Here is a 144,179-nt window from a genome sequence, read left to right as displayed (position 1 = left end):
TGCATGTGTGTGTGATGCGTGTGTGATGCGTGTGTGATGCGTGTGTGATGCGTGGTGTGTGTTTGATGTGTGGTGGAGATGTGTGTGTGATGCGTGTGTCGGTGCGTGTGTGATGCGTGTGTGAGGTGTGTGTGATGTCGTGTGTGTTGCGTGTGTGGTGTGTGTGATATATGTAGGTGTGTGATTGTCGTGCTGTGATGCGTGTGTGATGCGTGTGTGTGTGTGATGTGTGTGTGTGTGATGTGTGTGTGTGATGCGTGTGTGATGTGTGTGTGATGTGTGTGTGTGATGTGTGTGTGTGATGCGTGTGTGGTGTGTGTGTGGTGTGTGTGTGTGATGCGTGTGTGATGCGTGTGTGATGCGTGTGTGATGCGTGTGTGTGTGTGATGTGTGTGTGTGATGTGTGTGTGATGCGTGTGTGGTGTGTGTGTGATGTGTGTGTGATGCGTGTGTGATGTGTGTGTGATGTGTGTGTGATGCGTGTGTGATGTGTGTGTGTGATATGTGTGTGTGTGATGTGTGTCTGTGTGTGTCTATGTGTGTCTGTGTGTGTGATGCGTGTGCGATGTGTGTGTGATGTACGCACACGCGCGCGCGTGTGTGTGGTGTGTGATGTGTGTGTCTGTGTGTGTGATGTACGCACTTGTGTGTGATGTATGTGTGTGTGATGTACACACGTGTGTCTGTGTGTGTGATGTACGCACGTGTGTGTGATGTATGTGTGTGTGATGTACGCACTTGTGTGTGATATATGTGTGCGTGATGTACACACGTGTGTCCGTGTGTGTGATGTACGCACGTGTGTGTGATGTAGGCACCCAGCGCCCAGGGATTGACTGCCGGCCACAGCTCACATCAGTGTCGACTGATATCTGGTCACTCAGCCTTGAATGAGTGTTTGGGGCGGTGTGTAAACATCGCCACTGGGGAGATAAAGGCGGCCGGGCGTGGTGCTAGCCACCCACTGCGCCTTGTTCTTGAGATTCGGTCTCAATAGGTGCCCTCTGATCCTGTGCGGGGCCATGGTGGGGTGTGGGGGTGGAGATGGTGGCGGTAATGATGATGATGATTGTGGCGATGGTGAAGGTAGCGGTGGTGAAGGTAGCGGTGGTGATGGTGGTGGCGGTGGTGACTCTGTCAATGCGCGCGGTGCTATTGGTGACAGCGGCACGAGTGGTAGGTGGTGGTGGTGTTGTTGTGGTGGTGGTGGTGTTGTAGTGGTGGTGGTGTTGTTGTGGCGTGGTGAGAACGAGGAGGATGGGTGGGGAGACAGACTGACTGGTGGCTGGGTGGTGGGTGGGGCTGGATGGTGGGTGGGGGCACCGGCTTACCTGTGGCTTTGAAGATAAGGAAGACATCCATTTGGGGGGAAGGAGGGGGGGTGAGGTGGGGCGGGGGGTGTCTGTGGGGGGCACGTCACGTGACGACTCGGCGGGGCTCGATTGAAGTGGTGTAGCGCGGCCCGCCTCATTTCATTCTCCCCCAAAACCCTCCCGCGAGATTACCGCCTAAGTCCCCTTCCCCATAAGAAATGGATTCCAGAATGTCACTCACGCTCCCCTGATGTTTAAAAGAGGATTTTCTGCAGAAATCACGAACGTCTCAGCCGAGGTCGCGTGACTCTTTGCCTTTTATTAACTGCCCCCCCCCCACCTTGCCCCCCCCCCACATCCCCCCCCACATCCCCCCCCCCCCACATCCCCCCACCCCCCCCCCCTACAACAACTTAACTCCTTACCCACTCCCTCTGCCCACCCACCCTCCCCCCACCCTCCCTCCACCCTCCCCCCACCCTCCCCCACCTCACACCTCACACCTCACACCTCACCCCCCACCCTCCCCCCACACCCCCACCCTCCCCCCACCTCACCACCCAGCCTCCTCCACCTCACCCCCCCACCTCACGCCCACCTCACCCCCACCCTCCCCCCACCTCACCCCCACCCTCCCCACACTCTCCGCCCCGTCACTCACGCATCCCCCACACTCAGCCAGCCCCCACCACCCTCGTCAAAGACCACTGTGATAGGTACATGCGAACTACACACACACACAGCCTCTATGTGCACTGTGTGTGTGTGATACACAATGTGTGTGTGAGATGTACACTGTGTGTGTGTGATACACACTGTGTGTGTGTTATACACACTGTGTGTGTGTGTGTGATACACACTGTGTGTGTGTGTGATACACACTGTGTGTGTGTGTGTGTTATACACACTGTGTGTGTGTGTGATACACACTGTGTGTGTGTGACACTGTGTGTGTGTGTGATACACACTGTGTGTGTGATACACACTGTGTGTGTGTGTGATACACACTGGTGTGTGTGATACACACTGTGTGTGTGTGATACACACTGTGTGTGTGTGACCTGCTACACACTGTGTGTGTGTGATACACACTGTGTGGTGTGTGTGATACACACTGTGTGTGTGTGTGATACACAATGTGTGTGTGTGTGATACACACTGTGTGTGTGTGTTGATACACACTGTGTGTGTGATATACACACTGTGTGTGTGTATTACACACACACAGTGTGTATATCACACACTGTGTGTGTGTGATATACACACTGTGTGTGTGTGTTATACACACTGTGTGTGTGTTATACACACTGTGTGTGTGTGTTATACACACTGTGTGTGTGTGATACACACTGTGTGTGTGTTATACACACTGTGTGTGTGTTATACACACTGTGTGTGTGTGTGATACACACTGTGTGTGATACACACTGTGTGTGTGTGTGATACACACTGTTGTGTGATACACACTGTGTGTGTGTGTTGATACACACTGTGTGTGTGTGTGATACACACTGTGTGTGTGTGTGATACACACTATGTGTGTGTGTGATACACACTGTGTGTGTGTGTGTGATACACACTGTGTGTGTGTGTGATACACACTATGTGTGTGTGTGATACACACTGTGTGTGTGTGATACACACTGTGTGTGTGTGTGATACACACTGTGTGTGTGTGTGATACACACTGTGTGTGTGTGATACACACTGTGTGTGTGTGTGATACACACTGTGTGTGATACACACTGTGTGTGTGATACACACTGTGTGTGTGTGATACACACTGTGTGTGTGTGATACACACTGTGTGTGTGATACACACTGTGTGTGTGTGATACACACTGTGTGTGTGTGATACACACTGTGTGTGTGTGATACACACTGTGTGTGTGATACACAATGTGTGTGTGATACACACTGTGTGTGTGTGTGATACACACTGTGTGTGTGTGTGATACACACTGTGTGTGTGTGATACACGCTGTGTGTGTGTGTGATGTAGTGTAGCGGTTAGCGCGCTGCGCTACGAATTCGGCGACACGGGTTCGATTCCCGCTCACGGCCAATACCAGTGACGATTATCTGAACCGGTCCCGGGCCTCCCCTAGGTCGACTAAGTCTCAAATGAGTAACTGGTGCGGTGTGTAAACATCGCCACTGGGGAGACAAAGGCGGCCGGGCATGGTGCTGGCCACCCTCCCCATCATGTGCCGTGCCGGCCTTCGTAGGTGCTCGCTAACAGCACTTGCCCCTACAGCTTATTAGCGCTATACGGGGGATATATATCTTTGTGTGCCGTGCGTGTGCTCGGCACGTGTGACGTGGCATCCAGGTAGGTGGATCACTCGGAGACTACGTCCGCCAGACGCACGCACACCCACACGAGTATCTCATTACTGGAGGCAGTCGAGAAAGTAGACTGCTACATCACCATACAGTTTGAGTTGTGTTACGTAACGTGCTTTAATACGCTCGCCGTTACACGCTTGCCATGCACGTGTCAGCGTGAATATCCGGGTGAAATATCTCAGACGATATCGATAACAATGATCATGGTGATGATGACGTCTGTCTCTAATGCGCGCGTGCTCTCTGCGCCAGCGGAGTCGAGGCTGCTCGTCTAAAACGTCGGATGTCCCCTCGACTGTTATGGGTTTTGTTTTCCTCTCTCGCCGGTCGTCATCGGCAGGGCTCAGAGGGAACCCGGGGAAAGTGCTAACGCAGTTGCTTTGCTCGTTGTACCAGGGATGCATCTTTACATGTTTACCTTCACTGCTATCGCCCACACACTCACACATCTATTTATAATCATGATCGTTTACACTCGTGACACTGCGCCACCAACGCTGCACGGTATCCGCTCATCGCTCTCGTTGAGAGAGAAAGAGAGGACGACTCGGAGAGAGAGAAAGGACGACTCAGAAAGAGAGGATGACTCAGAGAGAGGACAACTCGGAGAGAGAGAAAGGACGACTCAGAGAGAGAGGACGACTCAGAAAGAGAGGATGACTCAGAGAGAGAGAGGACGACTCAGAGAGAGAGGACGACTCAGAGAAAGTGAGGGCGAATCATAGATAGAGAGGGGGCGACTCAGAGAGAAAGGACGACTCAGAGAAATTGAGGACGAATCAGAGATAGAGAAGGGGCGACTCAGAGAGAGAGGACGACTCGGAGGCGCCAGGAGGAGGAGGAGCAACCACAGACGAGGAGCAGGATGGCAGCTGCAGCAGCCACGCGGTGATGAGCTGGCGCTACCAACAATTGCCCAAGCTCTGCGGCCCTCTATATATGATGAAGGTGTTTTCGACCAATCAACGAGTGTTTACATGTGGGAGGAAACCTTAAAGCCTTTGAGAAAACCCACGCGTGTTTGGGGGAAACACTGTGTCCCATGCAGGCGGAACACGTGGGATTCCACATTTGTGTCTGCACCGCCTGCTCCTGGCCAGCCGTGATGCGCGATGATCCACCACCCTCCCCCCCACCACCTGCTGCTGTTGCCTCCACAGTGCTGGAGAATTGCAAGCGGCCACGTGGAGCCAAATATCAATCGCACTGGCGATCGTGTATAACGCAGAACCTCAACACCAAAACACTTTAGCTGCTCCACAACAACCAAAGTACACATTAATCAATGACACTGTGCGGTCTTAAAACTAAGGGAGACAGAGAGATATAGAAAGTCGGCGACGTTTCTGGCAATGGGACCTTCTTTATGGCACATACATCAGAAACACGCAAAGGGAATTTTTTTTCTACCAACAAAAACCCCCGAAAGTCTTAGTGAACACCGGAGATCCGTGATGCATTCACGGTGAACATGCGGACAGATGCCTGCAGTGAAAAAAAAAACAAATCTAATCGACTGTGTTTTTGCGTGTGTACTTTTGTGAGCAAGTCGAGTTTCAGGAACTCGCTAAGCTTGAGCCGCGACTTCACTCACGGGTCACTCGGAGCCAGCAACTCGGTGGTGACCGCCGGGTCGTCAAGGCGTCGTCCCTTCTTCACTCGCAATGCGAGGGCAGAAACAATCACATTGCGTGGACCGAACTTTAAATATATTTTATCTTTTAAAGTGGCCAATGGCGCTTCTTCATGGACCATTAGTGGAGAGGCCAGAAAGATAAGTACATGATAATAAAGGTTTGAGAATGCACTTTACACCATGGGGCCTGAATTTTATTTTTAAAACGTTTTCTGATGACCAGTTTTTATTTTAAATTGGTATATGAATAGTTACTCGCGCGCTACTGTTCGGCAACTATTGATGCGCTAATATTCACACAAAACCAACTGGTCATTCGAATACATTAGAAAATAAAATGAACATGCAGTCTAAAAAAAACAGAGACAAACGTGTCTCGTATTGGGGGTGCGGGGATGGGTGGTGGGTGGGTGGGGGTTGCAGGCAACCTGCTCAGCGAAAGTCGGGCGACTCGGGGAGGAGACGAGCCTGTGCTCCGTGGGGCGATGGGGCTGTGAGCCCGCATCGCAGCCCCTCGTTTATGAGTGCCGATGGCAGGGGCCTTCACGTCTCTTCCTTACAACTCCCCGAACACTGACGCCACATTTAAAAGTTTGTGCCCCCTCTCTCTCCGTTCTCTCTCTCTCTCTCTGCTTTCTCTCATCATCATGTCCCCGCCGCATTGAGTGTGAGTGGCGTGGCGAGCTGCGGGCCTGATTTAACGCTCGGCGCGGCGGAGTGGCGGTGCGAGGCGGGCTACCTGAGCGTCGGCAGAACTCATCTCGCAGACGAGGAGGAGGGAAAAAAACCCTCAACGCGCTCTCCCAGATAGCCGGCGCGGGTCGCTCGAGTGCGACAATTACCAAACAATGCGAGGAGGGTTGTTGTTCTTATATCTAAATACATTTCATCCTAATGGAGTAAATTCCGTAAATGTCAATTAAATTGCAGGTGGCATTACTAGAATTGTCGCGTCCTCGTTGGGTGCTGTTTCAACATCTTTAACGTGTGGGGAGGGGGGTGGGGGGGTTACCAGCCCGTCGAATGGAAGTGGCGAAGATTCACTTAAATCCGGGATCTTGAACTATTACGTTGTAGCGAGCTACATAGTTCAACACGCGTGTGCTGGTGGGTACACGGCATGTCACGACATCTGTACACGACCCCCTAATCGGTATCTCTCTCCTGTCTATCTCGCATTCATCTCTCCGTCATCTTTATCTCTCGTCTCCAGCTCTCTCATCTCTCCATCTCTCGGGGTTTTTCCCCTTTATCTCTCTTACATTTTAATCATTACTTGACTGAAAATCAGTCGGCTCGAAGCAGTTTTCGAAAGCAGATTGTCAGCGACGTTGGCTCGGTGTCTTTAACTGCAGAGCCAAAATAAACATTTTTAATATCTATTATTTAATTACGTATAAAATCATACACTTAATTTGTTAAATTACACACTTTCTCACGATGTCAACAACATTCAAGGCCTCTGTCACGCTACAAACTTCCCATTCGGTGACGAACCCCGTCCCACGTCGGCCGCATTCGACCCCCGCGAATGAGAGTGCACACTTACGGGATAATATCGGGGGAACTTAGACTTTGATTGCCTGATTTCATTATCTATTTGGCATAATAATTTGATAATTTTAAAAGTGGAATCCCCTACATATTAGATCTGCGCTCACACGTAACGACACTTGCAGTTGCATATCCGAGTCATCACTGCGTTGAGTCAACGGCAGCAAAACTTGCCGAGGTTTTGAGGTTCGTGATCTCGCGGTGCTGGTGGAGTGTTTTGAGGTTCGTGATCTCGCGGTGCTGGTGGAGTGTTTTGAGGTTCGTGATCTCGCGGTGCTGGTGGAGTGTTTTGAGGTTCGTGATCTCGCGGTGCTGGTGGAGTGTTTTGAGGTTCGTGATCTCGCGGTGCTGGTGGAGTGTTTTGAGGTTCGTGATCTCGCGGTGCTGGAGGAGTGTTTTGAGGTTCGTGATCTCACGGTGCTGGAGGAGTGTTTTGAGGTTCGTGATCTCGCGGTGCTGGAGGAGTGTTTTGAGGTTCGTGACCTCACGGTGCTGGTGGAGTGTTTTGAGGTTCGTGACCTCACGGTGCTGGTGGAGTGTTTTGAGGTTCGTGATCTCGCGGTGCTGGAGGAGTGTTTTGAGGTTCGTGATCTCGCGGTGCTGGAGGAGTGTTTTGAGGTTCGTGACCTCACGGTGCTGGTGGAGTGTTTTGAGGTTCGTGACCTCACGGTGCTGGTGGAGTGTTTTGAGGTTCGTGATCTCGCGGTGCTGGAGGAGTGTTTTGAGGTTCGTGACCTCACGGTGCTGGTGGAGTGTTTTGAGGTTCGTGACCTCACGGTGCTGGTGGAGTGTTTTGAGGTTCGTGATCTCACGGTGCTGGTGGAGTGTTTTGAAGGTCGTGATCTCGCGGTGCTGGTGGAGTGTTTTGAGGTTCGTGATCTCACGGTGCTGGAGGAGTGTTTTGAAGGTCGTGATCTCACGGTGCTGGTGGAGTGTTTTGAGGTTCGTGATCTCGCGGTGCTGGTGGAGTGTTTTGAAGGTCGTGATCTCGCGGTGCTGGTGGAGTGTTTTGAGGTTCGTGATCTCACGGTGCTGGAGGAGTGTTTTGAAGGTCGTGATCTCACGGTGCTGGTGGAGTGTTTTGAGGTTCGTGATCTCACGGTGCTGGTGGAGTGTTTTGAGGTTCGTGATCTCGCGGTGCTGGTGGAGTGTTTTGAAGTTCGTGATCTCGCGGTGCTGGTGGAGTGTTTTGAGGTTCGTGATCTCGTGGTGCTGGTGGAGTGTTTTGAGGTTCGTGATCTCGCGGTGTTGGTGGAGTGTTTTGAGGTTCGTGATCTCGTGGTGCTGGTGGAGTGTTTTGAGGTTCGTGATCTCACGGTGTTGGAGGAGTGTTTTGAGGTTCGTGATCTCGCGGTGCTGGTGGAGTGTTTTGAGGTTCGTGATCTCGTGGTGCTGGTGGAGTGTTTTGAGGTTCGTGATCTCGTGGTGCTGGTGGAGTGTTTTGAAGTTCGTGATCTCGCGGTGCTGGTGGAGTGTTTTGAGGTTCGTGATCTCGTGGTGCTGGTGGAGTGTTTTGAGGTTCGTGATCTCGCGGTGCTGGTGGAGTGTTTTGAGGTTCGTGATCTCGCGGTGTTGGTGGAGTGTTTTGAGGTTCGTGATCTCGTGGTGCTGGTGGAGTGTTTTGAGGTTCGTGATCTCACGGTGCTGGTGGAGTGTTTTGAGGTTCGTGATCTCGCGGTGTTGGAGGAGTGTTTTGAGGTTCGTGACCTCACGGTGCTGGTGGAGTGTTTTGAGGTTCGTGATCTCACGGTGCTGGTGGAGTGTTTTGAAGTTCGTGATCTCGCGGTGCTGGTGGAGTGTTTTGAAGTTCGTGATCTCACGGTGCTGGTGGAGTGTTTTGAAGTTCGTGATCTCGCGGTGCTGGTGGAGTGTTTTGAGGTTCATGATCTCACGGTGCTGGTGGAGTGTTTTGAAGTTCGTGATCTCGCGGTGCTGGTGGAGTGTTTTGAGGTTCGTGACCTCACGGTGCTGGTGGAGTGTTTTGAGGTTCGTGATCTCACGGTGCTGGTGGAGTGTTTTGAGGTTCGTGCTCTCGCGGTGCTGGTGGAGTGTTTTGAAGTTCGTGATCTCACGGTGCTGGTGGAGTGTTTTGAAGTTCGTGATCTCGCGGTGCTGGTGGAGTGTTTTGAGGTTCGTGATCTCGCGGTGTTGGTGGAGTGTTTTGAGGTTCGTGATCTCACGGTGCTGGTGGAGTGTTTTGAGGTTCGTGATCTCACGGTGCTGGTGGAGTGTTTTGAAGTTCGTGATCTCACGGTGCTGGTGGAGTGTTTTGAGGTTCGTGCTCTCACGGTGCTGGTGGAGTGTTTTGAGGTTCGTGATCTCACGGTGCTGGTGGAGTGTTTTGAAGTTCGTGATCTCACGGTGCTGGTGGAGTGTTTTGAGGTTCGTGATCTCACGGTGCTGGTGGAGTGTTTTGAAGTTCGTGATCTCACGGTGCTGGTGGAGTGTTTTGAGGTTCGTGCTCTCGCGGTGCTGGTGGAGTGTTTTGAGGTTCGTGATCTCACGGTGCTGGTGGAGTGTTTTGAGGTTCGTGATCTCACGGTGCTGGTGGAGTGTTTTGAAGTTCGTGATCTCACGGTGCTGGTGGAGTGTTTTGAGGTTCGTGCTCTCACGGTGCTGGTGGAGTGTTTTGAAGTTCGTGATCTCACGGTGCTGGTGGAGTGTTTTGAGGTTCGTGATCTCGCGGTGCTGGTGGAGTGTTTTGAAGTTCGTGATCTCACGGTGCTGGTGGAGTGTTTTGAAGTTCGTGATCTCACGGTGCTGGTGGAGTGTTTTGAGGTTCGTGATCTCGTGGTGCTGGTGGAGTGTTTTGAAGTTCGTGATCTCACGGTGCTGGTGGAGTGTTTTGAGGTTCGTGCTCTCGCGGTGCTGGTGGAGTGTTTTGAAGTTCGTGATCTCACGGTGCTGGTGGAGTGTTTTGAGGTTCGTGATCTCACGGTGTTGGTGGAGTGTTTTGAGGTTCGTGATCTCGCGGTGCTGGTGGAGTGTTTTGAGGTTCGTGATCTCACGGTGCTGGTGGAGTGTTTTGAGGTTCGTGATCTCGCGGTGCTGGAGGAGTGTTTTGAGGTTCGTGATCTCGCGGTGCTGGTGGAGTGTTTTGAAGTTCGTGATCTCACGGTGTTGGTGGAGTGTTTTGAGGTTCGTGATCTCGCGGTGCTGGTGGAGTGTTTTGAGGTTCGTGATCTCACGGTGCTGGTGGAGTGTTTTGAGGTTCGTGATCTCGTGGTGCTGGTGGAGTGTTTTGAGGTTCGTGATCTCGCGGTGCTGGTGGAGTGTTTTGAGGTTCGTGATCTCGCAGTGTTGGTGGAGTGTTTTGAGGTTCGTGATCTCGTGGTGCTGGTGGAGTGTTTTGAGGTTCGTGATCTCACGGTGCTGGTGGAGTGTTTTGAGGTTCGTGATCTCGCGGTGCTGGTGGAGTGTTTTGAGGTTCGTGATCTCGCGGTGCTGGTGGAGTGTTTTGAGGTTCGTGATCTCACGGTGTTGGAGGAGTGTTTTGAGGTTCGTGACCTCGCGGTGCTGGTGGAGTGTTTTGAAGTTCGTGATCTCGCGGTGCTGGTGGAGTGTTTTGAGGTTCGTGATCTCACGGTGTTGGAGGAGTGTTTTGAGGTTCGTGATCTCGCGGTGCTGGTGGAGTGTTTTGAGGTTCGTGCTCTCGCAGTGCTGGTGGAGTGTTTTGAAGTTCCTGATCTCGCGGTGCTGGTGGAGTGTTTTGAGGTTCGTGATCTCGTGGTGCTGGTGGAGTGTTTTGAAGTTCGTGATCTCGCGGTGCTGGTTGAGTGTTTTGAAGTTCGTGATCTCGTGGTGCTGGTGGAGTGTTTTGAGGTTCGTGATCTCACGGTGCTGGTGGAGTGTTTTGAAGTTCGTGATCTCGCGGTGCTGGTGGAGTGTTTTGAGGTTCGTGATCTCACGGTGTTGGTGGAGTGTTTTGAGGTTCGTGCTCTCGCGGTGCTGGTGGAGTGTTTTGAAGTTCGTGATCTCGCGGTGCTGGTGGAGTGTTTTGAGGTTCGTGATCTCACGGTGCTGGTGGAGTGTTTTGAAGTTCGTGATCTCGCGGTGCTGGTGGAGTGTTTTGAGGTTCGTGATCTCGCGGTGCTGGTGGAGTGTTTTGAGATTCGTGATCTCACGGTGCTGGTGGAGTGTTTTGAGGTTCGTGATCTCGCGGTGCTGGTGGAGTGTTTTGAAGTTCGTGATCTCACGGTGTTGGTGGAGTGTTTTGAGGTTCGTGATCTCGCGGTGCTGGTGGAGTGTTTTGAGGTTCGTGATCTCGCGGTGCTGGTGGAGTGTTTTGAGGTTCGTGATCTCACGGTGTTGGTGGAGTGTTTTGAAGTTCGTGATCTCACGGTGCTGGAGGAGTGTTTTGAGGTTCGTGATCTCGCGGTGCTGGTGGAGTGTTTTGAGGTTCGTGATCTCACGGTGCTGGTGGAGTGTTTTGAAGTTCGTGATCTCACGGTGCTGGTGGAGTGTTTGAGGTTCGTGCTCTCGCGGTGCTGGTGGAGTGTTTTGAGGTTCGTGATCTCACGGTGCTGGTGGAGTGTTTTGAGGTTCGTGATCTCACGGTGCTGGTGGAGTGTTTTGAAGTTCGTGATCTCACGGTGCTGGTGGAGTGTTTTGAGGTTCGTGCTCTCACGGTGCTGGTGGAGTGTTTTGAAGTTTGTGATCTCACGGTGCTGGTGGAGTGTTTTGAGGTTCGTGCTCTCGCGGTGCTGGTGGAGTGTTTTGAGGTTCGTGATCTCACGGTGCTGGTGGAGTGTTTTGAGGTTCGTGATCTCACGGTGCTGGTGGAGTGTTTTGAAGTTCGTGATCTCACGGTGCTGGTGGAGTGTTTTTAGGTTCGTGATCTCACGGTGCTGGTGGAGTGTTTTGAAGTTCGTGATCTCACGGTGCTGGTGGAGTGTTTTGAGGTTCGTGCTCTCGCGGTGCTGGTGGAGTGTTTTGAAGTTCGTGATCTCACGGTGCTGGTGGAGTGTTTTGAAGTTCGTGATCTCACGGTGCTGGTGGAGTGTTTTGAGGTTCGTGATCTCACGGTGTTGGTGGAGTGTTTTGAGGTTCGTGATCTCGCGGTGCTGGTGGAGTGTTTTGAGGTTCGTGATCTCACGGTGCTGGTGGAGTGTTTTTAGGTTCGTGATCTCACGGTGTTGGAGGAGTGTTTTGAAGTTCGTGATCTCACGGTGTTGGTGGAGTGTTTTGAGGTTCGTGATCTCACGGTGCTGGTGGAGTGTTTTGAAGTTCGTGCTCTCGCGGTGCTGGTGGAGTGTTTTGAGGTTCGTGATCTCGCGGTGCTGGTGGAGTGTTTTGAGGTTCGTGATCTCGCGGTGCTGGTGGAGTGTTTTGAAGTTCGTGCTCTCGCGGTGTTGGTGGAGTGTTTTGAAGTTCGTGCTCTCGCGGTGCTGGTGGAGTGTTTTGAGGTTCGTGATCTCACGGTGTTGGTGGAGTGTTTTGAAGTTCGTGCTCTCGCGGTGCTGGTGGAGTGTTTTGAGGTTCGTGATCTCGCGGTGCTGGTGGAGTGTTTTGAAGTTCGTGATCTCACGGTGTTGGTGGAGTGTTTTGAAGTTCGTGATCTCACGGTGCTGGTGGAGTGTTTTGAGGTTCGTGATCTCGCGGTGTTGGTGGAGTGTTTTGAGGTTCGTGATCTCGCGGTGTTGGTGGAGTGTTTTGAGGTTCGTGATCTCGCGGTGTTGGTGGAGTGTTTTGAAGTTCGTGCTCTCGCGGTGCTGGTGGAGTGTTTTGAGGTTCGTGATCTCGCGGTGCTGGTGGAGTGTTTTGAGGTTCGTGATCTCGCGGTGCTGGTGGAGTGTTTTGAGGTTCGTGATCTCGCGGTGCTGGTGGAGTGTTTTGAGGTTCGTGATCTCGCGGTGCTGGTGGAGTGTTTTGAGGTTCGTGATCTCGCGGTGCTGGTGGAGTGTTTTGAGGTTCGTGATCTCGCGGTGCTGGTGGAGTGTTTTGAGGTTCGTGATCTCGCGGTGCTGGTGGAGTGTTTTGAGGTTCGTGATCTCGCGGTGTTGGTGGAGTGTTTTGAGGTTCGTGATCTCACGGTGCTGGTGGAGTGTTTTGAGGTTCGTGATCTCGCGGTGCTGGTGGAGTGTTTTGAGGTTCGTGATCTCGCGGTGCTGGTGGAGTGTTTTGAAGTTCGTGATCTCGCGGTGCTGGTGGAGTGTTTTGAAGTTCGTGATCTCACGGTGCTGGTGGAGTGTTTTGAGGTTCGTGATCTCGCGGTGCTGGTGGAGTGTTTTGAGGTTCGTGATCTCGCGGTGCTGGTGGAGTGTTTTGAGTTTCGTGATCTCGCGGTGCTGGTGGAGTGTTTTGAGGTTCGTGATCTCACGGTGTTGGAGGAGTGTTTTGAGGTTCGTGACCTCACGGTGCTGGTGGAGTGTTTTGAAGTTCGTGATCTCATGGTGCTGGTGGAGTGTTTTGAAGGTCGTGTTCTCATGGTGCTGGTGGAGTGTTTTGAAGGTCGTGTTTTCACGGTGCTGGTGGAGTGTTTTGAAGTTCGTGATCTCACGGTGCTGGTGGAGTGTTTTGAAGTTCGTACACTCGCGATGTTGGTGGAGCTCTCGCTGTGTTGGGAGCACAATCGGAAGGGCTGACCCCGTGTAAAATCCTCATCGCCATGTCCACCCACAGCCCTTGTCACCCCACACCCCGCAGTGTGAACACGGTGCCGACCACTTTGCCGGCAAGGTAACAGCGGGTGGGAGTAATTCATTACGCGGCTGATATTGAGTTACGAAACGGGAAAGTTTCTGATGTCGAATTTGAACGTCGTTTAAGGCCTTATGACCCGCATTTTATGAGTTCACCAAGTTACAATTCATGTTTGCCAATATTCAATATTGCTCCCAGACTTGCGGGAGGAGGAGGAGGTGGAGATGGATACAATCATGTCACAGGCACTGAGCTGGTACCGCTGAGAATCTGGGTTTAAATCCAGATTTTAATCAATCATGATTAAACTGGGTTCTCGAGTATAGTCACGTGACCATAGCAGCCAAGTCACCAATTACCGCACAAACAAAAAATTATTAAATTCATTATTATAATTAATGCTATGATGATTTCTTGTTTCACTTATTTGTCCAGGAGAGCCCCGCTGAGTCGTAGGCTGGCTGTGTTTCAGGAGGGTCCTGCTGCCGCTGCTGCATTGGGGTGTTTGTTTTTAATGTTTTTTCAACCCCAAATAACATTGAGTCGGGTTTATCATCATCGTCATTATCATTATTATTCACGTGCGGAGGAGGAAACCCGAGCACCCAGAGAAAACTCGCACCTTGCGTCACGAGGCGGGAAACACTCTATCCCCGTACAGACGGAAACAGATGGATCTGTATTCACTTGCTGTACTGCCATAGAAAATAATAAAGAAAAATTATTTAATAATTACATTTACAAAAAACTAAAACTCACGACGTTTCCATCGCAACACAAACGGTCGAAAAAAAGAAAGAAAACGACCGCTTGTATTGCGATCGAAACATCGTGAGTTTTAGTTTTTTATTAAAAAATAGATTTTTATTATTTTTTATTAAATTTTTTCTATCTACGCGACTTTACCGAAAGAACCAAAGAATATGTTATAGATCATATTTTCTCTACTGTTTACTACAGAAAACATGGAATGGGGAATTGTTTTACACCCGAGGAATTAAATTGAAATACGCGCAGATATTTATTTTCAAAATACACAGAAACCCGACTAACGTTTTTATTTCACTTCGATCTAACCCAAGTCGCTGCGCGTGTTCCCTTGAAACCGTTGGGGATCGTGCGGCTATCGGAACGTGGCGCCAGCTGCCATCCCATTGCACTGCCATCACCACCACCACCGCCACCGCTACCGCCACCACCACCACTGCCACCACCACCACCGCCACTGCCACCACCACTACCGCCACTGCCACCACCACTACCACTGCCACCACCACCACCACTGCCACCACCACCACCACTGCCACCACCACCACCACTACCGCCGCCACCGCCACTGCCACCGCCACCACCACCGCCGCCACCGCCACCACCACTGCCGATCCCAGGCCAGGTGCACATTGAGGCCGTCACGTGAAGAGTGGAAGGCTCGCTGCTGGCAGGAGGTCGCGGACACAGACCCAGGTGCCGTGGGTTGACTGACCGAGATGACCAGGCAGATGCAGCACCTGCGCCTCCCACTGCAACAACCTGCTTGCATGTTTTTTTGTTTATCCACCCGGCACTTCGCTCGTTGTTGTGAGCTCGGTCCTCTAACACCTTCAAAAACACAACCGCATACACTCGCGTACACAGGCTGTCGTAATTAACTCAACTCGCATTGCATTAATAAGCTCGGGCTATTAACACAGTGAAATTAACACTTCGTTATGTCACACCACCCTCTCCCTCCCTCCCTCCACCCACGATGCCCCCCCCCCATCTACCCCCCACCACCTACCCCCCAATAAATTCAAATGACCGCAGAACAGCTTGCAGAGCACGTTCCCAGTGTAATGTAGCGTCCGAGTTTAATAGCTGACCACTCAGTCAATTAGTGCGCCCGTTTTCATGCCATTACGGTTAAGTGTTCCCAGGGATATTAACATGTTTGTGGCAAAAGAATGGGGCCAGAATTGACCTGCATCTCTCAACAAAAGCAATAATTACTTGACAATAATAACGAAACGCGCATATATATAGTTGTACGGCTGTATTAATCTTGCGCGGAAATAACAGCACGTGAGATGGTTTAATTGCGGCAACCAGAGCGGCCTCTGATCTGACGCCGTTCCGATGCGTCTCACTTCGTCACTTCAGACTCGCGTCGTCTTTTGTTTTATTTTTTTGACTCGCGCGTACGAATCCCATGCGGTGTGGAGGGGGCAGGGGGGAGAGAGAGAGGAGCGGGGGTCTCGTCTAGCGGTCAGGGCGTTGAGATGTGAGCTCGGCGACCCGAGTTCGAGTCTCGGCACGTGTCCGGCGAGACATTTTTCGCACTGGCCGATGTTGATGCAGAGCCAACGGCCGTGGTTTTAAATCGCGGTGGTCGTGCCAGATGATTGCGTCAGGAGCAGCGGAGTGGCGCATCGCTGTGATAATGCCTCCTCCTTCGTATGGGTCTCTCTCTATGGGAGTCTATGGTGCTGTATGTGAATCTCGAGGTCTCTGTGTGAGCCTCTTGGTCTGTGTGTGAGTGGAAGGTTCTGTATGTGAATCTATAGATCTCTGTGTGAACCTCTGGGTCTGTGTGTGAGTGGAAGGTTCTGTATGTGAATCTATAGATCTCTGTGTGAGCATCTGAGTCTGTGTGTGAGTGTAAGGTTCTGTATGTGAATCTATGGATACCTATGTGAGTCTAGGAGTCTGAGTGTTCATCTATAGACCTCTGTCTTCTTCGTGCGGCTGATGTGGATGTAGAACAACAGCTGTTATTACACGCTTTTATTTAACTCACTCTGTCTGTTGTTGTTGTCGTATTATCAAATCTTGTAACTCAACTATAACCCACTTCCCAATGTGGTATCAACTGCAAACTTGGTATACTTATGTCATACTGATGACAATACTATATACTATAAAAAATATTTTTAACATTGATTTTTATATGTTATGTTTCGGATTGGGTCTAATTGTCCACGCTCAACTGACGTTGGCTGTAAATCACCACGGCCCCTTACGTTATGGCAAGCTTTGCGGCCACTTCCTGTAGTCGCGGAGTTCTGCCATAACTAGTAGGGTACATTTCATTAAAGCGTGTTTAAAAAAAAGTATTTTTAAATATTATTTTTTACATTGAGGTGGACGAGCCAGATGATTGCGTCAGGAGTAGCCGAGCGGTGCACCGCTGTGATGATGCCTCCTCCTTCGCATTGTTTGAGTCGTCATAGGTTCCGTGGTCTGTTCTGGGTTCGCAATGCCGTGAGGTATATGGTAAGAAAACATGCGTATGGCTAGAATGCTCTACAGAGCTCCCTCCGTTAGAGGCCTTTCAATCCAGCAGTGGTGTGAGCATGCACTTGCAGGGCTGCGCTTTTGAAAGTCTCCTTCAAGGCTGTGGCTACTTTTGCGTCACGTTTTACCGACCAGCAGTCTACTTTAGCTACCTGGTATATATTGAGAAAAATTGGTGTTTCACATTGGCTCTGCACCCGGTGCACCACATCCAGTATACATCTCGATATGGCCGTGGCTGTTGTGGCCACGTGCTCCAATTTGCCAGCAAAACACAGACACATTTTAACATCCGGTACATGCCACAAACGTCTTCCTACGGGGCGACCAGTGGTATTTTCTATTTGTATTTTACAAGGTAAGGCCCACGAAGCTATATAGCTCTTATTCAGAAGCTACCTGGCCACAGATCATCGCTCAACGAAGTGGCTTATCGTGTGGACATTTATAGCAGCCAAATACTCTAAACGCGTGATGTTGATTCTAAATGTGGAGGGGAAAATCGGAGGACCCGGAGACAAAACCATACGACCACGGGGAGAACATGCAAGCTCCAAATATCCAGGTGTCAGGGTTGGGGTCGAAACCTCGACCTCCTGTATACCAGGCGAGGTAGTTCACATCAGGTGCGACCTACTCCAGTCTAACAGCAACTCTTGCGGATATTCAGCGAGACATTAAGGCCCCCCGCGCTCTGAATTTGCCATCACCTCTTCCTAGACATCTCTGGCCAGCGTGCAAGAGGAGGCCAACGTACCACCTAGAGAGGCTCTCCCGATCTAGTAGTACTAATCCCATATCTGCATTTCCCATAAATATGCTAAATTCCTCTTGATATGCAAATTCTTTTGTCAAGGCGCAATTCCCCCCTTCCAACCCAGCTTAAATATACGCTCCAAGCGTGGTGGTGTTTCATTCAGACGTTGTCTCCCCGACAGACCTGGTCTTCACCTGAGGACGGCTGCTTGCGTTGTGGCCGAAACGTCGTGAGAATTATTTTATTTTATTTTTATTACTTCCCTTCTACGTGACTTTACCGAAAGAACCAAGAAGAAGAATCCCTGCAGTCACGAAAGCTTTAAATCGAAATTTAGGCTCTCCCGAGTTTCCTCGATAGCGAAGTTCATTCTGCCAACAGTGGCGGGAGTGAGCGATTGCAGGACTGCGCTTTTCGCTGTCAAGATACTCGCGGGGGGGGGGGGGGGGATCTCATCAGGAACGGCCCGGCACGTTTGCACCTCTACATCAGCGGCAACGCAAGAAGAAGAAGAATAGAGAGGAACGCGCGAAGCCTAAGAAGCGTTAATTATAAATCGCTAATTCTTGCGCTCGGCAGCTGATGACCAACGTAGCCACGCGGGGAGCACGTTGTCGAACCCATCAAATTAGATTTCGGCGACGGCTCGGCATGGCTCTGCTGGGCTGCGCGAGAGCGTGTACAAATTAAAATTCAAATTGATCTGTTACACTGAGATATATGAAGTACAGCACGAGTCGCAATAGCAAAGTAATACAATTACACCCTTGTAATTTGATGGCGTCCGAGTCACATAATCTGTTTTAAGTCTTTCGGCTGTGAATTACATGGTCGGCTCGAATTCTAAGTGAAGATTTATTTTGTAATGATGTAATGGATTTTTTTTGTTTCTTTCACCGGCAATTATTTCCACACGTGCGCATTCACGGACTGGCCGTTCGGTGGAAGCGGTGGTGGTTTTCGACCGATTCCCACGACTAAATCCCACGGTAGAATCCGGTACTCACTTGAGGCTGAGTCTACCTAGGGGAGGCCCAAGACCGGATCAGACAATCGTCACTGGTGTTGGTCGTGAGAGGGAATCGAACTCGGGAAGCCGGGTTCCTAACGCTACACTACCGCTCCTCACACACACACTTATCAAGATTCCCCCGTGTAGACTTAATAGAATGTTGGGGCCAGTGCTGTTAGCGAGCACCTATTAAAGCCGCCACGGCACACGAGGAGGTGGGTGACCAATGCCACGCCCGGCCGCCTTTGTTTCCCTAGTGGCGATATTTACACACCGCAACAGATACTTATTTGAGGCTGAGTCTACCTAGGGGAGGTCCACGACCGGTTCAGATAATCATCACTGGTGTTGTTCGTGATCGGAAATGGAACCCGGGTCGCCAGGTTCGTAGTGCAGCGCGCTAACCGCTACACGCACACGCGTACACACACGCGCACACGCACACACACGCGTACACACACGCGCACACGCACACACACGCGTACACACACTCACACGCGTACACACACGCGTACACGCGTACACACGCGCACACACACGCGCACACGCGCGCACACACACGTGTACACACACGCGTACACACACGCGCACACACACGCGTACACGCGTACACACACGCGCACACACACGCACACGCGCACACACACGCGTACACACACGCGTACATGCACACACACGCGCACACACACGCACACGCGTAAACACACGCGCACACACACGCACACGCGTACACACACGCGCACACGCGTACACACACGCGCACGCACACGCACACGCACACACACACGCACACACACGCGTACACGCGTACACACACGCGCATGTTGCGTTCACGCAGCTTCAGGGAAGACAAAGGCTTCCCCAGCCAATGCACGGACGTGACAGGGTAATACATCACGGCGGGTAGACGGGGAGTGAGCAGCTATTAGCACGCGCGAGGATATACATGAGAGCATATACACAGTATGTATACACTCTATACAGTATATATATACTCTCTATATATACTGTATACACAACATACTCGTGCCGGGCCCATCCTGATGAGACTCCTCCGCGAGTATCTGTAAAGCTGAAGGCGTAGACCTGCAATTGCCTGCACGCGCCACTCACTGCATGCATTGGGTATATTTTGGGAGTGCGGAAATGAAATGAGTCAAAAGTGGTTTCCTGCTGAGACGGCGCAGCTCCGCAATTGCTCGCCTCCCGCCACCGTGGACACGAGAACCTCCACTCTAGAGGAAGCTCCGGAGAGCCTCTCTAGGCGGTACATTGGCCTCCTCTTCCACCCTGGGCAGAGGTGTCTATGGAGAGATGGAAGTGCCCACACTTTACCGCGCCACAACGCGAACTCCTCTCGAGGCACCAGCTGTGTTGTGCTCAGCGCTTGTCTGCAGACGGACGGGTCCCGAAATACGTTTGCCATCCAGGGGGAACGGAGGCGAGGGAGGTGTGGGTTAGGGAGAGAGGGATTTGATTAACTTGAACCCATTGTTTCAACTGCCTCGAATTTAAACTTTTAAAAAATGCCAACCTCCGGATTGCAACAATAATGCAGCAATGAAAGCGGCGGGGAGTTGTGCGTGGGGGAGATGGGTGGGAGAGCGGTAAGGTGAGGGGGACTATTCGAGAACGCAAGACCAGAGACATCGTCCATCCATGACACCTCTGTGGGCACAGCCTTCGCTCCCAACTTCACTCCGTAGTCTGTGCGTGGCGTTGGGCGGCCGTCTACTTAAGTAAACCACGCGCACAGCGAGTAGAGGGCCCACGGGGGCAGTCATCTAATCCGGTTATTAGATGAATCTGTTGGATGCAGACTCAATTAAACCTCGTGCGCCGAACGCGCACACGCACGCGCGGACGTGCGCGCGTGCGTGCGTGGTGCGGCTGTGTGCTCCCATCGCGGGGTGAGGGTGGAGGAGGTGGCGGGCGTGGGAGCGGTAGTGTGGCAGTGAGCGCGCTGCGCTACGAACTCCCGGCAACCCGAGTTCGATTGCCGCTCACGGCAATGACAACTATCAGACTGAGGGCCTCCCCACGCCGCGTTAATCACCGTGGTTGTTTGACCATACTTCACCACGCTGGTCGAGTCACGGAGAAATTGGCAGAGATATGCGGGGAAAGATTCGGCACCGGACACAAAACACAACACCTTTTCACTGGCAGCAGGAACAACGATATGTTTAACATGATCTATAATAAATACTGTAATTTATGCGAACATATTTACCTCTAGGTATTACTTCCTGATCACCTGTGGAGCCACATTGATGACATCTCACCAACTATTCAAGGATCGACACTGGAGGACATTGACATTTCCACTTCATAAGCCACTTCGTTGAGCTATCATTTGTGGCCAGGCCGGGTCTAAAAAAAGATCTATACAGCTCAGTGAACCTTACCTGATCAAATGAAAAAATAAACAATGTTTAGTATCTTGAATTTCTATCGCACCGTACGTAGCCAACCGTGCTAATCGGAGGTGCGAAAGATCGTTCGAGAAGCGAAGAGGAATGTGCGAGGAGTTGAAAGGTAGCGTCGTCGCCAGAAGGAGAAGTGGAGTGAGACGAGACGGAGACGGCTCGGACGCGTTGCCCAGAAGATGCGGGACAGAGACAGAGGGCGGTGGGAGACGGAACGAGACACGGTGAGGAGTTGTCAAGGAGGAGCTGAGAGCGCGTGGCAGAGTTCCCGTGGAGCTGGCGACGGAACGATGACCGTGACAGGGAGGCTCCTCGGATTTCGCTACCCAACTTAGTGGAACAAATACTCGGTAGAAGAGGAGGAGGAAGAGGAGGACGCAGAAGATGTGTCCGTGTACTTAATGTTAGGCGAGGTTCATACGAGACGTCTGTTGTGTTTGAAAGGCGACCTTGGCATACACGAACGCAAGGTCACGAGCGGTCAACAAAGCAAAGGAGGCCGCGTGTCTGTCCACGTCAAGGCCTCGAGCGCCACTTCAGCTGCCGGGTGCGTGGAGACGCGGCGCCCCGGAGTCTTGCACACGCCACGGGCACCCACAGCCGGGGGGGCTTCAACCCACGCGGCCACTTGCCAGTCGCCACCTCTGAGGGCGTGAAAGCGCGACCCAGAGTCATTGGCAGCGCCCCGCGGCCCATTTAGCCCGCAGCGAGCTGATGGTGCGCCTAATTATCTGTACGGACGACGCCGCCGTGTTCCACACTTCACCCCCCTCCACCCCCACTTGAAACCCGACACTTTTTTTTTCAAAAAGTTCTGCACATGCCAGAATTTCCAACGAGCGTTGTCAGTATTTCGGCTCCCTGCTCTGCCCGCCTGCTCCCCCTCCACCCCCCCTCCCCCCACGGCACCACCGCCGCTGCGCCTGCCCGCGTTGGCCTCAAGCAGAAGCAGCAGCAGCAGCGCCGCGTGATGTCCGTCTTGTCTCTGGGTCTGTGGCCTCCTCGGGGGTCGCCAACCCAGGGGCCATCTCCCGCCGTGGAGGAGGAGGAGGAGGGGGGCAGCCAACGAGGGCAGGGGGAGGGTACAACCCAGCGGGGGTGACGGGCGGCTGGCTGAAGTTGGGATCCCTCATCTCTTCGGCTGATGCGGCCACCGAGGCCAATTAATGAAACAGTTTCGGCGCCACAGTCACCCCAGTGGGATTCTTTGCAACTCGTGTGCCAGTGGAAGCTGCTTGTCTTGGCGCATCGCGTTTGCTGTTCTGTGCGCGCAGGAACATTGGGGCTGTGCGAGCGTTGTTATATTTGTATTTTTGTTACATAATGTCAACTTATTAAAACTGCGCCGCCACTGTGCGGTATACGCTCGCTCTTGTAGAGAGAGAGAAGACGACTCAAAGAGAAACAGAACGACTCAGAGAGACAGAGAGGACGACTCAGAGGGAGAGGACGACGCAGAGAGAGAGGACGACTCAGAGAGAGAGGACAACTCAGAGAGAGAGGACGACTCAGAGAGGGAGGACAACTCAGAGAGAGAGAGAGAGAGGGAGGACGACGCAGAGGCGCCAGGATGATCAACCACAGACGAGCGGGAAGGCAGCAGCAGCAGCATCCACACGGAAAGGCGACAGTAGCAACGATTGCCCAAGCTCTGCTGTCCTCTGGATGTTGTGAAGGTTTTGTTATCGGCCAATTAATGAGATAGCCCACATGTGCGAGGGGGAGCACTCTATCCCATACAGACGTTTGCCGTAACGCCTTCTCCTGGCAGGCAGAGGCAGGGCACCCACGGCAAAGGAAGTGTCACAACGATGAGTGCGGTGGTCCACCAACCCTCGCCGCCGCCTGCACGCACAGCGGCGGTTTACAGAGAGCCACGTGCAGCGCTGACACCACCGCCTCCGCTTAGCGCGGTTGGCTACGTACGGTGGCAAAGAAGTTTAACACGCGTACTTACCATCACCACCACCACCACCTCCACTCGCCGGCTGCCTGCGTTTGTATGCATCCGGTCATCGGTCAAGCGGTGGCTACTGGAGAAAGCAGGGAGGCGATCTGGCATCTCGGGGCCAAATCAAACGGAATCCAACCGAGACATGAAATCCGCAGGCGGCGATGCGGAGGCGCCCTGCGTAGCGAGGAGGGATCGTCGACTCGTGCTCCTAGCGTGGCCAAGGCGCGCACGCAGATCACAGCGCTCTGCCTCCTGCGAAGTGGATTACTCTGGCGGAGAGCAGCCGCGTGGAGAGAGAGCCATTGGTGAACAATACACGTATTATATACAGGGTGCTTCGAGATGTGTTGAACACTTCTGAGAATGTGCAACAATGCCACGAGAAATGTGCCGCCTTCAGGCATTTGTTGACAACGATGGCGAACAAGTGGAGACTCTTTGACTTTTTGAAGCTATACACGTACATTCGTTATCATGTTACAGTGTATTATCCCTTCTTTTTCCATTAAAAACGATAGTCCCATATAAGTGTTACAGCGCTGCGCCCCGTGTGCATTGCGTGTGCGTGTGGACCCGAGTTCCATTCCAGCTCACGGCCACCGACACCAGTGACGATTATCTGAACCGGTCCTGGGCCTCCCCTTGGTCGACTCAGCCTCAAGTGACGACCTCGTGCGGTGCGTAGTAAACATCGCCACTGGGTGAGACAAAGTACGGCCGGGCGCGTGGTGCTGACCACCCACCACCTCGTGCACCGACCCGGCCTTCTTACGTGCTCGCTAACAGCACTTGCCCCAACAGTCTGTGCAGGCTATACGGGGGGGGGATCTTTGTCTTTGTGCATGTTGCGATGCACGTGGCGTCTGCGGGTTTTATAGCGCGCTGCGTTGAGGCCGTTCACGCGTTGCGCTTGCCAGTTCACGATGCGATTTGAGCGTCCGTCCGTCTTCGAGGTGCACGGGTTAGGATAATCTCCTTTTTTTTACGATCAGTGGAAACAAGAAGCACTTTGCTTCGCTCATCATTTCGTAATTTTTTTTTTTACTTTGCTTTATGTAAACCCCCACCTCTCGCTCACTCGCTCGCTCGCTCTCGCGTTCTCTCTCTCGTTCTGCACGCAGCCCTTCTCGCAGTCCGACGGCCTCCGACGGGTAGCTCATATCAGCATGCAGAGCTCCCCGTCATCTGCCACCGAGCACACGGCCTCCTCCATCGCCCACTGCTCCTTTGAAGGCCGGCACGGCGTGGGCCTCACGTTAAACTGCCGCAGGGCATCACTTGCAACACCCCGACATGAGACATCGCAAAATGTGACCACGTGTTTTGTTTAGGGCGGCCCGTGCTCAGAAATCGCGATTCATGAACCAAGGGATGGAACTGCTTCCGTGGGAGGCCCGTCAGGTGAGGAGATGGATCGATACATTCAGTTTGATTGCGGGCACAAGCAGCATTGTTATTATTATTATCGGCCGGCAGTGTAGGTGGCAGCGCACCGCGCTTCCGCATTAGAATATCAATAATAACGCAGCTGGGTTTGATTCCCGACCCGGGCGCGTGTCTGTGTGGGGTTTGTAAGTTCTCTCGCGATTCTGCAAGGGTATCCTCCGGGTTATCCGCTTTCCTCCCAAAGCTACAACAATATAAAACCCCACATACAGTGTATCTCCCATCATGCTTTTATATTGTTTGTTGTTGTAACGGTATCACACATCCCTACTGGATATCTGTGAGCTTAATAGCTCATCGGATTCCTCCAGTATAAATAAATATTGAGATTCTGATGTTGACCAAAACAATCCGCTGCTGGAACATCCCTCGCGAAATCTACTCAATTGGGATCACACTCAGCAGTAGCAGAGGCAGCTGCAGCAGCAGCAGTAGCAGAGGCAGCTGCAGCAGCACCAGTAGCAGAGGCAGCTGCAGCAGCAGCAGTAGCAGAGGCAGCTGCAGCAGCACCAGTAGCAGAGGCAGCTGCAGCAGCAGCAGTAGCAGAGGTAGCCGTAGCAGCAGCAGCATCGCTCGCCTACTGCGAAAACTTGGCAAGACCCTCGTGAATAAGAGTCTTGAGACTCAGTGAGGCCTTGCAGTATAAAGCAGCGGGACACGAATTACACCGCATGGTCGCGAGGAGGTGGCGGTGACTTTGGGGAGGCCTACATCGAGCGGTAGATTGAGCATGGCTGCTGCTGACGAAGATGATGATGAGTAAGATGAAAGTCATCGTTGGCTCTTTGGAATGTTGTTTCTCTTGGCCTATGTTCAGCAATTTTTGTACGTCAATGTATACGCTCGTAACACCTTGCGAGTGTGACAGCTGTAGGAGAGAGGGGGGTGGTGTTTTTTTACGTTATATCGGACGAGCTGTTTCTTTATCAAACGAATGGCAGGAATGAAAAGGAAATCGTGGCTCGTCATTCACGCCGACTATTTGTCTGATGAAACAAATTAGTTGCAGCATTATCTCGCCATTAACCCCGAGCATCTGCAGGAGACGCTCGTCCATATGCTCGTTCGATTCCGGTGCGTCTGGGACATCGAGGGAGGACGGGGTGGGGGCGGGGGGGGGGCTGTCGCGAGCACGCCACCGAGGAGAGCGAGCGAGCGAGCGCTCTCTAAACGTTGAGCGATGTAATCAAAGAGCACGAGGGAGCGAGACGGATGACAGATGCACTGGACCGTGCGCAGGATGATGATGATGGTGGTGGTGGAGGTGGCGAGACAGCCAGCAGCAGACGGAGAATGGCTTGCCTTGGCTTGCACGGATGGTTGGGTTGGTTGGTCTTGTCGAGTTTGGGCTTCGTAACTATAAACACCGATATAATGTCACTTTTTATTTTAGCAGGTAAGGCCCACTGGGCTATATAGCTCTTTTTCAGAAGCGATCTGGCTATCACAAATGATGGCTCAACGAATCGGCTCATCATCACGTGGAAATGTATAGGAGACAAATACTCTAAACGCGTTCTTATTCTAAATGTGGGGTGGGGGGGGGGGGGGGCGGAGGACCCAGATAAATATCCACGCGACCACGGGAAGAGAGAGAGACACGCAAACTCCAAATATACAGCAGGCGTCAGGGCCGGGATTGAAGCCATGACCTCGTGTATACCAGGCGAGGGAGTTAACATCCCGCCACCTTGGTGGCGTGTGGATTCATGCACTCATCTGTGCAGACGTTCGTACTGCATGCGTTGTATCTGGTTGCCTGCCAAGACAAACGTATTCCCAATGGAATTGACCAAACGTCTGAATGCAAGGGCCCTGCTGAAACATAATGTTGAGACTCATCGAAGGAGACTCCGGACGATGAGGAGGGCTGCCCTGCCCACTGCTCGCTCACGTTCCTGCGGGCGAAAGGGGAATCCATTGAGCGCGGTTGGCTACGTACGGCGCGAAAGAAGTTCAACATGAATGCAATAGAGGGAGCTTTGAGAGCCCTGCTGTAATTGGACTCATTCTTCCACACTCTACCTCACCGCACGCGAACTGCCGATCTGTGGATGTCGTTCGGTTGCATTGCTCGCTCACAGCACTCGCCCCAACAGTCTGTTCAAGGCTATACGGGTAAACTTTGTATTTGTTTTATATATACACACACACGTTTATAAAGTACTTTGGTTAAATCTGCGCAAATTAGACATTTACAACCGCAGCAATTGGACGGAATTGTAATTATCGAACAGTCGCACCTGGGGATGCACAGGTGCTACTGTTGTCTTAAATTACATCACTTTTGTCCGGAGAGTATAAATCGTTACAAAGTCTCGGCGCTCTCGCGCAAAAATTATATCACGTGTTTATTTTCACTTGTTGATTTTGAGTGGCTTATATCACGTGTTTATTTTCACTTGTTGATTTTTAGTGGCTTATATCACGTGTTTATTTTCACTTGTTGATTTTAGTGGCTTATATCACGTGTTTATTTTTACTTGTTGATTTTGAGTGGCTTATATCACGTGTTTATTTTCACTTATTGATTTTTAGAGTGACTTGCTTACATTTCTTGTACATTGCCCTCCTATTGGGGTTGTTTTTGTGCATTGTTAGTTGTTGTGGCTTCAGGACCCGCCCCTACTGGACATCTGCGAAAAGAAGCTTTATAGCTCATCGCATTCCTCGAGGATCAATCAAGATTCGGATATTCTCTACTCATGTGCCACGAAGAAGGGCCATCGCACGAAACGTCGCCTGTTTTATATGGCATTGTTTCTTTTAAGGGGACATACACTCAAAGCTCCACACAGATATTTCAATAACCCACTAATATGCTGCCATCTACTGGCCCGCTCACCAGCTCGAGCCCACGCCAAAGCAGCAGCCTGCCAGCTGTAGGTGGCCGTGATTGCTGCCGTGGGTCGCTCTGTGTCGTGCTATCGGGCCGTGAAGCCGACACAAACAATGGCCTACCCGTTCCGATCTGTGGGTAAATTCACTCCGCGAGCCTCTGACTGCCAAGCGGTGAACGCGCTTGGAGCCGTCCATAAATGACGTCACGTGATTTTGGACGATTTTTTCCCACCCCCCCCCCCCCTCGTCACACGGCGTCACAAAAAGGCAGACCCCCCCTCAAATATGACATCACAAAGCTCTGCCCCCCCCCAACTATATTTCAATTTTAAAAAGAAAACATGCTTCAAATCGCTTTAAACTATTGTCATTGTAGTGCGTATTTAATGTGTAGCTGCACTCTAATGTTGTAAGAGTATTGTTATAACAATTATTGTTGTTATAACAATTCTATTTTTTTTAAGTTGCGCATTTTGATGTGACGTCACATTTCTCAAACCTCCCCCCTCGTCACACATCGTCACAAATGTCTGACCCCCCTCCCCCCTAGGTGCGTGACGTCATTTATGGACGACCCCCTGCCCTCTGTTCGGCGTTGTTGCCCCATTTCGCGTCACGCGGGAGGAACCCCACAGACGTACCCCAGTAGAGTGCAGCCCAGCTGCATATATAGAGGACCGCAGAGCTTCGGGGATTGACGCGAGCGCCGACGACTCACCGCTCGAGTAGTTGGCTGCGAGACATTTCCACACGACGATGATGATGAGCCACCTTCGTTAAGCTGTCATTTGTGACCACGTCGCTTCTGGCCTTACTTGCTCAAATAAAATCAGTTTTTAGTTTAGCTTGGCTGACGCTGATGCGTTCCAGCACGTGTTTGTTCGCTCCTAGTCGATTGTGAGAGATGCCGTTTGCATAAACCGTAGCGCTCGTTATATATATAAAAAACTAAATATTATTATCGTTACAGTATACAAAGCCAACCGGTGACCTGTGCATTGTGACACCGCGGCAGCACGCACTCCCCACTTCGGCGCCAACCGGCCGCTTCAACGGCGAGTTCATTAGACGCGACGAAATTCAACGGGAACTGGCGTCGACTGGACCCTGTACCGGTGCCCAGCAACAACAATAAACAATCGGACAAAGCCCCCCCCCTCCCAGCCCCCCACTCCCAGCCCCCCACTTCCAGCCCCCACGGCAGAAGAGAGAACGCTCACCACGTAACCAGGTCACAGAAGACTGCACACAATCAATCTGCTTATGTGTTCGGCCGACCCAATTTCGGGCGAGTCTATAAAAATGGACTTCGGAGCGCTTACTTAATTAGCGGGTAACGCATTGCATCGTCCGCAGGGAGGGCGTTCTCAACGAATTGACTGAACGGATTCTCATTTGTTTCTTGTTTATAGCCATGGATTTTGTGTGTCTGTGTGTCCGCGCTACGACATGGGGTGAGTGGTAGTGTAGCGGTTAGCGCGCTGCGCTATGAACCTAGCGACCCGGGTTCGATTCCCGCTCACGGCCAACACCAGTGACGATTATCTAAACCGGTCTTGGGCCTCCCCTAGGTCGACTCAGCCTCAAATGAGCACCTGTGCGGTGTGTAAACATCGTAATTAGGGAGACAAAGGCGGTCGGGCGGTGTGTTGTTGGCCCACTACTCTCTCGTGCATCGTGGTGACCTTGATAGGTGCTCACTAACGGCACTTGTTAAAATAAGTTTATCAACGCTCTGCCGGGTATCCTTGTATTTTTGAAGTCCAGTCCACATGTTGCCCGTGATCCAATCCGGACTGTCGTGATTGCCACCACCAGGTGCACGCACACAATGGGGAACAGTTGAGTGTTGACTCATCAGCGGCGCTTCAATTTTAATTAACTCCACCAAATGCACCTGGCTGGGAGATCAGTAAAACCCGTAATGGATTCGGTTGAAATTGTCTGACTGGAACAGAGACTCTCCGTGCCACACGAATGTTTTTGTTACGTGAAAATAACTAAACATTGATCTGAAAGTAAATGAACTGGTCAGGTTATGCTTTACAAAATAATTAAGTAGACAATCTGTGTGCTTCACAAATCTGTCATTCCATGTGAAACATCTAAGTATTTTTTGTTAACGCGTTACATTAGCAACACGGCCTTCTGGGAGTGATACATTTCAGCAGCATTGATTTAACACAATCAAATTCGGGACTGGTTTCGACACTCGGTGGCTCATCAGCAGTCAGGCTTGAAGGCTGTGTGGCTGATGGAATGTGCATTTTTATGCGTCGGGACGGATGTGGAAAGGAAGCGTATTGACAGGTTGTATGTATTTGTTGATTATTTAGCTTCAAGCAGGACTTGGTTTCTCGCGGAATATTTTCTGCAATGCTGATCGACTTAACGGGGACAGGCGGCTAGTAAGTTGACACGGCCATAGCAAGAGTTATACTTGATGTGGGGTGCCGGGTACATACATATTTCCGCGCACCCAGAGACCAAGCTGAAATTAATCCCCGGTTACAAAGGCAGCGTTCATGATTTTAAGCCCTGTGTCAATCCACTGCTGGATGAAGGCCTCCCTATGCCGTATCGGTCATGGGTGGGGAAGGGGATTGTTTGACCATACTTCACCACGCTGGTCAGTGCTTGTTTATGAAGGGAGCTGCTCAGGACCCGTGCAGATGTCACTCACCACTGTTTTTTTCTTTTTTATATGTGAACGAGAAATAAAATCTCAGGTCGCCGGGTGCGTGGGGTGTTGCGCTAACCACGCTGCTCCAGTGTCGGAGATGTCACCACGGGGTCAAGATGTCAGGCTGTCAATCACCGCCAAATGCCTCCGATGCCACGTCCACTCTTGCCATCCTTGGATTGATGATCGCTTGGGATACCAAGCGCCGTGGGCTGCGGAGTGGCCAGGAGATATGAGATTCTGCAGCAATTGATTCTTGCGTGAATCTCTCTGAGCGTTACCCCCCCCCCCCCCTCCGCTCCTCGTATGCAACTGTGGGGTTTTCTCCCGGGCTCTCCGGTTACCTGCGACACACGGGAGGCCAGACAAGCTCTCGTTGGCACAGACTATCCCGACCATCACAGCGCAGGGCAGCAGGGCGCTCCTGAAAACGAATCCTGAGACTCGGCGAGGGCTTTTCTTGATAGGCAAATGCCATCAGTTGACCATCGCGATGATTTTACATTTGAAGCTTTCGTGACTGCAAGGATTCACACTCTTAGGTTTTTCGGTAAAGTCACGTGGGTAAAAAATAAATAATAAATAATATAATTTCCTGGCTACCACATTCAGATAAGCCCCTCCCCCCCTTAACTTGTATTTAAGAGCTTGACTCTTGGAATTTTGCCTCACTTGAGACGGTAAATTTAGCTGTGACGGTCCCACCTGATGACGGAGACTTGTGTTGCCTCCGAAACGTCGTGATTTATGATTTTATTTCTATTATTATTTCTATTATTTTTATTTTTTATTTACTTTGACCTCCGAAACGTCGTGATTTATTATTTTATTTCTATTATTTTTTCAATTATATTATTTATTATAATAATTTTAACTACGTGGCTTTACCGAAAAACCTAAGAGTATACATCGCGATGATGCCGCCACGGCGGTCTGTCTGGCGGTCAGCACGCTGGACTTGAAATCCGCCGCTTCAAACTCTCGGCGCCGCAGTCAAAACAGTTTTTACCCCCCCCCCCCCAGCACCTCTTCCCACACAGAAATATAAAAGTGTGCACCCCAATTAGTTTCGCGCGCGTGCGGTGCGGTAAAGTGTTGGGTATTTACACCTCTTCCAAGAGAGGGTGGGGGGCTCTCGATAGAGCTCCGTTTAGTTGGAGGCCTTTACTGCCAGAAGTGGCTTGAGCGAGACATTTACAAAGGTGCAGCCATGCATGTGCTGCTATTATCATCAACATCGCCACCATCATCATCATCACTGCTATAAATATAATCACCTTCAACTGGATACCACGGTATGCGCCTAGGGATGTTGTGAAGGTTGGTCCCTCACAACCCCCCCTCGCCCCCTCCCCCCGCCCCTCCTCCGTGTGAAGCTTCACTTTCAGCTGATCCCTTCAACAGTTGCTATGGTGGCGGGTTGCCGTGACCCGCAGAGTTAACGATGCTAAGTTTGCGCTGCTGTCAGATCGGCGGTGGCTTTCAGAACCCCCATCCACCCCCCCCCCCCCCAATGGCAGGACTTGTCGAAGTGTGTGGTGAGAGCATCCGTCTTGGTTTTCGGAGGTCGCTGCGCCGGGCAGCTGAGCCGTCTTCGCAGAGGTCCAGCAGATCGTGGACATTCGCCCGCGTTTTTCACGCAGGTGAGACATTGTCCGACGTTGCGGCAGACGGCCACCTGCGCCCGTTCGTCAGGTGCGGTGTAAACAATGCGGACAGGAGGCGCGCGTGCGCGCATGTGCGCGGATTCTAATACGTTTACGAGTTACTTGTTTATTCATTTTACTTTTTTTTTAGAAGCGACCTGGTCACCAATGTTAGCTCAACGAAGTGGCTTATCAACGTGTGGAAATGTATTGGAGCAAAATACTGTAAACGCAAGTTTGTAAATGTGGAAGTAAAAACCGGAGGTCCCGGAGAAAAAATCCACGCGACCATGGGGAGGGAGACACGGAAACTCCAAATATACAGCAGCAGCAGGCGTCAGGTTTGGGATCGAAACCACGACCTCCTGTATACCAAGCGAGGTAGTTAACATCTCGTAGCCGCAGTAATGAAACACGAGGGAGGGCCTGCCGGGTTGGCTGGCTGAGAGGTCAGAGCGCTGTGGCTGGCACTGATGAGAAGCCTAGGTTCGAAGCCAGGCAGTAGGCCCTGGATAATCACGAGTAGTGAGTGGATTAAGTCTCCGCCCGGTCACCAAGGCCAACACAAAAAAACACACAAAAACATCTCGTACAATTATGCTTCGCGCTTCATTTGGCCACACTTTGTCTGACGACAACAATTGCCCAAGCTCTGCCGTTCTCTATTTCCTGGGATGTTTTCAGCCAATTACTGCGTGCTGATATATGTGGGAGGAAACCAGAGCACCCCGAGAAGACCCACGCGTGCGACGGGGCAACACTCTATCCCATACAGATGGAACAGGGGTAGTCCATATTTTGTATGCACGTATTTTTCACTTTTTTCTCACCGTACGTATACATCCGTGCTATTTTTGTTGTACCGTCTTCTCCTGGCAAGTCAGGGGGCACGGCACCTCCTCGAAACCCACGGGAAGGGAGTTTCACAACATGTGTGTGTGTGTGTGCGGTGAGCCTTCAATCCACAGTGGTGGATTGAAGGCCACCACGTGCAGCGTTGCCACAACCACCACCACCCATGGACGAGCATGAGTCAGTATGCACAGGCGGAATGGCAAATCGCTACCTCCTAACCGTGTGGAACAGAGGTCACATGATGGGATGTCAAAGGTAGCTCTGTGAGATCCTCTTCTGCGGGCCGTTCTCTAACGCGAAGGGCTGCTGCCCTGCTCGGCGAGAAGATCCAAACGGAGTCCTCGTCTCGTTACGTGACGCCTACGGAGGGGCTGTCAATTACTTTTCTCATTATTATCGAGGTTTTAAGGATTATATATTGGAGATTCGCAGCATCGCCAAGTAATGTGTTTAATATCGAAGATTACGATGGCTTGACGAGCCCTAAGTCATGGCTCACGATGATCATGTTCGTGATTATAGACGTACAGAGGTCATTATAATAAGTTATAATAAGTCATCACAATTTATATTCTTGCATATGCTCAGGAGATGAATGCCGTTGTCGAGATGGCTTCAGAGTTGGTGTCGCGTCGCTGTTCCTCGACCTCCGTTGAAGGCGCGCAGGCCACAGTGGGTTCACTGTGCGGGCCCAAGTGTGGGCCGCATGGCCACAGGCGCACTGCCACGACTCGTCATTGATGCATCTCTGTGGATCTCTGTGGATCTCTATGTATCTATATGAGTCTGTGGATCTCTGTGGATCTCTATGTAGCTCTATGAGTCTGTGGATCTCTGTGGATCTCTATGAGTCTGTGGATCTCTATGAGTCTGTGGATCTCTATGTATCTCTATGAGTCTGTGGATCTCTATGTATCTCTAGGAGTCTGTGGATCTCTATATATCTCTAGGAGTCTGTAGATCTCTATGTATCTCTAGGAGTCTGCGGATCTCTATGTATCTCTATGAGTCTGTAGATCTCTATGTATCTCGATGAGTCTGTGGATCTCTATGTATCTCTAGGAGTCTGTGGATCTCTATGTATCTCTAGGAGTCTGTGGATCTTTATGTATCTCTATGAGTCTGTGGATCTCTATGTATCTCTATGAGTCTGTGGATCTCTATGTATCTCGATGAGTCTGTGGATCTCTATGTATCTCTAGGAGTCTGCGGATCTCTATGTATCTCTATGAGTATGTGGATCTCTATGTATCTCGATGAGTCTGTGGATCTCTATGTATCTCTAGGAGTCTGTGGATCTCTATGTATCTCTAGGAGTCTGTGGATCTCTATGTATCTCTAGGAGTCTGTGGATCTCTATGTATCTCTAGGAGTCTGTGGATCTCTATGTATCTTTATGAGTCTGTGGATCTCTATGTATCTCTATGAGTCTGTAGATCTCTATGTGTTTCTATGAGTCTGTGGATCTCTATGTATCTCTATGAGTCTGTGGATCTCTATGTATCTCTAGGAGTCTGTGGATCTCTATGTATCTCTAGGAGTCTGTAGATCTCTATGTATCTCTATGAGTCTGTTGATCTCTATGTGTTTCTATGAGTCTGTGGATCTCTATGTATCTCTATGAGTCTGTGGATCTCTATGTATCTCTAGGAGTCTGTGGATCTCTATGTATCTCTAGGAGTCTGTAGATCTCTATGTATCTCTATGAGTCTGTTGATCTCTATGTGTTTCTATGAGTCTGTGGATCTCTATGTATCTCTATGAGTCTGTGGATCTCTATGTATCTCTAGGAGTCTGTGGATCTCTATGTATCTCTAGGAGTCTGTGGATCTCTATGTATCTGTAGGAGTCTGTGGGTCTCTATGTATATCGCTGTGTCTGTATGGGGGTCTCTATGAGTCTATGAGTTTATGGATCTCTGTGGGTTTACTATTTGGTGCATAGTTTGGTTTGCATGGCCACAATCGCACCGCTGTGGTTGCGTCTTTATTCTATTAATGATGGAGCTGTGCGCAGCTGCCTGCTGTTGACGATGTTTCTGATGCGGATGATGATGGTTCCAGCGGTGTCTTCGAGGAGGAGAAGCGATGATGTTTGGGTCTCGAACGAGGAGGTGTTTATTACTTTGGGCGCCCCCGTTGTGCCACTGTGGTTCGCACAGCAGCAGCAGCAGCGTTCTTGCTGAGCTGGGAGATATTCTCGGACGGTGACAGCAGCAGAAGCAGCAGCAGCAGAAGCAGCAGCAGCAGAAGCAGCAGCAGCAGAAGCAGCAGCAGCAGCAGAAGCAGCAGCAGAAGCAGCAGCAGCAGAAGCAGCAGCAGCAGAAGCAGCAGCAGAAGCAGCAGCAGCAGCAGAAGCAGCAGCAGCAGAAGCAGCAGCAGCAGAAGCAGCAGCAGCAGCAGAAGCAGCAGCAGAAGCAGCAGCAGCAGCAGCAGAAGCAGCAGCAGCAGAAGCAGCAGCAGCAGAAGCAGCAGCAGCAGAAGCAGCAGCAGCAGAAGCAGCAGCAGCAGAAGCAGCAGCAGCGCGATCCCAGAAGGGAGATGGGGAATTGAATAGTCAGTGGCGAGTTTTGAGGTCTTGGTTGATAGCCAAGTTGTCGACGGGAAGACGTAATGACAATGATGATGATGTTTTATGTTCTATTTATTTCGCGGATTGCGTTGTCATTCGTGCAGAGCACTTCTCAAAACGCACTCGAATTTGCAACGCACGCAATTTTCACACGGGAGGCGCGGGGATACACCACAGACAGCCAGAACCGGCTCCTGCTAACATTAACCCCGAGCTCTCTGGCCCTACAATAACGCTCCGTTGTTTGGCCACCTCTCGATGATATTTGGTGTCTGAACGTCTTGACACCTGCAATCTTTGCTGGAAAGGGTGAAGCCTATTCTGTTTTATTTCTCATCATCTTGATACTGGCACAAAAGGGGTCCCAAATGTACAGCTGTAGGCGATTGCAATTACTGCCACGTAGGTGAGTTGGGGGGCCGGGGGGGGGGGTCGTGGCCTAGACCAGGGCATCCGAACCTGTGGCTTAGTGGACCGCTGCTGTACCACAATGCCGTGGTGGGAAGGTCGTCTGCTCGAAATGTGTTGCAGATGGGATTTGTTTTCACGAAACACCACGGTAATTTTCTGCCGATTTCACAACCATTTCTATCTATTCGTGACTCACCAAGCACAGCAGGCTACTGACCGAATCGGAGTATTTCTGCCATTGCTTACTGCTGATGAGCTTTAGTTTATCTTCGTTATTATTATTGTGCTTTGTTTACCTTTGAAAGGCTCACTGAGTCTCAGTGGGTGTTTTATTTTTAAAGAGTGTCCTAACAAATGTTTGCAGTAAGGGGGGCCATGCTGTTTGTGCTGTGCGTCATCCCAATTGAGAAGTTTTCAAGTGCTGCTATCATTTAGAACTGCGATGCATGGCCAATAACAGTGACGTCGCATCCGTGACACACGCGACGGGAAGTGGAGTAGAGTCGCGGATGTCAATGCACGGGGGAAATAGAGAGCAAGGGGGAGATGAGAGGAGGCCATTGATGGAATAGGAACCGAGAAACGGGAGCGAGAGACGATGAGGAAGAGGAAGTGGCTGCCTCGGCGTCTGTTTCCACAGAGGGCGGGGAGAGGGGAGGGGCTCACGGTGGGCGTGGCCACACAGGGGTCACGTGCATCACGGGGAGGCTGGGGCTGATCTACGTAGATGTCTAGATATATTGTTATTAATGCATAGTGGTCCGTGATGGGGTTTTTATATAGGGGTTTTACATTGGTTGTAAATGCTTGGGTCGACACCGGTGTAGAGATGGCGAGGGAGGGAGAGAGAGAGAGAGATCGGTAATCTCCGCGCGTGCTGACGTCGCTACTAACGCCGCAGCGATCTCCATCACCCGCGGCACCTGCCCCATCCGATAAATCACAGAGATAATAAAAGCAAACCGCACACGGCGCCGTCATAACTCTCCGGTGGAAAATCAACTTTTCTCGCATGTACTCCGCATTTATAAAGCTCTAAGTTGCGTGTAATTTAACCTAACGTTGTTATGGCAGGGATGTGGATGAAGGCGGTGTGGGAGCGGGGTTGGGGGGTGGGGTGGGGGTGTAGATGCTGAATCAATTTGCCCGTGGCGTAACGGAGCCATTAGGGCTAAGTGAGAAATATTTCCCGGCCGCAGTTTTTTTTCTTCTCTCTCTTCCTCGACCGGAGGTTCTAAATTACCCGAGACCGACGTGAGGCGGCCACGTCAGCGCTCGCCACCGATGCAAATGTTTTCACTTATCATGATCACACGTGGCACCGTCGTACAAACAACAAAGACAAATATCCCCCGTTTAGCCTTCGCTGACTTCTTGGTGCAAGTGCTGCTCGCGAATAGCACCTATGAAGGCCGGCACGCGACACACGAGGGGGTAGGTGGCCCAGCAGCACGCTCGGCCGCCTTTGTCTCCCCGTTGGCGATGTTTACTACACAACGCACCAGGTACTCATTTGACACTGAGTCGACCTAGGGGGAGGCCCAGGAGCTGTTCATATGTTCGTCACCGATGTTGGCCGTGAGCTGGAATCGAACTCGTTTAATCCGGGGTTTGTAGCGCAGCGTGCTAACCACTATAATACCGCTCCCAAATGTAGCAACAAGTCATCTTGCCTTTGGCTTTTGATTTAAATATTATCCACGTCTGGTCCGTATTAAAGATAGCAACCGTGTTCACTATTCAAAGATAATGACTCATTATCGGAGTCAAGGTTCACTGATTTAGTGACACGTGGTGGTGATGGTGGTGATTGTGGTGGTGGTGCAGCGGTTCGCGTGCTGTGCTATGAAACCGGCTGCCCGAATTCGATTCCCGCTCATGGCCAACACTAGTGTTGACGATCATCCGAACCGGTCCTGGGCCTCCCCTACAACGATTCAGCCTTTAATGAGTACCTGGTGCTGTGTGTAAACATCGCCACTGTGGACACAAATGCGGCCGCGCGTGGTGCTAGCCACCCACCCTATCCGTTTCCGGCCTTCATAGGTGCTCGCTAACAGCACTTGCCCCAACAGTCTGTTCACCCTTTACGGGGAACCTTTGTCTTTGGCGGTCGTGTGCTTTAAGGCGCGATTACGTCACGACCACCTATTGTTCGGCTCGGCGCTGGTGTCACTGGCAACATTTGGGCCCTGCCTCTCAATGCCCCCCCTCTCTCTCTCGCTATTGTTTGCTCGTCTGGTTGGTAAAGGGAGTTGCGGGGGGGGGGGGGTGTGAGGTGTTAGTCCACAGGGGGCTCTCGGTGAGAGCCAATGATGCGTCCCTTGGCAATGGCCCATTGTGTAGGTCTGAAGCACCATTTGTCACGGCTAAAGAGTCCTCCAAACGTGCGAATTCAACGACGACGACAACAACAACAACAAAACCCCTTCGCTCTCTCCCGCGCGCGCGGAGCGTGAGCCGCCGAGGGTCTTTAATTCAAGTGGATAGAATCATCATCATCATCACCATCATCGTCGTCGTCGTCGCAATGAAAAATAAACCCGGGAGAGCCACGGCTCGGTGACTCTTACGGTTATTACCGTGAGGGTCACGCAGCCACGGCAGTGCAGTGGTGGAAGGAGTGTGACCAATCGTTTTGAGAATCGCGAGTTCGATTCCGGACCGAGGGTTATCTCAGTTTCTTTTTTTTAAGTTTTCCTTCGACAAAATCATCCGAAATTCAGACTCGAATGTGATTGTTTCTGCTGTTCTATTCTCGCGCGTGACGGCACCCATGTGGTTCAGGAGCTTAACGCCAATGTCGAGATCTGATGCTGACCACAGCAAGAGGGCTTCAAGAGAGAGAGCGAGAGAGTTCGTGTTGGTTTATGGAAGCTAAAGCGGCTCTGTTGCAAGGACTGCCACAGTCCAAGATGTATCGGCATCGGCAGGAGTCACCACAGGACATCGCGATTCCACAGAGTGACATAGGGATCCTTAGAGTTGCATAGAGTTAGATAATGATGCACAAGTACATCGAGATGCACAGAGTTACATAGAGAACGTAAAGATCCATATAGTTGCATGGAGATACGTGGGGTTACATAGAGATGCAGAGGGTTATGTAGATATCCAGAGTTACAAACAGAGCCACAGAGTCACGTTGAGTCCCATCGATCACAGCCCAAGCAAGTGGGCAGTGGCGGCTGCTTCCCGACATTGGAGGGTAGTGGAAATCAATAAACTAAGCAGAACAACAACAACAACAATTAACGTGATTCTTTTCTAACTAAATAATTGTTATTATGTATTTTTGGCATACATTAATTCGGGGGACCATACAATAAGGAGACTATTGTAGATCGAGAACATTTGTTATCCTATGGAATTCATCTTCTTGGTTCTTTCGGTAAAGTCACGTAGAAGGGAAGTCTGTCTTATCGACAGACATGTTCTTCACCTGAGGACGGCTGCTTGCGTTGTGGCCGAAACGTCGTGAGAATTATTTTATTATGTTTTGTTTTTATTATTTTATTACTTCCCTTCTACGTGACTTTACCGAAAGAACCAAGAAGATGAATCCCTGCAGTCACGAAAGCTTTAAATCGAAATCCTATGGAATTGCCGAACCCTGGCATACGAATGTGGAATTTCCACCGATGAGTACGGTTAGCTGCGTACGGTGCGAACGAAGTTCAACATACATACACACATCAATGAGATGAACTCGTCCGCACGCTTGCTTGAGCATAAAGTCACTTTGACTGTTCTTTGGCTTGACATTAGACCGCGTTCTCTCTCTCTCCCACCCTCCCTCTACGCAAGCTGCGACTGAAGAATGCAGTGGGAGGCACGGGGAGACAGGTTGGCGAGTCGGGCTGCCCTGGGACAAGAGCCATTTCTCACGCAGGCACGGCTCCCCCCTCCTCCTCGCTCCGTCTGTCACCCAAAGAACACAGAGGAGGAGGAGGTTCGTGCGCGCTGGCATTTGCCAGCTCGTGCCTCGCTCATCCCCCCCCCGTCAGTGCTCCTCCGACTACCTTCCTCTGTGCCAGTCGTGGATTGAGTATCCGTCCACACGATAGCCATCAATTTACCTCCCGTGTGTAGTCCCCTAAACACACTCCCCTCACCTCTGTCACATGAAGATAAGTCGCCACTGTGGCGAGATGTTAACTTCCTCGCCTAGTGTACAGGAGGTCGTGGGTTCGATCTCGACCCTGACGCCTGCTGTATACTTGAAGTTTGCGTGTCTCTCTCTCTCCTCGTGGTCGCGTGGATTTTTTCTCCGGGTCTTCCGGCTTTCCCCTTCACATTTGGTAGCATGCGTTTACAATATTTTGCTGCTATGAATTTCCAAATAATAAACCACTTTATTGGGCTATCATTTGTGGCCAGGTCGCTTCTGAAAAAGAGCTATACAGCTCAGTGGGCCTTACCTGCTAAAATGTTTAAACATAGTTTAGTTTATAAAGATCCTCCCCGGTATAGCACATACAAACTGTTGGGGCAAGCACAGGTGGTGAACACTTATTTAAGGATGGCACGGCGCACGAGGGTCGAGATGTGGGTCAGCACCACCACGGCTGCCTTTGTCTCCCCCGTTTTAAAGCTGAGTCGATCTAGGGGAGGGCCAGAACAGATGCGGATAATCATCACTGACATTAGCCGTGGCCAGGAATCAAACTTGGCGCGTTGAGATCGGAGCGCTGTACGCTAACCACTACAATTCCGCTCGCCAAGCGTACACACAAATATACACACGTGTGTTTAAATACGTGGGGTTATATTATTCTTTTGTTGATGTATTGAGCAAGCGGAGGCCCAAGACTAGTTCGAATACTCACCCTGATGTCAGAAGTGGCCGGGAATCGAACTTGCGGCTCTGGCCACAGGGAAGCTCCTAGCGCAGTGCTCTAATCATTGCGCCACCGCTCCCGACAAATGCAAAAACAAACACATCCTAATTTTATCCTGAACAGACTTTTTGGGCAAGTTGTGTTAGCCATTGCCTATGGAGGCCACCTCAGCGCACGAGGGGATGGGTGGTCAGCACCACGCCCGACCGTCTTTGTCTCACCAGTGACGATGTTTACTACACACCGCACCAGGTACTCATTTGATGCTGAGCCGATACACACACACGTACACACACACACCTTGGTTCTTGCTCGACGCTGTGACCCGATCGCGCATGCGCACACATGCATTTTAATCGCGGGGTTCGCTGTGCCGTGAATAGCTGTTGACACAAGACACAGCGAACAGATTTGTCAAAACTGGCGGTCCGTGCTGAGCGCCACGTCTCGCGATGCAGGGGGCGTGGGGGGGCGGTGGCGTAGCGGGGGGTGGCAGGGGGCTGAGGGCGCACATTTAGGAGTTGTTAGTGCTGGTGGAGTGACATTTAAGAGCCAACTCGGATCAGCGCGGGGAACGTCACGGCAGCTTGTTGTGGTGGTTATCGAGGGTTGTTCGGCACTATGCCCGACGTTTCGCTCCATTGCCCAAAGCAGCTACCACATTCCACACAGGGACCCTTGGTGGCTCAGCAGAAGAGCGAGTGAGTGGCTCGCAATTTGTGATGTTGCAAGTTCAAGTTCTGGTGGAGGGGATTGACTCAGACCATCATCATTTCCTCAATGGTCGGTCGATAAAACGAGTACCGCTTTGTGGGAGTAAAAACAAGGGTTGTCTGACGTTACGCTTCACGTCTTTGGAGCGAGCTTCTTCAGGAACTGCAGTAAACCGTCGGACATCGTGTCGAACAACACGCAGCATAACCAGAACACACAACCGTCACGCAGTTTATCGCAAATACAAAACACAAAAATCCCCCGCATCGCGTTAACGTGCAATTGGGGAAAGTGATGTTAGCGAGTAGTCTATATGAATGGCGGCACGGCACACGGCCGCCTTTGTCTCCCCTAGTGGCCATGTTTACACATCGCACCAGATATCCCTTTGAGGCTGAGTCGACATAGGGGAAGGGGAGACCCATGACCGGTTCAGACAATCGCTACTGGTGTTTGTGGCCGTGAGCGGGAATCGAACTCGGCCGTGCCGGGTTCGTAGCGCAGCAGCGCGCTCGCCGCTCCCCATGTCTCCAGCACAACCACGTGGCAGTTGAAAATTAGTGACACGTGGAATATTTTTTGTTATATTTGTCAATGTTGTCCGTGGGAGCAGCATTGAGCCACCACCGGCCCCGCCGACTCCGCGAATGAAAACGGCGGCCGGAAGTTATTTTTTTTTCGCGGAATTGCCCCGCGCAGAAATGCGGACAGCGCATTCACAGAGCCACCTACTGGCTCGCCTCCCCTCGCCCACGGCGGCCACGACGACGGCTGTGGACGGTGCCTGGGGGTAGCTGCTGCATCATTTGTGAGCCCACGCCGACCGAGCGAGGCCTACGAAGTGGATGGAGGAGGAGGGGGGGAGGATCGGAGGGAGGAGGGTGGCGGCTCGCTTCGGCCGCTATCAGCTTCGGCTGTGTAATTTACGCGCGCGATACGATTGCTTGAGAAGTTACATTAAGATAATGACTCCCCTCCCCGTATAGCGTTATCAGACTGTTGGGGCAAGTGCTGTTAGCGAGCAGCACCGATGAAGGCCGGAACGGTACACGAAGGGATAGGTGGTCAGCACAACGTCCGACCGCCTTTGTCTCCCCAGTGGTGATGTTTACACTTCGTCTCTGAAGTTAAACAACTTAGCTACCTGCTGTGAGAAAGGTAGTTAAGTTACGAGCGAAACACTAATTGCAGAATTAGTGTTAATTAAATATTACGATTATCATGAATTGTGACCCATTTGAGTCTCACACGCGCGATTCGATGCCTGCGTCGTGAGCTGAACAATTGATGGCGTCTGTCCGAAACGAGCCGCCGATCATCGGCTGGCCGTCACCTGTTTTTCTCTTCCAAGGCTGCCGCACTTCTTGACTAAAGGATTATCGCTTCTCCATTTCACCCCATTGATTTCCTGACGCCTGCCTTCGCTCTGCTCATTAACTGATTTGACTGCCGCCTATTCCGAACCGCTGCGAATACTCTCGCCCACCACCCACCCCTGGTCGCGCGAGGAGCAATTGCCGGCTTGGCTGCAACGGCCCCGCACTCGCGTGATGGGCGCAGAGGGTCGTGAGCATCTCGGTGGCGAGTTGTTAACTACCTCGCCTGGTACACAGGAGGTCGTGGGTTTACTCTCCAACGCACCGGTGTGCTGAAGTAGTAACTCAATGGCACCTTTTGTTTACGTTGACCAACATTAGTAATTGGCCGTGTCGAGTGGTGGTGGGTTAACGACGCATTTATATTTACGTGATATTCATTTGACAAAAACATCACGGATTGTTTATAATTCCCAGCCGCATGCTTCACCTGCGCTCAAATGTCTTCCCACGTCCACCGTTCCCTTCCCACCACCGCACACGACCGCGTCGCATTGCGTTACACACTCGCTTGTTGGGATCGTTGGACGGTGGAGTCGGAGAGGGAGAAGTGGGAGGGAGAGAGACGGGGTGGGGGGTGAGGAGGAGGGGGCAGTGGAGTTGTGGGTAGGGGGTGGCCGTACACAATTTCGTTACTAACATTTAAAAAACAAAAAGCCACACAATTCCCAACTCGCCGCTGCCCAGGGGTGGCTTTAATTAGGTGCGACGCCGTCGCACGGTCGAGATTATTATTGGCGGAGCTCGGCAATCAATCAAATGCCGTGGAGAGCGAGAGAAAATAAGGGCACGAGGTGGCACGGCTGACCCCGTGGGTCACCGCGCGTGGACGGATGCCCGCCCCTCCCCTCCCCACTCGCTCCCCCCACTGCACCCCCCGCCCGCTGCCGCACGCGCCTCATCTCTATCGGCGACACCTGATCACAGGTGACCTTCACGAGGGAGGCACAGAGGTCAGCGGTCACTTGGCAGCGAGCCCCGCTTCTCTGATTGACAAGGGGGAGGGGAGGAGTGTTGTGATCTAGCCGGTAGCCACTCGGCTCCTGCAATAATAACAACAACAACAACAACATGCCATACACACCCATATGTCTACAACACGCATGCGCGTCGTGCGTGTGTGTTTGTCATGTGGGGAGCGGTGGTGTGGTGGTTAGCGCTACGCTGCGCATCGAACCCGTCCGCGCGAGTTCGATTCCCGCCCACGGCCACCAACACCAGTGACGATTATCTGAACTGGTCCTGGGCATCCTCTATGTCGACTCAGCCTCAAATGAGTACCTGGTACGATGCGTAAACGTCGCCACTTGGGAGACAAATGCGACTGGGCGTGGTGCTGGTCACCCCCTCCCCTCGTGTGCCGTTTCCGGCCTTTACAGGTTCTCGCAAACAGCACTTGCCCCGCCATCTGTTAAGGCTATATGGGGATATTTTTTGTTTGTTTGTCATGTGCGGAATTTAGAATAACAGCAGACGCAAGCCGCTGCTAGCATGAAGGCATGCCCGTATTTTTGCAGGTCGTGATGGTGATATGACCATACTTCACCACGCTCGCCTATGCTTGTTGGTGAAAGTGGGGGAGCCTGTACGTGGTAGCATAGAAATGCAGTACAACAGTGACTTTTTCTGTGCTGCCCTCAGGCTGCCCACCACAAAGTAGCCCCCGTGGCAGCCAATATGAACCTTGCTTTTCCACTACAATGGTGGTGCCATCCGAACAATATCCAGGCTCAAGCCCCGCTTAGCTTGGCTTAGGGTTGGTTGCGCTGCAGGTTATTTGGTCAAGATATTGTGTTGTTGATTATCGGATGTTAAACAAATCATGATATCTCCATAGAGCCCTGCTTTCATCAAATAATCACACACAAAGTGCATGAACAAAGTATGCCTCTGTCAGTCGTCTTATATTTGCACTCTGCCGCTAGAGTGCAAAATCAGGATTGTAGACAATGACATGAATAATTATCATAACCGGGGATTCATTTCTTACTCGATAGTTCCCGGAACGCTGCTGAGCTGACTCTGAAGTGCGATTATTGGCCTAAGGCACTACCACTGGAGCCAAATGACACTGCCCATTGCGCCCCATAGATTCATTTAATCCTCTGATACTGCAGGATCAAGAGAAGAGACAGATCGGGGCAAGACGGATTTGGCTGGCGAAACCAAACATTGTTCCCGGAACAACTGTGTTCCGGACTGTCTCTGGCTGACGTTAACACTCAACAAACAAGTACACAATCCTCCTTGCCATTTTCACATTTTTATTTTTGTACGTTCCGTCTGCCTGCTTTATCAAAATGCTGCCAGCGAACATTGGACCAAGCAGCATATGGGGGGGAGGTGGAGGGGGGCTAACCGAATATTTTATTTGTTTTTCTCTATATTTCTTGGGAAAGGTGGCAATAAATTAGTCTCCCGTATTATTTGATATTTATTGCCTCCCACTTTCAGGCCGGGACTCGCAAGACAGAGAAAGAGAGGAGTGTGTTACGTGTGTGTTGTTGTTAATTTATAACCGTGCCTTTAACCCACTTACGGCTGTCAAACTTCAGTGTCTTTGCCCGAGATGACCGTCCCGCGAGCCTTCTGAAGTGATGAATGATTGACGTCCTGCACCGGGGGGATGGGGGAGTTCTATCGAAAACTGGGATATGAAACTTGCAGCAGGATTGAGGAAAGGCGCTGCGGTGGCTAGGAGATGTTAACTCCTTCGCCTGGTATGCAGGAGGCCGTGTGTTTGATCCCGACCCTGACGCCTGCTGCTGTATATTTGGAGTTTGCGTGTTTCTCTCACTGTGGTCGCGTGGAATTTTCTCCGGGTCCTCCGGTTTGCCCCTCCACATTTGGAAACGTGCGCTTAGAGGATTTGGCCGCTATAAATGTCCACGTGATAAGCCACTTCGTTGAGCTATCACTTGTGGCCAGGTCGCTTCTGAATAAGAGCTACATAGCTCAGTGGGCCTTATCTGGTAAAATAAAATAAAAACTGTTTTAGTTTTGAGTCGGCCGATGCCCAATGGAGATTTGAAACCGCATACTCTCATCACACGCTGCCAGAGACGGATTAATTCATAATTTGATGCGGAGATTTAGTTTGCGCTACCCAGCACAGAAAAACCCCAAAATCAACACACTCGACAACAACCGTGTGTGACTTTAATATAATTATACGTGTGTGATGTGTGACGTTTCGGACCAATAGTCTTGCGTAGCACATGGAGAGAGCGTCATTGGAGAAGGGCCATTGTACACATACGAGTGATGCTATTGTCAATTGTGTTGAGGATTTGTTGTTGTTGTTGTTGGCTACGATGACTGCGCAATGTTGGCCCGTGTTTCCGTTAAATGGGCAACACTTTTACGAGTTCGTGAATACTGATTACGTTTTATATTTATTATGAGAGTATTATTGTGTTGCTCTCGTAAGATTGCAGGGAAGCAGCGGACGAGGTTATAACTGATGTATGTTGAGTTTGGAAATCCATTCTACGGCGATTACGTTACATTCAATAAATAAACACGGTGTAGCATTATGCACCATTGGGTTGCACCGCGCGTTGTTTTCTGCCTAAATGTCCGACGTTTCGCTGCACGTGCTGGGCGCTTCTGTGGAAACTGCTGGGACCTTCTGGTTGTCGCGGACTTGCAGCGAAACGTCGGACATCGTTGGCGAACAACACGTGGTGCACTTCGAAAGTACATCGGGCGGAGCTGTATAGGCCCACAGAACAACTGTGAACAACAACATGCAACGCAGTGCAAACACGCCTCCCTTCCGTATCTATGATACATCGCAATGATGCAGCTTACGAGTTATCTGAACCAATATCACAAGTATAACTGAATAATAATATACAACCCCCTTGTCGAATCTACTGCTGGATGAATGCCTCCCCACACCGTATCAGTCGTGGGGGTTGTTTGACCATACTTCGCCACGCTGGGCAGGGAGGTTTGTTGGAAGTGTGTGTGGGGGGGAGGGGTGTACCCCTCGCCACTGATGTTAGCCGTCGCCAGAGCGAAACAAACTCAGGTCGCCAGGTTCATAGCGCAGTGCGGTTCCAACCACTATCACCTCCTCTATTTCGCAGCGCTCACTATTACCCAGACAGTGTTAATTTAAACAAAACAACTCTCTACTCGTTTCGACCTTTTGGCTCTCATCAGCTCATTAAATTTGCTCGGCCTTAACAGTTGCGCATCAATATTTAGCGTAAACAATGGGTGCTCAATATATTTTGCTAATGAGATACCAAACGGCAGAGACGTTCGCATATATTGTGCGCATGTTTATGGGCTTAGAACACAGCACTCGCATCAGATTTAGGAGGTTGCTACGCTTAATAGGGGAGCGGTGGTGCAATGGCTATCGCCGTTAACCCCTGGCCATCTACGTTCGATTCCCTGCCACGGATAACATCGGTGGCCAGTGCTGCCTCCATTCGCCAACCCGCACTAAGCAGTGTGGCAATAAAGTCACGCAACTCTCATGTCGCGTGGACGGTCCTTCATCGAGCAGTGCATTGCTAAATGTTTGTTATATTTGAGTCAATATTTCGAATTCGTTTACAGAACTTTGTCGATCCATTGTTGGTCTCCCCACGGGGGTCGTTCGATCATACTTCTCCACCACGGTCAGTGCGGGTTGGTGAAGGAGTTGGGAAGGGGGGTGCACAGGACCGGTTCTGAAATCACTCGCCACTGATGTTAGCCGTGGCCGGAATCGGACTCAAGATGCCAGAATCATTTCATAGCGCACTCACCACTGCGCCACGACTCTACTCAAGTTGTTAATGCTTCTGAAAAAGATCTATATAGCTCAGTGGGTTTTACCTGGTAAAATAAAAAAATAGTTTTTAACTGTTAAAATACTACATTGAGAGAGGATTGTTTGTTGCATCGCAAGATCGCGAGAGGCCGCGACGGCTTGGGGAGCAGTGGATTGACCATGGTTGATAATGATTATGATATTACATTTATTTCGTTCTCATGACAAAAGTAACATGCGTGGCTGCGAGCCGTTATCGTTCCGTTCCATTCTAGTGCAGAACATAGCATTGCATGTGCAGTCACAGTGGAGTATGATCGTAAATATGAGTACAGCGCCACAGAACACAATTTTAATTCTTTAGTTTATGTGTTGCCTAGCCGCTCATGTAAAGTGCGTCTCGTAATCGCCGCGGAACCACGGACAGAGCCTCGCAGGCAGCGGACATGCGGCGGCGAGTAGCCGGCGCTACCAACGAATTCCAAGCTCTGCGGTTCTCAATATATTGAGTTGTTTCCAGGCAATAGGTTGTTTATACGTGTGCCAGGAAACCGGAGCGCGCGTAGAAAACCCCACGCGTGCGAGGGAGGCAATGCTCAACTCAACCCCATCATGCAGATGCGACAATTGATAACAGTCCGCACTTTGCTGTGCCGCCCTCTCCTGGCAGAGCTAGGAGGGCGCGTCTCCTCCTCGATCCCCACGAGAAGGGAGATTCACGCCGCCGGTGCGGTGAGCCACCAACCCTCGCTGCTGCTGCTGCTGCTGCCTCCACAGCGCTGGATTACAGGCAGCCACGTGCAGCGTAGCCACCACCACCACCACCTCCCGGCTAAATACGGCGTGGGGTGGAGGGGAATTCGAACTTATAGATATAAAAGTTCATATATGTAAAAGTTGAAATATAGAAGTTAATATATATACGTTTAAATATATATAAACCTCCTTGACTCGACGGCATCTCGCCCTCCCTCCATGAAAAAAAATCCACAAAAACCCCAACGCATTCGCTATGAACACTGCGTGCCCTTTAAAAAGAACCAAGTATAGAATAGGCGACGTTTCGTGCGACGGCCCTGAATCACAGCACATGGGGCCACCATTAGCGCTGCGACTTGACGGAGCGCTCATTAGCTCCTTGGCTTGACGCGTCTCGGCTCCAGGGAGCAGCCGGGCAAACTCCCCGCCGCCTCGTCCCGCATCGCCATGCGGGGCACGTCCTGTCGCCTCTCAGCCCGCCTCGTGCACCTCCTTAGCGGTGCGAAGCTCGAGGCTCTGCGAGATCTCGATGTCTGAAAAAAGTGTCCGTGGTATTTGTTTATTTTCGTGCTCTGCTCGTGGTACACCATCGGACGAGAGCGAGCGAGAGGGAGGGAGAGCGAGCGAGAGGGAGGGAGAGAAAGCGTCGGATACTTAAACATACCGCGAGCTTCGTCCGCAATGTTGCGGCTGCCTCTTGACGAAGCTCATGGTCCACCCAGAAGCGCATCCACTGCACAAAGCGTGGCAGTAGATGCGGATGATACCGGATGCACAAAACTCTCCAGTCGTGTGCGACTGTGGTCATCTACAACAGGCCATACATCGTATAACGACGCGGTGGCCCGATCCACAGACACGAGGGAGACATCACAGCGATACACTCCGCTACTGCTCCTGACGTGGTTGTCTGAGCTTGAGCACCTCAATGTGACATTGTAGCTGTGGCTCTGCATCTACATCGGCCATTCGAAAGAAGAAGGGGCCATATAGCCACATCTTAACACTGTAGTTTTCGGGCGGGTGGTGGAGTGTCCGGACCCCCCACGGCACCCACCGTGGCCGCGTCCCTGGACTCGAACCTTCACGCAGGACGCTCGCCCGCCTGCCGCACGCCGCCTGCCCCGCCGCACAAACCGGCCGTGACTTCACGCGCCTCCACGTGACTTCACGGCGGAGTCGGGTGAAGCAATTTCACGAAATGCCGTCTCGTTAATGGCTGTGCTGACCCCATGGCCCACGATTGTGGTCCACGGCACACGCGCGGAGAACGGAGCTTGGGACGCGAAATCGCGACGTTTTTTGTCGTATTTTTAATGAAATCCTCGTAACACTTCACGAAGGCGTATTCAATGTGCTTCGAGTCGGCGGATTTAATTTAGTTAAAATTTTTGTTTAACACGCATACTATATAAACACACACACGTGTCGACGTTTGGTAACGCGACTCTCATTATCCCCTGTGTCCCCTCTATCCCTGTGGCCTCTCTGTTGATGCACGATCATGAAGAAGGGCCATCGCCTGAAACGCCGCCTATCACGTGATTGTTTTCCTTGTAAGGCCACGATAACAACTGAACCTATGGCGGGACCTCGGGGCCCCATAAACACTTGGCTCTCGCATAAACATTATATTATAATGTCAACTAAAACCTGGCTCTTTTTCACCAATGGGTTTGAAGGATGGTGGCAAGTGTTGTCTTGTTAAGCTATGCCTTTTAAACTGAAAGCTACTTACCTGCAGTACCTCTATTTAAATGCACTATAGAAAACATAATTTACACCCCTCTGTTAATCATTGTGTTTCTCAGTGTGGATTTGTGAACACATTTTGTAAACAGTACATAAAATAGTACGCGTTTTCAATGCGCTGTTCATATTGTAAGAAGCGTTTATACCAATGTTACTCTACAGAGTGGTGGGTCGCCACTCCTCTTATCAGCATTGATACGAGCGGTATGAGGGGACTATGGCTTAACCGCAAAAAAACCTATCTGCACAGATGCATACGGACAAGAGAAGTATTATCAAACAGGATGAATTAACGGTGCGACGCATCTCATCTGTTAAATATCTGCAGGTAATAGGATTGTCATCGATTGATCCTCACTGCAGACATTAGTAGGTCACAAATAATAATGAAGATAAGAGAGCAGTTTCACTGTATTGTGCATACCGTTGTGACAAATAAAGGATCTAAGTCGTGTAGGCAGTTTGAGCAGCTTTGGATAAGACTCATGATCCTGCCCATACCCGAGCATGGAGTGCAGCGTTCGCTTGTTCAGCTCTTCTGCGCATTCGTCCTCGCCGCTGCTGCTGCGCTTGGACACGACACGAGAACAGAACGATCCGCGCCAGGCGGGTCGCGGCGTTTACGTGCGCGGTGGGACGGAGTCGCCAAAAATAAATAAGTCAATTACGATTTTTACTTCCGTTCATTCGGGACCCCGGAGTCTGGCCATAAGGTTCAAATATCCGCCGTTTCGCCTGCACAGACTGTAGCAGCAAGGGCTGTTAGCGAGGGGGTGGGGTGGACAGCACCACACCCGACCGCATTTGTCTCCCCAGTGGCGATGTTTACACACCGCACAGGCACTCAATTAAGGCTAAATCGACCTCGGGGAGGCCCATGACCGGTTCAGAAAATCGCCACTGGTGCTGGCCGTGAGCGGGAATCGAACTCGGGATGCCGGGTTGGCAGCCCACGCGCAGTGCGCTCACCGCTGTGCTACTGCTCGCCACTTTTGAAGGCCACCGACACTCACACACGGTGTTGCTTACGAACACGTCGAGAAGGTCTTTTGTAGGTTAACGTGGATGACCGCTGAAATGGCTCGGCTATTGCCGACGATTATCATTGGCGTCTCGACCTAAAAGCCTCTCTTTGGAATGTACACGCGTGTAAAGAATCAAATAAATCGATGCGAGATTTTTTTTATTGAGAGCTGTGCCTCTCGAATAAATAAGCAATCAATTGAACTCGCTTCAACTTTTGGAGAGAGAGAAAACACACACGCTACATTAAATCTCACTTGAAAAGATGACAAGATATTTTTTGTCAACAGTAATAATTGATGGATCTTGCGCTGAATTATTAATATCTGTTCACGAGTATTGAGTGCCCTGTTAATTAAATATTACATGCTCGGCAGGGAGAGGCATGTTTAATATTGCAAAGACTGCATGTCCTATATTAATAATCACTGTGCGAGCGTAAAATGTCTATCATTGTCTCCTGCCACGCAACGGGGCAATGATACATGGAGGAAGTCAAGCAGAATTGATATTAAATTAAGAATTAATGACATCGTCTAGGATTCATTCACTTGTATCAATTAATCTACGGCAATTCCTGCTACCATTAATTCCGTTATTGACACGGTATATTGGGGAGGTATATTTATGGTAGCTGATAATGTCATTAATTTAGCCTTGGTCATTTACTGTGACTATGAGACCATTCTCAGCAACAATGAACCCTGTAGCTCCCAAGCATGCAGATATGACGCTTGACATTACATTGAGAAACGGAAAGAGAAGCGCGCGCGGATTAGAGCACGCACACGGGTTCATAGCATATCGCATATTGGTCGCGAAAGCCTGCGTGTTAAACTCCAAACTACGTATTGAGAAAAGGTAAGTTGACTTCGGCAAGACGCGTTGATCGAAGCTATGATGAACGATGGTCATGATTGATTACGCAGCGGCAGCTGAGGAATGGAATCCGTATCGAGAGCACCTCCGCGAATATGGCGGAGCGAGTAAACATCTCTAGCGCATGTACTGGGAGGATTACTACAATTACCGTGACGCTCATAACAACGAGCAGAGCGCCGCGCGGATTTAAACGCGGCAAATTGGCAGAGTGGGGGAGCACAGTTGGTGCATCTGCCGGTCGTCTCAGTCAGTCAACCCGTGGCACCTGCTGCGTCTGTCCCGTGACCTCCTGCCCGCGGACCTTCGGAACTTCACGTGGCCTCCAAGTGCACATAACCTGGCAAAGCGCCGTAGTGACGTCACCACCATACTCTTTGGTTCTTTCGGTAAAGTCACGTAGGATTAAAATAAATTTATTTATATATATTTTAAATAAAAATTTATACCTACGCGACTTTACCGAAAGAACCAAAGAGTATGGATTCCTGTAGCCACGAAAGCTTCAAATCAAGATTGACGTCACCGCCACTTAGTGGCAGTTTCTATTATTTTAATAATGCTTCTATTATTTTAATAATGATTATTTTTTTATTACATCGCAGGATCGTGAGATATTGTGACGGCTTGTGGAGGCGTTCGTTGCAGCAGTGGATGGACCATGGTTGCTGATACTTTTGATGATGATACGAATGTTGATGATGTCCCTTGGCTGTCGAGTCGAGCCCCGCTCGTCAGATTTCTCCCTCGTGTAGGAGTCGCTGAGATTTTAAGCGGTTCCTTTGCAGCACCCCGACAACTCCCACGGAATTGTGGTGTCTGTGCTGCCTTCCAATAAATCATGCTAATAAGGGGCACGGTAATCTCAATGCTGCCACTGCTGTTCAACCAACAGCAGCGGCTCCTCCTGCCACCATCGGCACGCATTGGCACGGAAATTTCACCGCTTAGGAAGTCCCAAGTCATTGACGTTCATTTTGATGTTGTGGCTTCAAATTGGTTTGTGCCAACTGATCGATACAATAAACATTGCAGCATCACCCGCCCTCACACCCCCCCCCCCTTCATTTTTCAAATAGTTCAGCTTACATCTTGGAACAAACCTTTAAATTCGATTTGAAGCTTTCGTGACTGCAGGAATCCATACTCTTTTGTTCTTTCGGTAAAGTCACGTAAGTAGAAAATAAAATAAATCACGACGTTTCGATTTTAACACAAGCAATCATCATCAAGTGGGAAACCACAGCAAGATTATTTTTTTGCTGAAGTGGGAGAGAAATGCCGTGGTAAGAGGTTATATAAGTAAGAAAGGGGGGAGGGGCAAGGGGGAGAGAGGGGGGGGTAGGGGGAGCGCTGCGTGGACACGAGGAGAGGAACGTGAAGCGGGGGGGGGGGGGGGTTAACTTGAAAAAATAGACTAGTAGTAGTACCCGGCAGATATAATAGACAACAATTTGTATCCATGGATACCATGGAAGCTGGATACAAATTGCTGGATACAAAGTGTATCCATGGATACCACTGGAAGGATGTTATTAACCAGGTAAAGCCCTAACTGCTGTATGGTTGTTGTCTATCATATCTGCCGGGTACTACTACTCGTCTATTTTTCCAAGATAACTTCCCCCCCCCCACCCCGCATCCCCAGCTCTCTCGGCCTCCCACTTCCAGCCCCCCCCCCGCCTCACGTCACTCTCCTAGCGTCCACGCAGCGCTCCCCCTCCCCCCTTACCCCTCCCCCTTTCTTACCTATATAACCTCTTACCACGGCATTTCTCTCCCATTTCAGCAAAACAAATTATTGCTGTGGTGTTCCCATCTGATGATTGCTTGTGTTGCAATCGAAACGTCGTGATTTATTGTATTTTATACATACGTGACTTTACCGAAAGAATCAAAGAGTATCAATCTTAAATTAGCATGCAAGTTATCAGATCATCCACCCGTTTGTGGGTTTTATGTCACCTCCAGGCGAAGCGACTCCAAAAGCAGCTCGTGCCTCAAAAAGGCACGACAGCTGCTTTCCCATAACAACAGAAACACACCCCCACAGATGTGGGTTTCGCAGCCTTCATTCACATCACCGCAGCGTGTCAGCACCAGACATCGACAGCGCAGAAGCCCTGGGCACTTCTCAACGAGCTCGCTTTGTCCAATTTGTGTGATGAAAAGAGATCAATAATAGAACTAATAAACGGGGCTTTGTTTTAGGGTTTTGGTGACGTGGCTTGATTGCGCGTTCACTGCTTGGTTCTCTGTGTGTGCGCGCACATTTTGGCGCACATCGGACGTAAATGGGGCCTTGGCGGTGGCGCTTCTTGCAGACGTTCACGGGTGGAATGTACCGGCCACCCTGGTCATCACTGCGGGAGTATTTTACCGTAATGACAGTCTGCACCATCGGCCACCCTGGTCATCACTGCGGGAGTATTTTACCGTAATGACAGTCTGCACTATCGGCCACCCTGGTCAACACTGCCGGAGTATTTTACCGTAATGACAGGCTGCACCACCGGCCACCCTGGTCAACACTGCGGGAGTATTTTACCGTAATGACAGTCTGCACCATCGGCCACCCTGGTCAACACTGCGGGAGTATTTTACTATTTTACCGTAATGACACTCGGCGCCGTCCGCTTCATGATGGACGTTAAAGATCCCCATAACGCCAATTGCAATGACGAACAAATTCACATTCATATTGTCTGTTTGAGCAAGTTCGTTACAATAACAAAGAATACATGCAAACTTGTCACACAATTGCGTGTATGTTGGTAGATGTAGAACGTGATGCATGGACGCTTGCGGATTTTTCCTGTCGAAGACGACCCATCATTACACTTGTCACTTTTTCATGCCGGAATGAAGTCGGATTCAAATGTTGACTCGCACCACGGTGTTCCGGCTTGTTTCCACCTCCGTGTGCACGGCCGTAGCTGCATAGCACTTACATTTACAGTGACAAAGTAACGAATATTATTTTTCCATTAAATCAAAGTTATCATTTTCAATCCATCTAAATGTTAAAGGAATGCAATATTATTCCACATTCAAGGGCCATTGTGGTAGATGAAATAGTTTCCAACTTTTTGATTTTTCCCTCATCTTTATCGAAGGTGCCACCAAGGGAGATCAAATGACTCCCGAAAATGGTCGGGTATCTCAGATTGTCAAGAGATGCTGAGGCCGCAACCACCGAGAGCCTGGGTTCAACTCTGGGTTTCTGCCACTCGCGATGAACATAGGCTCTAACGTTTAGTGAGTTGACGGTGTCAGCCCTGTCACCACTTAAAACCCACTGCAGTGCATTATGGTCGCATTTTTACTTAGTGTCGCTTACATTCCAGCTCGAAGAATTTAAAATAAACTGTTTGACTTCCACACAATGGACATCCCTCTGTGCGCGGGGTGTGCGCGGATGTGCAGCGACCACTGGTATGTGCATTAAAAAGGGTATAGTTTGTTAGGTACGGTGCGAAAGAAGTTCAACTTTCATGTGTACGTAAAAACATCCGCAGGCCATTCTCTACCACTACGGCACTGACCTGCAGGAGTACCAGCTCAACATTTCGCCTCTTAAATTTGTACGCCGATAGCATAATTTGATAACATTTGGAGAGAAGAAAAAAAACGAGAGATAAAATGTGGCTTTCTGGTAATTGCTGCCTGGATGGAAACCATGTTTGTGTCTTTGTGTTTTGAGGGCCTTTGGCAAGGCTTTCAAGGGATGAAGTCACACGAGAGATAACTCGAACTACAAGGGCGATCAGTAACATCAACATCTAGCTCGGCATCATTAATATCCGTAGCTGGAAACTCATCGTGTGCTTTCAAGTTTCAACCCGTAACTCTGGCACAACCGAGTCTTATCATCAGTTTCCCCGAAAAAGCCATCCGCAAACTGTGACGAGAGATGGAGCTCGTTTAATCCAAGTGACGGTTGTAGAGGAGGGGAAGGAATTTGTGGCCAAATCTTGATTTTGTATACGATAAATGATGGTGCCTCTGCACTGGGCATAACTCGAGGCGGCTCTGTCCACAATGCTGATCGTGCTGATAAGAACTCGAATTAAGTTTTGAAATCCACAAGGGTACAACAGTGTTTGGTGACGTGCATTGGATGAGCGCCAGTGGAGCGATCCAACATTATTAATTCATTTTGTGCGGTGGAATTACAGAGGACAAACAAGAGGCAGCGGGGCGACCGATGAAATGTGGAGTGATGCAGTGGAAGAGGCACTAGGGTGGCGGAAACATCGGCAACAGATGTCGCATGATCCTCATCAGTGGGGGACTGTCGCCGGACGTTAGTGGTCCCAGGGGCCTCTGTAAAGGGGGCTGTGGTTCCCTGGTTTCAAGGATGTGGCGGTGAAAGACATGGACACACGTTTTGTAGCTTGACCCTCTACTTATTCATTACAGGTGGTAGATCAGTGGGATTTAATTATCTAAGTATATTCAAAAGTGGTCGGATATCTGTTGTGCCAAAGTGCATATGGATGGTGCCATCACCTTCTATGGCAATGGTTGGTGGATCACGCAGTGCATTTGTGAAACTACCCAGCCCACTGAGTTACAAAGAGTATGTGTCTAAATCACTTGAATGTGCTCAATTTCGTCAGACCTTGGAAGCTAAGCAGATTTGAGCCTGGCGTTGTGCGAGCCTGCCTATGGGTGTCTGTGACTCTGTTGGTCTCTATGTGGGGTGTTGTGGGCGACTGTGTGTCCATGGGTTTCTCTGTGAGACTATAGCTCTCTGTGTTAGACTATGGATCTATGTTTGTCTGCAGAGGTGGGACAAAGTCATTGTTATGCAAGTCCAAGTCGAGTCTGAAGTCATCAAATTCATGACTCGAGTCTGACTCGAGTCCAAGTCACATGACTCGAGTCCACACCTCTGTTTGTCTGTAAGATTTCTGTGTGTTGTAAGCCTGGGTTGCGAAGTGGCCAGGAGATGGTTTCAAGCAAATGAACGTGCAAACTAGTTCAGACATAAATAACCGTGACTCCTGCAAGAAAATCAAACTACTCTTTAATGTCATTTGCCAAACATCCTAATGCAAGAACATCCTAAGAAAGCAGTATTGAGACTCAAGTGAGTCTTTGCTGGATTAAGTACAGGGCAATGCAGTGTTATTAATTGCATATTTCCCAAGTGGTGAAAAGTGGAATGAACATTTTACAAGCAGGCAACGAGATTTAATCTCACTTAGCAATGTATTAAATATGCCATATAGTGGTGCATCATACATTAGCATTAAAGATGACAAACTGTGTACATTGGAGCATGCTCCATTAGCTACGCCACGGATTTAAAGTTAATGAAAATTGTTCACGTGACCCTCAGAAGCCCAGGGCGGCCATTAGGACTGCAAATTGCAAAATAAGCCGCCAAAGTGTCTGGGCTCTGCTAATTACTCGTAATTATAATTAAGGGGCCGAATTGTTGTAAGAGTAATTGAGTAGGCCTCGTCACCGTGGCAACGGCGGCAGCTAAGATCTTCTGGAAGAATCGCAGTTGTTTTGTAGGATGTTTTCTGTTCTTCTACGGCCGCCTGAAGATTGGAAGACGTTATTAGCATTGGGACGATCAGAATATTTATTCATACGGCAAGAGGAATCCGATGAGCTGTGAAGCTCTTTGTTACAGATGTCCAGTAGGGGGCGGCGTCTAGATTATTTTGCTGTACTCTTTGGTTCTTTCGGTAAAGTCACGTAGATGTTAAATAAAATTAATCACGACGTTTCGGGCGCAACACAAGCGTCCGTTATCAGGTGGGAAAGCATGGTCTGCTACTGAGGCAGACTGTTTTAAAAGGTTTGAAATGGGTGTAGTCCAAGGGTCATAAAGAAGTGGCCGGGGCTAGTGATGTTAATGTGAGAAGTTAGCATGTAACTGTAAGATAGGAGGAGAGCGGCCTCCTGGACGAGGGAACGGAAGTGGCTATGTTAATGTGAGAGATTAGCATGTCAGCTGTTATTTCATGCTAATCTCTCACATTAATATAGCCACTTCTGTGCCCTCGTCCAGAAGGCCGCTCTCCTCCTATCTCACAGTACACATGCTAACTTCTCACATTAACATCACTAGCCCCGGCCACTTCTTTATGACCCTTGGACTACACCCATTTCAAACCTTTTAAAACAGTCTGCCTCAGCAGCAGGCCATGCTTTCCCACCTGACTTTACCGAAAGAACCAAAGAGTATGGATTCCTGCAGTCACGAAAGCTTAAAATCATTATTTTGCTGCTTTGGATTTCCACACTATAAGCCACTTCGTTGAGCTATCATTTGTGGATAGGTCGCTTCTGAATAAGAAACTAATGGCTCAGTGGACCCTACCTGGTTAGATAAAAACATAGTTTAGTTTTATTTGTAGATATTTTTTTAGTTATTTATTTCCTATACGTTTCACTCCTATCGTGTTTTGTGATTGTTTGTTATTATAACGTTATGACCTGTCCCCTTCCAAACATCTGTGAAACAGAGCTTTACAGCTCATCGGATTCTCCTGCAGTCTAACACATTCCTGCGGAGGGAGCTGGTAGGAACGTTGGGCTGTTCGGTCAATGGTCAGGGTCAACGGCGGCGTGGTGTATTCCGCAAATATGCCCGTCTGTGAGGGCGGGCACAAGCCGGCGTGAGTAGGTTAAACGTTGAGTTTTATAAGGGCACCACGGGGTGACCAGCCCCTCCCCTCCCCACCCAGCCCCACCCCTCCCACCCCCCACCCAGCCCCTCCCCACCCCCCCACCCAGCCCCTCCCCACCCTCTCCTCCCCACCCAGCCCCTCCCCACCCTCTCCTCCCAGCCCCACCCTCTCCACCCAGTCCCTCCCCACCCTCCTCTCCCCACCCAGCCCCTCCCCACCCTCTCCTCCCCATCCAGCCCCTCCCCACCCTCCCCACCCTCTCCTCCCAGCCCCACCCTCTCCACCCAGTCCCTCCCCACCCTCCCCTCCTCACCCAGCCCCTCCCCACCTCCCCTCCCAGCCCCACCCTACCCACCCAGTCCCTCCCCACCCTCCCCACCAGCCCCTCCCCACCCAGCCCCTCCCTGCACGACGGACGGACGGACACAATAATCCCCTGTGGGCTGGTGTAACCAGGAGGTTCCTACCAGTATAAAGATTGTGAATCTGTTGTGATTCACCTGGGCAGTTCGGGGTCACTCCGGTAGAGACTGCCGCTTCTGGAAGACGCAACATTGACTACCGGTAGAGGCACAACATATAAGAAGCGTCTTCTGGCTTGGTATAATCATCCGGAAGGTAACAGCCATCATTCGGACGATAGCCAAATTGTTGGTTCTTTCGGTAAAGTCACGTAGAAGGGAAATAATAAAATAATAAAAATAAAACATAACAAAATAAAATTCTGACGACTTTTCGGCCCCGACGTTTCGACAAGCAGCTGCTTGAGAATTTTATTTTATTTTGTTTTATTTTATTTATTTTATTTATTTTATTATTTCCCTTCGAGATAGCATCCAGAAGGTAACTTCCATCTTCCGGAAGGCAACATCCATCTTCCAGAAGGCAACTTCCATCTTCCGGAAGGCAACATCCATCTTCCAGAAGGTAACTTCCATCTTCCGGAAGGCAACATCCATCTTCCGGAAGCGGAATTCATCTTCCAGAATTGCGCCATAAAAACGGAGGCGCAGCAGCAGCATCATCAGCTGTAACGAGAGTGTTGTGCTGGTGGTGCTGCTGGTGTTTGTTGTTGTAGTCGTCGCTTGAAGGCTGCCGTTGGGTTGCCGTTAGCAGCCTCTTTGGTTCCATTAACGCCGCTGTTCATTCAATTTCGGCACCCAACGGGTAACGCAGAGGGAGGGCAGGCGCCAGCCATGATTAGCAGCACGGTAAGGCGTCGATTTGAGGGCCCTTTTCGGTGGTGTCCGCATCGCCATCGCTGCGGCGTCTCGGCACCAACTTCACTTGACCTTGCCTCGCACCGTCCTCGGTTTTTTTTCCTAAGAAACCTTTCACATTCTTAGTATTTTACTTTTAACGAGACGCACGAATCGCCCGCCCCCGTGTGCATTTTAAAGCGAGTACGCACGCGGCTTGTGGCGTAAATGTGTTTTTATTTTATTGATTTTAGTTTTATCCCGGGGCGGGTTTTCGCGTGTGCTCTGTGGGGGTGGCAGGGCCGGTCAGGCCCGACCACGTAGGGCCCTCTTGAGAAGGTGTGGTTGGTGGTGGTGGTAGTGGTGGTGGTAGTAGTGGTGGTTCTTGTTGTACAGTTGCTTTTGTTTTCTGTGTTTTATTTATAGCAAACGGTCAATGCGCGTCGTCTCTCTCGTGCCTTCTGTGTTTCCACTTGGTGTTTAATGACGGCGCGCCCACGCCCAGCGCTCTGGTACACGCATTTTCCTCTCGGAATGGTTTGGGGGGCCAGGGGGGCAATGAGGCGTTGCCTGAGCCGACGGGGTGCGTGATGGTGATGGGAGATGATGGTGATGGGAGATGATGGTGAGGAGATGCTTGTATCGATGGTGGTTCTGGTGGGAAATGATAATAATAATAATGCCTTGTACGGTAACAACTTACTGCGGCGTTGAATTTAAATTGTTGGTGTCATTGAGGAGAATTAATGTCCGCATTTTTGAGCAGACTCGCCTTCAGGACATTAATATCGTCATGCTTTATAGAGGCAGAGCTTAACCATTACGAAGGCAGACGATGTACACATTCGACTACTGCATTCGGAGTGGATTCTGTAAATATGCAGATATATAAACAAATAAATACTCGGTGGGTATTGATTCCCCTCGTAAATTGAATGGCACGTTGTTTAGTAAGAGAGCAGTTGCACAACAGACGTATTCGTCGAGGACAGTGCCTTAGAAGAAATGTGTTTTTCAACTCACAAACTCCTGCATCTATCCTCAAAAGGAAGGTCTGCACGTCTTGCTACGGTATTTTTAGAGTTGCCCGCAGGCGTGAGTGCGGACAGATGATATTTAGCTTGTACAGTGTCATGGGGAGCCATCTCAGAATCAGAATATGTATTTGTCTTTGGAGGAATGCGATGAGCGATAAAGCTCCTTTTTCACAAATCCAGTCGGGGCAGGTCAGAACGTTCCAACAACAAAGGTAAACAAATCGCTTCAAATTCTACCAATTAAACTTTTTTTGTCTTACCAGGTAAAGCCAGGAGCAACCTGACCAAGAATGGTAGCTCAGCGAATGTGGCTTATCACGTGAATTTTATAGCGGCACAATTATCTAAACACTGCAAGAGGAGTAGGCTGAGCTAATTACAGATGCGTATGTTTATAACTGGAACGATGAGTCGATGGATTGGAAGCCTCCCGAAGGCAGGAAACCCCCCCCCCCCCCACAGGGCACGCCCACTATGCAGTGCGGGTTCATCAAGCCCCGCCCATCACCTCCCGTCCAGCAACACACGTGGGAACGTTGTTGTGATGACCCGCCCCCCCCCCCAGTTATTTCCATGTTATTATTCGAGTAAGCAATACAGCGGAGAATAATCTTCCACTTAAATAATCGGATCGCCCATCACTCACTTGTACGTGTGTTGAACTTCTTTCGCATGGTGCGTAGCCAACCGTTCTAATCGGAGTTGTGTTTAGCCGCTGTTCCATGAGTTTGCTAAATACATGGAGGTAGTTGTGGAGGTGGCAGCCCTTTTTTCTCTCTTGAGGTGTGACTGTCACACGATGAATGAAAGGAGCTCGCTGCAGGCGTTTTGGATATGGAACGATGTTTGTGGCTTGTTTGAGTTCCCACCCAAAGTGGCCTTTCAGGCCCCTTGGCAAATCTCGTAACAGGAAGATGCTCAATTTAAAAGGAATTCGTCCTCCCACCCCGCCCTTTGGCGTGTGCTCTCCTTGTGGTCTGGGCGTGGACTTGAATTTGATTTCGTCGATGTCTGTTGGGACCAGTGTGTTTGCAGATTTTCCGCCGACGGGCGCTTCCTGCTGTTACACTCTTACTCGGCTGACTCTGCAACAGAAACTTCTCGTATCCACTACACTCCAGCGGATATTGTTGTTAGTTCAGGATGCCAACCAGCGGGTACAGGAATACCTCGCACTTTCGTCTGGTTGGGGACCAGGGCATGGACGAATGTCAAAGCAGAGCCTTTATTTAGCTTGAAAATTTATTTTGGTGCATTTTGTGTTGTGTGTCAAACTGCTGACTTATTACATAAATAAGCCATGTTTTCTAAATCTGTAGATGATAACCATCACAATGACTCGTGTGTATTGTGAGTGATTTTAGAACTATTGACAATGACGTCTAAATTGTGGAATCGCCGACTGATAATGATCTTAGTTGCACACCTTTAAAAAATCAGCCTTGTGTGTCGTTGAGGCATCTCTTCATCTCCACACACATCCTGAAGACTTTCAACAGCCTCAGGGTTTGCTGATTGGTGGTATACACACCAGGGGTGAAGTTTATAATGACGAGCGTTCTACCATTGTGCCACAAGAGTAAAGATTTCGGTTGGTGCTTATTGCTTGGAATGACATGGATTCCTTGGATTATTTAACCTGACTGATTCTCACGACCTTTTCATCAAACCGTATGAGAGGTTATCTGTGTGGTGTTGATTTTTATATTTGGTCTGTTTGAGCTGCCTTTAGTTTGCTTTTGCTTTATAAAATGTTTGAACTCCTTCTGAACCCCAAAGCTATGAGAAAAGTTGAGTTACCCTTGCCTACCAGAGGCTGGCTTTGGGTGATTGATTTATTTTAGCTCTTCGCATTTCAAACAAATTTGGGTGATTGTAACCATAAATTCCCTGGAAGCACGTGTTGTGACGTGCACCTCAGTGCGGCTGAGCCACGTATGCGGGGTGGTGGTATGCACCTGCATTTAACGTCCCCTCCTGCTTCCCACAAACCGCCACCCACAGACGACGAGCGTGGTGGTGGCCCTCGGGGTGATCGCTCTGACGACCGCGGGCGTGGTGGCTTACACACTCTGGAACGCTCGCAAGCGCAAGTCGCCTGTACTCCTCAAAGACCCGGCCATCAAGTACCCGCTGCGTCTCGTTGACAAGGAGGTGAAGCGTGCACACGGATGTTACCGTGCTCGTGGCTGGCGGGGAGCTAACTAACGGACGTAAACTGGCTGCACGCTTGTCTTGGGCACTTGGTAGCCTCGAGGGAGGCATGGTGTGTGGCACTTTTGCTCTTAAAATTGATGGAAATTTGGTGGTCACAAAAACAGTAATTGGTACTGTGACTAAAGCATGCCAATGGTTACTTCGCTTATCTGCTTTGATTTCTAATTTGGTTGTACCTGCAGAATAGTGAAAGGTGATTTGGGCACTTCATTGGTTATTCATTCAGGGTGCGCTGGATACATTGCCAGGGCAGCTTGTTCCGAATTCCTGATATAATGAGATTAGTCTTTAAGGCGGTTTGGGTTGTAGATGTCTAGCCTGGGACAGTCCGAATACAGCGATTATGGAAACTAACCACCGCCCTCGCCCTCAAGCGAAATTAATCTGCCGAGCACTGGAGCCAGTGTCTAATAGAGGTGCAGGACGGCTGGCCTAAAAATATTCTCCCGTTCCCAAGAAGTGTCCGTCAACCAACAGCGCTGGAGTGCAGATATTCGCGTGCATTTTCTGTAAATGTCAAATGTTCCATCCCCCCCCCCATCCACCGCAGATCATCAGCCATGACACACGACGTTTCCGCTTCGCTCTGCCAACTCCACGGCACATTCTGGGCCTGCCCGTGGGTACGCACGCAGACTCGTGGTTTCACCGCCACCACCACCAAGAAGTCTCTCACTCTCTCTGTCAATCAAGATTTACAGTTTCTTTAAACTTGCTAATGCCCTCCAAACTAAGATTGAAAAAGCGTTATTGCATTAGCGCTGTCCGTCACAAATGCATTAAGCGAGGGTGCACCAACATATGTTTATCCGGTGTTGTATAAAGTGGCTTCATGATCAGGGATTTACGTTGTTGAACACTGGCCAAAGCCCTTTAAAGGGTTGCACAACATTTTGGAGACTAAAACCAGTCATTAAGCGACCCGCCTCGGTGTCGGCGCTCTTGGCTGACATGAACGGGCGTCCCCCCCCTCTCCTCGCGAGACCGCATCACGTGCAACGTCATCATGTTGTGCGGCTTGAAACGTAACGTCATCGTTGCTAATTCATTAATTTGGAAGGACACAAACGCGTGTAGGAAAGCGTTACAGTGCCCTTGCGTATGTATTCAGATTTAGAGCCTAGGACGAGGTGTTTGTGTGTGTGCGTTGCGTTTGTTCACTGCCTCCGAACGCTACAACTCGGTAAGCCCTCGCCAAGTTTCTTTACCAGTGGTTGCGGGCGTGTGGATGCTTGCAGGAGGAGGAGTAAGACCACTCTGGCTGGTGTCTCTGCTTGTCTGTTGTACACACAGGTCAGCACATCTACCTGTCGGCCACCATCGACGGGAACCTGGTGGTGCGCCCATACACGCCCGTAACGAGCGACGACAACAAGGGTTACGTTGACCTCGTCGTCAAGGTGAATGTCGCGTTAACCTGTGAGCACTTGCAAGCAATGTCATGGCTCGTGATATATATATTTTTTGGTTTTGGCCACGTAATGATCTGGCCAAACTTTGTTGTAAGACCCTCCGCCACCCGACGTAGCCAGAAAAATGTAACGTCTGTCAACGTGGAAGTTTTATTTGGTTTGAGTATGTTGGGTGGTGGGATGGTCTTGCAACACAAATTGGGCCACATCATTGAGGCTTAACCCAATAATTTATGAATCAATGTTTATTTGTGCTGTGCAGTTAATGAATATTATGATTATTTCTAGAAAGGACAACTTGCATCCTGATCAAAGTGCCTCCACATACATATATATAAAATATATCCTAAAATCCAATAAGCCACGTTTCAAGTGAGGCATGTGACCCAATTCGATTAACAAGATTACAGCCAAAGTGGGGTGTTGAGATTTAATTTATAGGTCCTAACTGTTTGAAAATGAAAAAAATATGACATGACTCGAGGGCAAACACCAATATTGGATTTACGTGAGACATGGAAAGATGCATTGATTGCATTGATTGAAGTTGATTCTTCGGCTTTACAATACATGTGTCCTATTGCGTTGTTAGATCAATAATGTACGATTAAATGTAAATGGTATGTTGAAGTTACATTTAGGCTAAAGGCGCAAAAAACATCTATATGAAGCGATGCGAAAGAAAAGAGAAGTGACACGTATGGAAGGCAAAAAATTATACAAAAAATTGTTGAATTGACGAAACGATGAAATGCTTAGAATCATCTACTGTGTAGATTTGTGTAGATTCTACACAGCCTTCTCAGGTTTTGCACACAGGCTCCAATGTTTTGAGCTTGTAGGCTCCTGCAGGTTTTATTTTTGCGTGCTCCTGTGTCAAAAGTCTGATTTCCTGCTGAAATTAGCATCGAAGCAGTGCTCGTATCCTGTTTACTGCCATGAGCCAGTGGTAGGAAATCCACATTCCTATGGGGGTCTCTTTAAGGATGGCAGTGCGGCCCTTGATATTCGAAAAGAATGGCTCTTCTTGTTATTTTGATTGCTGACCTTTGACCGTGGGAGTCCAGTTCACCGTGGGAGTCCAGTTCACCGTGGGAGTCCAGTTCACCGTGGGAGTCCAGTTCACCGTGGGAGTCCAGTTCACCGTGGGAGTCCAGTTCACCGTGGGAGTCCAGTTCACCGTGGGCAGGGGTCGGCCACCTGTAGCTCTGGAGCCGCATGCGGCTCTTTAAGGACTGCTTCGTGATGTTATTTATTGAGGACCTTCGTGTACAGAATTCGACAAAAGATGTCTGCCCTTGTTGTTTTGGTTGCCGACCCCTGGTCTGGCCATAGGAGGAAAACCACTGACTTCTCCATAAAGTGGCATTCATTTTCTGGACCCCCGAAGGGATGATGGACTATTTCGACTGCCCCCCCCCCCCCCCCAAGTCAGGATTTGAAGTCGCAACCTTCATGATTGGCGAGCCGCTCGCAACCATCCTGGGCACCGCAAAGCGTATATCTCTCAACTGCGGTCGAGCGAAATGCAAACCACTTTAAGAGTCCAGCTTTTGCTCGCTGTATATCCCAATGCATGTGCTTCATTACACAAGCTAGGCATAATTGCACCCATGTTGAAAGAAATAAATAAACGATGTATATCATTACCTTTTAACAAATAAATAAATAACACAAACAGCTAACAAGATGACGCTGTCTTCCAAAGAGAGGGCAAAAGGTTTTCCGGAACACTTTTACTTTTCTCCGTGCAACTCTTTAATTGTAGCACTTTTTTCAGATTATACAGAACATAAAGCTGGGTTTGTTAATGTTGTTTTTGAATTAACGGTAACCAGATGAAAAAAACCCTTTGGCAATTCGCCCACGTAGAAAAGTTTATGGCATTAAACATGCACGTTTTGCCTTTTTATATCTGAGAAACGAAGTGAGCCGTCACAGTGTTGTCATGGTGAGCACACCAGACTTGTAATACAGAGGTCACTGATTTGATGCCATCTCCCAGGGTGTCAGCTGAACTAAGAGGGGAAAGTGTCTTAAATTCAGTTTAACACGTAGGCTTTCGCCACCAATGTTATTCATAATCAACGTTTTTGGGTTTACATCGCGTTATTTATAAATGTGTCGTAACTCCACCACCACCAGCAGCTCTGTCCACCCCGCTGTACTGCACATCTGTGACAAAGAGCTTCATATCTCATCGGATTCTTCCTCCAGTCTAAATAAAGATTGTGATGCTGTACAAGTGGGCACATCGCAGTCGATGAGCAGGTCAAGTCTGTGGTGTGGTGAAGCGTGGCTACGCCACTTTCAAGACGTCTCCTCGGCGTGGAAGAGTAGACCAATGCACCTCTTCGTGGAAGCTCTTTTGCCAGCAGTGGCGTGACCAAGGAAAGCAATTTCAGAGTTGCACCTTTACCCTTTAACTGAAGCACGAGGCCGACATGCGCTTGGCCCACCGTGCCGTCTGTACGTTAGCACAATGTGCCAAAACGGCATGTTCACTCAATCTGTGCTGGAAACGGTAAGCGGCCCCTGACCGTAGCAACTGCAAATCGCTTCTGAAAACGGCTTGCCGGTATTACCGGGTGTCGTTAACAACCCGTCGTTAAACCTACGAAACGCGCGTGGCTTGTTGTACTGTAGGTGTACCTGAAGGGTGTTCACCCCAAGTTCCCCGAGGGAGGCAAGATGTCCCAGTACTTGGACAGCCTGCCGCTGGGTGACGCCATCGAGTTCCGCGGGCCGAGCGGTCTGCTGGTTTATAACGGCAATCGGTAAGGGCCCCGCCGCCCGTCTCGCTCACCATCTGCACGTGTCTATCGCCAGGCTCCACGTAAAGCAGCGCTCTGCTTTGCACCGTTGCCACACAAACAAATAACGAATGTACTTGCGTGTGTTGGTTATTGTTACGCGTGTCCACGTATGTACATTGCCAAAAATGGAAGCGCAGAGGTTAACGTGCTGAGGTTCTGTATTTTATTCAGATGGGTTCTCAACTGGGACTGCTTTGATGGCCTTGGCCCAGTCACCAATGATGTCGAGATCCCACCCATAGGCTTACAAAGAGACCCATAAACTCGCATGAAGAACCGTTGTCTCATGTAGATTATGTTGTAATTAAGTGTAGCAAGTTGATGGTCAGAGCCCATTCTCCAATAACTGCACACAAAAAAACATCCCGTTACATTTGCTTCTCCAATTAATATGGTCAAATCACAGCTGTGTGCATATAAAATTCTTAGACGTTGACTGTCGCAAGTTGGATGGCAAAGTGCTGCCCCCTACTGTGTACACCAGAACTTACTTAAAAGGATCTTAAAATAAGTTCTGCGATATCCGCTTCCGCGTGCCGTTCTTGAACACGAAGGGTTGCACTGCCCAGTGAGAGATCTGTTTCTTTTGATGTGTTGTATTTTAAAATGTGACTCTCCACGCTCTATGAATTGTTGTCATGATTATAGTTATTTAAAAACGAACACGATATACGCTCATGCCACTGGAGCTATGCGCTTTAAAATCTAAAATAGAAAACTCGTTTCTTTCTAACTGCTTTGTGTGTTTAGTTTGTTGTCCTTCCCCCCGCACCTCTAATTAGCAATGCTGGCTATGTACGTTGTGAAAGAAGTTATAGATACATAAACGCCAGCATGTTCCGTCTCACTCCCACACATGATAAAACATTGCGCACATTTACTTTGAGCCGTTGTGTAAATTAGTTGAGACCACGGCAATAACGAGCGTCGCACATGGCGCCAGGGTAGTTCTAACCGCACTTCACTGGCACAAGCCACAAGATAGCGGATGCTCTATCCTGCTTGATGGGCAGCATCAGATGGCTAAAAATAACTTTGCACAGACGTGTCACGTTTCACAAAGATGTCAGTAACGCGCCACTAAAGGCCCTTTGGGGTCATCCCATATCCATGTATTTATTTTTAATCGGAACATCATTATATTTTAATGCGCGTGTCTCATTACATAGTAATTTAATGTCAATAATATGTTGTCATTTATGAATTTGATTTCATGCCTTTTTATTTGAGTTTCTTTTTCAAGAAAAATCTGTTTAAGAATATATATTTTTAAAATATATCGCCTTTGAACTCCATCTCCATTGCCTTATATCGTTATATCTTTTTTTAATATTTTCGTTGGTCTCTTGGTCTCCTGTCAAGGTGAATTTGCCATCCGTCCGGACAAGAAGTCGGAGCCTAAAATTAAAAAGGTTACCAAGGTTGGGATGATTGCCGGTGGCACAGGTCAGTCGAGCTGCTGTCTGTCACATCGCGTCTAAATGCCATGTTTGCATAATGAATGTTTGCCTTCGGAAGAAGAAGAAAAAAACCTATTATAAATAATTACACAAACTTGATGCAGAACTTAATTTATTGCAGGTTATTTTAATGTTTTCCTTTTACGTGTTGCTAAGGGGATGCTGCTGCCACGGACTTGCCATGCGGCATGGCCTCTGTACATCCAGCAGCAGTATAATGGGTTACACCAGTCGATCAGCGGGTTGCATGTGGTGAGGTACAGTGTGGGTACTTCCATAGTTTTTTAAGATGGAAGAGGAGGCCAAATACCATTATAGAGGGCCGCCGCTCTAGAGTTCTCTCTACTAATTCAAAGGGTGGGGCGGGGGTCCCCTTCAGTGCATGAGAAAGAAATGGCAGGGCTGCTCCTTGGCCTTTTGCCTTGCGTATTTTCCGAGAGAGGCAGTTGCTACAACACGGGTTCATTTGAATTCGCTTGAGGCTTTGGCGATGTCGTCCGTTGTTTTTTTTTACATTGAGCAGGGATCACCCCGATGCTGCAGCTTGTTCGACAGGTGATGAAGTCTTCTGACGACCACACCACTTGCTCGCTGATCTTCGCTAACCAGGTACAGGCAGACGGGGGAATGTTTTAGCTTTTATTATAATCTAGTTTTGTATTGGTTCCCAGTTGGTATGTCAATTATTCACCCCCCTCCCATCGTAAGTCAATGTATTGTTGAAATGTGGGGTTGTGATTCGTAAAAAAAATTCCTTGTTTAGTGCCTCTTGTGGCTGTAGGGGCCCCATAAAGTAATTGCAGCATACAAATACAAATTAATTGTCCCTAGCATGCTTGATTTCATGCATGTACGTTGAGCATAATAATTTTTTTCAATTGGAAATCGATGCCTCGTTTCTGCCTTTGTTGGCAGTCATCGTGACAATGCGTTGATGAACATTGGCCAGAGATTCTGTACCATATAATCCTGACACTTTTTAAGAAATCGTTAAACCTCACGAACATTTCACATTTTAATTGTACTGTGAAAACATGATTATACATCTTAAGCTGTGAATATTTTTTCTGCGGTTTATGGCTGTTGTTTTGCCAGCTCGTACTCGGGACTGATATATATATCCGCTCATGTTTTTGCAGTTATTAAAACAAATCAGCAATCATGGTGAATGTGAAAAATAAATTGGGCAACACACAAAAAAGGCACCCATACAAACGAAACAATAAAAAATCTACGTGGAAGAGGGCGACATTTCAAGCTTGTCAGCAGCCGCGCTGCTGTTTTTTGGAAACGTCTTGCGTGTCGTGCCGCGGGAGTACATCTTCTCACGGCCGTGACCGCTGGCAACTTGTGACAAGTGTGACAAACTGGCTGGAAAGTGACATTTAGCACCAAAAAAACAAAACCAAAACCACATGTAGTGTTTGAGCTTCCTCGCCTCCTGAAGGGGGGAAAGCTGTGCTCGTGGCAGCAGTCCAACCCGCTCGCGCTGTGACCAACGAGCGTGCTCCGTCTCGCTCCTGACGACGCTCGCTCTCGCCGCGAGCAAGTGACACATAAATGATGAACATCTTGGGCTGTATTTTTAAAATGTGTTTTTTATTGTGCCATTTTTTTCTTTTATAAAACTGCACGAGCAAACAACACGCAGTTGTTTTGACCGATATGCCGGCGTTGTATATATTTTTTGGGATCGTCTTTTACCTACTTGCCCCTTAACGCCCGTCCGGCCACCCGCTTGCCATGCCTGCCCATCCACCCCACCTGACACTCTACCTCTTTTAAACTAAACTTTATTTTTCGAGGTAAGGCCCACTGAGCTATGTAGCTCTTTTTCAGAAGCAACCTGGCTACAAATGATAGCTCAACGAATTGGCTTATAGTGTGGAAATCTATAGCAGCCAAATACTCTTAAACTCATGTTTCTAAATGTGATGGGAAAAAACAGCGCCCAGAAATAATCCACGCGTCCACGGGGAGAACATGCAAACTCCAAATATACAACGGGCGTCAGGGTCAGGATCGACCCCACAACCTCTTGTATACCGGGCGAGGGAATTAACATCTCGCCATCTCTCTTCTCAGACGGAGAAGGACATCCTGCTTCGTGATGAGCTGGAGGAGATCCAGGCACGTCACCCCAACAAGTTCAATCTGTGGTTCACGCTCGACACCGCCACGGAAGGTACGTCGGGGTGTGCTGCTTGGGATGAATCCACCAATCCATCCTCGCCCCTCCCCTCTTCCCACCTGAAAGTCGATGAATTTCCACGATACAGGATCACGATTTAATTCAATGAATCTATTCTTTCTTGTCTCGTATGCACCATCCACTTTGTACTGCTTGTCTCATGTTTAGTCTCATTCTCTCACCCTGAATTTAGCATTTATATATAAGTAAATAATGTAAATGTGTACAGTTCGATGCACGTGTGTTTGGCTCCAGAATCGATTTTTATCGGCAAATCAATGGATCTTCGCTTGCCTGGGGTAATTGTGGAGGCCCAAGGCCCTCAATATAATGTTCAAAAGTAACGGATTACCACAACATTTGTGTTTTATATTATTGCTCCATTAATGTCACAGTTCTTTCTCCTCGCATGGGATGATTGAACTGTGATCGCTTGGCTGCGAGGACCTGTACGTGAGCACTTGTGTTTAGATCCCGCTGTTCATTCAGGCACCTCTGTTTGATTCTTCCCGACAGACTGGGATTTCGGCAAGGGTTTTGTGACAGCCGAGATGATCCGCGACCACCTTCCCCCTCCGGCGGATGATGTCCTCATCCTCATGTGCGGCCCTCCTCCGATGATCCAGTTTGCCTGCTACCCGAACCTCGACAAGCTCGAGTACACGCAGGCCATGCGCTTCTCCTACTGAGGGCCTGCGCCTGCGCTCAACCAGCCATGGATGGCACCGCCGTATTAACGCTGCTCGAGCAGTTTTCATAGGTAGCTGTGAAAAGTGAGTGAAACCAAAAAAAAATGGTGCTTGTTTTTACGCCGATGAAAGAAATCCACGATTTAAAGCTTTCGTGACTGCAGGGATTCATCTTCTTGGTTCTTTCGGTAAAGTCACGTAGAAGGGAAATAATAAAATTATAAAAATAAAACATAATAAAATACAATTCTCACGACGTTTCGGCCACAACGCAAGCAGCCGTCCTCAGGTGAAGACGCTGTCTTTTCGACAGCCCTGTTCTTCACCTGAGGGGACGGCTGCTTGCGTTGTGGCCGAAACGTCGTGAGTATTGTATTTTATTATGTTTTATTTTATTATTTCCCTTCTACATGACTTTACCGAAAGAACCAAGAAGATGAAAGAAATCCTCATCGTGGTTGCTCAGTGTCGCACCTAAAACAGCAGGGCCGTGTTCCAAATTTGGAGACATGAAATCGATTAATTGCCACGACCAATTGCCCCAAAACTGGTTGACAAATGCACACACTCAGGCCAGTCCTATGTTCCCCTGTTGTGCTGCACAGGGACAAGCTGCCATTGCGGGATCACTGAGGATTAAAAAAAAAACTCTTCTGATATTTGATTATGTTAAGGGTGCAATTCAAATTGAACTTAATTTTTGTTTCATTAAAGTTAACTTCATAAAGGAAAGCTCTTGCTGCCAGGAACTTTGACCAGATGGTTTTTGTATTCCTGGTGGATTGCCTCCCGGGGTTTGTTTTCTTTAGTTGTGAGATGAAGCTAAGAGCCACGTCACAGTCGGCCTTTGAAACTTGGTCACCAGCCCACCGCGCCTCCCTCGCAACGCGCCAAAAGCCGCACGCACTGCGCGAGCCTGAGGACCGACGGAACGGTCGGCGTGTTTTGCATGCTTCCTGCACTCATTATATCAGCAGCTGCCGTGCTTTTCAAAGAGCTGCCGGCAATTAACACAATCCTCGAGCCTTAAGAGATGGACGTACCGACGAACCACTTGAGCGCAGTGTATATGGCGATCCACCAATTTTTCTTGGGTGGTCCCACAGCGACGCGACGTAGCAAATTGCCGTGCAAAAAAATTGGGACGAGATGGCCTCCTTCACGCGTGCACCGTGACTGGGATTTTCGTTTTTTTTATTAGAACAGAACGCAAAATAAGATTATATAGGAACCATTACTCAAGCGGGTGGTTGAATGTGTCCCATTGCTTGCATAAGACGGTAGCCCAGAAAAGTCCATCGGCTTCCGAGCTGCAGCCTGCCAGCTTGCAGGCTCTGATAATAGCGTATTGTTTTGAATCTACTTTTAGGCCAAAGTTTTGTTTACGTAAATGCGGTTTACTCCAATGCCAAGCTGAGGGTGACCAGCGCTACCGTCGAGCTGGCGAGCGTCACCCGCTTGTCACGCCCACACGGAACGCTCGGACCTCAATCAAGACGGGGTGAAGCCGGTGCGGCTTTGTCCGATGTGCCCGATTTGCATGGTAATCGGAAACTGCCGTCGGATATTGCTTTGGCTCCCTTGTTAGTAGGCATGTAACACTCTGTCCCCATCGGCATTCAATGGATTGCCGTGATTGGAGGGGTGGGGTTCAAAATTCAATACCATGATTGATTTTTGTTGTTGCCACTGCAGTGTGTCTAGCGCCTCTAGTGCCTGTAGAGAATTACATGAACCGATCGACATCTGGTAATATTGTAATATCACGATTCTTGTACACGCAATCTATTGCACGTGTCGTTATGTGCAAAGTATTTATATTCATCCATCGATGCATTGTTACACGCCTAACTAGGTCAAGTAATAACATGCAAAGAAACCGTACAGTTTTAAGTTCATCCGTCCAGCATTCGACCAAGGTGATTGTTTCTCCGAGCTGAAGAGAGGGTGTGTAGATTGAAGTCGGACTTGATAAACAAAACGGATAAATGTATTCAACCTACAATGATTATTATTTTATTCTAGATTTGAAGTTTTCGTGACTGCAAGGATCCATACTCTTGGTTCTTTCGGTAATGTCACGTAGGTAAAGAAAATAAAAAAGATAAAAATAAATATTTTCTTTTTATATATTTTTTTACATACGTGACTTTACCGAAAGAAAAAAAGAGTGGTGATTATTATACCATATTAATAATATATCCATATTATACAACAAAAAAATTCTGCGTTATTTAAGTTTCATATTTGCTTTCAATGTGTATGGTTTACCCATGTTAAGTGCGAGATGCGCTAAATGTATTTTTTTGAAAATCCGTTTATCAATATTCTTATTCTGTGCCCCACCATCCTGGCAGGCCATTACGTGTAAAACGCGAGCGTCTTTGACGTGTTTAATTTGATCGCGCTCATTTCCGTCGTGCCTTTTAATTAAACGTGCACTAAATTGGCCGCCCGAGGTTAGCGATTTAAATGTTTTTGTTCGTCGTTCCCGATGTTGCTTTGCTCTCCGCTGAACGTTGAGCGTTGATAAAAGCCAAGGGGGGTGTGGTGCACTTTTCTGTATTTCACGCGTGCTGGCATTTGAAGTGAACCCCGTTCGCTCTAAATATACTCCCCATCAAAAAGCGTTTGTCTGATTTAATCGCCCTCCCCCCCCCCCCTTAATTAATGGAGGAGTTCTCAACCTGTTAAGTGGTGGTATTCCCCCCCCCCCCCAATCAACACCACTGCTCCCTTCTTCCCGCTCACTCATGGCTGCATTGGCGTGCCGTTAGTTACTCGGGCATATCGAACGCCCTGAGTGGATGTTCTCTTTGGCGTTTCCCTTCTTCGGCTGCTGCTCCACTGCTAGTCTCGACCACTGGCCTGCCATCCCTTGTTGGCACCGTGTGGCCTGCTCAGGCCCACATCCAATTAAAAGCAACAACCCTTGATGCTCGCTTTCCTCGCCAACGGCCAATCACTATCGTCGGTTAAAACCTAAAACCGGCTCGGAATTCTATCACAATGGCGGGACTGCCTGCACACAACTATCGCGTGTGGAATCTTCCTCTGATGAACTCCACGTGGCTGAAATCACTTGTGTGCAGGATGTAGTGACCCATCCATTGACCTTCATTCGTTCTGCACGGTATCCATGCTGCAGCCTGTGCCCCCGGGTTGAAAACCGTTGCTTTAATACATGCTACTTGTGTTGTGGGGCGCGATGCGAGTAATGTTGAATTGTGATAATAGCCAGTGGAGTAGTTGTACTGCTTTGTGTGTTTTTTGTTTCTCACAACATTAAAAGCCAAAGAAATTGTGTTTTTTTTCATTTTCAAATGTTTACACATTTTAAACATCTATTAGAAAGCTTGTTTATTTCCTATTTAGAAGATAAAACAAGACGGCAGCTGTAGCACCGTCACACGGGCTGATTTCGTCGCTCCATCATCGTCGGTCTCGACCACGTGTCCTGCCCAAGCCCGAACCCACTCGCTTTTCTCAACTCACAATGATGTCTTAAAATCGCTTTTACGTTCTCGCATCCATGTGTGATCCATATCGCAGCAGGCAAATGTGCTGGCGCATGCACAATGCAACGATTATAGATGCAAACGTGTGAGTTGTAATGTGCGTGGGTTGTGTGTGTATGGCGCCACGCTGGGCTTAATAGGTGCTCGCTAACAGCACTTGCCCCAGCAGTGTGTTTAAGGCTGTACGGAAGGCGCTTGTGAACGTGTCTGAGTGCCGTCGCTGCCTTGGCTGTAAGAGCTGCGTGTACGGAAACAACTGGGGCCATATTTTTTGGAAGTGCGCATTTGGGTGAAATTGCACAGCACATTTCAATGTGCCAAATGAGCATCAATGTTAGGGTTGTTTTTTGATTGAATATATCGCATATTTAACATGAACACATTGCATAACATCAGTTTTCAACTATCAAATGGAGAGGACACATTTTCACCGATATTTGGACCCTAAGCGTCATGGGTTCTTGATATGTCGGGGTTATTGTTGGAGGACAAAGCTCGGATAACAAAAAAATGTATTTAAAGCTTTCGTGACTGCAGGGATTCATATTCTTAGTTCTTTCGGTAAAGTCACGTAGAAGGGAAACAATAAAATAATAAAAATATAAACAATCGCATTCTCACGACGTTTCGATTGCAACGCAAGGCAAACTTGTTCTCACAGACACCACATCCCTTTTTTACCCGTCTTCCATCACATTGATTTGAATAAAATACACAAGCAGACTTTAATACTCGTCTCCTTCACATCCACGTCTCTCCGCATCAACATAAACAATAATTTATCATACAAACCTATCTGCATGCACGCGCGCCCTTCTGTGACTATAATTTCAGCAGAATTGATTGAAGACGAGCAACACCCTGGATCGATATCGACGTGTCAGGTGCCATCGGCAGTCCGGTTTTGTTTAATCGATGGCCAATGCTGGTTTAGAATTCCCGTGTTAGCCACCAGAGGGCGCAGTCCGTAACACCACGCCAGCTCGCCATGGAGATTAATGACGTCACGCGATTTTGGACGATTTTTGACCCCCCCCCCCTCATCACATGGCGTCACAGAACCCCCCCCTTAAATATGACGTCACAAAGCTCTGCCCCCCCCCCCCAAAAAAAACATGCTTCAAATCGCTTTAAACTATTGTCATTGTAGTGCGTATATATTGTGGCGCTGCACTCTGATGTTGTAGGAAAAACATTTATTAAAACGTCTATTTAATTAAGGAGAACGTGTTGTCTATATTTATTTAAAGTTGCGCATTTTGATGTGACGTCACATTTCTCAAACACCCCCCCCCCCCCGTCGTCACACATCGTCACAAGTCTGACTCCCCCCCCCCCCCCCCCCCTTGGTGCGTGACGTCAAATATGGACGGCCCCTTACAACAATATTGACAAGGTTTAAAATAGCCGGGTTGCGCATTACTGTTTTACCGGTAACCGTATGAAATTAAACCGGTTACCATATTTGCCGCACGGAGAGGACATGTCATGCGATAAACATCACATTCTGGGGGAAGGAGCAGTCACGTGACCACGTCGTAAAATGTTTCTGTGTTCATTGTTTCGAACCGAGCGGCCGCCCTGGTTATTACTGCGGGCGCGCCTCGTCCTAAAACAAACATACCACGTGCCGTCCGCTTCACTCACGGCGGACGTTAAAGATCCCGTGACGTCGTTCGGTTATGGGAGCTGTTTGGCCATACTTCACCACGCTGGTCAGTGCGAGTGGGTGAATAAGACATGTTTAATGGTAAGTTTATTAATCGACATATCGACAGTTCAGAGAAAGAAAAATAAGCATTTCGGCGCGTGCGGGACACAACATCGCCGGCTTCGGGGATGGATGTCCGATGGACGAGGCTGGTGACGGAATGGCAGACAAAGTGGTGGAAACACGCGCCGGGAGGCACGTTCACCGCGGAGACGGAGCGCTGCAACGATGGAATGTTGGCAGCAGCAGCAGCCATGGGGAGGGATTCCGACGGCGTCGGGCGGTGTGGGGAGGGGCTAGAAGGGTGGGGTTGGAGGGGGGGGCAGGGCTTCATTCAGCAGTGGATAGATGACTGGGCGATTGCTAATTGGTGACTCACCGCATCTCACGCTATTTCAGAGCCGCACACATTGTATTTCGCGTGATTAAACCGAAATGTGTCTTTGCTGCGCGGAGTTTTTTTTTTTATCTCCGAAGAGCTCAACAACAAAAATCTCGCGTGAGACTCACGCGAGAAGCATGCTCTTCCGCCGTGACTCGGAGCAAATTTAATTAAATTTTACCCCGCGTGTACATGGAACACCTCGCGTGTGAGAGCGAGGTTACAAGGGTAACAATTGGGGAGCCAGAAATAGTTCAAGTCGTAACCGCGAACCGCATAGAAGGCCAACAACAAAAACCGGTCACGTGGCTCGGCGGACCTCGGGGGTTGTATCCGTCACTCGCATTCCAATGGGATCAATGGCGGAGCCAGGATTTTCAGGTAGGGGGGGGGCAACCCCTCCAGCGATGAGAAATGATAGAGGAGTTGTTAGTGAGTAAGGACTTGCCCCTTGCTTTTTATTCGACGCGTGTGCGGCGATGGCGCCGCCATCGATCGAGGGTCGAATTCGAACCGCGTCGTGTGATCGGCATCGCGCTCGCTGAAGCTGTTGATGCCTTCAGGGAAGTCGAGTGCTGTGTACGCAACTGCGCACAATTCTGCGAGTCACTTATAACCGCTTTGCCGTTACTTATTGCCAATTATGGACTCAGACTATTGTCATATCATCTCATAGAGTTCCTGTTACATAATAATAAAATGCTACGCAGTGGCAGTGGGGGTCGCAAAATGCCGATTTATTACTAATACATCCCAATGACCCGATTGAAATCCCTAATTTCTATTGGATCATTGGGGGGGCACGTGCCACCCCCTCCCCCCCACTGGCTCCGATTGACTTTCGGCATCCCATCCCCCGGTAATCGATTATGAAAACGGTTACCGGTTTCGCGGGTTATCGTTAACGACCCTAATGTGGTGACGAGCGAATTAAACGGAGTGGCCAGGGAATAATCTAAACAGTGAACGTCGCACCGGCACCACCAATAATATTTTTATTAGTATCAGCCATGGTCAGTCCACTGCTGGATGAGAGCCTCCCCAAAGCTGTTTCTCTCATGGCCCGATGATGTATAACTCACGCTCGCAACCGGAACACGAGATGTAACTATTGCTCCGTGTCATACAGCTTCGCATCGAACTAGCGCCCATATCGAACCTTGTCGAGAACATCTGGCGGCTCTCGAGCATTTGTTTAATCAAAGTCTGATGAGACACTGCATGCAGAAACAGGTCCAGAGTTTGCTTGTGTAACGACGACAAAATCACTCCCAAGAAGTCCGTGTTCCCGATGGGATGTGTCACAAAACAACGTCTCTAAAATCTTGATCTGAAGCTTTCGTGACTGCAGGAATCCATACTCTTTGGTTCTTTCGGTAAAGTCACGTGGGTATAAAAGTAGCAGGGCTAACACCTTCCCATCTTTGTCTCTCTACATATTTTTATGAACTCAAATTTAGAGACATTCATACCTACGTGACTTTACCGAAAGAACCAACGAGTATGAATGTCTCTAAATTTGAGTTCATAAAAATGTTGGAGAGACAGATATGGGAAGGTGTTAGCCCTGCTTCTTTATTTCCTTTCCACAGCGGTCGTCCTCCACTCGGGCGCGTTCCCTCCTTTGACTGCTACTTCGTCTTTAGTCTCAACCATCGACCTGTGTCCCGCCCTACCCCAAGCCCCGCGCACTTTTCTCAACTCGACATCTCCGAAGTGCACGACGTTCTCCACAACTCATCTCTCCTTACGACTGCTTGTTCGTGCTCAGTTTGTTGTCCTCTGCCGCCCTTCCCTCCCGCACCTCCGCTCAGCACGGTTGGCTACGCACGGTGCGAGATGAGTTCCACGCACGTACAGGCGGCACAGCCCACGCGTTCCCCTTCTTACGCCTCTCGACGTCGAGTCATTCCAAGCGCACTGCACGCCAGCCGCGAGCTTCTTGTGTGCGTGCACTGCACGGCATCTGCCCGCTTCCTCTTCTTCAGCCCGCGCAGCCCAGCCCCCCCCCCCCCCTAGGCTGTCGTCTGAATGCTGCGGCTCTTGTCCGCAGCTCCTGCCAAAGGGTGCGGACGCGGCGTCGGCGGCGTTCATCTCGGCAGTCAATGCCCCTTCGCCAATAAATGGGTCGTTGTTTGGTTAAGGCATGCGGCTGTGTCGCCCACACGCTGACGGACACAAAAGAGGCACTCTTACTTTGACTCACTTTGAGTCTCTATGCTGTTGTTAAACAAAACTGAGAAGAAACAAAAATGCAACTCTCCAAAGTTGACATTATTATTTCGGTAAAGTCACGTAGAAGGGAAGTAATAAAATAATGAAAATAAAACATAATTTTATTAAATAAAACATATTTTTATTATTTTTATTATTTTATTACTTCCCTTCTACGTGACTTTACCGAAAGAACCAAGAAGATGAATCCCTGCAGTCACGAAAGCTTTAAATCGAAATTATTATTATTATTGTTACGATGGCGTGACCACCTCCTCTGCCGTCACGGACATAGCCACATAGCTGATGCGTGTGGTGCGACCCAAAACAAAAACAGAATCCTCAAAGCCCTCTGAACGTTTCTTTACAAATTTATTTAAAAATTTGCTTGAGGAAACACTTTGGTTCATTAAAATGCAGTTACCGGCGTTAACTTAAAAATGCGACGATTACTTCGTACGGACAACACACAAACTCGAATCCCTACCGTTATTGTCGACAGCCACACACTGAATTTAAAGCGCCTCGGAAAATAATACTGAACGGTTGTCTGGGGCGGGGGGGACACACACACAACAAGTGAATATATAATTTTAAGTACATATATTATAATTATCACGAGCATATATTTTGTGTTAAAGTTGAGTGCGCCGCAATACGGGGGGCAACAGAGCGGTGAGCGCCTGAGGCTCCGCACAAAGACGGACATTGTTTTGCTTGTCGACAGCTTCAACTTCGGGCAGACATTTCCAACAATCGCCAACTTTCCAAAGCAAGCGATCGTTGACGAGAACTTCTTTGGTTTCGCGTGAAATGAAAAAAATCGCAATGGCACGCGCGATGCGAGTCCGATGGCGCAATGCGTGTCACGTTACGTGTGTGTGTGCGTGTATGTGCGTGTGTGCGTGTATGTGCGCGTGTGTGTGTGTGTGCGTGTGTGTCTGCGTGTATGTGCGCATGTGCGTGTGTGTCTGCGTGTATGTGCGCGCGTGTGTGTGTGCGTGTGTGTCTGCGTGTATGTGCGCCAGTGTGTGCGTGTGCGTCTGCGTGTATGTGCGCGTGTGTGTGTGTGCGTGTGCGCGCGTGTGTGTGTGCGTGTGCGCGCGTGCGCGTGCGTGTGTGTGTGCGTGTGCATGTGCGTGTGTTTTTAACATGCGGGGTGCGGTAGTGTAGTGGTTAGCGCATTGCGCTACAAACCCGGCATCCCGAGTTCGATTCCCACTAACGGCCAATATCGGTAATGAGTATCTGAACCGGTCCTGGGCATCCCCTAGGTCGACTCGGCCTCAAATGAGTACCTGGTGTGGTGTGTAAACATCCCCACTGGGAAGACAAAGGCGGCCAGACGTGGTGCTGGCCACCCCACACCCCCTCGTGTGCCGTGCCGGCCTTAATTAGGTGCTCACTAACAGCACTTGCCCCAACAGTCTATTAAGGCTACATGGGGGATTTTTTGTTTTTTTGTTTAACATGCCGTGATATCGTTGTCATCGTGCTTGTGATCGTTGGTAGCTCAAGGTAATCCACTTTCATCTTGTAGGCTTCGCGCGATAAGCCAACCCCCCCAAGGTGCGCTGGGAATCCGTTAAACCCACCGGGGTCACTTTTGCACCGAATTCTTTGTAAGTCGAGCGGCCTACACGACGGCCGTTTACCCTGGAAGTCCACGTGCAAGTCACCTGAAGTAATCTCTCGCAAAAAATAAATAAAGCTCCAAGCGATTTCCTGCTCGTGTGAGCATCGCGGCGTTGGTGCCCATCCCCTGCTTTACAGGCCCCTGAGCCAGCGGTGGAAAGTCCACACGCCTGTGGCGGGGGGTGAGTCTTGAACGTCAGGCAAACCATCGTTGATCTTCCCCACAGAGTGGTGCTCATTTTACCGACCGCGGAGGGATGATGTGGGATGAGTCAACCCCGCAGCCAGGATTGGATCTCGCAACCCCTAACGCCGAGTCGCGCGGTTGACTGGTGGATAGTGATTTATGAAATGACAAACACAGACACAACGGACGTCTACACAACATAAATAGGTGTTACAGCGTTCTCGCAATAATTTACCTCTCACCGCGCGTGTCCCGGACAAGACTGCCGGCACAGAGCGACAGGTTCACGATTCGTACCCCACTCCCACCCACAACTTTGTGATTCCATGAATTGTCATTGCTTGAGGTTCGCCGTTTAATTCCCCATCAGCCTTCAATGGCTGGTTGGGGGGCTGTGTAGGGGAGGGGGCATAACAGGTGAGAGCGCATTGCGAACCGAGAATAAAACACGAGCGATTCGGTGGAGCGTGTGGCACGAACGTCGAGAGTTGATTTTGATTTTCGACCGACGAATCGACCGTTGCGTACACGCGAAGTTTTTTTTCCGCTACTAATCTTTTACGCTCCACGCCGGAAAACCGCGCGTACCTGGCGGCCCGGATTTGGGCCGATCTTTCTCAAGGTATTGTCATTTGGGCTTCTCGGGCTTTGAGTCGATCTTGACGTCTTAAGAAGTCTTTGCCCGCAGCAGCGATCAGCAGCAGCTGTCTCACCCAGCGAGCGGGCGGGTGATCGGGCAGGCAGGCGATCAGGCGGGCGGGCGAGCGGGCGAGCGGGCGAGTGGGTGAGCGGACGAGTGGCCGCGTGGGCGAGGTTGGTGGTGGGGGGCCCGTCCTGGACGTCACTTGTGAGGGGGGTCCCAGCTCGAGCGACCGCTCCCAGGCCTTGCCCGACCGGGCCTCGTGGAGGCCCCGTCCTCCGCCAGGAGACTCTGTGTGGAGCGGTGAGGTCACGACGTGAGCATCAGCTGCTACACAGCGACAATCATCATCCTCATCATTACAGTGTCCTATGGGAAGAAATCACAAGGAACCGTTAGAATGACTCGGTAAAGAAGACTCGGGATAAATGTGAGAAAAGCAACACATTGTGAACAACAAGTTTGTGAATCGGTCCGAGGTATCAGTCGGTGGAACACATCTGGAAAACTCGGGGAAACGTTTCATTCTTTTCATTCGTACATTCATCCACACAGGTTATGACGAGGTGAGAGGCATCTCCGACGACTGACCACGCCTTCTCCATGGGGAACTTGAGTCGTGGCGTCAATGTTAAAACTTGCTCTAAAAGATCCGTGACGGCGGCGCTCTTGTGTGTACCCTGTCAATCAGGTGCTGGATGAGGGCCTCCCCAAGGCATGTGGGCCGTGGGGGTTATTTGACCATATTTCACCGCACCGGTTATTGCGAGTTGAAGGTGAGCAGCATAGACGTGGAAGTGCAACAACAGATGTTTTTCTATTCTGCCCTCTGTTGCCTATAAGGACGCCATGCAGCCTCTAACAACCAGTTGTGCATGGTGGTCATCCGATGCAAGCACTATCCAAGCTCCACCCTGCTTAGCTTCGAAGATCTGCCATCTGGTGGCAACACGTGGAAGGAAACGTATTGCACGGGACTAACCAGATCATTGTCTCAATGCCTTGGCAATGTTTACGCGACTCTCTCCGACACGGGTCACATACAATTATTGTTAAAGGGCTGATCGTAGCACCCACATGTTTGCACAGTGCCCGCTGTCAGTTCAGGAAAGGAGACGGGACACGTTTACAGTGTTGAATAAAAAGAGCAAAGTGTGCAGAGAAGCATGAAGAGGTGGCACTTGCTTGGAATTAAATCAAGCGACAGACAACACGTGTGAGTTAGAGAACGCACGCCGGTTGAGGACATCATTGTGATGGACTGGGAAAGAAAAATGAGCCCCGGCATTTGTAAAGACACAGCGGCCCAAAATGCCATGCGATTTTATTGGCACATTTGGGGCTGGGTCCAAAAACGCAAATGGGCTGGTGAAGAAGAATCTTTGAACTTCGTGCCAACTGGGAGCCTAAATAATTAATTAAGCAATTAAGCATAGATGTTGGAGGTAATAAAATATTTTAATAGAATTTTTTTTTACTATGATCACATTTTCAATTTCCCCACACAGAACGGCCCTCCGGCCCTCGGAATGGACCGTCCCACCGGGCATTTGCCCCATGGACTGCTGCCCTATGGCCAGTCCAGGCCTGGACATCACATTGACTGGTGAGACCGGTGAAGGGGCTTGGACTGGACGCGTGAAGGTCAGATTGGACAGCGGCCGGTGGTTGAGACGAACGGCCGAAGGAGGGATCGCGCCCGAGAGGACGTCCGCTGTGGAAATAGAGCGATGAAACTCGGCCAGTGTGAGGGTGCTCAGTGGATCGATACATTGCGGGACTGTGTGAGGGATGGCGACGGCTTGGGCGGGAGGTCTTCATGGCTGATGGTGATGACGACGGTGATGATGATGATGATGACTAATAGTCGGACTCGCAGTTGGAAACATCAGGGGGGGTCACACGTGCAGTCACTCACGGTGAGGTTGATCAGCTCCTGCGAGAAGGCGCCTATCTGCCTGACAGTCCCTTCCGACACATTCACCTATCGGGGGGTAGGGCAGAGATGTGTTCAGCAAAGATGTGAGAAACGTGGTCGGAGGTGCGTCCTAAATAGGTAGAACAGCTCAGAGATGTATTCAGCAGAGACGGAGTCAGAAGAGGAGAGATATCGGAGATCTATTCCAAAGTGACACACAGGAGCTTTATTTGGCATTTAAGAGAGAGTAGCAATATGCAATGATTGTAGATGTGAGAAATAGAACATATACAGAGAGATGTAAAGAACAAGCATGTGGGTCTGAGGCTGCAGTCATTCACCCAGCTAGGCCCCACCCACCACTCACCCCCACATCACGTCACTTCAGAGCATGCATCGTGATAAATACAATTCATCAGCTTAATGATTTCGCGTGTGAAACCAAATTAAATTAAACGTGTTCAGCTTCATTTAATTTCACAACATTATGAGTTTAAGGAGTTTTGACTGCGCGGTGAGCTGTTGTGTGACGGTGTGCGAGTGACTGCTCGCAGACCGCACTCGTTGCACGCCTCTCGGCTGGGTGTAGCCCACGGGGTCGACAACCTGCAGCTCCGTCGCCACGTGCGGCTCTTTAAAAAGGGCCGCTTCCTGGCTCCCGGTACTATAATTGCAAAGTACTAAAACAAAAAACCCTGCCAATTATTTTATGTGAGCGGCGAACGTCCAAAAGCCCAACGACGACTTGTAATGCCGCATTACAAATCATTGTGCCGTGTGCTTTTCTTTAAAAAAAGTGGTAAAAAAAAGTGGTTTAACGTTACTCGTCAAGTAGCGTATTCACGTGCATTGGGGCTCTCCATTTATTTAGGGTTTTTTTTTCACTCAATTCGAAGAAAACGGCTCCACTTGTTATTTCTGTTGCCGACCCTCCGCTGGGTTTAGCCGTTTGTGGGGCGGGGATGTCGTGGCGTGCTGATGTCATAGAGCGGTGATGTCATAGAGCGGTGATGTCATGAGCGGTGATGTCATAGAGCGGTGATATCATAGAGCGGTGATGTCATAGAGCGGTGATGTCGTGGCGTGGTGATGTCATAGAGCGGTGATGTCATAGAGCGGTGATGTCATGAGCGGTGATGTCATAGAGCGGTGATGTCGTGGCGCGGTGATGTCATGAGCGGTGATGTCATAGAGCGGTGATGTCATAGAGCGGTGATGTCGTGGCGTGGTGATGTCATAGAGCGGTGATGTCATAGAGCGGTGATGTCATGAGTGGTGATGTCATAGAGCGGTGATGTCATAGAGCGGTGATGTCATGAGCGGTGATGTCATAGAGCGGTGATGTCGTAGAGCGGTGATGTCGTGGCGCAGTGATGTCATAGAGCGATGATGTCATAGAGCGGTGATGTCATGAGCGGTGATGTCATAGAGCGGTGATGTCATAGAGCAGTGATGTCGTAGAGCGGTGATGTCCTGGCGCAGTGATGTCATAGAGCGGTGATGTCATAGAGCGGTGATGTCATAGAGCGGTGATGTCGTGGCGCAGTGATGTCGTAGAGCGGTGATGTCATAAAGCGGTGATGTCATAGAGCGGTGATGTCGTGGCGCGGTGATGTCATAGAGCGGTGATGTCATAAAGCGGTGATGTCATAGAGCGGTGATGTCATAGAGCGGTGATGTCGTGGCGCGGTGATGTCATAGAGCGGTGATGTCACAGAGCGGTGATGTCATAAAGCGGTGATGTCATAGAACGGCCGCGCGTTCGCTCGTCACAGAGGGGTGCGGTGCGGAATACAGCGCCCGCCCTGGTTAACACCGCGGGTTCACTAACCACGAATGTGCGCCATCTGCTTTGTGGTGAACGCTCAGGATACCGCCAGTGATGGACTGGGGCTAAAAATCGACCCAGGCATTTGTTAGCACCCCGGCCCAATTTTCGGGCGATGGGCATTTTTGTTAAAATGAGTTGTGCGACAAATTGTATAGTAGGGGACCTTTTTTGCAAGTATCAAAATATTAAAAAAACAAGAATAATTATCTGGTCTGACACTGGTGAGACTTGGCCCTAAAGAAGGCTGTCTCTGGTGTAGACCAATCAGTTTAAAAGACATTGCGTATAATTATTAGAGCATTTTTTGTTTGAATGTTCACAAGTACGTGTGGTTCCTTGCAAAATGTTTCTATCTGGTGTTTGAACATCTTGACACCTGTTTTATTGCCAGAAAGGGTAAAAGCTATTCTTGTTTTTTTCATAAACGGTATAGTACGTGTAGCTGGATGTTGCGATGTGACGACGCATTCGCGTGATCCGTGCGATCTCATCGGCCCATTTGGAGCTGGGTCCAAAAACACAAATGGGCCGGTGAGGAAGAATCTTTGGGGCTGCCGAATACATGAGGACTTAATGCCAACTAAGGGCATAAATAAGCAATGAAGTGTACACATTAGAGCTAATAAAATATTTGAATAAATGTTTTACATTTTGCTTTCATCACATTTTCAATTTGCCTACACAGACCGGCCCACCGGCTCTCGGAATGGACCGGCCCACGGGGCACTTGCCCCGTGGGCTGCTGCTGCCCTGTTGTCAGTCCGGGGATTGGATACCGCTGTTTGAAGCAGAGTGGGCCGTGGATGCGTGCCCGTGTCGCGGTCCAGATTTGCCAATTTTGAAAAATGTCACCGCAAAATACCGAATTTGGTAAAACCACGCAGCAACGTCGGCCCCCTCCCTCCTGTGAAACCACCGGCGACGAGACCCGCCTGGCCAGCACAGCAGCGCCTGCCTTCGCGGTGACAGCCTTGCACTATAACAATGGCGGGAATATCAATCAGTCCTAAGTCACTTTTTAGTTTGGGCAGCAGCCCTGCTTGAAGGCCACACACACACACACACCGACTAATCCAACAAACAAATGACACTGGACGTACCCAACCTCGTGCCATCGTGTAAGCGAAAGCAGGGTCTGGTTAGTACTCGGTAGGGGAGACTGCATAGGGGAATACTCGGTGTTGTGGGCTCGTGTTGGTTCGGCAACGAGGACATGACAGCACCACAACGGATTGTTGAATCTGTCTGTACAGGAGCTTTGCGCGTTATCCCGATTGTATGTAAGGCTATGACTATTATTATCTAATGAGATAATGCCGAGGAGAAACGCATGCTGGGGAATCGGCACAGAATCCCGTGCGTGCTCGCGATTAATTTTCCCGTTTCTATGTATGTACTATATTAGTTACCCGGGGCAGGCAGGGCTGTGCGAGGCCGTCGCGGGAGTCCGGATCCGGGCTGCCGCTCCGCTCCGGGTCTCCGTCGGCCCGGCCCAGCTCCAGGGGACACAGCAGCTCCTCCGGGTCTTCCGGGATCCCAGTCGAGCCCCCCCCACCGCCCGAGCACCCCCCCTTGCGGCGCCGCCCGCCCCCCAGCGCCGCGAACACCAGCCGCTTGGGCTGCGTGCAGCGCAGACAGCGCGGCCACTCAATGACACTGGGAGTATTATAATAATAATAGCGCTCTTCTAACATGGGGGGGGGGGGGGGCCCGGCTCCAGGCCCCCCCACTTCAAACTGGTCCTAACCCGACTTGTGCCACAACCAGCCACGAAAGCTCAACGGTAAGAGAAAGCGGCTCGCAGATGGAAGGTTCCGAGTTTAATGCCTGGTTGGGGACAATAAATAAAAGGTTGGGTTATATCGTGAAAATACGTGTCGTTAAACTCACCACCACCCGACACAGCCAATTAGTAAGGGTTGTCACGTCAACAAAACGTGGCAATTAGTGACTGCTTGAACATGCCGGTGTGTTGGAGAGTAAACCCACAACATTTGTAATGTTGTGGGTTTACATTGGTAATGTTGTGGATTTACATTTATAATCTTTTTCCTCTCCAACAATGTTGGATAATATTGGTCATGAAAGCCTACATGTTAAACTGACTCACCTGGTTGGGAGTTGACCTGGCCGGCCCATCATTATCCCTCCGGGGTCGAAACAATATCTACAGTTTTGTGGGGAAGTCAACCGTGGTTTTGCTAAGGAACATACTCTCACTCCCGCCATATGAACATGGAATTTCCACCCGCTGGTTCAAGGCCATAAATGGGAGATGAGCACCGTCTCCATTTCTCTGCCCCCAGCGGCAGCTGTCCCTGCGTGGCACAAGGCAACTCAGGCCTGCATTGAGATTGCCCATTAGTCTGCCAGTAGAGGGCAATGATTGCTATGGGTAAACCCCAGTGAGGTACGTTGCGAGTAATTTTTAGAACGTGGTAAAAATGTGGACCATAATGTCGGCACGCAATGGCCTCCTAATTCCGAATGACGTCACGGGATCTTTGCCGTAGAGTGTTCGAAGCGGACGGCGCACAGTGTTTTACGGTTAATGTGCCGGCAGTATTGACCGGGGCGGTTTGCCGGGTTGGAACCGCGAACCTCTGCAATGAGCGGCGAATGGGCAAACGCCAGCGGTAGGGTTAGGGTTAGGTAGGGTCATGTAGAGTTATGGTTAGGTAGGGTTTGGCTTAGGTAGGGTGAGAGTTAGGTAGAGTCAGGTACGGTTAAGTAGGGTTTGGCTTAGGTAGGGTTATGGTTAGGTCGGGTTAGGGGGGAAAGGCGCAGCCCTGCAACTGCCTGCTCAAGCACCTGCTAGAAGGAGCTCCAGAGAGCCCCTCTAGAGCTCCTGTGGATCCCAACCTGGGGTCCACGGACCACGAGCGAACCAAACGATCGAACGAATGAACATCGGAACAAACGATCTCACAATTGGATGAACAATGATATGAGCAAATTAGAAAATGAACAATCGAACGAATGAACAACCGATCCAACGATCGGAGGAACGATGGAATGAACAAACGAACGAGCAAATAAACGATGGAACGAACGGACGGCCGATCAAACAAACAACGGAACGGCCGATCGAGCAACCGCCCTCACCTTGACTTTGGCGGTGGTTGAGAGCGGGGAGTAGTGGGCCGTGTCCATGACTTCGCGCTTGGCCCGCTGCGCCTCGCGGCCCACCAGCAGGCTGAAGCTGGTGCTCAGGTGGCGGCGCAGCAGCGTCTTGCTGGGCGGGATGCTCAGCAGGCTCGCCAGCGTCTCCACGCTGAAGCGCGGCTCGAAGATCTGCGGCGGGGGTGGCGGCGGTGGCAGCGGTCACGACACCGCCCCGTGGTTATCGAGAGTTGACCGACATCGCCATAATCGTAATCGTGAAAATCTACATTGTATCGCGTGACATCATTGGGGCGGCAAGGTGCTAATAACTCACTTACACTCAGTGCTCACTGTCACTAGAAACACTTGAACTCAAGAAACATTCGCACACACGAGCAGATCAAAAGATCCGACTCTCCAAGGAGCAAAGAGCCCAACTCGACAGGACTCACCAGTTCCTCGTAGCAACATTCGCCATTCCTACAGGATGGCGGCTCCGGGCTTGATACAGGATATGTGCAGATGTCGAACACTAACACGTGTCGCGAAGCGTTGTATCATCCACTCGAGTAGGTTATGGGTAGGTGGTAAGGTGGCGGTGGCGGTGTCAGCTCAGTGGTAAACGCTTGTGCGTCACAGCAAGAAGGTGGCATGGGTTCGATTCCCAAATGGGGATCCTCTCTGTGTGGAGTTTGTATCATTCTCTCTCTCCTCCTGCTCTGCAGAGCTGAGTCGGTGAGTTAGTGAGATTGAGAAATTGCGAGTGAGTGGAGTTACATTCCTCTCTCCCCCCTGTTCTGCATGGGTTTCCTCCGGTTTCTCCGGTTTCCTTCTCCCATAGCTTAAATAAAAAAAAACCCAAATGCAATGTCACCAAAACATCTCACTGCTGAATAATCATCTGCAAATCCACTCAATTGGGATCACATGCAGCAGCAGCAGCAGCAGCAACAACATCGCTCACTACTGCGAAAAACTCGGCACGACCCTCCTGCAGGAAGACTCTGGAGACTCGGCGAGACTTTCCTGGGCATGCGATGGTCAAAAATAAATGAAAATATAGTAATCCTCTTGGCGATGGCGCGACATACCAGCAGTCCGCCGTGAACGCCGCTGCCACGCAGGTTGGTCGCGTACTCGGCGAGGTCGATCTGCTTCATCCACTCCATGAGCCGCTGGTTGGACCAGCGGTAGACTCCCGTTGTGGACGACTTCCCCTGGATGAGATTAATAATCAGAATATTGACAATACCAAGGATGTCAACTCGTAACGCCGCAAAGTGTCCGCTTGTCGCTCTCCTAGAGAGAGGCGCGACGGGGAACCGCAGACGAGCGGGCAGGGCAGCGACGCGGTGGGGAGCCGGCACTACCAACAATTTCCCAAGCTCTGCGGTCCTCTGTTTATTAAGACAGCTTTCTTCATTGCCAGGCACGCGGGCCACTGGCGGCCCCTGGTGGTCTTTATTAGTGCGGCCCCTGACGTGCGGCCCCCGACAATACACAAAAAGTGAAAACACCCCCATCATCATCGTGCTGCTGTCAGATCCACAAATGGTTTCAAATGAGTGGCGGCCCTCAAACTGACGATGTCTCATCGGCACGAGTGCCACCCCCCCCACCCCTCTGCAAATTAGTGAAGAACGCTGTACTAAGGTGTGTTATCATTAAATTGACGGAGCGATGACATAATTGTGGGAGGAAACCGGGAGCGACCCGTCAAAAACCCACGCACGACATTAGCTTATTTTCCCGCTGAGTTTGTGTTGTTGTTTTTAACGGAGTTGTTGAACGGACGGACTGTTACCCGACACCAGAACAACCACAGCCCACAGTGCTGATGTTTTACATAGCACACCAGGTACTCATTTTAGGCTGAGTCGACCTGGGGGTGGGATCGGGGGCCAGGACTGTTTCAGATATTCTCTCGCTGGTGTTTGCCATGGCCGGGAATTGAACTCGGGTCGCCGGGTTCATATGGCAGTGTTGTGACCACTGGAAAATATAAAGACAAAGATCCCCCATGTAGACTGTAACAGAATGTAGGGGCAAGTCCTGTTAGCGAGCACCTAATGAAGGCCAGCACGGCACACAAGGGGGTGGGTGGCCAGCACCGTACCTGGCTGCCTTTGTCTCCCGAGTGATGATGCTTACACACCGCACCAGATACTCATTTGAGGCGAAGTCGACCTAGGGGAGGCCCTGGATCGGTTAAGATAATCCCTACTGGTGTTGGTGGCCAGCATGCTCACCGCCACACCACCGCTTCCCACGACCGCTGACCACTGCCCACACGGACAGACGCACGCAAGGCGGACACACACCCACACGGCCGCTCACGTGCATCCCACGGCCTCCCTGAGCCTCACCTCTGGGGCGGAGCGGATGAGGCAGTCTGGCTGGAAGTGGTTGAGTCGGAGCACCTGCACCGCACGCTTGATGCTCAGGTGGTGCAGCAGGTTCGTCACCTTGAGCAGCAGCAGGTCCTCCTGGTGGCGCACGGAGACACGCGGCGGTCAACGTGGAGGTGGGGGGGGGCGGTGTCATGTGATGGTGGTGTCATGTGGTGGTGGTGTCTCGTGGTGTTGGCGGTGTTGTATCATGGTAGTATATGGTGGTGTTATATCGTGGGTGATGTATCGTGGTGGTGTCTCGTGCGGGGGTGTATGGTGGTGGTGGTGGTGGGGTAGAGTGTGGTTGCTCACCGTGGTGATGTAGTGCAGCATCCGCCCGTCCACGCGTGCCTCGTGGAACTGCTCCTTGTACTGGGGCAGCCCAACGTCGTCCAGCCAGCCTGGGGCACAGCAGCAGCAGCAGCCGCCACACACGCGGGTGCAGGGGGAGCGGCGGCGCAGCGGTTAGCGCGCTGCACGAGGAACCGGGAGGCTTCGGTTCTACCTCCAGCCACGGCTAACATCAGAGGCACTCGGGTGTGGTGCAGGGCTTACGCGTCACCCAGGTGTGGTGCAGGTCATCGGTCCCCACTGCCTCTCCAGAGCCGAGCGCTTGCAGCGCCAGCGTGAGCTTCTTCCTGTGCAGAGGGTTCTTGAGCCCCAGCTCCTGCAGACGCGCACACACACACCGTGTGCTGGGCCAAGCGCACTTTGCGAATGCTGTTACGGCACCACACAAGGGGGTGGTGGTGGTGGTCAGCAACACGTCAGGCCACCCGTCTCCCCATGTCCGATGATTTGACGCCTAACAAATGATGGGTGGTACTTCGACGCCGATCACGATGACGCTGCCGGGTGTTTACATGCCATTCACACGCGCGCGCGCGCACAGACGCGCGTGCGCAGGCGCCCGTGCACGCGGCCTACCCGCTCCAGGTCCTCCGTCGTAGCCCGCAGCAGCGTGTCCCCTCGCACCACCCACTGCCGCGCCAGGCCCACGCAGGCGCCCAGGCCCAGCTCGCTGAGCCAGCCGCACACCTGCTCCACCCCCCAGCTGGCGAAGGGGGTCTCCAGCTCCCTGGAGGTCGGGGAGCAGGCACGGAGGGGCGGGGTGCGTGGTAGGAGATGCTTTGCGGACGAAGGTACGGGCCTCCCTACAGCTCGTCCATTTCCAAACGGAAATGGCCGTCTTGGGGAATGGCAGAGGCAGCGTTTGGCTCATGGCAATTGGTGGTGGTGAAGCAGTAAAGGAACTGTATAAAAAGGGGGGCCCCCTGAAACAATGAGGGCCCCCCCCACCCCCAAGCTTAGTTGGGAAGCGTTTAAGAAATGATCGGTGTAAATCAGCTCCAGTCAAACGAATCCGTCGCTTCTCTACATGCCGCCAGTCGCGCCCCCGTGGCCAAACATCTGTGAAAAAGAGCTCTTCTCGCTCATCGGATTTTTCCGCTATGATTAAATCTGATTCGGATTCTGAGCACCGCTGCTGGGGGCAGGCGTCACCTGCTGCCCGCTCTGCGCAGGTTCCGGGGCCAGCCGAGCGAGGGGCCTACGGTAGCGCGCAGCCCCCCCCTCCGGAACTCCTTCTCTGGGCCCCCCACTTCCCCCGTGAGGCCCGCAGACTGCGTGCGTCGTAGCCTGGGGGCGGCGGAGGGGGTGGTGGTAGGGAGAGGCGGAGACAGGTGGAGAGAGAGAGAGAGGCAGACGGAGAAGTCGGGGAGAGTCAAGGAGAGCGATCATGAGCGAGGCAAGCCAAGCAGGTAAACGAGCCCGTCCTGAGCCACGGTTGGCAATGAGCCCGCGGAGCTGACGGCACCTCGCTGGGCCGCGTCCTCCACCGCACGGTGGGCTTGGCACGTCGGGCGCGGAGCCACGCGCTGTCCGCCACGTGACGAACGCAACGGCGATGTTGATGACAATGATGATGATGGTTGTCATAGCGATAACAATGACGATGATAACGACAATGATTATGATAATTGTAATGGCGATAACGACGGGAATGCTGATGACAACAACGATGAATTTTGACTTAAAACTTTCGTGACTGCAGGAATTCGTATTCCTGGTTCTTTCGGTAAAGTCACGTAGATAGAAAATAAAAATAAAATGAAAATGAAAAAATAAATTAAAATAAAAAAGCAAAAAACCACGACGTTTCGATCTACGTCACTTTACCGAAAGAACCAAGAATATGAACGACGATGATGATGGCTGTAGTAACAATGACGGCGATGATGACGGTAATGAAGGTGCTGGCACCGCCGCCGCTGCTGCTCACCTCCCAAAGAGGCGGCGGATGCCCTTGCCCTTCTTGCGAGCGTCGCGGGCGGAGGGCGGTGGCGACGCGGGTGCCACCCCGACCCCCGCGGAGGGTGGTGACCCCTGGCCCCGCTCGGAGCCACTACGTGACCCCGGGGAGTAGCCGTTGGGCTCGCCTGCAACACCCGGCCCAAGGTCAGGGTTCCACGCGTGGAGGGGAAGAAAAAAGTTTAATCCCCGCGCGTTCATTGTTAAACATGATTAACTTTCATTAATATTACCGTCACTTAGCCAGGTGAGACTCACAGAGTCTCAAGGCTTTATTCTCAGGAGGGTCCTGCCACGTTTTCGCAGCAGGGAGCCGCTGCTGTGTGGAATTCCAATTGAGTGATTTGAAGGTGATATTTCAGTTTTGGGATGTTTCCTGGCCAATACTCCCTGAACTGTAGGGTTTTTATTTAGCTATGGGATGAAACTGGAGAACTCAGAGGAAACCCATGCAGAACAGGAAGAGTGAGAGAATATACAAACTCCACACAGAAAGGAGCCCCAGTCGGGAATCGAACTCAGGCCACCTCCTTGCTGTGAGGCACGAGTGGTTACCACCGCACTGCCACCTCCACCACCATCCTGCCACCACCACCACCACACTGCCACCACCACCATCACCACCCTGCTGTCTACCCAAGATCCGACGCACGCGTGGATTACGCAAGGCTTTACAAACTACGCGTTAGTCTTCGACATCTGCACATATCCTGTACCAGGCGCCGACCCACCATCCTGCGGCAATGGCGAATGTTGTCAAGGGGAGCTGGCGGGCACAGTTAGGAGTTGGGCTATTTTGCTCCTCGGAGAGTCGGATCTAGAATCTGCTCGTGTGTGCGAATGTTTCTTGCGTTCACGTGTTCTAGAGTGGCGAGGTTATAGTTTTAGTGAGGAGTGCCGATGTACGTGACTCATTGTTTCCTCTGGTTCGTGTGTGTGTTCGAGTTGTGGCAATACAAGTTTGATCAATGTGGCCGTGTTTCCATCAGCTGAGTCGCCAATAGCAACCCAACTTATTTACTAAAGTTTTGCTCAAATTAGATCATCTTTACAGGAGTTATCGCCCCCCACCCCCATTACAAATGGACAGACGGACAGAGCTATCCCGTAAAGAATTTCAACCCTCATGTTTCAAGTTGATGTTGTTGAACCAGATAATGATTCAAGAGACCAGGACAGAGTCTCGTTTGCTTCGTTGGTTTGGCTGGTCACCGCGAATTACAAAACACAAAACAAGCAGAACACAAATTTTGATTTAAAGCTTTCGTGACTGCAGATATTAATATTCTTGGTTCTTTCGGTAAGATCACGTAGAAGGGAAATAATAAAATAAAATATTTACATTTATATTATTTTATTATTTCCCTTCTATGTGACTTTACCGAAATAACCAAGAATATAAACAGAACACAGTAATGAAGCAAACTGTCGTCTGAACAAAAACGGAAACATCAGTTGGCAGGCTGACGGTTCGTCTGGGCGAGCGAGCGATACTTTCGGACGTCACTGCCGATTGTGCCTGAGCACCGCTCTATGGACCAGGTCTGGGCACTAAGTGGCGATTGAAGTCGAGGGTCGGACTCAGACTTTTATTGTTCCAGCTGCTATGGAGGCTCCATCGTGCCAAGCGGCTCTGTTGCAAAGACGGCCACAGGCCAACGCCGTCGGCAGTGGCGACAGCCACAGGACATCGCAGTTGCATTGAGATTCATAGAGTTGCATAGAGAGTCGTAGAGTTACATAGTATTAGATAGTCTATAGCAAAGTCCTCGGTTAAGTGCAATAATTCCCACTCCTGCTCTATGTTTTTAGCAATGGAACGTCGCACGAGACATCACACAGAGCCACGCACACAGATGCACACAGAGCCACACAGATCCAGGCACACAAAGCCACACAGAGCCACGCACACCGACTCTGGCTTGTAAAGCGCTGGGGGTTAATGAGAGGGAGACGGGTGCATCACATGGGGTAGAGGAAGTGGCGTAGCGTGGGTTGCCAAGGGAGTGAGAATCTTTCTTTAGACTGCATGGAGAAACCCGATGAGCCGTGAAGCTCTTTTTCACAGATGTCCAGTAGGGGTGGGTCAGCAAAGTTACAGCAACAAAATGATACAAAACCACAACAGGCGTGAAAAAAAAGAGAAAAGGTCAGCAAGCCACGGCAAAATAAATAAAGTGTACGAGTAAAAATTGCCTCAGCACATACATTCTACCAGCCCCCATCCCTCAGGCTCGTGAGCCTCCGTGCGGTTGCACCGCCTGCACACTCGTTAGCGACGCCACCGAGGAGAGGGGGGAGCTTGTTAGGCAGGCGGTCGTTACCTAGGGCGGGCGCGCTCGCACTCCGGTGACGATCTTTGACCACACGGAGCATCCGGGGGGGTCCAGAGGCAGTGCAGGAATAAGGGGTTGGGGTCAAGAGTTGAGGAGTGGGGTTTAGAATTGAGGATTTCAGAGTCGGGATCAGGAGTAGGGTTTAGGGGTGGGGTTGAGGAGTGGGATATAGGAGTAGTTACCAGGAATAAGGTTTCGGAGAGGGGTTGAAGAGTGGGGTTCAAGAGTGGGTTTGGGGAGTGGGGTTCAGGAGAGGTGGGATCACCAGGGGCAGAGCAAGAGGAGGGTAGAAAACGGGTGTGAATAGCCGTGCGGCATGTCGGTCCACAACCAATTAAGAGGTAACGCGCGAATAAAGCGGCAGAGGTCACGGACGGCAGAGGTCACGGACGGCAAAGGTCACGGACAGCAGAAGTCATGGACGCATTGCGAGCCTCTGGCAAGGAGGAGCGATTTTAAGAAGCAAACTTGAGGCAAAAAATGTACCATTCCCGTAGGACGAGAAAATATTACCTCTTGATATGGCTATATATATACTTCACAAATGTAGGATCATTATCACTCCACCGATAGTTGAAGGCCACCCCATGCCATGTTTGCTCATGGATTTTTTTTTCTCTCCCATACTTCACCACCCTGGTCAGTGTGGGTTGGAAAAGTTCCGAGGCTCACGGAGGCCCAGGGCAGAACGCCGCCTGGCGGCCCCCCTCATTCATTGGCCACCTAATCCCCCATCCTGAGACCCTCTCATTTCAAGTTGCCTGTTTTGCCTCCCCGCTCTGGGCGGCCTGCTCACCACCGACGTTCGCCATGGCCGGGAATCCAACAAGCTCGTGTGGCCGGGGTTCATAGCGTGGGGGGGGCGTTAATGCGCGCTGGCCTCGACACGATGGGGGCGGAGCGGGAAACGCGCTGAAGCTCTCTCCGGGGGCTTCGCGTCGCGCGAGAGAGCGCCGAGCCGAAGAGGTACAACGAGAAACGGACGGCGAGACGCCGTCGGTATCGCGGAGACGCTGACCGCGCCTGGGGTTACGGGTCTCGCGTCGGCTTCAATCTTTTAGTTCCCGGGGAAAAAAAGACTTCAAAGATACGATCACGAGCGTCGTTGTGGCCACGGCGACGTCGCCCCCATAGGTTTCATCGCGCGGCGTCGCAGATGCCCCCCGCATGGCCTCTAACAGACGGTGTAGCGAACGCCTGCACGGCACGCGAGGGGTGTGCGTGGCCAACACCACGCCCGACCGCCTTTGTCTCTCCAGTGACAACTACACCATTTACTCAAATTAGAGGAGGCCCAAAACCGGTTCAGATGTTTGCCACTGTTCCTGGTCGTGAGCAGGAATCGAACTCGTCTCATGGGTTTTGTATCGCAGTGCACAGAACCACTACGCTACAAGCATGCGCACACACACGCATGCACAGAAGATCCCCCAGTGTAGCCTTAACAGACTGTTAGCGAGCACCTGTGAGGGCTGGAACGGCACACGAGGGAGTGGGTGGCCACCACCACGCCCGGCCGCTTTTGTCTCCCTAGTGGCAATGTTTTAACATATCGCACTAAGTACTCAATTGAGGCTGAGTCGACCTAGGGGAGGCCCAGGACTGGTTCAGATAATCGTTGCTGGTGTTGACCGTGGACGGGAATCAAATTCAGCTTGCTGGGTTCATAGCGCAGCGCACTAACCGCTATCCTATCGCTCTCCACGCACGCGCACGCACACGCACACGCGCACACACACGCATGCACACGCGCGCACACACGCACACGCACGCACACACACACGCACGCACACACGCACGTACATACACGCACACACACACACGCACCGAGGCTGCTGTCGGACCCGTGGTAGGAGTAGGCCCCGTCGTGCTGAGCGGTGGTGCGGAGCTTCCGTGACGACTGGCCCAGTGGGCCCCCTGAGGGGGTCCCGCTGACTCGCTGCGCCGGCAGCGTCTGGTACTTGGAGCCGTTGGCGCCGGCCCTCGCCTGCCCCCAGGGGACCGAAACGACGGCGAGACAACAACGGAGTCATCGTTAATTGGGGGCCAGTGACGACGGAAGCCGAGCAGGAATTTGAGCCCGGAAAGTGCTCGGATGGGCAACTCCCTGGGAATACCAGGTGTATGCGAGGAGGTCAGAAGATGGCAGGATAGCAAATGGATTCTCCAATCCATCTGTGCGGGGATTTGAGTGTTTTGCCCTTGGTTTCCTCCCATGTGAAGTCAATCTCGCATTCCTGCGAATGGGGAACCATTCCTGCCCCACCCGGACATCTGTGAAAAAGAGCTTTACAGCTCATTGGATTCCTCCAATGTCAATAAATATTCTCATTCTGATCTCAATTAATGGAGGCTTGTCCACGTAAATCACCGCCATCATCATTGAATCTTCGGTTGTGACCTGGTCGAACAAATTCAACTTGAAACTTGAACTTGAGACTCAGCGTAGCGCAGGACCACGTCTTATCTGCCAATGGGCGGGGCGACCCCATTCGCATGGGCACCAGTAAACGTGGAACGTTGGGCCAACGTTGGGGGAACGTTGGGCCAACGGTTCCACCCACATACGTCGTGACGTCGGCCCGACGTTGCCACGTCTACTGGGGGTGCGAGACGTGGTACCTTGTCGGCAGGATGCGGCACCATTGGCTCCCAAACAACACACTGCACGCGTGGCACACACGGCTGGGCGTTAACACAAAGCAGGCGCACAGCATGGACGCAGCGCGGCGATCGCACCCAAAGCGTTAAGCAAATCAAATCACAAATGAACACACACAACCGTTAGCACGAGCATCCATTAACTTAAAACAAACCATAAAAAAATCAATGGAGAAAAATAAAAGCGTGCGGAATGGGGCGTGTTACGATGGTGACAAAGAGTGCCCCACCTTATCGCCGGACTCGGTCCGCATATTCTCCAGGCTGTTGGACCTGTGCCGGCAGGGAGACCTGCGGGAGGGAGACGGTAGACTGCGCGTCGGTGGGGCCACATCGGTAACCTCAGTTGCATCGTCATGATGTCCGATGTTTCACTTCACCTGTTGGAAGCTCCTCCAGGAAATTCAGTTCTCCTGAATTCCCGAACAAGCTTCCAGCATGTGGCGCGAACCTTCGGACATCGTGTCCAAGGATACGCGGTGGGTACGACGGCAAAGCGCATTGGAGCGAGAGCACGGCAAGCCGCAGTTGGGTACCTGTTGTCGTAGGGCGAGGGGTCGCGTGTGGCCCGGGAGGTCGGATGGGAAGGCCCTGACCCCTCGGCCGCCTCCGGCGCCGGTGGGAAGGGCCTGCCTCGGTCGCGGGGGGCAAGGCGACCCCCCAATTCCTGCGCCTCTCTATAGGCCTCCAAAGCCTCGTGCAGCTCTGAGATCTTGCGGTCCTAGGGAGGGAAGCGTACGCCTCACCGACTGCACCGTAAACCCGACAGCTGCTACAAGGGTAACTATTCACTTGCCGATAAAAAATAACATGTAAAGGATGTGATTCTCATCGTAAAATGACCGCCAGCGACCGTGGCATATTACGGTCGCGTCGCCGCCCAGCGAGGCCTCGCGATTCACCTTCTCCTGGATGGACTGCAGCAGTGACTCAACAGCGCTCTTCATCTTCTGAATTTCCTCGTCTGTCGAGAGACACGAGGAAGGCACCACCACAACCACCACCTCGTGTCACGCTCCCTGCCGACGGGATGTACTACGTCAGCAGGTTTCTCAGCTAGGACCCTGGCGGCTCCAGGAAGATTTAGGGAGTTGAGGCTGGACACTAGGGTCATTAAAGGGTCGTCACCATGGCGTAAAACGTAAGCAAAGTTTGATCATGAATTGCCAAACTCACCGAATTGGATGAAACCACTTTGCAACGTTCCCCTCCCCCCACCCGTCCCACTGTGAAATGGCCGCAGACTTTGCCCGTCCGTGCATTCCGTCGTGATAGCACCTCAGATTAGCACGGTGGGCTATGTACAATGCGAAAGAATTTCAACATACATACATAGATAGCCTTGCGCTATGAGAATGGCACTGAAACCAAATGTACTCACGACGATGATGACGATGGTGACGATGGGACTTCGTATGCTCATAAGCAGATGATGACTCCTTCGTACACTTTGTATATATATTTTTATCTGTCTGTCCACATAACAGTAAAAAAGTATCCTTTACACTTCACACAACCCATCTGCACCACGGCCTTCTGGCAGTGAAGTCATGACACAAGTGTTGATTTGGTCCCAGAAGGCCGTGAGGCGATGAGTTGTGTAAACTGTAAAGGATACTTTTTATTTTTCCGTGAAGGGATAGATATATATGTACATGGAGACATCGTCTGCTTATCTGTGTTGTTATTTATATTCTCCACAACGAAACCAACGGTTGTTATTTTCTGTTATAAATCACAAGGACCTTGCTTAGCGCTTCCTGTGTCTCTTTGTCCACTCTTTAATTAGCTCGCGGGCGTTTGACATCTTGGAGGCCAAACGCCTGCTTACCTAGGACGCGCGACTTTGAAGTACAGTACAACACTTTCACGCGTGACCTCGGTGCAAGTTTTGTTGAATGCGGAGGTGGGCCCAGGAGCCCAGGCCATGTGTCTAACTCGTCAAAAAAAAATAATGTATCCTTACAATGTATCCTGTGTGTGACCAATGACGGCGAGTGGTGCGGTATGCGCTGGAAATGGATGGTAAGTGTCGTGGGTTTACTCTCCAACACACACACGGCCTGTGCTGAAGCAGCAACTCATTGGCACCTTTTGCTTACGTGAAAAAAAGCCTTTAAAGACACATTTATATGTACGCGATATAACTAAAGATAAACTTTCATGAAGCACTGGAAATGAGCGGCGTTGGCAAGTAATTCCCTCGGATTCACCGCACAAATGAACCGGTACAACCTGTAGGCGGTTCCTGGTCTTAACTTGAGCCGGCGAGCCGAGTTCGGTTCCCGCTCACTGGTCAACACCGGCAAAAATTATCTGAAACCAGTGCTGGGCCTCCCCTACGTCAAATGAGCACCTGGTGCGGTGTGTAAACATCGCCACTCGGGATACAAAGGCGACCGGGCGTGGTGCTGGTGACCCACCACTTCGTGTGTCGTGGCGGCCTTCATAGGCGCTTGTTGACAGCACTCGCTCCAGGGCAAGGCTCGCGTTAGGTGACGGGTGCGGTGGCATTGGTCTCGATGACCTATTGACCTCCTCGCCAGCGGAAGGGTCACGAGGCGGTTGAGTGGTGAGGCGTCTGGTTGTGGCGTGTGGTTGTTGCGTGTGGTTGTTGCATCTGGTTGTTGCGTCTGGTTGTTGCGTCTGGTTGTTGCGTGTGGTTGTTGCGTATGGTTGTTGCGTCTGGTTGTTGCGTGTGGTTGTTGCGTGCGGTTGTTGCGTCTGGTTGTTGCGTCTGGTTGTTGCGTCTGGTTGTTGCGTCTGGTTGTTGCATCTGGATGTTGCATCTGGTTGTTGCGTGTGGTTGTTGCGTCTGGTTGTTGCGTGTGGTTGTTGCGTCTGGTTGTTGCGTCTGGTTGTTGCGTGTGGTTGTTGCCTCCCTAGCGAGCGGGCGAGGAACTCAACTCTTGCAGATTATTAAATAACTAAATAAAAGCACCCCACGATTTTGCATTCATAGAGCACACAGCAGTACCGTGTGCTTTATGCTAAGGTGCTGATTTAACCGAGATAATGTAATATAATGTCTCCACAGCCTGCATCTTTTATTTTGGGCACGAGACACTTCGTGCCTCCGATTCTACCCGTCGCGTTATCGTCCCACTCGCTCGTTCAGACGCTCATTAGCGCAGATCGTCTCTTCATAAATTGCCAAACATTTCAAAATACCATGGCCAATTTTGCTGCTGTTGATTTAAGTCGTGATTTAATTACTAAATAACACGTGCCTAAGCAGCACTTTTTTTTTACAAAAGATTAAATATTATTATTTTACTTGTTGTTTTCCAGAATGTAACACATTTGGTACGACCTGTGTAAAGGCCAAGGCTGAGGAACATGTACGCGGAGTTCGGGCAATCGGCGACTTTGTTTATTCGGCCGCGTTGGGTGGCTGAGATGTGCACGATACGCAACATCGGCGGTCTCCACATGCGCGGTGACCTGATGATGATGATGGTGTAATTTCTGTGCCGCCAAAGTACACCACGGATCTCTACCCTTTGCGAAGCTAGCTGGGTAACTGGCTACACAACCGGACTTTCCACGTAACAAGGGAACGACGGAGCGAGTGATTGAGCGAGCGAGCGAGCGGTGTTCCTCGCGCGTTCGTACCCTTGCACGCGGCGGCAACGACGGCGTCGGGCGTCCGCGACGCGAGCTCCAGCCGCAGCGTCTCGATCTCCCGCTCCTTCGTGGCCACGCGCTCTCGCAGCTCCGCCAGCTCCGCCTGTGGGGAGGGAGGCGACGTCGTCGTCGTCGGTGCCGTGTTTGTTCAGTTGTTGAGCCAGCTGGCCAGGATTGGCCAAAACTTTGAGTCTCTATGTGTCTCTATGAGTCTCTATGTATCTCTATGAGTCTCTATGTGTCTCTATGAGCCTCTATGTATCTCTATAAGTATCTATGCGTCTCTATGCGTCTCTATGCGTCTCTATGAGTCTCTACGTATCTCTATGAGCCTCTATGTATCTCTATGAGTCTCTATGTATCTCTACAAGTCTCTATGTATCCCTATGAGTCTCTATGTATCTCTATGATCCGACCGACAGCGGCAACAACACAGCTGATGTGACAATGGCGACGACAAGGACCAGGTGTTTTTGTTTTTATAATCGGAGGAAAGATACACGGCGGCTAACGATGAGCGTTGCCAGGAATGAACCTCGACTGGGGTGAAACGCGGACACGTCGTCGTCGCGGCGGCGATGAGTCGGTAGCGGGGGGGGGGGGCGGGAAGATGGGGGGGGGGGCACGAACATCGCGTCGTTCGGAAATAGGGCTGCCAGCGATGGCAGCGCGCTGGCAGCCCTAACGAGCTGGGATGAGGAGAGCGTAAAGCGCCGAGACAAAGACCAAAGTGATTTTGTGCGCTGCAGTTTATTTTTTCGTTGCTAATTAAAAATGTTGAAGTGCAGCACGTTCCTCTCTTTTGGCTCCCAATTAAAATCCATTGATGCTGTTATTGACCACGTGTTGCTGGCGAGATGAAGACGTTTCTATGAGGAAGTCTCGAAACGGTCTGTGGAATGGGGCGTCACACAGAACCCCTTCTCAGGCCTCTTTCTGTCACCTTGCATTAGCGGTTAGGGGCACACATTATTTATGCTGTCATGAAAAAAGAAGTGTTCGTCATATTTCAACCATTTAAACATTTTGCCAAAATTAAGTGGTGGGACAAATTTAATACGATGATTATATATATTTATTTGGTGTGCGCGGTCATTCGTGACCGGGCTGAGATCATCTCACTGCACTAGATACACCGGTTAAATTACAGCTCAGTCTGTGCGAGTCTGTGGGTTTCTGCACGAGTCTATGGGGTCACTACCTGAGTCTATGGGTCTCTACGCAAGTCTTTGATCTCTATTCTGATCTCGATGGGTCTCTGTGCAAGTCACTGGTGAATGGGCCAAGATCATCAACACTTGAGAATTCGGTTTAATCACAGATTCCAATCCAGGCTCTTGGTGGTGGCTGGCTCAGAGATCGAACGTGACCATTATGAGCCACCCTGTGGCACGCTGAGCCACCTCGAGTATTGATAAATGTGGCGAGTGGTTGCGTGGGCGATGTCGGGGTGAGTGAGTTGAACAGGTGAGAGTGGAGCAAGTGAGGCAATTGGTTGTGTGAGTGAGGATGGAGCGAGTGCGAGTAAGGCGAGTGGGTGAGTGGAGCGTATTGAGGAGAGCCGGGGGGGGGGGGGGTGGGGTGGATGGGTGGGTGGGTCGTGGGGGGTCGCGCTGTGGGGGGGGGGGGGTTAGGACTCGCACCGCGGTGCTGCTGAGTTTCGTTTCACATTTCGTCTTCTCCTCCTCGAGCTCCGCCACGCGGCTCCGCAGAGAGCCCAGCTCGCCCAGCAACACCTGGGCCACAGAGTCACCCGTCAACTCGCACGCTCACAGCTCACAGCTCGCTCACTCACTCGCTCGAGCGAGCGCTCACCTCACCCGTTCGCTTTCACTCACCTCGCTCATCGTGCCACGCGCTCACGCAGGCACTGCTCGTTCACTGACACGCTCGCTCACCGATTCACTCGCTCACCGATTCACTCGCTCACCGATTCACTCGCACACGTTTGCCCACTCGAACTCAGTCGCTCACCTACTCACTCAATCACTCATTGCACCACTCGCTCACTCACACTCTTACTCACGATAGCGCAAGATAAGCCGACATTCACCACCATCAGCTCGCTCACTCACTCAATAATGAACTCATTCACTCACTCTCTCACTCAATCACTGACTAACTCAATCAACCACTCACTTACCCACTCGCTCAACCACTCACTCCAATCCCATCCACCCACTGACTCTCTCTCTCACTCACTCGCACGTCTTCACAGGTACCATTTGGCTGAATCTGTTTGCCTATCAAATGATAACAGCTAAATGCAGACTCTCACCAGCATTAACTGGCAGACATAAGCTCGGCGCACACACACACACACGTTATCATAGAGGCAGATGTCTCCATCTCTGAATGATTCACCAACCCCATCTACAGGCTGCCAGGTAATAATAATAATATTCCTCCACCACGACCAACAAATGAATAATCTCATTAATCTGCCTGCGTGTATGTCGGCATGCATATTTCACAGATATACACATATATGTGTATTGTTAACTGATTTGGGAATAAGGAAACAAAGGGCATTAATGGGGAGCGGAGAAGAGAGGCGTTGTCATTAGAACTACAGATGCCACGCTCGGCAATCGGAGAAGCTCAAAAACACGTGGGGTTGTCACAGAGGTTGTCACACAGGGGTTGTCACACACGGGGGATGTCACACCCAGGGGTTGTCACACAGAGGTTGTCACACAGGGGTTGTCACACAGGGGATGTCACAAACAGGGGATGTCACACACAGGGGATGTCACACACGTGCCCAGAAGTGCGTTTGTTAGTCACTTCAACTTGATACAAAACACACACTGTATGCATGTATGTTGAACTTATTTCACATCGTACGCAGCCAACCGTGCTAATTTGAGGTGCGGGGGAAGAACAACAACCTAACCACAATAATCAGTTCGAAAGAAATGAGTTTTCGATCGAGATTAAAAAGTGCATCGCTCCCACTGGCTTTCTGATATCGGAAGGAGGAGCGTTCCAGACGGCCGCAGAAGCACGATGCAGTGACCACCAGCATCGTCTTTGTTCGATGGCCGCCGCTGCTGCTGCTACGAGGACACGTGGAGTTCGCGTGGTGATGGTTGATGCATGAGCGGGGATTCTGTTGGACGGAGCCTAACGGTGTGGCACTGCACTGCCATCAGCATCGCACGCGGCACACACCGCACACCAACGAACTTACGGAGAAATCTCAAACACAAAACAATTAACACCTTTGCGTCAAGAGTGTAACTAATTACCGAGGCTTCATCACGGATACTGTCGGGAGACGGGGGAGGGGGGGGGGAGCAGTGGGGGGTGGCGGCGCTCAGATTCCATCTCCGCGACACTTAAAATAGAATCTTCATCCGTGCTTAATTTCCCGCAATAATGATGACGCTAAGCGTTGGGAACGAGCGGACAGCCACGAGATGAGATGCAAAATCATGAACATCGCACGCGCGTCTCAATCGCTTCAAACTCGCGAAAATTACATTATCTCTGGGAACCGTCACGTAAAATGTTTTTTTTTTTCCACCGCGTTTCAGTTTAACAGATAATCAGCTGAATCTGCTTCCTATTTTCACAAATAGGAGGCTGGGGAGAAGGAGAGGTGCGATGCGGAGAAGAGGCGGTAAAGATGTTGGGGGGGGGGGTGGTCAGGGATGGAAACTGGAGATGGGGGGCTGGGGGGTGATGGGGGTGGTCGTTCCACGATTGGGGTGGCTTAGCGTCGTTGGCGTTCCGCCGGTAAACGCGACGACTCAAGTGGCCCGGGGGACCGCGCGTTGGCGTGGGGGTCACGCAGCCGGCGATGATGAATTATTATTTTCTCGTTTTGAAGAAGTGCTTCATTGAGCGGTGAGCGAGCGTCGGTGAGCGCCGCCTCATCTCCCCCCCCAGCCCCAACTCCTCCTCCACCACCCACCCACCCCCAATCAGCCGCCACCGACTAATAACAATAACGATACTAATAATAACAATTCCACTGTTTTCGAGCGTCACTCCCGCAAACTGCACGTCACTCCGCTGTCGGGTTCCTAGCGCCACGCGGTGCTCGGGGGGGGACATCGGAGGCAGGCGAGCGCCCAGGGAGGCAACCAGACCCGGCGGTGCCAACAAATGTCCAAGCTCTGCGGTCCCGTAGCGGGATGTTGGGCCAACTCCAAAAATACGAACCCAGCCACCGCACAAGCAAGCCGTTACATCACGAGCGCTGGGGGTCAGGGGGTGGGAGCGGCCTCAATTGGTACCGGCAGCAGCACACAGGCGCAGTGGCACACGAGGCAGCAGCATCTCGGGCAGCTGCCGCACCTCTGATAAGCGCGGCTGGCTCCGTGCGTCGCGAATGAAGATCGACACGCAACACATACACGGATACCCAAGACGCCGGAAGTGGCAGCCGTGCCGCGCTGGCGTCTCTCGCGTGCCGCTGAATTAGCGTCCTGCGACGCGGCGGCATCTCACACGCGAACCAAACTGCGGCGCAATCGCATTCACGCACAATCAGTTGCACGCTCGCTCCAAAACTGGGAGCGGGGAATCGAACTCAGGTCTCTGGGTTGGGTTCGTAGGGCGGAGCGTTAACCGCAGCACCGCTGCCCCCCTCCCCAACTCTTCCACCCCCCCCCCCCCCCAACATCTTAAACCACCGCAGGGATTTTAAAGGCGGATTTAATAGCAGACCGGCTGCTCCCACGCCGCTCTCCGCACCCCCCCCCCCCCCCATGGCTGCCACCAACAGGTACGGCGCTTCAATTCAATTATCAATTAACGCTTGTTATGGACTCAATTTGAGGCTAATAGCAGCTGCTCATTTCAACAGCTGGGATGGGGCAAGGAGTGTTGGGAAGAAGGGGTGGGCCAAAAGCTTAACAGCCCACGCCGCGACCCTGACCTTCGACCCCATCGCAGCTGTCATCGTCTGCAAAAAAATAACAACGAACCGCACGCTGCCAGCACACAGGTGGAGTTACTCCGCACACTTCCACGGCCGTGGGAGACGGGTGGAGGGTGGCCACGGGGGAGGGAGAGCGCCCGGCCGGGTCGTGAGAGAGAGAGAGAGAGACCAAGATGGTCACGTCGTGAGAGATATGGATATTTAAAGCGATATTCACAAATTCGCATGTTGTTGCTACTGCTCTTTCTACTGTCGCTGAAAACGCCATGGCAGACACGCAGGAGGCTTAGAGGGATGAGACTCATACGATGCAAATCTACAGACTGGCATACTCATGAGCGGTTCCAATGAACAATAAAACTCGTTAGCCGTGGACGGACGAAGTATGGAGCGCCGAGTGGAAAGGTGACGAGAGGGTGGTGATGATGATGATGATGACGATAAGAGGGTGTTGATGATGAGAGGGTGATGATGATGATGACAGAGAGGAGGGAAGAGAAAGAGAAGGTGGGACGAGAAGGGAGAGCCACCCGATTGCAGGATCCGGACCATGTGACACGGTTACTCTGCCATCCTGGTTGCATGGAGATGCCTGACGCATGCTTGACGCAGTCTCAAGCGAACCGCCGCACGTCTGGAATGCTCCATTTGGCCGTGAGAGTCATTCTGCCGGCGAGGGAGACCAATCAGTGGTAACTGGCGCGCTAATCACCGATTCGATGTATTTGGCTGTCAGGCCAAGGAGGGGCTTTGATAAAGAGTTTTGAGCCAGATCAACACTCGTTACATTACGAGTCGGCAGATATACACACGGCCACGTGGCTTTGTTTGTCAGCGTAGTGTTAGTCGGCAAATTTAAAACTAGAATAACATATTAACTAATAAACAGACGTGACCTTTATGAACTTGCTGGCTGGGTGGCTGGGTGGCTGACAGGCTGGCTGAGTGTGTTGGTGGGTGACTGACTCGGTGGGTGGGTCTTGGCGAGTCATTACACACCATGCGCTGCTTAATTAGCCATGCACCGCACCGCATCGCACCGCACCGCATCGCGCCCATTTACACCCACGAGCCAATTGGGTTGGTCGGTACCACCTGGGGGGGGGGGGGGGGGGGGGGAAATGCTTCCAGTATGCACCATGGGCTGTGTCCACAATGGGCTAAATCTCCGCCTATGTATTAATATATGTTTTATAAACACATCTATTTGTTTTGATCTTATGTAGAAGGTTCACATCACATTTAATTATTTGTTCATTTCTAAAATGACAATTCTCCATATCAAACACACTGTGGTAGCAATATTTTTTTTTATTTCAAGCTACCACGAGTCCCTTGCTATCACGCAGATTTGTGATCTGGAGATAAAACCGTTCAGGAAAACCATCGGTAGCATTTGCCACCCAGGGCGGTACTGACAAGCAATTTTCGGGGCATTGACCCGAAGACCATTTCTGCACACCAGGAGGGGGCCAAACTCATGCCGGGTCGGCGAGGGGAGCGGCACTCGGCAAACGGGCGACCTGGGCAGGAGCTGCGCCCGCGTCGCGCTGCACGGACACCACCTCCTCCTCCAGGCGGCTCATCTGGAGCCGCAAGGCGCCCACCAGGCCCTCCACCCACTGCCGGGGGGGCGGCCAGGACGGCGGCACGGGGGTCGGGAGGTGAGAGTTGTTGGGGGGGGCGCGGGGAAGGTGAGGAGTGGGGGGCGGACACATGCTCCATCATCACAGGGGGGTGTGGAACGCGGGTCGTGGAGAAGGCCCCAAAGCGTTCCGCCTCTCCACGCTTGCCAGCCATCTCGGTCTCAGTCTCCGTCTCTGTGTCGCGTAACTGCTGGGTAGCTCTGCGAGCCGCGCCGGCTCCGTGCCGCACGCCGCCACCTCCGCGTCTCGGTCAGCTCGGTGAGCCGTGGTTTTTCACGCGTGAGTCTGTCTTTCTATTTACTTCTTGTTATATATATACGAACACGTAAATAATTGTTATCCCTTTCGCGCCAATTCTACGCAAATCTGCGCAACTAGTGCCGAGTCGCGAGGCGACGACAGATCTATTGGGATGTCTTGCCAAACGGGCCCACAAAAGCGGATATCACAGAACTACTTCTGAGCAAGGTGGTCCGCGGTCTAACGGTGACTCGTAAATAGTAAAACAAAACGGCCAGTGGCGATAACGTAACAGACGAGCGCGAGCGAGACGTCCTCCCGTACCTCTCTGTCAGCCGGGCGCGCCTCTCCAGCATCCTCCACCTCCATGGCGGTGATCTTCAGCTTGAGGGAGGACACTTCCGTCACCAGGTCCACCTTCTGCGTCTCCAGGTTGTTCCGAGCGAGCAGCTCCTGCGGAGCGACAGACGAAACGTCCGCGACGGATGAAACGTCAACAAGCCGCGACGGCTATGCTCGCAAAAACCACCACGCCGCCGCCACCGCCGCCGCCACCCCTAAAGACGCATGGTTGGTGGTGGTGGTGGTGCCGTAGGGTTGGAGACAGCCCCGCTGCACCGGAAGTCCCGCGTGGCGGCACCGCGTAGGGCCGGCGCGCTCGCACGCTGCGCGTAATGGGCGGCTGTGCCACACTGAAGGGGGGGGGGGGGGGTGCCAGCACCGTCAGGTCTCGCGGTGGCGCGGGACGCGATGCCCACATTAGCCTGGAAATAACCACGGGGTAGGTGCTGGAAAAATCTTGATTTAATATTTATTTTTCCTCTTAGCTTAAAATATGACTTTGCCTTTGAAGCGAATGACACGGCTGTGATTAGGGGCCACTTTTCTCTCGGTTTTTTTCTCTGTAACGGCGGCACAGGAGGAGGAGGCGTGGGGTGGGGGGAGGAAGAGGCATTGTGCAGCCGAAATGCAACCGCTACTTAAACCAAACGAGAGACCGTGAACGGATTTACCAGATTTGTAGTTATTTTAAATCCTCGCCCAGCACACGCTCGCCATTCCGTGGACCGTGCGACGGACGGGGCCACTCCGAGAGGTGACCACTAACCCCATCTCCCTCAACAATAAAATATAAAAAAAATGTTGCTTTAAAATAAAGGTGCAGCCCCTGCAAGTGCTCTTCTTGCACCACCGCTGGCAGAAGAGGCCTCTGCCAGAGAGCCCCTCCTCATAGAGGCCATCTTGGCCGACTCACCCGCGTTGAGATTATTTGTTACAATCGTCGAACGGCATCCGCTCGGATCTCTCACAGCCAAGCAGCGAAATACACATGGGTGGGCTGTGTGGGAGACACTTATTGTGATTTGGTGAAATTGTCAAACGATTTGCGCAAATTGAGGCACGGCAAGTATCGGGGTTTGAGAGGCTGCGTTAGAGGCCCTGCTGGTGGACTGTCGACTCGGATGGCTCGAGGGGGGGGGGGGGGGGGGGAGGGAGACGTCTCGAGAAGGGAGGGCAACCAGTCGGGAAGAAGAAAGGAGAGGACCTTGGAAGGACCGGGGCAGGAGACCGAGGCAGGAGACCGAGGCAGGAGACCGAGGCAGGAGACCGAGGCAGGAGACCGAGGCAGGAGACCGAGGCAGGAGACCGAGGCAGGAGACCGAGGCAGTGCCGAGAGAGACAGAGGGGGGGGGGGGGGGGGACTCCAAGCGGTGTGACCAGGATGAGAAGGGCTCTGGGGGTGAACTTGGAGGAGATGGTTCCAACCAAAGCTGCTGGAGGCCGCCGTGTGCTCGTCCCGGCTGGCGCACAGGCGGCCGTGGGGGCACATCGCCAAGCGCCTCCGGGCTCGCGAGCGGACAAGCGATGAGCGTGCGACACAAATTGTTTCATGATTTTATCGTGATTATATCAATTATTATTATATATTAAAGGACTGGAGTGAGGGGAGAGAGAGGGGCAGCAGCCCACACGAGTGGGGGAACTCTCCAGCAGGAAGGCGGCGAAGAGGCCGAGTTACTTCTCCGACATCTTCAGAGAAAGTCAGCGGCTGTCCGAGCGCCCCGGGCCCCGTAGGGCTGCCGGATTCCCCCTCATCCCCCCTCATCATCCCTCCTCCGTAAACAACGCATGCCAGCGAAGATACCGAGTTAAACCCCGGGGGAATCGGCCCCACACCGATGACATCCTCAGCCTGAGATGTAACCACGCACGGCGCTTGACAATGGGCAATGAACACGCGGCACGGCCGCATGGAAGCCATCGCGATGAGGGCGTTGATGTCTCCAGTAGTAACGAGGATAGGAATCTTGATAATAATAATAACACTGGGATGTTCGGCCAATTCATTTTCGTACATGGGTGTTTTGTGTCGGTGGGTGTGTGAGTGTGGGAATGCGTCATTGGGTGAGAAAGTGGGTGAGTTGGTGGGTGAGTGGGTGGGTGGGTGGGTCGGTGGGTGAGTGTGGGAATGAGTGAGTGCGTGGGTTGGTGAGTAGGTGGGTGAATGCGTGGGTGAGGGTGGGAATGAGCGAGTGGGTGAGTGAGTGTGTGGGTGAGTAAGTGGGTGGGTGGGTCGGTGGGTGAGTGTGGGAATGAGTGAGTGCGTGGGTTGGTGAGTAGGTGAGTGCGTGGGTGAGTGTGGGAATGAGCGAGTGGGTGAGTGAGTGTGTGGGAGGGTGAGTAGGTGGGTCGGTGGGTGGGTGAGTGTGAGAATGAGTGAGTGCGTGGGTTGGTGAGTAGGTGGGTGAATGAGTGGGTGAGTGCGTGGGTGAGTGTGGGAATGGGTCATTGGGTGAGTTGGTGGGTGAGTGGGTGTGTGGGTCGGTGGGTGAGTGTGGGAATGAGTGAGTGCGTGGGTTGGTGAGTAAGTGGGTGAATGAGTGGGTGAGGGCGTGGGTGAGTGTGGGAATGAGCGAGTGGGTGAGTGAGTGTGTGGGTGGGTGAGTGTGTGGGTGGGTGAGTGGGTGGGTGGGTCAGTGGGTGAATGTGTAAATGAGTGGGTGTGTTGGTGGATGAGTGGGTGTGTGGGTGGGTGAGTGTGTGGGTGAGTGGGTGTGTGGGTGAGTGAGTGTGTGGGTGGGTGAGTGGGTGTGTGGGTGGGTGTGTGGGTGGGTGAGTGGGTGTGTGGGTGGGTGAGTGAGTACCCCCACCACGCGTCCTCACCTGCTGCAGCATCTCCTCGGTGCCGGTGAGCTTCTCGCGGTGCTCATCCAGACAGAACTCGAGCTCCCGGATCTTGTCCCCCTGCGCCTCCACCTGGTCGGTGAGCACGCTCACCTACACGCACAAAGACAAAGACCCCCTCGTATAGCCTCAGCAGACTGTTGAGGCAAGTGCTGTTAGTGATCACCTATGAAGGCTGGAACGGCATGCGAGGGGGAGGGTGGCCAGAACCACGCCCGGCCGTCTTTGTCTCCCTCGTGGTGATGTTTACACACCACACTGGGTACTCAATTGAGGCTGAGTCTACCTAGGGCAGGCCGAGAACCGGGTCAAATAATTGCCACTGGTGTTGGTGGAAATAGAACTTGGGTCGTCGGTTTCAGAGAGCGGCATGCTCAACATTCCTCTACCGCACACGCACACACGCACGGACAGCCGTACGCGCACACACACACAGACAGCCGCACACGCACACACACGACGGCTGTCACCCACGTGGCCTCTCCGTAGGGTGTGGGGCGAGCGCTACTAACGAGCGCTCACAGTCTAACTAGGTGAGGGCTCAAGAAGACATCTGGACGAGTCTCATTTGCAAGGGTGGTTGATTCGCGTATTTAACGTTGAACTTTTTTTGCACCGTACGTAGCCAACCGTGCTGATTGGAGAAGCGGGGGGGGGGGAGTAAGGACGACAAACTAAGCACAAAAAACTGCTCTAAAGAAATGAGATCGAAAAGTGGGTAGCTCCAGCCACTTCCAAGTATCGGAAGATTTCCAGACGGCCGCAGAAATGCATCTGAAAGCGCGATGTGGTCCCCATCTTTGATTGAAGGCCGGCCAAAAGCCGCTGCTGGGAGGATGACTGCAGTTCACGTGGTGAAGGTTAATGTCCCTTGACAAGAGGTGGTGTGGATAGCAGCACACACACAGCTACTATTGCTGCTACTGCTGCAGCTTCTGCTGCAGCTTCTGCTGCTGCTACTGTTGATGCTATTGCTGCTGCTGCTATTGCTGCTGCTATTGCTACTGCTGCTGCTACTGCTGTTGCTGCTACTGCTGCTACTGCTGCTACTGCTGCTGCTATTGCTGCTGCTGCTTCTCACCTGCAGCACGAGTGACTCCCGGTCCTCCTCCAGACGGGACAGCCGCTCCTGGTAGTCCTCCCCCTCGGACCCAGGCTGCCCGTTCTTCTGCAAACACAAACACGCACAAAGACAAAGGTCACCCCTATAGCCTCAACAGACTGTGGGGGGCCCATGCCGTTTCGCGAGTAGCACCTACGAAGGCCGGCACGGCACGCGAGGGAGTGGGTGGCCAGCACCAGGTCGGGCCGCCTTTGTCTCCCCAGTGCCAATGTTTACGCGTCGCACCAGGTTATTCATTTAAGGCTGAGTTGACCTTGAGGAGGCCCTGGACCAAGTTCAGATAATCCTCACTGGTGTTGGTCGTGAGCGGGAATCGAACTCGGGTGGCCGGGTTCATAGCGCAGCAGTGTTAACCACTGCACCACCCATCCCCATATACAGGACAAAGACGAAGATTCCCCCATATAGGCTGAACAGACTGTGGGAGCAAGTGCTGTTAGTAAGCACCTGTGAAGGCCGGAATGGACACAAGAGGGTGGATTGCCAGCACCCCGCTTGGCCAGCCTTTGTCTCGTGAGTGCCGATGTTTACTACACACCGCACCGGGCACTCGTTTGAGGCCGAGTCGACCGAGTCTCGACACACACATCCTCACCGACTCGCCACGTGAATACCACCAGGGGCTGTGCGAGTTCCGTTACATTCTTCCCTTCGGCAGGGGCAGCGGGCACACGAGAATATTTCCCCGTTTTTACAGCCGCACGGGACATCGCGTATCTCTCCAACGCAACAGCTGGCGTCGCGAGCCGCCGGGGCGGCATGCGCTGCAGGAATGTCTCCGCCGCCCAGCGCGGGCGACGAGAAGAACGCAGGCACCGCACTCTCCCCCCGGGCCCCCCTCCGCCCCCGCAGGCGCACGCGTGCGCACGCACACTCGCTCAGGAGCTGCTCGCCACGGCGCGTTTCCCAGGAGAGACGCCCCAGCTGCCAAAACTTGCGAAGCCGCGGGAACGCGCCGCGCACGCCGCCAGAGAGCGGTGACGCCGCGGATTTCGTGAAGCCTCGTGCCGCCGGCTGAGTGACTCCTGAAGACGAGGAGGTCCCGGCCCCTGGGACTCGGCGTGAACCGATGTGAAGTGGCTCAGGAACGACGAGAAGATGCAGCGCTCAATGGGCCGGGAGTTAAGATATATCTGTGACGCAATACACTTAGGACGCGAGATACCCGGGTGTCGAGGGACACGGGACTGAAGGCAATTGGGGCTCAAGACGCTTGACGCTTCAGACGCAGGAGACTAGCTGCTAAGGGACTTCGGAATAAAGAGGCCTGGGACCCAACAAACCTGGGAGTAGAGGCATCAAGGACTCAAGACACCCATCAGCATGAATGTGCACGATCCTATAAAACTATAAACTACTTTTTTATTTTACCAGGTAAGGCCCCACTGAGCTACGTAGCTCTTTTTCAAAATATACCTGGCCGCGAATGATAGCTCAACGAAGTGGACTTATCATGTGGAAATGTATAGCAGCCAAATATTCTCAAACGGGTGACGTTGATTCGAAATGTCGAGGAGAAAAAACCGGAGGACCCGGAGGATAATCCACGTGACCACGTGGAGAACACGCAAACTCCAAATATACAGCAGCAGGTGTCAGGGTCGGGATTGATCCCCCGACCTCCTGCATACCAGGCGAGGTAGTTAACATCTCACCACCGTGGCGCCCCACAGCATGGGCCCAAGCCACTATTACCCAGCACCATACAAACGCCATCCGCCGCACAACAACCCGAGCCATTTCAAGAACGCAGCCTTATTTATAAGTTGCAACTCTTCAAGCCATGGAGGGCCGCCCTGGCGTTACGACCAGTAACAACGGCGTTGTAATCCACACCGAAATCGCAACGATTCCATCTCCTGGTGAGGCAGTTGATACAATGGACGAGTGACCCCCCCCCCGCGGCCAGCCCCCCACCGCCAGCCCCCCACGGCAAGCCCCCCACCGCCAGGCCCCCAACGCTAACCCCCCACCGCTAGCCCCCCACCGCCTCTGTCCACGCAACAGCAGTAAGAACGGTCACACCACAGTTAGTGTCGACCGGCAGGACGTGTCTGGTGGGGTAAAGTGTGGGGTAAAGTGTGGGTACTCCCCCACCCCCCGACCTCTTCTCCCAAGACGAACTAGCCAGCATGGGAGGGTGTGAGAACAAAGCCCCGCGGGGGGGGCGCCCCCCTTCCGCGAGAGAGCAAATCTCAGGGCTGCGCCTTCACCCGTCCTGCAGCCACACGCACGTGGCGAGACCCCCACTCGGTTAAGGGGGTGGGGGGAGGTTGGGGGAACGGGGGGGGGGGCTCACTGGCGCCACCACAAGCCCATCGCGGGGCCAGAGTCGCTGGGGATCGACATTTCTACCCTCGTTGCTACAGCACCAACATCGTCATCATCGTCATCGTCATCATCACGAAGAGGTGGGGGGGGGGTGGAACGGGGCTGGGATTGTGGAGAGGGCATGGCGGGAGGAGTGGGGAGGCGGGAGGAGTGGGGAGGCGAGCGAGCAGGAGGAGCGTTCCGTTGGACGGGAGCAGCCACCGACACCCACTGAGACGAGCCGTCTCTGCCGTGCAACTGCGGCGTTGCCTTTCTTACAATCGCAGCATCATCATTGCTCTTATTATCATCCGTTGTCCTTTTAAACATATGCAAGCTAAAGACATCCTATGGAATGTTAAGTGAGAGTGAGTGGGCTCTGGGCTTGAGGGATGATGGAGGCGCCGGGGGTCGAGACTGGAGACGGAGCGGCAGTCGAACGTGGGAATGGAAGCACGTGTTAGGGGAGGCGGCCAGGGGGTTCATTATTCAGTACCCCGACTTGTCCACATTCATAGTAACAAAGATCCCCTTCCTCCCCGTGTAGCCTACAGAGGCAGTTGGATAAAGAGCCGTTAGCGAGCACGAGGGTGGAGTGTGTGGCCAGTACCATCCCCGACCACCTTTGTCTCCCCAGTACACACACTGCCCTCATGTAAACCTTGGTCACCCAATGGCAGTGCCCCCCCCCCGCCCCCCAGGACCAGTGTAGATTTGACTCCCCGTCACTGATGCTCGCCGTGGCCCGGAACGGAACTCAGGTTGCACGTCTGTAGTGCAGTTCACTAACCATTCAGATTAACACAACAACCGCCATTCACGACTAAGTGGCAAGTGACGTTACAACGGCGCTTGTGCCAGGCTAGGTGCACTCCCGATGCCACGTGAAGTGTCGACGGCTCGCTGACAGGAGGTCACTGGATAGACCCAGGTGCCATGTGTTAACTGACTGAGACGACTGACAGATGCACCACCTGTGTCCCCTGCTGTGCCAACTTGCTACATTTCAGCAGCCCGGCTAACACACGCAGATTAACGCGCACCACACACACCACACGTGGGATTCATGTTGGGGGATTTATTTTATTGAGAAAGGGTCGTGGCTCCTCGTGGCGAGGAGTCAGCCTTTTTCCGGCGCTGACTCTACAAAAAGGAAGTTATCGCGTTTCATTAACAGCTTTTATTTGAGACTGCATAACAATGGCAAAGTGGGGGCGAGATAGAGCCATCACCTCGGCCACACAGACTCAGCACAGCTCAGCTCTGATACCAACTTCTAGTGCAGATTACAGGACACTTTCAACGATAATTTGAGAAAATAACTCAATTGGAATACACAAAGCACAACCATCGCCTCCCTCCTGCGAAAACTCGCTAATGACTCACTTGAGTCACAACAACAACAAGCCACTGAATCACTGAGTCACAACAGCCGCCGTTCGCCACTAAGCGACGGTGGCATCACCACGGCGCTTGTGCCAGGCTAGGTGCATTGAGGCCACGCTTGGCAGGAGGTCACGGGACAGACCCAGCAGGTACCATGGATTGACTGACTCAGATGACTGTCAGATGCACCACCTGGTCAAAATCTTAGTCACACACTCGTGGCTATTAAATGTTGATGTAACGTAAAGTCATTTTTTATTTTACCATAAAAAGTTCCACTGAGCTATGTAGCTCGTTTTCAGAAGCGGTCTGGCAACAAATGATAGCTAAACGAAGTGGCTTATCACGTGAAAATGTATAGCAGCCAAATACTCTAAATGCGTGTCTCTAAACGTGGAGAGAAAAACCCAGAGGACCCTGAGAAAAACCCACGCGACCACGGGGAGAGAGACACACAAACTCCAAATATTGGACAGGAGTCTGGGTCGGGATCGAACCCACGACCTCCTGTATACCAGGCGAGGTAGTTAACATTAGTGGGCAATCCCCTCCCACCCCCATTCCTTCACAACCAATACCATCAGGTCCGGGAAGTCGCTAAGGGCAGCAACACGACGTCATTGTAAGGATTAATTCACATTGGATCGACTTGTCTACGTGAGAGTTCTCACGCGCACTCGTTACTGCTGGCAGCGCGAGCGCATTCGTACCTTCATCCTCAGTTGGAAAGCTTCAATAAAGGCCGTTATCATTATTGTTATTATAATGAAATATATATAACCACATGACGGCATGGGTTGGTGCAGTGGTAACAGTCGTGCCTCACAGCCAGCAAGAGCCTGGGTTCAATCCCCGACTCGGGCGTCTTTCTGTCTGGAGTTTTGTATGTTCTCCAATCTGTTCTGTGTGGGTTTCCTACGGGACCTCCCATAGCTAAAAAAAACACACACAGACACAAATAAAAAACAAAAATCCCTTGTATAGCCTCAACAGACTGGTGGGGCAACATGCTGTTAGCGAGCACCTATGAAGGCAGGCAAGGCACACGAGGGGGTGGGTGGCCAACACCACGCCCGGTTGCCGTTGTCTCCCCAGTGGCGATGTTTACACATCACACCAGGCAGTCATGTGAGGCTGAGTCGACCTAGGGGAGGCCCAGGACTGATCCCCACACAGACACACGCACAGACACAAAGTCAAAGACACACATACACAGATAGACACAAACAATGGTATTGGCCAAAAGACGTCCATTCCAATACTGAACTTCACCTGAAAATGATTGCAATTTGGATCGCACACAGCAACAACAAACATCTCCTGCGAAACTTGGCAGGGACCCTACTGCAAAAACAAATATATGAGGCTTTTCCTGCGTAAACAAGTGGAGTGATTAAAAAAACGACTTCAACTAGTTTTATTTGACCACGGAAGGCCCACTGAGCCCACTGAGCGACGTGGCTCTTTTTCAGAAGCGACCTTTCTATCACAAATGAGAGTTCAACGAAGTGGCTTATCATAATGGACATTTATTGCAGCCAAATACCCTAAATGTGAAGTAAGAAACCAGAAGACCCGGAGAAAAATGAACGCGACCACGGGGAGAGAGAGAGAGAGACACGCAAACTCCAAATATACAGCAGCAGGCGTCAGGGTCGGGATGGAACCCACGACTACCTGCATACCAGGCGAGGTAGTTAATCATAATACCAACAGCGCCACTAAGTGGCAGTGACGCCACCAACGTCCCGCGTGTGTGCACGGCGAGGCCGTCACGAGAAGCGCGAGCGAAGGCTCGCCGCCGCCAGGAGGTGACGGGACAGACCCCCTGGGCACGGCACGGGTCGGCCGGCCAGAGGTGGCCGGGCACGTTGCACCACCCCCTGCAGGTGCCCACTGCAGTGCCGGCCGGGGGTGTTCACTCACTCGAGAGTCAGAATCGTGCCAACGTCTAAATCCGAAAAAACACAAGTCGGTCGTATTTCCACGTGCCCACAGCCACCAACACCAGCAGCACCCCTTCCCCCGCACTCTGCGCAGGGGGGGTGGGGTCGGCCCTTGCCACCAGCCCAGCGAACTTCACTAATACTCAGAGGGGCACGGGCACTTTCGCCGATAAGACATCGTCAGTGCGAGGGCCAGCCACACATTTGACACCATTGGGGTTTGACAGCAGCACGATGTTGATGATGGGGGTGTTGTTACTCTGTGTGTATTGTCGGGGGGCCGCACATCAGGGGCCGCACTAAAGTCCACCAGGGGTTACCAGCGCCCCCCCCCCACCCCCGCGGGCATGGCAGCGAGGACCACTGCTGCACCAAACGCTTTCGGAAACACAGAAAGTTGGCGGTCCACTCCGTGTCCGTTCTGCTCAACAGCCGGACGTAGACGCCGCATCGCGAGCCAGGGCGCTTCCCGCGATGTCTGCCCGCGTCACCACAGTGGACGTGTTGTGCGTGATTGTGTCCCACCACCCACGCCGGGTGGGGTGGGGGGGGAGGTCGGTCACAGAACGTCGATTGTCGTGAACGAGCGATAAATTTACGAACGACGAGGCCGGCGAAGTGGCCCCCTCGCCCTGGAACAGCGCCAGGGTCCGGCCAGCCGATGTCCCACGCCCGTGTCCCATGCAACGCTGTGAATAATGTTATTTATTTATTTTAAAAGAATCCAGTGGAAAATAAAGCCCTTCCAGAAGAAGAGTTTGTGTGTAACAAAGTGTGACATTAAGAGCCAGATTCGCATCTTGGCAACGTGGCCCCAAACGCATTGCGGCTTAGTGATTTGGGCTGCTCCGTTCGTGATGTGACGGAAACTTCGGTGAATTATTTTTTTTTAGTTGGCAAAAAAAAAACCATCGGGCGGAAATGCATTGGGCTCTCGAGAGCTTGACGACGAGCGTTTTCTATCATTTCAGTTTTTCTTATTCTCTTTGTTTTAAAAACCCCGAAACAAACCCCTAAGTACGTCCTTGACTGTACTTCACCCGTGAAGGCCACAGCTCGGCCTTGCGAGATGCCGTGCGGGTTTATTATTTACATTTTCCCTGGAACAGAAAGAGAGAGAGACGGGGGGAGAGAGGTGGAGTCGGGGAGGGGGGCGAGGGGGTGGGTGGGGGCGGTGGTTGTTGTTGTGGCTCACGGTCAACCCCGCAGGGGCTGTTAAATTTAAACTCCGCGCGTGGTCGTGGTGGAACAGTGAGGTCCGCGGGGAGAAGTGCGGGGACTGTGAGAGGGAATCACAGCTGAAGAGAGGGGGGGGGGGTAGGTGGTGGTGGGTGGTGAGGGTAGTAGCAGGGATTTGTGGGGGAAGCGAGTGTGCGACAGAGAGTGAGGGAGCGTGCACGGGTGGGGGAGAGAGAGAGAGACGGGTCTGCCGATCCAACTATGGGAGTGTGCCGGAGAGTTTGGGGGTGGTGGGTGGTGGTGGCGGGGGGGTGGTATGTCGAGAGTTTGGGATCGCTCGCAGCAGGGATTGTTGAAGAGATGCCCCAAAGCCGCGTGCCTGCGTGTGTGAGCATGCACGCGCTCGCACGTGCACGCGCTCACGCTCACGCGCACGTGCGAGCGCGTGAGCGCGTGCGCACGTGCACGCGCGCGTGAGCGGGCACGCGTGAGTGTACGCGTGTTTGGGAGCGTCGGTTCACACGTGGCAACTTGCAAGGGTCTCTCCTCTTTTTCTCTCTCCTCCCCTTGTGTCTCTCTCTCTCTCTTACCCTGCTTGCTAACTCGTTCGTTCGTCTGTCCATCCGCACTTTTTTGGAGGAGGGGGGGGGGCATGAGACATGGGGGATGGGAGGCAGCTCTGTGCCAGGAACAGGCGGAAAGAGACTTGTGCTAAAACTGTGGAGGCCCCCGTGATGTCAGGCCGCAAGCATGCGATCCCCAAGGAGCGTGGCCCCCTATTAAAAATTGGCGGCAGAAGGTGTCCCAGAGACGGCGGGATGAGAGCGGGGTACCATGGCAAGCCAGGAAGGGCTCCCCCATCCCCTCCCTCGTTAATTTCGAAAAGAAACTCAGAAGCTGAGACATTTGGGCGTTCGTATGAATTCTGAATGTCAGCTAAATCAAGATAAGTGGAACAGGTTTCCCCGAATGGCAAAGACCGGTTACGAGTTCTTGGCGAATGTAATATATTATTATGATGTAATATATTATTTGCTCAGCAAAAGCTTCGCTTAGTTTAAATGGTATTTTACAACAGGGCTCGGGATTACGATGTTTGACCGATTCCGTATGAATGAGCGTCTGGCCTCATGTCGGCAGGAGAGCAGAGTACCTGGCGAAAACCGATTGCGTACGAGGCGGTAATAATAACATCTTCGTACAGGTCGATTCAATAATCCATTGCTGTACCGTCATCTCCAGACCACCTTGAAAAGCCCGAAGCCTACAACACCGGATGCTCCCAAGTAGTCGACCATTCACGCACTGCTTGCCAGGCTCAAAACCGCCTTAGCTTCCCAGATCTGACGAGATCGGACGATGCGCGGGACGAGTCACTCGTCGGGTACGAGGGTTAACGCCCAAACTCCACACAGATGGGTAACCAGTTGCTCGGAGCAAGATTCGGAGAGGTTGAGCGCTCCTCGACTGGACCAGTTACGACCAAGAAAACCCTCATGGCAGGTATTAATAATAATACATTTACATTTGTAAAGTGACGAATTTAATACGTAGATTGCAATGCGCCACCGTGTATGGAAAGCAGCAAATAGACAGAACCTGAAGGGTGCACGGCCAGGACTAGGGGGTGGTAAAGGCCTCCTTAAAAGAGGCGAGTTTTCCAGACAAACTCAAATTGCTGTAACGACTCAGATCGTCATCTCAGCAAAGGCAAAGCGTCGTTCCAAACCTTGGGAGCTGCACTGCTAACAGCCCCGTCAGCCCAGGAACAGGGCTCATGACCTCCGCGTCATCAGAAGACGGCAATCCAAGGATCTCGGGGGACTTCGACGGTGACCCTCAACATCGCCGTCACCTTCCAGGGCCACACCTGCAACACCTGGCGGCAAGGCTCTGGTGGTCGTCACCCACCCAACTACTAACCAGGCGCTGCCCCTACTCGGCTTCTGAGATTTCACGAGTTCGGGTGTATATATATATAAAATCAAGTATATACAGGGTGCTTAAAAAAATGTTAACACTTACATGGGACTATCGTCTTGAATGGAAAAAGAATGTATAATATACTGTAGTATGAAAACAAATATATGTTAATAGCTTCAAAAAGTCAAAGAGCCTCCAATTGTTCGCCATCATTGTCAACGCATGCCTGGAATCTTCTCCAGGTAGTCTCCAGAGCCCGGATGGCACATTTCTTGTGGTATTATTGCAAATTCTCAGAAGTGTTAAGAACATGTTTTGTTGAAGCACCCTGTCTATCGGGCGTGTGTTATGGGTCGATGTTGGGCTATTCGCGACTTCTCGGAACAAAACCGAGAGGAAGAAGAAGATCCCTCGCGTTCAGGTTGATCAGAGGAGGTGTGTGGAGAGAACGTCTTACGGTGGAGCTTAACGGACGAAGAGCAAAGTTGGGGAGACAAAGACAGAGGTGCTACCGCACGGGTGTTAGCGGTTGTCCTGCATAGCGCAGGGAGCGAAGAAGCTCCCGGCACAGGGAGCGAAACGTCAGACAACGCGCCGAACGACGACACGCGTCACGAGCCGTAAACACGTCCGGAGAGCTCCAAACAGAGAGATTTAGTGAGAGAATCCAGCTAATGGAACGGTCTCCACATGGAAGAGAAGGCCCGGGGAGAACGATCTGGGAAAAATGAGAATCCATGGCTGTGAACTTTTCACCAAGCGACGGCGCGATGGATGTATTCATGGATTGAAGGACATTCTGTAAATACTCAGGCGGTGGCGGTTCTGAGCAGCATTCTCATCCAGCACTGGAAAAGTTAAAAGTCAAAGTGATTTCCTGCTTTATTTGAGCATTGCAGTGGTGCTCATATGCTGTTTTGAGCCTTAAGTCAGTGGTGGGAATTCCACCTACCTATGATGGGACAACCACTGTCGCCTTCCCCACAGAGTGGTACTCATCGTAGCACGTGCAGTGGCATGGTGGGCTGAGTCAACCCTCACCCTAGCCAGGATTTGTCATCTGTGAGCAGCTCACCCTGACCGGGCCGGGCAATGGGTTATATTTTCTTAAACTATCGTGTTTTTGTATTATTCGTTGTTGTAACGTTCTTACCCGACTCTACTGGACATCCGTGCAAAAGTGCTTTATTACTCATCGGATTCCTTCGGGTTAAATAAATATTCAAATTCTGAAACGTGGGTTGGTCCAAGTAAGTGGCTTTAGAAAGTCGAATGGAGGCGAGTGCGTGGCTGAGAGATCGGAATACCGAGCCAGCAATTGCTCGGAGCCCGTGGTTGAATCCGAGTTCGAGGTTCTCAGAGACAGATTAAGCTTAGACCATAAATGCAGTGGTTAGTGGTCTCAGCTTCGTCACCAGTGACTGCACAAAAAACACAACAACGACCCATTACATTGATTCATTCGTGCAGTTAATTAGCGAACTTCCAGCTCTGGGAATAAAAAACCCCATCAGTTTGACGGTCATGCGACGAACTCACAAGAGAGCGCGGGGGTGAGTGCACCCCCTACTGGTCACGTGCAGCACTCCACAGACAATCGTCCCGTGTGGGCATCTCTGAAACGGGGGGGGGGGGGGGGTCATCCTCTGTTCACTGCGCTCTGTGAGATTTCCGAATGGATTCTTTCACCGCACGACTTCATTGGCGATGACACAATTGGAATACATGTTTATAGTTTGCAAACTTTTGTTTCAGATATTTTTTTATTTATATAACTGCTTTGCAGCCTGGACCGATGGCAAAGAAGAAGCTAATAGTTCAGTGGGCTTTACCTGGTAAGACAACAAAAAAATAGTTTCGTATTATTTGTAGATTTATTTTTTAAGTGTTTTCTTTACTTTTCTATACTTTGCACTCCTAAGTATTGTTTGTTGTTGCATCGTTCTAACCGCCCCTACTGGACATCTGTGAAAAAGAGCTTTATTTCTCATCGGATTCCTCCAGTATGAATACAAATTCTCACATAAAGTGTGTGCATGTTACATCACACAATTAATATTCAAAGGACATGCTCCACCAAACTCTGGGCGTGCGCGTGCGAGTGTGTGCGACCGTGTGTGCGAGTGACCTCCACAGTCAAAACAACACGGAAAGTTGCAAGTTCCATAGACGGAGGGAGATCAAAGGGCTCCTGCTCGGAATAAGAACGACACAATGCGGGCACTGTACACGCGCGCGGACTCCGTGCGTGAATGGCAGGTCGCCCAATTGCTCGGCAACGGAGGAGCTGTGAATGGCTTGGAACGTTCTTTTCACTTTAAAAAAAAGACAAAAAATACTTTTAAAAAAAGGTTGTAGTCAAGAGAAAGATTCAAATTGAAGAGAGAATAAAAAGAAAAAAAACCCCGCTTACCCTCTTGTGGAGCCAAGGCAAGCGTGTGCACAGCTCATTCTCCAAATCCATCCCGCTAGGACAAGTCCATGCTCACATCCACGTGGACCTCGCTTGGCGGTGCAGGAGAGGCAGCAGCAGCAGCAGCAGCAAGCCAGCGAGAAACTTCAGGAGGCAAAGCAGGCGAGGGGAGAACGACTCCACCGCGAGGCTTGCGGTAGGGCAGGGAGGGGAGGGGAGGGCAGGGCAGGGGGCAGTGCGGGGGCAGCGGGGAAAAAACCCAACGTGAAGTAACTACGACGGCGGCCGAGTTGTCGAAAGTCGAGTCAAGGAGAAGGGCGCGCGCGGAGTGGGGCGAGAGCCGCGCCAGCGTCACGGCCACAAAGCGCAGCAGCAGCAGCAGGGGCAGGGGCAGCGGCTCCCCGCTCCGGACCGCCCCGGACTCCCCCTCGGCTGCTGAAACCAATTATGGAGACGTCACAGGGGAGGGCGGATGACTTTTCTCAACTACACACACACACGCGCACGAACACACACGCGCGCACGAACACACACACGTACAGACACACGCACGCGCGCACGCACAGACGAACGCGCCGACGCAAAATGCCTCTCTCACCCCCCAGGGCAACGTCACCCGCACGGCGAGGAGCTTCGCACCACAACACAACCTCGGCCCCCAGCCCAACCCCACCGCCACCACTCCCGCACCACCGCCGCCACCACCACGCTAACAGAGGCGCACATGAACAAACACTCCCCCAACGCCCCCCCCCCACCACACTCTCGTCTATTTCCTGCCCCTTGCCCCCCGACACGTCCTGACCCCTTTCTCTCCCTGTCCATATTAAACAGTCGCACACAAAGACAAAGATCCCCCGTACAGCCTTTAAACAGACTGTTGAGGCAAGTGCTGTTAGCGAGCACCTATGAAGGCCTGCACGGCACACGATGGGGTGGATGGCCAACACCACGCCCGGCCGCCTTTGTCTCCCCAGTGGCGATGTTTACACAGCGCACCAGGTACTCATTTGGTGCTAAGTCGATCTAGGGGAGACCCAGGAGCGGTTTAGATAATCGTCACTGGTGTTGGCCGTGAGCGAGAATCGAACTCGGGTGGCCGGGTTCGAAGCGCAGCGTAGCGCTAACCGCTACTCTACCGCTCCCCACGCACACGCGAGCACACACACACGGGCAGAGAGGGAGGGAGATAAAACACACACACACTCACACACTCGGTGGTGTTTACACGACACGGACAACGACGCACGCCTGGGAATGAGTGACCCCGTGGCTCGCTCGCTCTGAGCGTGGGAGCCCCGGGGAAGTCACCGTTGCTGACAGCGCCCAGAGCTCTCCGCACACGCGTCTGGCACATGTGCGTGTGTGCGTGTGTGGTCGACTCAGCCTCAAATGAGTACCTGGTGCCGGGTGTAAACATCGCTACTGGGGAGACAAAGGCGGCCGGGCGTGGTGCCGGCCACCCATCCCCTCGTGTGCCGTGCCGGCTTGTATTAGGTGCTACTACTCGCTAACATCACTTGCCCCAAAAGCATGTCAGTGGCTATACTGGAGATCTTTCTGTCTTTGTGTGTGCGTGTGTGCCCAGGGCAAACGGCTCAAGCTGTAGGAGCCACGGAATGGGAACGAGACCAAGACGAGGAATCCGCGGCCCCGTTTTGTGCGACGCACGCGCCGGGGGTGGAAGGGAGGGCCGGGGGGGGGGGGTCCATCGGGAATTAAGGCGGGGAGGAGGCGGAGGGGGAAGTGCATTCGACATAACTCGAAATGCGTCCGAGTCAGAATTTGTCCCGTTAAATGGGCCACTCTCCAAGCCACGTCAATCGTCGCCGGTTTGCGTGGAATCAGCGGCGCGGGGGATTAAAAAAAAATCTCCCCCCGCAGGCGAAACGATGGGAAGGGAGCTCAGAACCGGCGCGGCCAAGTAAATTGTCCAAATTGTCCAAGACCTTTGGCCCCTGAAACTCCACTCAGTTCGGGAGGGAAACCACCGACGGAGAAAACCCCACGCGCGTGCGAGGGGCCACAGATGGAACACGTGGAAGCGCACACACACACCGACGTCGCTTTACCGCCTTCCCATGGTAAGCCACGTTGTGGCCACGTTGTGCCCACGTTGTCGCCACGTTGTGGCCACGTTGACGGTCGCACGAAGGGGGTCTCACAACCGTTAACAACGCGGCTTCTTCCAATGTAAACGTGTCCGTGTATTTTCTTGAGTCACAGTTTTTTTCCCAATACCAAATTGCGTCTCAGTGACGGACGCGACTGGCATCGTGCGTTGCGATTTAAGTGACGTTGATTTCTCGACTCGACCCCGCAAGGGAGAGGGGGGTGGCATGTGGGGGGTTATGATGATGGCGAAAATGATGACGATGATTCCCTGAACTTCTGCGGAGCGGTCCTGATTGTATTCAAACCCGAGCGGATGATGATTGTGCCGAGCGTGAAGAATGAGGATGATATCCTCTGGGCGTGGGGGGGAGGGCAGCGCGGGGAATGTGCGATGGGGAGGAGAGACAAAGGTGGGCAGGGGGAGAAGAAACAAGGGCTCGCCACGCACCGCAAACTCCAACTCGAATGACTCAACGCTTACGGGAAGCGGGGAGAATCGAGCAGATGCGGGTCACGGGGCATCAAAAGGAGACCAGAGCGTGAGTCCGCATGACCATTACTAACAATACAACGACAGTACAATGACGATGCGATGACAATACAAATACAATAACACACTTTTGTACTTGCGCCATCCTTCCAGTGCTACTGTGATGATACTTTGCAATCGTCCCCAGGTTGCCAGGTTCACAGCGGAGTATGCTAACCGCTGCGCCACTGCTCCCTACACTAGACCACACTGAACTAGCTTAATTTATATTCTTGGTTCTTTCGGTAAATTCACGTAGAAGGGAAATAATAAAATAATAAATAAACAATTAAATTCTCACGACGTTTTAATTGCAACACAAGCAATCGTCATCAGGTGTGAAAACCACTTTTTTCAAATTTTCTTGCCGTGGTTTTCACACCCGATGATGATTGCTTGTGTTGCAATCGAAACGTCGTGAGAATGTTATTGTTTTATTTTTTATTATTGTATTGTTTTCCCTTCTACGTGACTTTACCGAAAGAACCAAGCATATGAATCCCTGCAGTCACGAAAGCTCTAAATCGAAATTTAGATTATTTTACTTTACCAGGTAAGGCCCACCGAGCTGGAGAGCTTTTTTTCAGAAGCGACCTGGCTATCAAAGGATAGATCGACGAAGTGGCTTGTCATCATGTGGATATTTTTAAAGCAGCCAATTACTCTCAACGCACGGTTCTAAATGTGGAGGGGAAACCCCGGCTGTTGGGGCAAGTGCTGTTAACGAGCGACTACTAAGGCCACCTCATCACAACACGAGAGGGGGGGGGGGTGGCTGTAGTACCATGCCAGGCCGCATTTGTCTCCCCAGGTGCCGATGTTAACACACCGCGCCAGGTGCTCATTTGAAGCAGAGCCGCCCTGTGGGAGGGCCCGGGACCGGTTCAAATAGTCGCCACTATTATTATTGGTCGTGAGCGAGCATCGAACTCGGCTCGCAGGTTTTGCAGCGCAACGCGCTAACCACCGCGCCACCGCTCCCTATACCACACGCACGCGTGCGCGCTTGTGAATGACGTAAAATTTCCGAGATAAACTCGGAGAGGTGACGTTTAAAGAACGATTTGAACCTTGTGGCGGGACCCAGGGGTCCCGAATAAACGGAAGTAAAAAATAAAATAAAAATCGCAATCATTTTATTTATTTATTTCTGGCGACTCCGTCCCACCGCGCACATAAATGCCGCGACCCACCTGGCGCGGATCAAAACTCTGAAACTTTAATTAGCGCATCGTGTAGAGCTCGTCGAGAGGAATAGATTGCCGTGTCGTTCGCCCTCAGACATAAAATGACGTCCGAACGCAGTTGATGCGAGAGCCGGGGTGGGCTTATGGGAGCCCGGGGTCCCGCCATCAGGTTCAGTTGTCACCCCGCGTCTGTCCAAGACTTCATTCGAATTGGCGAAGCGACGCACTCGCTCACCGCCAAGTGCTGAGCAGCAGCACCGCTATCAGCCCTGCCCCCCCCCTTGCCCCCCACTAACCATCCAGAGTCATTCGTACCGAACAATCGAGGGGCGGGGGGTATCCCACGGCCAGCGCGAGCATCGCATTCCACGTCTGATTTATGTCACGCAATCCGACAGCGCCCGTGACAGTTTGTGGTGTGGCTGGCGGTGGTTGAAGCTGCTGCTGTGGGGAGCGGTGGCACAGCGAGTTAGCGTATGGACGTGCACGTGACACAAAGATCCCCTGTGTAGCCTCCACGGACCGTAGAGGCAAGTGCACACGAGCAGCTGGGCGATCAGCACCCCACGACCGGTCAACGTCGCCATGTGCTGTTAACACACCGCACCAGGTACTCGCGGTTAAGGCTGAGTCTACCTAGGGGGAGGCCGCAATATCTGCTCCGAAATTCGCCACTTAGGTTAGCCGTGGCCCGGAATCGAACCCGGGTTGGCGGGTACGCGTAGCGGCAGTGCATACACCCACTTCACGTACCAAGCAAATGCTGACTCTGGGAGTTCCTGCTGTGTGTATATATATTTGGTATATAAATATATATCTAACGTGTTGTTGCGCCGTCACAATGTTGTGCGCGTGTTGATGTTACACGTGCCAGAGCAGCCTCTACGATGTGCTGGGGGAGGGGAGAGGAGTGGGTGGGAGGGGAGAGACACATTTGTAAATGGGTATGTGGGGGGGGGGGGGTTACAGTGCAATTTGATTAGCGAAGCTTTACCTAGCCTTCCCCCCCCCCGATGATTTTATCAGAATGTTTGCGACGCGCGGGAGGAGAGGGCGAGAGCCGATGAGCAGCGTGGACAAGCGTTTGCCGTCGGAGCGGATCGCGGGCATCACAGTGATGACGGTGGTGGTGGTGATGGTGACGACGTCGCCTGTTCCACACTCGACGCGAGGTTTAAATGAAAACGACACAAGGCCGTCAAAGTTACATCCCTTGGAGCAGATGACTTGGCGATGATGCCCCGCTGCACGGTCGACAAAAACAAACTCAACAACCTACGCACGCGTCAATGGCACAGACTTGAACACACGAGTGCTGTTGGTGTGTTACGATGAAGGGGCCATCGCCCGATACGGCATGCTGAGGCCTTCATCCAGCAGTGGATTGGGAATGAATGAGCTCGCTGTATGTGTGTGTGTGTGAAGGGAGCTCACTGAGAGAATACCGTTTGGGGTTTTTGTTGTAAGTTAAACAGCGACGTTGCGTTGGCAGCGGTGCACAAGCGCATCAGCAAGACAGATAACTCAACACTTTAGTCCTTAAACACCGCGCGTGTGTGGCCGTAAGAGGACAACTAAAATATATCACAGGCGACGTTTCGGGCAGTGGACCTCCTCATAGCACGTGGATAGAGAGAGAGGAGATACTATTTATTAGAAAAGGTTGCTTGTGTGACGATTGAAACGTCGTGATCTATTGTTTTTCTACCGACGTGACTTTACCGAAAGAACCGAAGAGTATGGATTCCTGCAGTCACGAAAGCTTCAAATCAAGAATGAATACTGTAGTTAGAGAATAGTAGATAGAGTACCAAGTCAACCCTTTCAATAATCTAAAAGTATTTACTACTAGATAAACTAGTTTTCAGTTATAGGAAAATTATAATTCTAAAATGCATCGCGACGGCATATCATTCTCCACCCCAGCTCTGCCACCCGTAACTAAATAAAAAATAATCATCAGATTGTGTGGGAAGTGGTCGTCTGCTCTGCAAGAGCGAATGTAAAAAAACACATCACCTTGGTAATGAACATGGGAAGTCAGGTCAAAAGGGCTTGAGGATCATTCCAGTATTGCTTGACGCACAATCGATGTTTTAAAAGTAACTGGATACACGTGAAGTCCTCCTTTAAAAAGCTGCAAAGACTGCAATGTTCAATTTCATGGTAAGTCGGAGATATGCCCTGCTGAAATGAGCACCCGTCTCAAGGCTCAGTCATGGAAATCTCCACATTACTCTGACAGGAGCTCGTCTATCCGTGGGCGTAGCCACTGTTGACCCCCCCACAAACGGGTACACCCCCTCCCCTCCCCAAAGGGATGATGATGATGGGCTGAGTCAACCGCCCCCACCAGGGATTGAACTCCGTGTCGTCCTAGGCTCTACCGCTGAGACAGCCTGGCCGGTCGGGGCAACTCCTCGAATACGCAGCCGAGGTCACCACCAGCAGCAGTAGCAGCAGCAGCAGCGAGCTCCAGAGTGGACACGGCGCGCACTCACTCACCCGCCCGCTCGACTCAGCGCCACGGAGCCGGCAGCGACAACGTCAGCTTCGCCGCTTCGTCCACCACCGCCCCTGGAAACGAGACTGGCGCACGGGGGACTCAGCTGCTGCTGCTGCATTCACAGAAAAACGCCGGCGTCTGTAACCGAACCCGGTTGGTTGAATTAGCGCCGCCGGAGGGGAACGATGCAGGAGCCTCCCCCCCCCCCCCCGTCGGCCCCAGCCCGCCCACCCCGAGCTCCCAGCCCCCCCCCCCCACTTCACTGCCCCCCCCCCCCGTCGCGATTTATCGGGGCACCAATTCCACCGTCGGTGTGGCTTAACGAAACCCAGATGACTCGGTGAAGCTTTTATATTAAGGGCCACCACGTACCACTACAAAGACAAAGATCACCCGTGTGGCCTTAACCGACTGTTGGGGCAAGTGCTGTTAGCGAGCACCTATATGAAGGCCGGCACGGCACACGAGGGGGTGAGTGGCCAGCATCACGCTCGGTCGTCCTTTGTTTTCCCGGTGGCGATGTTTACACAGCGCACCAGGTGACTCGTCTGAGGCTGAGTCGACCTAAGGGAGGTCCATGTCCCCAATCCAGATAATCCTCACTGGCGTTGACCGTGAGCGGGAGTCGAACTCGGGTCGACGGGATCGTAGCGCAGCGCGCTAACCGCGACACCACCGCTCCCCACAACTACCAGCAGTAGCGAATGGCTTCGACAGGGGCCCACTTTAGCCACGAGATGCCACTGTATGTGCACAAACTGAAGTCGATTCTTGAATGAAATCGTGACCCACTCCCAGCATAAAACAAATCAATCGATTGAATCCCAAGGAGATGACATTGTTACAAAGACAAAGATCCACCCCCCCTCGTATAGCCTTCACCAGGCTTTTGGGGCAAGTGCTGTTTAGCGAACGCCTGCGAACAATGTTTACACCGCTATCCCCTCCACACCCCCCCCCCCCCCCCACGATTCCCTATCGCCTCGCCCAACCCCCCGCGTCAGATGTCGTATCTGCACCAACAAGGACTGGACACACGCAGCGCCTTGCGGAGTCGTCGCCCCCCATTGCCGGCAATGGAGATGGAGCCCAGCGGGAGCCCAGCTGCGTTCGCCGCTCGTTGTTGCAGAGGTTCAGCGGTTCGAACCCAGCGGGTCCGCCCTGTTTAATACGTCCTGCTGCTGCTGCTGTGCTGTATTAACCGCAATCAAGATCGGCGGCAGCTGTCGCCTGGCCCACTCACAACAAACCACGTGGGCATAGAAACGCCGCCGAGCAAACTTCCCGCAGCACGAAATTCAGGAAGTGTCTGTTGAAGCCTTTGGGTCGCTGTCTGGGTCTATATGTTAATACGTAGATGGCTCTCTATGCAAGTGTGTGGATCACTATAAGACGGTGGTTTGCTTTGTAAGTCTCTATGTAGAGCTATGGTTCTCGATGTTAAGCGTGTGGATATCTACGTGAGTGTATAGGTTTATATGCAAGTCTATGTGTCTCTACGCGAGTCTATGGGTCTCTATCCAAGTCTCTACGCGAGTCTATGGGTCTCTATCCAAGTCTCTACGTGAGTCTATGGGTCTCTATCCAAGTCTCTACGTGAGTCTATGGGTCTCTATCCAAGTCTCTACGTGAGTCTGTGGGTCTCTATGCAAGTCTCTACGCGAGTCTATGGGTCTCTATCCAAGTCTCTACGTGAGTCTATGGGTCTCTATCCAAGTCTCTACGCGAGTCTATGGGTCTCTATCCAAGTCTCTACGTGAGTCTGTGGGTCTCTATCCAAGTCTCTACGTGAGTCTGTGTGTCTCGGTGTAAATCTATGAATCGATCTGCGATTCATAGCACTGTATACATCTCAGAGGGACACCACTGCTCGTTCGGAAGATTCGCCGGTAGAATTCCAGATATCTCACGACGGCTCCATCCTTGAGCTCGCCCACCAACCCCCCCAACCCCACACCGGCTTACAAACATCGGGCATCAACCCCCACGCCACACGACAGGCGACACCGATTAGAGACGCACATCTCTCGCTGTCGCACATTCGCCAACTGCTTCCTTCCTTAGATAAACAAGCAAAGATCCCCGTATAGCCTTAACAGGCTGCGGGGGGCAAGTGCTATGAAAGCCGGAACGGCACACGAGGGGGTTGGTGGTCAGCACCACGCCCGGCCGCCTTTGTCTCCCCAGTGGCGATGTTTTTAATGCACCGCACCAGGTACTTATTTACGGCCGAGTTCACCTAGGAGAGGCCCAGGACCGGCTCAGATAATCGTCGCTGATGTTGGCCGTGAACGCGATTCGAACTCGGGTGGCCAAGGTCGTAGCGCAGCGTAGCGCTCACCGCTGCGACACTACCGCTCCAAACAAACACTCGCGCGCGCGCACGATGATAGCCAACAGGGCGACTATCTCCACCCCCAGCGCGCGTTCCAACAGCGACTTGGACGACTGCGAGCTCTCACCAAGAGCGGACGGCACCCTTCGTCCGCGTCGAACACCGCGTCGGGGCTGCGTTTGAGCAAATGTCGTCGCGAGCGCCGCGGAGGACGATGCCCGACCGACTGTCGCTGCGAGTATTTGAAACGCTCCAAAATACGCGTCGGACAAAACTGCGCCGTGCGTTTCCTGTTTGCATTTCTCTCGGTTTCTTATCGCGGCCGGGCGCTGTGCTGCGACTGGCACGACTGGTTGAGCCGGCAAGAGCCCACGTGTCCCCCCCCCCCACTCCCACAGTCTCACCCACGTGCCCCCCCCCCTCTCAGCCCATTTCCCCCCCCCCCCCACTTTCACCCACGCCCCCCACAGTCTCACCCACGTGCCCCCCCCCCCACTACTAACCCACGTCCAACCCCCCCTACAGTCTCACCCACGTGACCCCCCCCCCCCTCTCACCCACGCCCCCCCCCCCCCCAGTCTCACCCACAGGGCAATAAGCATCACGCAGGGCCCCAAGCAGCTGAAGGAGATTCACTAACAAGTATAACCCGTAAAAACAAAGTTTTCACTCTAAATCCTTTATATGCTGTGGCGGCTAGAGTCCTCTCGTCCTCTGGCTTGAGATGGCTGCCACCTATGGGTCAGATGATTGTCTGCAGTATTAAACAATTGGTAATTAAATATTTAATTTGTTTTCCCTAAACAGTGTAACATTATGGAAAAACATTTTCACGAACATTAATTGTCTCGCACAACGAGTCTGTGTGCAAAATGTCAGCTCGATTGGATCACGGGAAGTGGGTTAAAAAACGACCGAAAGGTTTGCACGGTCGTAAGCAAGCAAGCAAGCACGCAAGCGAACTTAATATAAAGGATTTAAAAACAAAGTTGCGGATGATTATAATTGACTTATTTATCTGTCGGACTCAACTATATAAACTATTTTTTTAATTTTACCAGGTAAATCCCACCGAGCGACGTAGCTCAACGAAGTGGCTTATCGTATGTACCGCAGCCGAATATTCTAAACTCGTGATGTTATTCTAAATATGGGAGGGGAAACCGGAGGAGCCGGAGGAAAAATCCACGGTGAGAGAGACATGCACACTCCAAATACACAGTCGGCGTCGGGATCGAACCCAGGGCCACCTGCATAGCAAGCGAGGGAGTTGACATCTCCTCGCCACCGTGGCGCCCTTCCTAGGAGAGGCACACTCAGTCATCGGACTCATCCTCAGGCGGGTGCTGCTACTTTGGCGTTTTATTTGCGAGATGACACTCAGCCAATGAATTCCGAGTTGCGTGTATTATGAATATTAATAATGTTCACGGGGGGAGGACACCGGAGCAGAAACCCCACGCCTTGCGCGAGGGGGCAACGCTCTATCCCCGTACAGATGGAAACAGACGGCGATTAGTCCCCTTGCTCTACCGCCTTCTGCTGTCAAAGTCAGGGGTAAGGCCCCTCCTCCTCGACTCCCACGCGAAGGCAGTTTCACGACATCCGTGCGCGATCCACCAACCCTCGCCGCTGCCTCTAGCCACGTGCAGCTATGCACAAATAACAATCAACGCGAAATGAGAGCCTAATAAACACGAGAGGTTAATAAGGGAAGTGGTGGGGGGTTGCGAGTCTGCCCCCCACTCGCTTCCCCTGTGTGACTTCCGTCGGTGCTTGACTCCGGAACAAAAACTTGGGCCAAGTTTAAGAGACAGCGCCACGACCACCATCACCACCCAGAGCTGGGAGCGAACCTTGGGGGACTTTTGGATGCACGGGAGGCTTCCCAACGCGTCGCTCTTGGCTCCATCCGCCGGTTCCCGTGAGCGACGCGCGGCTTTCGCAGGGAATCCATCAGAACCTCACACCACCCCCTCCGCGCCGGTTAGTGCCTTGCGGCAGTTTGGCTCGTCGGAAAATAAAGCCTCACTCTGATCGCTGCACTATGCAAAACTATGCAAAGTGGCTTTCATGCGTTACACCTTTGCTTGCATTTGCGAATTAAATGTGATCTGAAAAAGGGCTCAGTAGAAGATGAAGGCACAGCCCTGCAATTGCGTTCTCACGCCACTGCTGGCGGAAGGACCTCCACTGGGAAGGATGCTAAATGGCGTGGGGTCGGAGGAGGTCCACGCGGCACCCCGAGGTGAACGGAAATGAGGTCGGACACGCAGATTTCACGGGGCCTGCCAACCATCATGGACGGTCCTTAATGATCGTGAGCAGAGGGTCACAGACCCCGAAAGCATGAAGAAAAACCCAAGGCCGCGGCCTATTAACCAGGGCAATATACGACACACACACTAACACGTGTACAAACTGCACGACACGCACACATATATAAAGATAGAGACCCCCCGTATAGCGTTAACAGACTGCTGGGGCAAGTGCTGTTAGCGGGAACCTATCAAGGCCGGCACGGCACACGGAGGGGAGTGTGTGGCCGCCTTTGTCTCTCTGGTGGCGACGTTTCCACACCGCGCCGGCTACTTGTTTCATTCTGGTTCGACCCAGGGAAGGCACAAGACAGGTTCAGATAATCGTTACTGGTGTGTTGGTATATTCAACACACACACACACGTGTTGCTGTATTACACACACATGCATGATTCGACGGTGAACGGGACTCGATTTCGGATCGCCGGGTTCGTGGCGTAGCGCGCTAACCACTGCGCCACCGCTCCCCACACAGACAAACACGTTCGGCTTCACTTTGCATGCCTGGCCAGGAATGCCCGCATGCCCTCCAGTGACGTCACGCACTCGCACAGACATGCGCACACACACACACTGCAATGCTATTGGTAAAATAAAAACATTGCAGTAATTTACAACGTAACACATTGTTTTTGACGTGGCCTTATCTAAGCAAAGCCAGTGTTTAATTATTCACTTTCAAGAGTTAATAACTTTGTTTATGAATGCTTCCCACTGTCCTTAGTGAGCGGACCAGTGCAGCAGCATCCACGGTTGTACTGTACTTCTATACTCACGCTGACCAGTGTGGTGAAGTATGGTCAAAGAACGCTCACGGCCCGTACAGCCGCGTGAGGAGGCCCTCATCCAGCAGTGGATTAACAGACGCCTGTGAGACAAGGTCTCTATCATCACTCCATATTTTACGAAAACGCCGCGAGGCTTGCTTGAAGTATAGGGATTCCCGGCGTAAGGCACTACCACTAGAATCCAGGGCATCAGTGTCTCTAACAAGGCCATTATGAACTCACTGAGAGAGAGAAACCCAGATCCAGGGCCGGAATCCTGAACCCACGGTTTAATATCCATACCAATGTAATATAATTGTAATTTGTACTTATGTGAATGGGAAGTTAATAGTAGCTATTGAGTAACAGACGCATTGGCACAGACTGCACGCATACGGTTCTAGAACAATGGGGGCATTGAGAGAGAGAGAAACTCGCACGCGCGGGCACTCCACAAACCAGTGGAGCTGTCCCAGTGCTAACCTCACTTACATCCACCTACCCCTCACTCACACTCACCCACTCACTCACTCACACACACGCCTCACTTACACACTCACACACTCACTCAACACTCACTCACACCCACCACTCACTCACTTACACCCACCCCTCACTCACCTCCCACCCACTCACTCACTTACACACACCCACCCACCCACCCCTCACTCACACACTCACACCCACCACTCACTCACACCCACCCCTCACTCACACCCACCCCTCACCTCACTCACACCCACCCCTCACTCACTCACACACACACCCCTCACTCACCCACACACACCCACCCCTCACTCACCCACACACACCCACCCCTCACTCACTCACTCACACACACCCACCACCCTCACCTCACTCACACCCACCCCTCACACACTCACTCACACCCACCCCTCACACACTCACTCACACCCACCCCTCACCTCACTCACACCCACCCACCCCTCACCTCACTCACACCCACCCACCCCTCACCTCACTCACACCCACCCTTCACCGCCACCCAGACACGCGTCCAAATCGATTCCAGCTGCAGCCACCGCCACCCCTCCCCCCATGGTAGTTGGAGGAGTCGGGTTTGCCACCTATTCCAGAAGAGACCAAACCCCGGACATGTAAACTAATTGACAACATACAACAACAACAATCAATGTACAGAATCATCACCACCCCCTAGATCCACTCCGCCCAGACGCACGCCGGGCTTGTCTCCAGTTAGAATCGGACGACAGCGACAGTCAAATTGGCAGTGGTGAAGGGGGGGGGGGCGACTCGTGTGGCGGCACCCAGCGCGCACTGGAGCCCTCAGCCCCGCGTTGTTCGCTCACTTTCAGAGGGAAGGGGGGGGCACTATCGCCGTTAAGAGTCATCGTCAGTGTGAGGGCCGCCACACATTTGAAGCCATTTGGGGGTTTGACAGCAGCACGATGATGATGATGGGGGTGTTTTCACTTGTTGTGTATTGTCGCCAGTAGCCCTTGGGGGCCTTGCAATGAAGAGCACTGCACCCGTGGCAATGAAGAGCACTGCACCCGTGACAATGAAGAGCACTGCACCCGTGGCAATGAAGAGCACTGCACCCATGGCAACGAAGAGCGCTGCACCCGTGGCAATGAAGAGCACTGCACCCGTGGCAATGAAGAGCACTGCACCCGTGGCAATGAAGAGCACTGCACCCGTGGCAATGAAGAGCGCTGCAGCCGTGGCAATGAAGAGCACTGCACCCGTGGCAATGAAGAGCACTGCACCCGTGGCAATGAAGAGCGCTGCACCCGTGGCAATGAAGAGCGCTGCACCCGTGGCAATGCGAGGCAGAGCTGCGGGAACATACGTCCCTGTAGCCCAGCACGACTGGAGGCGGTTCCCAGACGGTCGTGAACCTCCCTCGCTGCCACCCGTGGGCGTCGAGGTCACAATCTTCCTGCGATTAACATGGTTGGATACGTACGGTGCGAAAGAAGTTCAACATACATTCATGAAATAACTATTGCCCGTTCTCCAACCCAGCTAATTATGTGGATTTGTGAAACTCTCGTCAACTAAGTCCATGTGAGTCTATACGTCTCCCTGTGAATATATATGGCTGTGGCATTCATTGTTGATCGGGCAGAGACTCGCTAATACCTGAGAAATGGGTTGAAAAATCACAACTTTGTCTAAGTGTATGGGTCTCGGTGTGAGTGAATGGGTATCTACGCGAGTCAATGCGTTTCATTGTGAGCCTATTGCGTCTCTGTGTGAATCATCGGTGGAAGGGCTTATACCATAAACTCAGCTGACACCCAAATTCAAACCCAGCATCTCAGCTGTGCGTCGGCTTAACGCTTAAACCCCCAAGTTAAGCGACCACTTCCATGGTGTTGTTTTAAAAAGAGTGATGTCACGGCACGCATGTGGTTTTGGAGAAGAGAGATAAAAAGCGATACAAGAGACCTTTCGTCTGAGCACAGCTCAGCGATGCTCTTCTTCCCAGGGAGTAGTCTCTCTCTCTCTCTCTCAAGGTCCAGCCAATTAAACATACCCAGCAGAGAAAAACTCAAATTGCCTTGCAGAGCAAAAGGGGGCGGGGGGGGGGGAGAAATCACCACCACCCCCACTCATTTACAAACCCCTAGGGCCCTCTTTAGTTTCCACTCCGTTGATTCAAAGTTATTCTTTAAATAGCCTCGTGGCGCGCGTGCGCACGAGAGAGAGATCCACACTGGGGTTCCCGACGAAAACGCGAGGCCCCAACTCTGTCGCGGTGACCACTGTGGGGTTCCATGTCAGACTCGTGGTCATCTCCGCCATGGAACCCCCCCCCCCCCTCCGGGATTTTCCTCACTCACACCACGCGCTCAACGCGACCGCCCCTCAAACCGACCGCCCCCCAAACCGATCGCCCCGTTCCCAAATCGCAAAGCGGGCGGAACCAAACCATGACACGGACTTCGCTGCTCGCTCGGAGCGGGCTGACGCAAAAAATAAAATTCGACAAAGCAAAACAAAGATTACCCCGTGGAGCATTAACAGACTGTTGGGGCAAGTGCTGTTAGCGACCAGCTATGAAGGCCGGCATGGCACACGAGGGGGTGGGTGGCCAACACCACGCCCGACCGCCTTTGTCTCCCTAGTAGCGATGTTTACACACCACACCAGGTACTCATTTAAGGCTGAATCGACCTAGGGGATGCCCAGGACCGGATTAGATAACTGTCACCGGTGTTGGTCTTGAGGGAAAATCGAACTCTGGTCGCCTGGTTTGTAGCGCAGTGCGCTAATCTCTACACCACCGCTCCTCACAAATCTCCGTGCATTGCATGAGTGTGTGTCTACGTGCGCCAATGCGCGTGTGTCCACGTGCGCTGGTGAATGTTGAGTGGGGGCTTCGAGAAAAAGCCTTGGGAGAGTCGAGCGAAATAAGAGGAGAGAGGTAGGAGAGTGCGTGGAGGAGAGTGGAGTGAGATGAGAGGGGAGAGGTACGAGAGTGCGTGGAGGAGAGTAGAGTGAAATGAGAGGAGAGAGGTAGGAGAGTGCGTGGAGGGGAGTAGTGAGATGAGAGGGGAAAGGCAGGAGAGTGCGTGGAGGAGAGTGAAGTGAGATGAGAGGGGAGAGGTAGGAGAGTGTGTGGAGGAGAGTAGAGTGAAATGAGAGGGGAGAGGTAGGAGAGTGCGTGGAGGGGAGTAGAGTGAACGAGGAGACGCGCGCAGGGGTAAATCCACGTTGAAAATGAATTCAAATGTTAAAATATTTAATTCTAACCACGCATGCGAGCAATCAGGGACCCCCACAAGCTTTGCGTGACCTTTTTTCCCTCCGAGACCCTCAAATTCCCAGCCAATCGCTGCGCGGCGGTAGAGCGAAGCAGGAGGAGGAGGAGGAGGTCGCTGGTGCCGCTAATAACGGAGACGCGGGGGTCATGTTTCTGTGCCGAGCGGGCCGAGCGAGATCTAACGCAATTGCGTCGGTAATCGGACCCTTATTAGCTGCAGATGCTACATCTGATGGCGCGTGTGTGTGTGTGTGTACGCGATGTTGCCGTTGTTGTGTTTTGTTTGGCAGAGCGGCGACGCGGCCGTTACTCGATCCCCGCGACGGGCCCGGCGCACACGCACACGCGCGCGCACGTGCACACGGGCACGCGCGCGCCAACATACATGTGCACCAACGCTGGTGTCCATGCGTACCCACCATGTATACCCATGTGCATGTGTACCCGTGCTTGCGCCCAGGGCTGCGCCAATGTGGTGTAGTCAAGCATCTGTTCGTGCGCTTACCAATGCGTCGGCATGTAGCCGTGCATGTCCCATACACTGTACGCCACTTTGACCAGTGTGTGCCAGTACGTATGTGCACGTGCCCACGTATCTGTACCCCGGGTTTCTCGCTAACAACACTTGCCCCAACAGTCTGTTTACGATTGTACGGGGGATCTTTGTCTTTGTACCCGTGCGGGTACCAATGTGTGCGTGTAATTGCACGTGCCGTGTGCACGTGTACCCGTGCCGTGTAACCGTGCCGTGTACCCGTGCCGTGTGCACGTGTACCCGTGCCGTGTACCCGTGCCGTGTACCCGCGCCGTGTACCCGCGCCGTGTATCCGTGCCGTGTATCCGCGCCGTGTACCCGTGCCGTGTATCCGTGCCGTGTATCCGTGCCGTGTACCCGCGCCGTGTACCCGCGCCGTGTACCCGCGCCGTGTACCCGCGCCGTGTACCCGCGCTTGCCGCACCGTGCTCGCGTGCAGCCAGCCGAGCAGCGCCCTCACGGTGCCCGGGGGCAGCTGCCTGCGGAGGCCCTCGCGCTCCTCCTGGCTGCCCAGCCGCTCGAGCCGCTGGCAGAGCTCCTCCGTGAGGTGCACCACCTGCAGCCCGGCCCACGGCGCCACGGCCTGCGACTCGCCGCCGCCGCCGGTCCTGCTCGCCAGCGCCCAGCTGCCTGCGCCGCCGCCCGTGTCCTCCAACTCCTCCTCTTTGTCGTCTGGCGACAGCCGGGAAGAGTGGGGGGAGACTCGACAGTGACCCGGCGGATTGAAGGAACGTACTCGTCGTCGTCATTATTACCATCATCATCACCGTCATCATCATCATCTTAGTTATCTTCAACGTCGTCATCACCATCGTCGTCATTATCATCATCGTAATCGTCATCGCCATCATCCGTAATTTCTCATCTGAAACGCACCTACCGTTCAAGGAAGTTGGAGGCTCAGCGAACGAAGGGGATTCTTTGAGATAATATTTCAGTAAGGAAGCGAGTCCAGACCAAAAGAACGCCGCGTAGACGAGACGAACAGGCAACACACACACACACACGAGGGCAGAGAGAGGTGATGAGCGCAGCCGTGCAGGAGAACTCTCGCTGTGCTGGCCACGTCGTTCCCGCTGTCCATTCCAATCCATCTCAGAACTAAACATCTTCAATGGATTCATTGCGGTTGTATTTAATAGATTCGCGTGTATACACTCCGCTGACCAATTCCTCATTCTCCCGTGCTCTTATTTTAATCCGACAGCTTTATCAGAAGAATGTTATCTACAGCTCGTTAAAGAAGAACACTTTGTAATTAATCATGCTCTATATATAAAATAATAATGATGATGAAAATGACGTCTGATTACTAGAGACGTTCTCCTTTACTCCTGGTCGCGACTCGGAGAGAGCGCGAGATGCGATCGGCGCTTTGAAGCCTCTCGCATCGCATTCCAACGCATTTGGAAGGGCGCCCCCAGTGGCAGCCGCCCCTGCGTGGCTCTACGACAGCGCCGCGGTTCCGTGAAGCGAACCGCGAGTGGCGGCCGTGCCGCGTCCTCGCGCGGGCGAGGAGCCGAGCCACTGCTGCGCTGTCTGTCGCTGAGACGTTCACACCTCCCCACCCACCCCACTTCGATCAGTGTCAGAGTTGTAGATGAAGCTAAAGGGGGTAAAACGCCACTGTACCAATGAGTTCCTTCGAGAGCAGTGGGTTTCTTATTCTTCTTAACCTGGGCTGCACGCTGCACCCCCTGGGGTGCGAGATGCCCTTTCTATGGGTGTGAGACATGGCCAGATTTAACTTGAAGGTAAAACATCGAAACAAAACATTAATCACGGGCACGTAAGTAACAACTTACTTTGTTTCATCAACCCCTATGTAGTTATTAGCATTCTACACTTTCTTTACGATTGAGAACCAAAGGGGTGCAAGGCTGCAGTCAAGGTGATGAACCACTGCCCTAGAGGGTATCTGGCCTACTCCTCCACGTGGGACAGACGTGTCGGAAGAGGTGTGAGCAAGCCACGCGTTGCCCCCACCACTCTCCACCTGCTCCCGACGAACCGCCTCTAACACGCAGCCACTGCGTTAGATCGTTTCCCCGGGCGAGTGTTGAACCGGGGGTTTCTTTCCCCACGTGACAGCGATCGCGCGTGAAGCCCGTTTACAAACTGCCCCCAACGCCTCCATGGGCAAGTTTACAGGAGACGGCACGCGCATTACTCGCGTCGCCGATGACAATTAACAGACGGGAACGCGGTGCTCTGATGGTCGGCACGCTGGCATGCAACCCAGAGGACGACGGTTCGATTCCAACTCCCGACGCGACATTTAGAAACAAACCCCCCACCTCACCGGGCCACCCAGGAAAGATAAACGAACGCACCGCAATTCTCGGAGTAGGTCGGCAGATGGATGTGTGGTGGGGTCAAGTGGGGGTTACTCAGACCTCCTCCAAGACGTCTGGGCCAGCGTCGAAGAGTAGCCGTAGAGCCGCGTGTTGGAAATTAAACTTTCTTTTGACAGCAGGCAAGGCCATTGAAAGGACAACCACTGTTAATTTTCTCAATAAGTGTTTATTTAATTATTTATTTTAGCGACCCTGGATGGATGATGGCCTGAGTCAATCCCAGAGCCAAATTTGAACTGGGAACGTGAAGCCGAGCTGCGACACGTCTGTGCGTATGGCAACTCAAAAGTGTTTTCGTCCATTCCCCTAATATCCGCTAGTCCCTTACAGATGATGCACAGCAAGTCCTATTATCATTATCCGTGCATCGATTTGTTTTCTCTCTACCGCTGCTCCGTGGGTTCTCGCGGTCGTGCTTTTGCCCCCCGCCCCACCCCACGATGTCCGACGTTTTGCGAGCTTCTAATTCACGTAACAATTGGATCTACCTAATAGCGGGCACCCGCATGGCCACGCGTCAACGGGCGAATCCCTGCGCGCGCGCGCACGAAAATAACAAAAACTCAACCACAAAAATGTCACCACGAGTGGCGTGGAGCGGGGCAGTGGACGGCGACCGCTGGCACTGCGAACGTCTTGGATCACACGGGACCCCTGCCCCGGGACCCCTCCTTTCCCCTACCCCTCGCCACAAAGGGTGTTGTGGTGGCGGCGGCGGCGGCACCTGCTACGATGCCGTCCATCTGTTCCAGAGCCGCGGCGCGTCGGAGGGTGTCCCCTCCATCCATCACTTCACCCGCCGTGGCCCAGCCACCTGCAGCGAACACACGCAGCGCCCCGGCTCGCGGCGCTTGCGACACGGCATCGTCATCGTCGACGGACATGTTTGATCCACTGCTGGTTGAAAGACTCACCGAGCGAGCCGTCGATAGATACCTTGCGCCGTCCCGCGACGCAACTCAGCCCCTGTAGCGCCTGCGCGCGAGACGATTGCATCGCCCCATCTCCACAGAGCACGGGATCTCGCGATTGCTCCATGAATCGATTATTCGAGCCGGGCTTGCGGCTCTGCTAGGTTCACTCGACCCACACGGGTACCTGGTGCGATGTAGAAACATCGCCACTGCGGGGCCACGTGGTGCTGGCCTGCCTCACCCCCCTCGCGTGCCGTGCCGGCCTTCATAGGAGCTCGCTAACAGCACTTGCTCCTCCAGCCCTGATTCTACTTCACAGGGGGGTCGTTGTATGTGTGTGTGTAGATTTGTGATTGTGTATCGGTGCGTGTGTGTAGATTTGTGATTGTGTTTAGGTTTGTGATTATGAATCGGTGTGTGTGTGTGTGTAGGCTTGTGATTATAAATCGGTGTGTGTGTACGCATCTGATGATGAAACCACAACGATCTTCACTTAAAATATCTCCATAGATGACTCCCGCTGCCGTCCGGAACACGGCCATCGTCATCTTACTGCTGCTGTACATGAGCAGCAGAGTTCAATCGACACCGACTTTTAAAAGAGACGACACTCTAAAGCCACCACCCCCGCCACCCCCCGCGCATCTTCCTGAACGCCGCCGCCTCTCCAAGGCCCCTCCCCCACCACATCGCTCTCCTGGCATCCAAAGTGCCACCTCGGAGTCACGGTCACTGCGATGTCAGTGACAGATCGGGCGCCTTACTCATCGCACAATCGTCGTCGTCGTCGTTCTGTAGTATTATTATCGTCACCTGAGACTGGAGAATCGGGGACGGGGGACGGGGTTTGTGGTCTCATAAACGCGGACCCACGGAGGCACGACCCTAGCGAGCGCGCCCTGCCCTCTGCATCATTAACCGCACTAACTCGGATGTGAATCTCGCCGCGTGACTGCGTTACACAAACCCAGTAGAGTGCTTCTCCACGCCTG

General features: G+C 51.7%; 2 protein-coding genes across 3 annotated transcripts; one reads left to right on the top strand and one right to left on the bottom strand.

Annotated features, from left to right (window-relative positions):
* The first annotated feature begins 59,151 nt into the window (after window positions 1-59,151).
* Window positions 59,152-74,467, top strand: LOC133351527 (NADH-cytochrome b5 reductase 3-like). The gene is made up of 9 exons (XM_061566809.1): window positions 59,152-59,351; window positions 62,381-62,530; window positions 63,144-63,216; window positions 63,887-63,993; window positions 66,652-66,780; window positions 68,183-68,267; window positions 68,805-68,890; window positions 70,367-70,466; window positions 70,989-74,467. The coding sequence occupies exons 1-9, from the start codon at window positions 59,337-59,339 to the stop codon at window positions 71,159-71,161; spliced, it is 918 nt and encodes a 305-aa protein (XP_061422793.1). The 5' UTR covers window positions 59,152-59,336; the 3' UTR covers window positions 71,162-74,467.
* Window positions 74,468-79,339: 4,872 nt separating this feature from the next.
* Window positions 79,340-143,790, bottom strand: LOC133351522 (liprin-beta-2-like). Of its 2 annotated transcripts, XM_061566798.1 has the most exons (25): window positions 142,998-143,790; window positions 140,326-140,588; window positions 112,671-112,757; window positions 111,569-111,682; window positions 108,728-108,856; window positions 108,041-108,139; window positions 103,270-103,362; window positions 101,615-101,729; window positions 98,902-98,963; window positions 98,536-98,720; window positions 98,230-98,290; window positions 97,962-98,002; window positions 97,166-97,341; window positions 95,327-95,359; window positions 92,974-93,130; window positions 92,196-92,330; window positions 91,620-91,770; window positions 91,248-91,359; window positions 91,005-91,093; window positions 90,669-90,788; window positions 89,394-89,519; window positions 88,303-88,491; window positions 86,607-86,816; window positions 83,367-83,432; window positions 79,340-81,739 (listed from the first exon to the last, which is right to left on the bottom strand). In XM_061566798.1, the coding sequence occupies exons 1-25, from the start codon at window positions 143,155-143,157 to the stop codon at window positions 81,650-81,652; spliced, it is 3,063 nt and encodes a 1,020-aa protein (XP_061422782.1). In that variant the 5' UTR covers window positions 143,158-143,790; the 3' UTR covers window positions 79,340-81,649. The 2 variants fall into 2 exon arrangements, with proteins under 2 accessions (XP_061422782.1, XP_061422783.1); XM_061566799.1 differs by lacking the exons at window positions 140,326-140,588; window positions 142,998-143,790 and adding an exon at window positions 123,870-124,433.
* Window positions 143,791-144,179: the final 389 nt, after the last annotated feature.

Source organism: Lethenteron reissneri, chromosome 37 (genome assembly GCF_015708825.2).
Source record: "Lethenteron reissneri isolate LAM-NWPU_2019-01 chromosome 37, ASM1570882v1, whole genome shotgun sequence".
NCBI classification, from domain to species: Eukaryota; Metazoa; Chordata; class Hyperoartia; order Petromyzontiformes; family Petromyzontidae; genus Lethenteron; species Lethenteron reissneri.
This window is presented reverse-complemented; position numbering and strand designations above follow the sequence as displayed.

What these genes read in the sequence shown, in the direction of transcription:
- LOC133351527 (XM_061566809.1), top strand. An exon ending in TGCGTCTCGTTGACAAGGAG is followed by an intron (nt 62,531 to 63,143) that starts GTGAAGCGTGCA and finishes CATCCACCGCAG; the next exon opens with ATCATCAGCCATGACACACG. An exon ending in CATTCTGGGCCTGCCCGTGG is followed by an intron (nt 63,217 to 63,886) that starts GTACGCACGCAG and finishes TTGTACACACAG; the next exon opens with GTCAGCACATCTACCTGTCG.
- LOC133351522 (XM_061566798.1), bottom strand. Translation starts at nt 143,157, where the DNA reads ATGTCCGTCGACGATGACGATGCCGTGTCGCAAGCGCCGCGAGCCGGG. An exon ending in GTGCCGCATCCTGCCGACAA is followed by an intron (nt 97,342 to 97,961) that starts GGTACCACGTCT and finishes CGCCGTCGTTTC; the next exon opens with GGTCCCCTGGGGGCAGGCGA. An exon ending in GCGTTCACGGCGGACTGCTG is followed by an intron (nt 88,492 to 89,393) that starts GTATGTCGCGCC and finishes CCCCCGCCGCAG; the next exon opens with ATCTTCGAGCCGCGCTTCAG.